We start from the raw sequence: 144,179 nt of genomic DNA, 5'->3' as shown, positions 1-144,179 counted from the left end.
TTTTAAAAATAGATTAATGTAATCACACCTTCGGCTGCATTCTGCAGTTATGTACAAAATGGCCTTTTAACCTCAAACTAGGACGTCTACAGAACGTGTTACATAAACAGAATCCACACTGTTCTCACAGAGATAGTTAACTGATCAAAGTCACATTTCAGACATGACTATTTTTGTAGAAAAAAGATTTTACCATTTCAAACATGTCATTTGATTAAATGTTTTTAGGTTTGTTCAGTCTTACTTGTTTTTATCCAAACTTCCAAACCTCACAATGAACACCAGACTTTACACCATAGTTCAGCTTGTAAAGCTTAACGGTGACTATTTTATTTTACCATGTTCTACCTCTTATGGTAAATGGTCCTTATTTATATAGCGCTTTACTGTACCTGGAACGATACCCAAAGAGCTTTACATCATGCATCACATTCACACATTCACACACACATTCACACACTGATAGCGGAAGCTGCCATCCAAGGCGCTCAACCACGAACTTATCAACACCTCTGTGTTTAACCACATTCATCTGTCTTTATCAATTTGCTATAAACCAAAAACTTTTAGGCTTGCTGTCATAAATTCTTGAAAAAGTGGTTTTAAATACCATTTGTAGTTTGTATGAAGTGTTTCAACCTGGATTAAGATCACACCACAATACAGAAACTGCATGACTTCAAGTTACAAACGACCTTCTGCTTCAAACCTCTTTATTTTCTTCTGTTTTTCTTTTATAAATCTCTTGAACAACTTTAGACCTACTTATATATTTATTGGTTTCTAAGCCATTTTAACATTTAAATGCCAGTTTACTTGATTATTCATTTAAAAAACACATAAGAAACATGAATTATTTTCTATATAATTAATTTGACAGGGATGAGGCTTTGGTGGTGATTGCATCTGTCAAATATTAACAACAAACTGGTTTTAATGCATTCATATAATTTCAGATACTCCCTGTGGTGACCTTCATGGCCAAAAACGTTCCACTGTCTCCCATTAAAAATGCATATTTAATCTTCTTGTTGTTATAGTTTAAAATGCTGTTTTCTCTAATGTCGGGATTTCATTTAGAAGAAAAATAGATATACAGTTATTGACACTTTTATTGGATTCTACCAGATTCAACTGTTTTACCATTCACTGTAGGCCGATGCAGGAAATCCCTGCAATTCAGATGGTTGTGTAATGCAGTCACGTGACCACCAGGGGGCAACAAGATTCTTTTTTTGTTTTCTTTTTTGTATGTGTAAAATATTGTCCTGATCTACATCTAATCAGCATTATAATAATCAATTTGTTGCATACAAATAATTTGATTCATCCCTCTGATGGAGGGAGGAATCCTCCTAGAGCTGGGAACTCCACACAACTGAAGGAGAGTGTAATAATCTGGACGGAGAACAAAAAAAAGATGAATAAAACAATAAATTACACCATCTGTTTTTGCCATTTATCCCATATTCATTTTCATTTTTCAATCATTTCTGTAACTTTTTCCAGTTTTCCTGGCAAAATATGTCAAATGTTTTTATAATTAGCTTCAAATCTGTTTTTTTAGAAAAGTATTTTTCCTTATAAAAGAAAAAAGAAAACTTAAGCCGCGACAAACATAAACAGTTTTTATTCAAGAACAAATCTCAAAATTAATTATATTTTGACATTTAGAGAAATTCAGATGAGAAAAATCAAACTACAAATTTAAAACTACAAACTTTATTGCAACAAGGTTTATACTGTTGGATAATGAGCATAATAATAAAAAAAACATGTTAAAGCAAAATTAAAAGAAAGGAAACAACATTCTGATTTAATTTTTACTGATGAAGAAGTCTTCAGGATGAGCTGGTCACCGTTTAAAAGGAGCTCTCATCCAAGGACCTCATGATGTTCTCGACCCAGGACAGAGTCGGATCCACACAGATCTGACGACCTGATTTCTTTGTAACAAAACTGAGACAGAGACGCAAAGTCAAACATTAAACTCATTATCAGACTTTATATTTTCATTTTAAAATAAAATACAACTACAAAACAATTAAATGTGTTCATGAATTGTGATGCATTAAGTCATACTTAGTAGTACTTATTAGACTTATTGAATCATTGAATTGGACATGCTGAGACTGAGGTAAACCCAGTCTGAAGAGCTTACATGACTCCAGGCTTGGAGCAGCGGTGATCAGTCAGGTAATAGGATTTGATGAGGTTTTTCTTCAATCTTCTTGGGTAGAACTGGAAGCAACAATTGTCAGGACCAATTCCATCTGAATAAAAGAGCATTGATCATCGTTAGGCTGGTTTAAAAGGTGCCTCCTCCATCTAAACTACATAATCCAAAATAATCTTACTGTTGCAGTTGACTGCAGACAACAGTGCAGCTCCCAGGATGCAGAGCAGAAGGATGTGAGCGGTCCTCATGGTGACTCGATATTCCCCTGGAGACAATGATATTGGAGGTTCACCACAGCTGCTCCTCAAATCGTGATAAGAGGCTTCTAAACAGACGGAGGTACTGTGTCACGTTTTATCAAGATAAAAAAAATTAAAAAAAGAGGTGTCAATGGTGTGAAAGAGGCAGTGTGGCTGTGGTTGCAAAGGGAGTGGATGTTTAAACCCACCAGTAAGAAACTTTCCACTCGGGTAGACTCCAGAGGAAATGTGCTTGTGGTTGGCCCAAAGGTGTTGTTTCTACTGCCTCTGTAAAAACTTTGAAGTCAGCAAATATAAAGGACAAACCTAAAATAGGCTAAAAATAGAAAATATTAGAGGTACTAGTTTTGTATTTTTTATTATTTTCAAAAGTTGGCCCACACCATGATATTACCACCACCATGCTGAACCAATAGGAGACTTGTGCTGAACTGCAGCGTATTAACTTCTCCAGACATGTATACATTCAACCTTTCCAGAATTATTTTGGCTTCTAAACATCATCTTTAGCAAATAAAGATAATTTATACTCACAGCGCTGCCAATGTGCACTGTTGTTGTTCAAGGGACTCGTGAACATTAGTGTTAGCCAACAGGGAGAGGCCATTAGATGTAGCAGTAACCCCAAATCCTTTAGTAGCCTTGTGTTACAGACCTTCCTATAGGAGGGATTTTTATTCATCAAATACTCCTAAGGACAATAAATGATCATGAATTTCCTTCATCAGCCTGTGTAAATGTGAGAAGTTTTTTCAGGTCTTCAGAAATTGCCCTGATTTATGATCTAGGATTTATGAGCTACTTCTACATGTCTTGTGAAACTTTGAGCTCCCTTGTTTAATTTTTTAAAAAGAGAATAAAAAAAGACATCCACTCACATCTGATTGTGATGTGATGGAGAACATGTCACTCATTTTAAAATTAACCTGCAATCCACGAGGTTCATATACTTTTAGCCCATAAAGGTCATACTAACAAACTGTTTTCTTTAATAAATATGTAGCAAGTATAAAATTTATTGTCTCATTTATTATAGAAATCTTACAATAATTCTTCGACATTCAAGGTGTGGCAAGACTGGGGGAGTAGTGAACTTCAGTTAAACTAAAAAAGTCTGACAACGCCGCTCTGGGACGGTCACCCAGAGATTATTAATATTTATTCCAACAAGGCAATCAGGTTCGTTACGCTAATGAGGTGAGAGACAAGCATCCAGTGAAATTAACACAATCTTTATTTAAACAAAACAAACTGTTAAAAACAAATAAAAATAGAGCTGAGGCTTACCAGGGATAGGTGGGCTGAAACGAGGTGCAGGAATCCAAGGAAAAGCCACCCCAAGCAAAGCACACACACTACCACACAACACTATAATCACACCACACAGGCACACTGAGCAGCATTTAGAGGAGGAGGGAGGAAGTCCCACCAGGAAGGAGACCAACACCGAGGAGGCACCACCGCCCCCAGCTCTCAGGCCACTAAAAGAAAGAAATAAAATTATGTTAGAACAATAAAATAAGGCAGCTGGCTTTAAGGAGCTTTATTCAGGGCACCTGGAGAGAGAGAGCTGGCAGATGTAAAAAGCTGACTCAAAAAGAGCAAGCTCCAAGAAATGGAGCTGGATCTTGAGATTAAACGCCGGACACTCAGAAAACTGGACCTGGAAATCCAGTAACCGAAAATCTGTATCTCTCAATGACATAGTCATCTCCAAAGGCCAGGGGATGTGACCTGTCCCTGAAGACTCGTTCACGTCTGAATGCTCTTCTGAGGATGCGGGCTTCCTCGTCCAGCACATCCTCCGAAAAAGGGCAAGCCATTATGAAGAGGGACCAGGTGAAGGGGAGTTGGACCTGAATACTCTACATTGCCCTCCTCACGGATTTCTTTGAATACACCTTTGTAACCTCATCCGCTGTGTTTTGTAATCTCAATTATTGCAATAAAACACATATTTATAAAACCTCTGACAGCAATTTGACGAGCAGTCTTCATTAGCATAGCAATATAACACTTGGCCTGATGAAATCATGCACTTATGACCAAGTTGATATTGTGTGATGAAATCGTGATCCTGTATTTAAATAAAATGACTAAAAAAAAAAAAATTATATGCACTGCACTAGCACTACACGACAGCACCTGGGTCTAACTGGACTCAAAAGCGGTCTGACTAACACTTAATTAGTCCCATCTTGTTTGAATTCATGCTTGTGTTGTTCTTACTCTCAAATGTAAGTCGCTTTGGATAAAAGCGTCTGCTAAATGACTGTAGAACAGAATAGAATAATAATACTACAACTCGAATCCATATAAAAAGGCTGTTGCTATTACGAACAGATTTCGATTAAATGTACAGTGACTGTATATGTAATATTTTAATACTGGATGATTAAAATGACGCGCCATACTTAGGAAGACCATGGACATGCTGTAAAACACATTAATTCCTCACAGAATTGACGATGGACATGCAGGTGACTCGCTAGGATTAATCTTAGCCTGAGCAGTTAGCCTGGTCTGGAGCAGGCTAGCTGCAGCGGATAAATCACCACAGTAACTTGGCCGGGTTTAGTTTGAGCTGCTTTCATGCAACTGACTTAGGGCTAAATTCAGCCAGGATAACCAACATATCCCGGCTTAATCCCTTATCTTGGTTTCGTGCAATACCCCTCAAGAGTAAACACCATCATGTGCTGGAGTAAACATCATCATGTGCTGGAGTAAACACCTTCATGTGTTGGAGTAAACACCATCATGTGCTGGAGTAAACACCTTCATGTGTTGGAGTAAACACCATCATGTGCTGGAGTAAACACCTTCATGTGCTGGAGTAAACACCATTATGTGTTGGAGTAAACACCATCATGTGCTGGAGTAAACACCTTCATGTGCTGGAGTAAACATCATCATGTGCTGGAGTAAACACCATCATGTGCTGGAGTAAACACCTTCATGTGTTGGAGTAAACATTATCATGTGCTGGAGTAAACACCATCATGTGCTGGAGTAAACACCTTCATGTGCTGGAGTAAACATCATCATGTGCTGGAGTAAACACCATCATGTGCTGGAGTAAACACCTTCATGTGCTGGAGTAAACACCATCATGTGCTGGAGTAAACATCATCATGTGCTGGAGTAAACATCATCATGTGTTGGAGTAAACACCATCATGTGCTGGAGTAAACACCTTCATGTGCTGGAGTAAACACCTTCATGTGCTGGAGTAAACACCTTCATGTGTTGGAGTAAATTTAAGTTTATTTTAGTGTCAATAATAACACGGTTGTGTAAAGACGATTCACATGAGCCCCCAGAGCCAGGGGGGCAAGGAAAACTTCAACTGGTGGCATTTTCCATGAAAATGAACAGATCGGGACAAGACATATGCCTGGGGTCAGACAAGGAGCCAGCAGTTTGGTTAACAGGTGGTTAACAGTTCAAGTCAAACTGTTAACCACCTGTTAACAGTTAACTTTAAACCCTATCACCGACAGGGTTTAAAGTCTGCAGTCGAAATCTTATAAAGTATCATCAGGGTCAGCTGTCGAGGTATGCGGTGCTGAATGCTCCTGGTCAGGTGGCCATGACCGGTAGACCCCAGTGGAGGTCACGAATGGTCACCAGGACAGCGCCAGGACCCCAAAGTGGACCCGTAGAGGCATGCAATGACTGAAGAACCGTAACCTCACCGTCATATTGTGGCAGTTTGCTGTACAAACTTTGGTCCCTGGTCAGGTGATACGTGGTAAATAGCTATGAAAAAAGGACTTACGTTGCTGGTAGTTGGCCTGGGCATCTCCATGTTTTCACTCTAAAAGTGTTCAAATTATTATTTGAAATTATTTGAAATTATTGGGAGAAAAATGAGTCATTCTAAGTCTTGACCTTAACACTGATGACCAGCCACGGTTTTCCACGAATATGAGTTTTCCCGCTTTTACACAAAAAGGAAAAGTTTGGTATTTGTGATAAATTCAAAACTTAGGCAAAACAAACTGCAGCCTTCTGTGTTGAACTGATAAACAAGTTCTCAACAGCAACTCTTTTTTTTACCATACAATGCACGCGCACTGAAAACTTTCTAATAATGATTTCACATGTTGCACAGCGGTTTAAAAGAGTCTACATGCTAACCACGTTAGCTGTAGCATGAAAGGTCATGAAGTTACAGTGTGTTTATAATCATACTGGGGAGGAGGCGGAGAGAGCGACAACCCGTCATTTTTACCTATCAGCTGATTACCGTGAGTGTGTTCCCGTGTCTGCTGGATGCTGGGTTGCTTCAGCACATCTGTTGGGTGGCGGAGGCGTGGCGGAGGAGAGGGCAACGTGGGAACTGGACCTGCTGAACTAAAGGCCTTCATACGCTCCTCCTAGCCGGCAGTGTACTTGTGGATGTGGATGATTTGTGGTCAAATGAATGGGGGCTCCCGTTCTTCACGGAGCTACCTGAATCCCCTCCTCCACATGTTATTCATCTATGCAGAGGCCTGGTAACGGGGCATTCATGTCATTCAGGTGTGCTGGAGAAGGGATGCATCTAAAAGCTGCAGGAGAAGAGATCACAGGGTGGCCCAGGGACGCAGCTGACATGTTACAGGATTGTTTTGAACCCACAAACTGGCAGCTTTTTAAAGATGCAGCAACATACAATGGAGCAGTTAATCTGGAGGAATATGCATTCTACTGTTATGAGCTTTATCAGTAAATGTGCTGATGATGTTTCTGTTACCAGAACTGTTACCACCTACCCCAACCAAAAACCGTGGCTGGATAAAAATGTTCGCGTAATCCTGAAGGCGCGGGATGCTGCTGTTCGGTCAGGGGACAAAAATGCATTGAAGGCTGCCAGAAGGGATCTGGATGCGGGAATTACAAAAGCCAAAGCCAACTTTGCAAGGGATGTACAGGGAACCATCTCCTCTAACAACGCAAGGAGCATGTGGAAGGGCATAAAATCCATCTTGAACACAGCGCAGAAGGTGAAGGTGTCCTCAGCAGACCCTTCCTTACCTGATTCCCTGAACACTTTTTATGCACGCTCCTAACACCCCCCCTGCACCAGGCTCACCCTACCACCGGGTGAATCTCCACTCAGCGTGTCTCCTGATGAGGTGAGAAAGCTTCTGCTGCGGATAGACCCACGGAAAGCAGCTGGTCCTGATGGTGTTTCTGGGCGAGTCTTAAGGGACGCAGCATACCAGCTGACACCTGCGCTGACAGACATGTTTAACATCTCCCTCCTCCAGGCTGCAGTACCATCATGCCTCAAGACAGCCACCATTATTCCTGTACCCAAGACTCATACTGTGACCTGCATTAATGACTACCGCCCTGTGGCGTTAACACCCATAGTCATGAAATGCTTTGAGAGACTGGCAATGACACACATCAGGGACACCATCAGTACTAGTGTGGACCCACACCAGTATGTGTACAGGAATAACAGGACTACGTCTGATGCAGTAGCAACTGTCATTCATCAGGCTCTCACCCACCTGGAGAAGCAGGACACGTATGCCAGGCTCCTCTTTCTGGACTTTAGCTCGGCTTTTAATACCATCATGCCACAAACTCTTGTAAACAAACTGGCTCTGCTTGGACTGAAACCATCGCTGTGTAACTGGATACTGTCTGTAAGTAAGTAAGTAAGTAAATGTTTATTTATATAGCACCTTTCAAGATAAAAATCACAAAGTGCTTAACAATAAGATAAAACACTAAATAACAGTAATACAGAGAGAATAAAAATAAATAAAACTAAGTAAAAGCAAGTTCAAAAAGATGTGTTTTTAGCTGCTTTTTAAAAGAGGTCATGGAGTCCACAGATCTCAGGCTTAGAGGAAGGAGTTCCAGAGGACAGGAGCCTCTGCTGCAAAGGCTCTGTCCCCCTTAGTTTTCAGCCGTGTTGGTTTAACAACCAGCAGATGACTCGATCTCAGGAACCTGCTGGGCACGTAGAGCTGTAGGAGATCCCTGATGTATTCAGGTGCCTGGTCATGTAGGGCTTGATAGGTAAAAACCAGAATTTTAAAATGCATCCTGTAATAAATGGGCAGCCAGTGCAGCTGGATTAGTAGAGGAGTGACATGGGTGAATTTGGGGGATTTAGTTATCAGCCTTGCAGCAGCGTTCTGAACCAACTGGAGACGGTCAGTCTGTAAGGATCTCCTCCTCACCAGTGACTCTCCATACGGGCTCTCCTCAGGGATGTGTCCTGAGCCCCCTGCTGTACACGCTGCTGACGTATGACTGCTCGGCTACTCGCCCAGGTTGTCATATTGTGAAGTTTGCAGATGACACGGCTGTAGTGGGTTTAATCTCCCATGATGACGAGTCAGAATACAGACAGGAGGTACAACATCTGGAGGCATGGTGTAAGAAAAACAACCTTTGTTTAAATGTGGCAAAGACGAAGGAGCTGATCGTGGACTTTAGGAAGGGCAGCCACCCTCCTCCCCCACCTTACATTAAGGGCTTAGCCGTGGAGATGGTGTCTAGCCTCAAATACCTCTGTTTACATATTACAGACAGCCTCACCTGGTCTACAAACACAGCCAGCGTTATTAAAAAGGCCCACCAACGCCTCTACTTCTTGAGGAAACTCAAGGTTGCTGGACTTGGCCTCCAAGCCCTCATCTCTTTTTATAGATGTGGGGTGGAGAGTGTTTTGACACAGTCCATCATGGTGTGGTATGGCAACTGCTCTGTCCAGGACAGGAAGCCCTGCAACGCATTGTCAAATCGGCTGGAAAAATCATTGGATGTAGTCTCACATCTGTTGGTGAGATCTACAACAATCGCTGCAGGAGCAGGGCTTCTGGGATTATAAAAGACCCCTCCCACCCTGCCATGGACTGTTTGTTCCCCTGCCCTCGGGGAGAAGTCTGAGGAGCATTAAAACCAGATCCTCACGGCTGAGGTCCAGCTTCTTCCCTGAGGCTGTTAGACTGATGAACACAATAACTGCTATTTTACTCTTTATTTATTTATTACTGTTTTATTTATTATTTCTCTCTTTGACTCTTTTTTTTATTTTTTTATTTCACCGGCCCTCGAGTTCTTAATTTCGTTCTGTCATGTTTATGCTGGAATGACAATAAAGCACCTTGAACCTTGAACCTTGATAGTGGATCTAGAGGACCAGACTTGGGCACCCCGGCTCTAAACTAAATGTCCAAAATGTTGGATAGAGCAAGGTATTCTGGGAAATTAAGTGCTGTCTTATAATTATCCACAATGTTAAAGTTTGTGTAATTATCTGTTTTGTTTTAATTTAAATAAATTTGTAGTTAAAAAAAAGCCTATTTACTATCTTAAAGTATTAGAGCCATAGAATCTGTATGTCATACTCTGTATGAGATTCATCTTGTACACATATGTAATAAATACTTCTTTCTTAAATATACCTCAATTATGTGTCATGAATTTATTTGAATTTAATTGCAGTTCCGCTTCTTGTTTTTATCTAAATTCAAATTTAAAATTCAAATTCAAATCCAAGAATAGAAATTCTAAATTCCATTTGGGACTTTGTACAAGCCTGGTTGTTTCCATCACATCTTCACCCCACCACCTGGATGTGAAATGGAAACTCAAACATTTTTCTACCATAAAACACCATGAGGGAATGTTTGAGATCAGGTAACCACGATGAGTCTATATGATCCAGATCTGCCATCAAAGAATCAGATCATATAGAAAGTGTCTCTGTTGTTGTGCTGTTTGATCAATAAGTTTCAGCTTCAACATCTTCAAGAATAACATTTAATTATCATTTCAGATAATTACAACAAAACTAGGTTGGCACAATAGCTCCACTTTTAAACATTAAATAATAAATAGAAACCCAATAAGAACGAGTAGAATACATGATGGTACTTTAAAAGCATTTCATACACACATGTAAACACAAGTTAAGTTAAATGCACAGCATTAAAAACAAGTTAAAGTAACATGAAACCATTTTAAAATGAGCAGTTTTACACACATGATGTTAAACACAGACGTTAAGCTGAGTTTTAACATGTTTTTTTTACAGTTCTGACTGTTGTGTAAAAGAGGTGGCGGTCCTGGTTTGGATTGTTCGGTAACGTCGGCCTGACCGTAGTTCAAGCGCACGGTGAGCAGATGAGTCCTCCAGGATCTTCCTCACCGTTCTGAGGCGGCGTGAGGTGAAGGTCTCATCCAGAGCAGTGTCTCTGTAAAGCCTGCTGATGTCTGCAGACGGAGGCCAGCAGATGTTCAGAGGGTCTTTGTGCTTCATGTGTGCAGCTGTGCTCTTCATCATTGCGGCGGGTTGAAACCCTGGTTTAGGGTCTGGGAGCAGGTTTGGTGCAGGAGTGTGTTCAGGGGACGGCGGTGCTGCTGAAGCTGCCTGAGATGTGTTGACGTCCACCATCAGGAGCTCTGAGGAAAGTGGAAATGAGAAGAAAGATGTAAATTCTCAGGATTTATGAAAACAGAGTTTACAAACTTTTAACCAACATAATGTTGAATTTAACTTACAATACAACTTTATTTCAGTTTGGCATCTTTTTTGTTTAAACAGGAGTTTGTTTCCTCACCGTTTTATCCAGCTGGAGTCTGGTGGATGTCCAGTCAGAGTCATGACCTAAAGTCCAAAAACAGCCATGAATATTTTCTACAGTGTCACATAAAATCATTTAAATAGACTTGATGGTGTTATCTTTAGCTCATGGTGACTTTGGACTTACTTCATGTTCTTTTCTTAACAGCTGCTGTCATCTGGCTGGAAACTCTTCATCGCCATGGAAACCTTGGATGTACAACAGGAAGTTTGTCTCTGTGGTCCACCTTGCTTGTCCTTCAGGCCGACGGCTGTGTGTCATCTCAGTCATGATCACCTCAGTGAAACGAAGAAGTCAAAGAAGAAAAACTGTGTCAGTGGCTCTGACAGTAAATGAACAACATTTCCAGCTAGCATACACACTTTCTCTACAGTTTAATCTGAGATTATTGTAGGACACTTTCAGGACAGAATGGCTAACTCACCTTTTTCAGACATCGTGTGAATCCTGGTTCCACCTTCTGTCATGTGGACGGATGTAAAGGAGACAGACTGGAACCAGGATTCACACGTCGGTGGAACCATTTCTGGTCCTCTGGACTGGATCACATGGGTCACCAACTCAAGCTCTGTGGACGTCCACTCAGAATCATGACCTAAAGCAAAAAACAGCCATGAATATTTTCTACAGTGTCACATAAAATGGTTTAAATAAAGTTCGTAATGTTAAACCAGAAGGCCTTACTTCACACGGTGTCTCTGTCCCTCTTTGGGTCTGGACTTCTCTCTTCTTCCAGCAAAGAGGCTCAACAAAGAGTCTTTTACTGGCCTTTTTGCACATTTTGTGTCCAGCAGTAACTCAGGTGGTAAAGCTGGTCCTCTGTTCATGTCTGGGTTGAGGAGGAATCAGGTCTAGATCATCAGGTCATGCCTCCTCAGCGTAGCATTGGGTCCTCTTCCTACTACACTCACGTCATCAGTAGATTTTACATTATAACATCAACAGGCCTGGTGCAAGGCTCAGGCTCTGACAACGCATACAGATGCAAGTTTTCAAAAGTTGATCCAGGGACCAGATGAAGGAAAGCCCTGCTGCAAGACCTACCTGAGGCTCACCAGTCCTGTAAGACTCAAAAGGTTAAACATAGAAATATACATGTATACAAATGAAGAAATAATTATCTCCAGATGGAAAACAGTCACATCTTGAGAAGCAACATTCAGCCCCTTCCTGTTGCTGAAGTTCATGACTGATGGTTTATGCAACTAAAGTTGTCCGATCTAAAGTTGTCAGATCCTGCAGCATGAAGGAGTTGACAAGTTTAGTCAGAGTTGCTGCTATCGTCCCACCTCGGTCTCTTCACAGTGAGGTCAATGACGTCACACCTGCTCTTCAAGCCAGAGGTTGAGGGAGTCGAGTCTGGAAAGGACTGCTCCTCTCCAGGGCTCTCCTCACAGCTCTCCCTCGGCCTCTTTGCAGAGGGCTGATCCCCGTCGCTGTCCTCCCTGCTCCTCTTTTGGGAGGAGCTAGGGACGCAAGCTGAGGAATCAGAGTCCTCTGCAAAGCTCTCCTGAAGATCCCAGAGGCCAAAAGGAGAGATCCTTCCTAAACAAACCACAAACTGTGGCCCGTCAGGAAGGTCTCCCTCTGGGGGTGCGATGAGCTGTTGAGGAGGATGAGGAGGAAACTCAGGTGGAATATGGTCGTCATCTTCCTCAGAGTACATGCTGCTGTACCCAGAGTCCTCAGAAACACTTTCATTACTATCTGTCCACTCTGAACTATCAGTCACCTCATCATACTCCTCAGCATCAGATTGCTCAGAATCCGACTGCTCAGCATCAGATTGCTCAGCATCAGACTGCTCAGCATCAGACTGCTCAGCATCGGATTGCTCAGCATCGGACTGCTCAGCATCAGATTCCTCACTAGTTGAGAATAGGGGGACACCATCAAGATCAGGAAACTGAGCAATAGCAAAGGGGTCACCTGCATTTCCATCGACGATCACCAGCACAGGGACCCCGAGGAAGTCGTCTGTGAGGAAGAAAGTCCAGGTATGGAAGTTTCTCTCTCAAATTACAGGTTTTAAAGTCATACATTTCTTTTACTAAAACATGAAATGCAAAACTACTTAATAGTAGACTGACTTCTTAAAATCAACTGTTTACAACTAACTCATGTAATTATATAGTCACCCCAACTAGAATTTCATTAATGTCGACCCAACCACAACCAACCCACTACATCCATCAGTTAATCCCAAAGTAAAAACAGAAACAGTGGTGGCGAAAGCAGTTTTACTACATGATCCACGCAGTTACAAATACTTCTAGGGATAGAAAAGATGCTCCATTTAAGGAGAATGGCTCATTTTTCATCTTAAAGTTTACCGTGATTACGCTTTCGCCACAAAAACACTATCAAACAGGGTGTAAATCATATGAGAGACAGAAACAACATGAATTTGTAGCTTTAAACAAAGCGCACATAACCTTTGTAAACTCAGCTGATTGGTGGTTGGAGTTGACGTTCAGAACTTTAGGCTCCGTTCAAAACGTCACGTTCTGAATTTTAAACTTTTAAAAAATCCCATTGTTGCTATGGTGACCAAAAAATGTGTCTTCACTGCATTTTTACACACACTAAATAAATAAAAACATGAAAGACTGAACACAGTTCACGCTCTCTTTTCAAAACAACTGACTTTTTAAATAACATCCAGACAACGCGATCAAAATTCCCGGGAAATGCAATTTTTACCCGGGAAAGCGCCATTAATTTCCCGCGAATTTTAATATGCACAAACCAACCCTTCATTTATACATCCAAAACAAACTGTCATCAATTTGTTGTTTCTATAACACTAAAGAAAAATTTACCCCATCTTTAAATTTAACGGTTTAACATATTTTGGTTAATAAACCATTTTAAAGAAACTATTATTGCAAAGAAAAAAACAAACATGATTTACTTACCTTCCAGGAGGCGGTCCTCCCGGGAAGACGACATCCTTTCTCGCTTCGGTTCCTGTCACAGGTCCACCAACTACTGCCGGTTCCTCTGATCCACCAGCTATTCAAACGGTCCGCCGGTCCTCTCTGATCCACCAGGTACAGGCGGTCCGCCGGTCTCTTTGATCCACCAGGTACAGGCGGTCCGCCGGTCTCTCTGATCCACCAGGCGGTCCGCCGGTCCTCTTTGATCCACCAAGTACAGGCGGTCCGCCGGTCTCTCTGATCCACCAGCTATTCAAACGGTCCGCCGGTCTCTCTGATCCACCAAGTCTTCCAGCAGGTCCGGCCTCTCTCTCTTGTCTCGCGCTGATATCAGGGTGCTCTTAAGTTCTCAGGTTTTGTCCACTCTCACCTCAAGTGAAAAGGGGGATTTAAAACTGCCCGCGCGCCTTTTATAGCAGCTGGAACGTTCCGTTTCCATGACGATCTTCTTTTAAATAATATTGATGAACGCTGCGTAGGTAGGCTGCTTGATAACAGCGCCACGAATGAATAAATAAATAACTAAATAAATAACAGCAATAACTATCCAGGAAACACAGCTCTGCACCTGAAGCATGAAACACAGGTAGCAGCCAGCGCGTGCCCCACCATCTTCAGTCAGACCTTGAAGGTGTTAAAACAAAGTTACATAATAATAATAATAATATAATATAATAATAATGATAATAATATAATAATAATAATAATAAAATAATAATAATAATAATAAAAATAATAATAATAATAATAATGATAATAATAATAATAATAATCATAATAATAATAATAATAATCATAATAATAATAATGCAGAAACCACGAGCCATGAGAACATTTCCCTGTATGCGGGCAAACATATCTTAATGTTGTAGTCTTTTCACTGCTTTTGGTTTGATGGTGTCGCTTAGCGTACAGGCGTCGTGAACGTACAGATACGGAAGCCGATGGGCTCAAACCTCGGGTTGGCTAAGTGGTTATTATTATTTTTTCTTTTTAAAACTTTAAGCCCGACGGACCCGCCGGTGGGTCCAACATGGTTCGAACCACGGTCTGGACCAGTCATGGTCTGGACCAGTCATGGTCCGGACCCTTCTAATGACTGGTCCAGACCACTATCATGACTGGTCCGAACCGTGGTCCGGACCCTTCTAATGACTGGTCCAGACCGTGGTCCAAACCATGGTCCGGACCACTATAATGACTTGTCCGAACCATGGTCCGGACCACTATAATGACTGGTCCGGACCACTATAATGACTGGTCCAGACCATGGTCCGGACCACTATAATGACTGGTCCGAACCATGGTCCGGACCATTATGATGACTGGTCCAGACCGTGGTCCGGACACTATAATGACTGGTCCGGACCACTATAATGACTGGTCCAGACCACTATAATGACTGGTCCAGACCGTGGTCCGAACCATGGTCCGGACCACTATAATGACTGGTCCGGACCACTATAATGACTGGTCCAGACCGTGGTCCGGACCACTATAATGACTGGTCCAGACCGTGGTCCGAACCATGGTCCGGACCACTATAATGACTGGTCCAGACCATGGTCCTGACACTATAATGACTGGTCCGGACCACTATAATGACTGGTCAAGACCACTATAATGACTGGTCCAGACCGTGGTCCGAACCATGGTCCGGACCACTATAATGACTGATCTGGACCGTGGTCCGAACCATGGTCCAGACCACTATAATGACTGGTCCAGACCGTGGTCCGAACCATGGTCCGGACCAGTATAATGACTGGTCCAGACCGTGGTCCCGACCACTGTAATGACTGGTCCGAACCATGGTCCGGACCACTATAATGACTGGTCCCTGCCAAGGTTATTACAAAACTAATGAAAAAACGAAAACTAACTGAAACTGTATCGTGTGTTTACAAAACTAAAATTTTAGCAAAAATGTCCTTCGTTTTTTGTAAACGTGTCAACAGCGTGTCCGCGCCGGCTAGCGTGATCCTACGGAGAAAGTTAGGAGAAAGGGAGGAGAGACCTGTTTGGGATTTCTTTCGTTATGACCATGTCAAAGATAAAGTGCCTTGTAGAAGAAGCAGGTGGTAAAATATGTGGAAGGAAAAACCACGAATCTGAAAATCCATTTGAAAAGCTGCACGAGAAGGTTAACCAGGAGCACCTGGACCAGGTAGCCTCTCTGCCCCCCTCCACGGAAAAAGAAGCTTCAGCCAGGCTGAGCAGCATGGTGAGGGAACGTGAGTCACACACACACTGTCAGTTACACACACACACACACACACACACACACACACACAGAGTCTCGGACACGCACACACACACACACACACACACACACACACACACACACACACACACACACACACACACACAGTGTCTGTGGCTGGGACAGAGTCAGTTATTGTCCCTCCCTGGATCCCCTCCATCACTGGCCTCCCTTTATTTAAATGGAGTGCCAGTTCCTCTGCTGGAGTCACATCCTGGCTTGGTGGGCCGCCCCCTGTGCCAGTTTATAGGCCTTTTTTTCAACTGCTACAATCATACAGACATTGAACATGTCAGCAGACACCTCATCTATTCACCTCATTTGTTCACGGTTATCTACTTTGGAGTCACTTACCAGCCTACAAAATGTTCTTATATTTAATTTTTTCTTGCTGCCAGGTCCCTTTATGGCCAGACAGGTTTGTCCTTTATGAAGGACAGAAAGATAAAATAGATAAAAACATTACATGAGGAAAATAGATTAAATGACACATTGTGGATAATTGTTTGCACCTAATCATACTCTACATTTCCTGAGTAACACGCACCTGCTTGTCACTCTTAAAGTATAGAACAGTTAGTGGATTTGAAAAGTAACTCCTTTAATTGTAGCCTAATGTCTGCTTCATACAAGGTACATCACGTACTGCAATTCTACTGCACATGGAACACAATCAAATATAATATAGTGTCTGACTTTGGATAACCTTGCAGTGTCTGGGAACACAATTACACTTTTGGAGCCACCAGAAGATGATCCGGTTAGTACAGTGTCTCGAAATCACAGGCTTGGTATGTTCTGTGAAATCTTAATCCGAGTCCTCTCGCTACATGTATACGGCAGGGGGAAGGCACATCTGCAGCTGCAGAATGCACGTCTGCAGATGAGGAGACTGTGTCAGTGGAGTCCAGAAGGCTTGAGGCATGTCAATTTTATGGGACTGGCCTGCTTATTTATTCCATGAAGGATATGAAGTCAGTGATGTGGTGCTACTAGAAAATGTGTAGCAGGACCCGGATGCTGCACAGTCTCCTAAGCGGCCTGGTAACATTGTGAGTATTGGCTAAAGTACATCTACGTTATGCACAAATCCTGCTATGCTAATTGACATTTCCTTTACAGACCTCACAAACTGTCAGAACGCTTTATTCAGGGCACCTGGAGAGAGAGAGAGAGCTGGCAGATGTATAAAGCTGACTCAAAAAGAGCAAGCTCCAAGGAATGGAGCTGGATCTTGAGATTAAATACCGGACACTCAGAAAACTGGACCTGGAAATCCAGTAACTGAAAATCTGTATCTCTCAATGACATAGTCATCTCCAAAGGCCAGGGGATGTGAGCTGTCCCTGAAGACTCGTTCACGTCTGAATGCTCTTCTGAGGATGCGGGCTTCCTCGTCCAGCACATCCTCCGAAAAAGGGCAAGCCATTATGAAGAGGGACCAGGTGAAGGGGAGTTGGACCTATATATTCTACATTGCCCTCGTCACGGATTTCTTTGAATACACCTTTGTAACCTCATCCGCTGTGTTTTGTAATCTCAATTAATGCAATAAAACACATATTTATAAAACCTCTGACAGCACTTTGACGAGCAGTCTTCATTAGCATAGCCATATAACACTTGGCCTGAGTAATAATACTGCAACTCGAATCCATATAAAAAGGCTGTTGCTATTACGAACAGATTTCGATTAAATGTACAGTGACTGTATATGTAATATTTTAATACTGGATGATTAAAATGACGCGCCATACTTAGGAAGACCATGGACATGCTGTAAAACACATTAATTCCTCACAGAATTGACGATGGACATGCAGGTGACTCGCTAGGATTAATCTTAGCCTGAGCAGTTAGCCTGGTCTGGAGCAGGCTAGCTGCAGCGGATAAATCACCACAGTAACTTGGCCGGGTTTAGTTTGAGCTGCTTTCATGCAACCGACTTAGGGCTAAATTCAGCCAGGATAACCAACATATCCCGGCTTAATCCCTTATCTTGGTTTTGTGCAATACCCCTCAGATCTTTGTGGCCCCAAACACACAGCAGCTGTAGTCCTCTAACAGGAAACTCTGCATCAAAACAAAAGGCTAAATGGCCCAGCATCCATTGGGAACAACAGCGAGACAGAAAGCAAAGCAGCAGCAATCAGGAAGACGGTCAGCAGGCGTGGTAATCAGCTGGAGCTCATCCAGCAACAAGCACCGCAGCAGCCAATATCAGCCGCCTGTAGGACGGCTATGTTGTTGAACGCCATCCGATTTATTCCCCTAAAGAAATAATAAACATCATAAACGTCCCATACAAACAGAAAACGTGCCCACATGCCATGGATAAAGAAAAACTCCACCTCACGCAGTCAGCAGCACAACACACGAGGAAGCAACTTCACGAGCAAAAAAACACGACGGCTCCACACGGCTCATCTTCTGATTCATTTTCATCAACTTCAGCTGATAAAATGGGCTTTAAAAAACAGAAAATAATCCCTTTATGGGAACATTTGCAAAATATGATTATAAAGAAAGACTTTGTGTAGTCTCTCTTCTACAGAGATGTAAATACAGGCCCGCCCACCTCTGGTCAGGGTGAGTGACACATTAAGGGCAGTGTGGATACACCATCAGGGACACAAAAGCCTGATGGAAGACACTTTCTTTTAAAGTGCGTTCCACCATGGTCTGGCTGAATACTCGATACTGATTAGCTGAAAGGTGTCCATTAAAAAGTGATAATGGACACCTATGAAAGAAGTTCCGGTCAAATAGACTTATTGTGTAAATTATTGCCCTGACTAAACGGTGGTTGGTAACCATGGCAACAGAAACTCAGACACCAGGCTGCAGACACGCCAGATCATGTCTGTGATGCGCATCGCTGTGAAAGCAACTTGCAGTCTTATTGGACTCCGTCAGTCCAGGAGAGACAAGAATGGAGCAAGACTTTGTCGTCCTGTAACGTCCCAACCAGCAGTGGTCAGGGTCCACAAACGTTAAATCTCTGTCCTTCAAACACTATGATGGACATGCCAGTATCTTTATGAAATGTCATCATCAACTGCAATGTTGTATTTAATTTTAAACAGGTTGTCACCTGTCTTTCTGTCTTGATTACCTTACTTACATACTTGATACAGAGTGAATGGTGGATAACATTATAAAAACGATTTAGGATAGACTTGCTTGTTTGATACACATTTAATGATCAGAGCAAATGATGGATAATATTTCTTGCAATTAAAAATGATTTAGGAAACGATCTGTGGACTTTGACTGTTTGAAACAAAATGTCGCATCATTCTCTGGACACACACAAGCTGTAAGAGCTGCAGCTGCCCTCTGAAATGTTTGTGTCACGTCTGCAGCCGACCGAGCTCCAGGTTCTGTGTCAGAGCCGGTTACCTTGGCAACACGTCACAACGAAATTGTCCACTCAGCCGCTTCTTGTGAAAACGTATGATTTTAATGGTAAAAAACAACATTAACGCATTAATAATTTATTTAATATTTATTTCTTTCGTAAGTGACCGTGGTATGGTATATACATATATTATTATCAATTTATTATTGGTACAACTGCTCATTTAAATAGAAGACGGACTGTGTGACTTGTATGAGAGCTGCAGGAAAAAAACATCACATGTCTACATTTTTAAAAAAAATAGATTAATCTGATCAAACCTCCGGCTGCATCAGGCAGTGATGTAAAAATGACCTTTTAGCTACAAACTACCAGGACATCTTCTAAGTTCAGCTTCTAAAGCTTAAAGGTGACTATTTTATTTTACCATATTCTACCTCGTATCAACACCTCTGTGTTTAACCACATTCATCTGTCTTTATCAACTTGTTATAAACCAAAAACTTTCAGGCTTGCTGTCATAAATCCTTGAAAAAGTGGTTTTAAATCACCATTTGTAGTTTGTATGAAGTGTTTCAACCTGGATTAAGATCACACCACAATACAGAAACTGTATGACTTCAAGTTACAAACGACCTTCTGCTTCAAACCTCTTTATTTTCTTCTGTTTTTCGTTTATAAATCTCTTGAACAACTTCACACCTACTTATACATTTATTAGTTTTAAGCTATTTTAACCTTTAAATGCCAGTTTACTTGATTATTCATTTAAAAAACACATAAGAAACATGAATTATTTTCTATATAATTAATTTGACAGGGATGAGGCTTTGGTGGTGATTGCATCTGTCAAATATTAACAACAAACTGATTTTAATGCATTCATATAATTTCAGAAACTCCCTGTGGTGACCTTAATGGCCAAAAATGTTCCACTGACTCTCATTAAAAATGCATACTTTAATCTCCTTGTTGTTATAGTTTAAAATGCTGTTTTCTCTAATGTCAGGATTTCATTTGGAAAAAAAATAGATATACAGTTATTGACACTTTTATTGGATTCCACCAGATTCACCTGTTTTACCATTCACTGTAGACCGATGCAGGAAATCCCTGAAATTCAGATGGTTATGTAATGCAGTCATGTGACCACCAGGGGGCAACAAGATTCTTGTTTTTTTTTTGTATGTGTGAAATAATGTCCTGATCTACATCTAATCAGCATTATATTAATTTATTTGTTACATACAAATAATCTGATTCATCCCTCTGATGGAGGGATGAATCCTCCTAGAGCTGGGAACTCCACACAACTGAAGCAGAGTGTGATAATCTGGACGGAGAACAAAAAAAGATGAATAAAACAAGAATTTGCCATTTATCCCATATTCATTTTCAATCATTTCTGTAACTTTTTCCAGTTTTCCTGGCAAAATATAAAGAGGGATGGATTAAAACCTTTGCACCTCATTGAAAGTCATGACTAAAAAGTTAATTTAAATTAAAATGTACCTTTATATTAAATGTTTTTATAATTAGCTTCAAATCAGTTTTTTTGGTAAAGTAATTTTCCTTGTAAAAGAAAAAAGAAGAAACTTATGCCACAACAAACATAGACATAGTTTTTTATTCAAGATCAAATCTCAAAATTAATTATATTTTGACATTTACAAAATTTCAGATGAGAAAAATCAAACATTTAAAAGTACAAACTTTATTGCAACGAGGTTTATACTGTTGGATAATGGCCATAATAAAAAAAAAATATGTTAAAGCAAAATTAAAAAGAAAGGAAACAACATTCTGATTTAATTTTTACTGATGAAGAAGTCTTCGTGATGAGCAGGTCACCCGTTTAATAAGAGGTCCCATCCACGGACCTCATCATGTCCTTGACCCAGGACAGAGTCGGATCCACACAGATGTCTCTACCTCTAAAAGTAACAAAACTGAGACAGAGACACAAAGTCAAACATTAAACTTATGAGACCTAATATTTAATTTTAAAATAAAATACAGCTACAAAACAATGAAATATGTTCATGAATTGTGATGCATCAAGTCATACTTAATAGTACTTATTAGACTTATTGAATTGGACATGCTGAGACTGAGGTAAACCCAGTCTGAAGAGCTTACATGACTGCAGACTTGAGGCAGCGGTGATCAGTCATGTAATAGGATTTGATGAAGTTTTTCCTCAATGGTTTCGTGGTGAACTTTAGGCAACAACGAACAACTGCATGTGAATAAAAGAGCATTGATCATCGTTAGGCTGGTTTAAAAGGTGCCTCCTCCATCTAAACTACATAATCCGAGATAATCTTACTGCTATAAATACTAAAGACTCATTTTTAGAGTTTTGCTAATTATTATAGTTGATCAATTTTCTGACAGAAGGAACATAGAAGAAGAAAAATAAAGTCTAAACTGTTATCAGTAGTAGTACTAATGATAACTGTTACATTAATGCTTAATGAAATAATATTGATATAACATTAATCTTAATCTAGTTTCCTCTCATTTACAGTAATTCCACATTTGATAAGAATTTTAGCTTTTATAAGAAAATAAGTTCATGAAATCTCTGTTCACAGGAGAAATAAATTAATAAAACAAAGTTTACAGTTAAATATTTTGATGGTCTTTGAGGTTGGTGTCCTGTCCTTATCAGATGGAGAATCGGTTGGTGTCCTGGTCTTATCAGATGGAGAATCGGTTGGTGTCCTGGTCTTATCAGATGGAGAATCGGTTGGTGTCCTGTTCTTATCAGATGGAGAATCGGTTGGTGTCCTGTTCTTATCAGATGGAGAATCGGTTGGTGTCCTGTTCTTATCAGATGGAGAATCGGTTGGTGTCCTGTTCTTATCAGATGGAGAATCGGTTGGTGTCCTGTTCTTATCTGATGGAGAATCGGTTGGTGTCCGGTTCTTATCAGATGGAGAATTAATGCAAAATTCAGCTAACAGCGTTTCCTCATCAGAGCTGCGGCTTCTTCTCGTTACAAGTACTGTAAACGGAAACACAGAACCTCACCATCAGGAAGCTGCTACATTCATTTATTTTAATATAGTTTTTGTCACATTTCACATCAACAAATTGTAACAGCAAAACAAGGAATCTGGATATAAGAGACATTTTGTGTCACTGAAATGAAAAAACCAAAGCTCCTTCATTTGTTCTCACCTGAGAGAGGACCTGGTGTCAGAAAGAAGGAGATCCACGCAATGTTCAGCAGAACCACACCCACATGGAAAAGCCACCGCATGATCTGATCCTTCACTCTGTCACTGGTGAAGACAGACTGTGTGGCATGCACGAGTGCTGCAGAATAAACCATCACATCTCTAATATTTTAAAAATAGATAAATGTGATAACACCTCCGGATGCATCCTGCAGAGATGTAAAAAATGACCTTTTAACCACAAACTAGGACGTCTACAGAATGTGTCACATAAACAGAATCCACACTGTTCTCACAGAGATAGTTAAATGATCAAAATCACATTTTAGACCATGACTATTTTTGTAAAAAAAGATTTTACCATTTCAAACATGTCATTTGATTAAATGTTTTCAGGTTTGTTCAGTCTTACTTGTTTTTATTCAAACTTCCAAACCTCACAATGAACACCAGACTTTACACCATAGTTCAGCTTGTAAAGCTTAACGGTGACTATTTTATTTTACCATGTTCTACCTCTTATGGTAAATGGTCCTTATTTATATAGAGCTTTACTGTACCTGGAACGATAACCAAAGTGCTTTACATCATGCATCACATTCACCCATTCACACACACATTCACACACACACACACACACATTCACACACTGATGGCGGAAGCTGCCATCCAAGGCGCTCAACCATGACCTTATCAACACCTCTGTATTTAACCACATTCATCTGTCTTTATCAACTTGCTATAAACCAAAAACTTTTAGGCTTGCTGTCATAAATCCTTGAAAAGTGGTTTTAAATCCCATTTGTAGTTTGTATGAAGTGTTTCAACCTGGATTAAGATCACACCACAATACAGAAACTGCATGACTTCAAGTTACAAATGACCTTCTGCTTCAAACCTCTTTATTTTCTTCTGTTTTTCGTTTATAAATCTCTTGAACAACTTCAGACCTACTTATACATTCATTAGTTTTTAGCTATTTTAACATTTAAATGCCAGTTTACTTTATTATTAATTTAAAAACACATAAGAACCATGAATTATTTTCTATATAATTAATTTGACAGGGATGAGGCTTTGGTGGTGATTGCATCTGTCAAATATTAACAACAAACTGATTTTAATGTATTCATATAATTTCAGATACTCCCTGTGGTGACCTTCGTGGCCAAAAATGTTCCATTGACTCCCATTAAAAATGCATACTTTAATCTCCTTGTTGTTATAGTTTAAAATGCTGTTTTCTCTAATGTCAGGATTTCATTTGGAAGAAAAATAGATATACAGTTATTGACACTTTTATTGGATTCCACCGGATTCAATGTTTTTTCATTCACTGTAGGCCGATGCAGGAAATCCCTGCATTTCAGATGGTTATGTAATGCAGTCATGTGACCACCAGGGGGCAACAAGATTCTTTTTTTTTTGTTGTTTTTTTTTTGTTGTTGTTTTGTTTGTTTTTTTTGTTTTCTTTTTTGTATGTGTGAAATAGTGTGCTGATCAACATCTAATCAGCATTATAATAATCAATTTGTTACATACAAATAATCTGATTCATCCCTCTGATGGAGGGAGGAATCCTCCTAGAGCTTGGAACTCCACACAACTGAAGCAGAGTGTAATCATCATCATCATCATCATCATCATCATCATCATCTTTATTTGTCAGACTCAAGGTCCATAAAAAGAAACATCAAACAACAACAACAACAACAGTTATAAAAGACACTTATACCAGTGTTTCCACAGAGAAGACTGGTAACGTACTGTACTAAAACTAGGATTCACCAGCATCAGGACAAGTGACAGATAAATCTATACATCAAATTTTTCATTAGTGCCTGAAAGGTACTGACACGAGCGTGAGAGAACAAAAAACTGGCACTGCTGGACCTGGGCTTCTTGTGTAGAACCCTTAATGCATCATTGTAAGCAACTTTAAGCTTCTGTAGACTAGCTCTCTTATATTTACACCACAATGGAGCAGTGTACAGAGGTGTACAGTAATTTCTGAAGAGTTGGATTTTTACATTGTCTGAAAACATCTGAAATTTCCAAGCCAAAATATTAGCTTGAGCATACAGAGTGCGACACTGTCGATATATTATCTTCATCACAGAGCTGATCTGTGATGAAGTGACCCAGATATTTAACTTTAGAACAGACACTTAACTGTTGTTCAGACAAGCAGAAGTCAGGAAAGCACAGTTCTTTGTCCCCTTTGGTCCGACAAATTAGTACAACACTCTTTTTTGCGTTATATTTCACATCATATTTTAGTCTATAGTCAGAACAAACATTCAGCAGCTGCTGAAAGCCAGCACTGCTCGGGGAAAGTATGGCCAAATCATCAGCGTATATGAAATGATTCACCAGACTCTCACCAATCACACATCCAGGTTCTACAGTTGTTTAGTTGATTGGACAACTTATCCATGTACAGGTTAAACAGGGCAGGAGATAGTAGCCCCCCCTGGCGCACCCCATTACTGACACCAAAGGAGGCTGAGATGGTCTTGCCCCATTTAACCTGCATCTTCTGATTTGAATACCAATATGCCAAGATTCTTACAATGCTTTTATGGACGCCTCTTTGACTCAATTTATATAAAAGCTTAAAGTGGTTGACCCTGTCAAATGCCTTAGATGCATCAATGAACCCCATTAACACAGAGGAGTCTTAAATACATGTCTTAAATAAATGTCTTAAATACATCTGTGCTGCCTCCTTCAGAACATAAATGCACAGATCTGTTCCCAACTTAGATTTAAAACCAAACTGGGTATGCGTTGTTTTTATACAGTGACACAGGCGATCAAGCAATATCTTCTCAAAGACTTTAGATATAACACTAGCTAAGGCTATTGGCCTGTAGTTATCCAGGCTCCCAACTTTGCCAGCCTTGTCCTTTATGACAGGCACAAGAGTAACAGAAAGTAAGGAGTGAGGTAACAGTCCATGAGTCATGAACCAAGAGAAACACAAAGCGAGCAGTACAGCAGTCTTTGGGCTCGCATTCTTTAGATGTTCTGCTGTAATATGGTCGGAGCCATTTGCTTTATTGTCAGACAATTGTGATATTGCTTGATGCACTTCACAAGGAGTGATAAACACTGCATCCCCGTTAGCAATACTTCCAACTTTGTAGGGCTCACTTTTAACACAAATAAGGCAGAATAGTGTTGCTTCCACAGGTCAGCTATATTGTCAGCCCCAGAGACTCCCTCTATGGCATTGGGCAGTAATGTATTAACCCTGTTAAGAGCCCTCACCTCATTCCAGAAGCCCATAACATTATTAGACAGCAGTTTTTCAGCCATAGAGTCAGCTCTCATTTTTTGTTCACACTTAGCAATGTAGCGAATGGCATATTTATACCTTGCACTGGTGAGCTTTTTATCCTCCAGGACAGGCCCATCTCTGGGTCTACCTGCTTGTACCCATGCCTTATACACTTGTTTAGCTGCTGTATGACGTACCGCCACATGCTTGTTCCAGCCTGGCTTGCTGTTTTTAGCCTTTAGGCATGTAAGGTATGATCTGCCGCTTTTATATATGGCATCAGCAATACCTTCATACATCACACAAAGGTCCTTACCGTGGGAAATATCATTACAATTAACATCTGAGCACATAATGGCCTGTCTGGGTAAATGTATATTGCTTAGAGCAATGCCTGTTTTCATACAGTATGACAAAAGATCATCCTTTGAAAGTTTGGACCATTCCAACTTGAGCTTGCAGCCATCATTTACTGTAATGGTTTTAGCAAACTGGACCACAATAAGTGTCAGGACAGAGGATTGGATAGGAAACAGATTTATTGTGTAGTTGTGAATAGCTTCCAGGAAAACCGGGTCTGGTCTCGCTGCCCACTAGCCTGTGAGAATAGAAGAACCAAGGTGAGAACAGGTGTGACAAAATGGGGATTTATGTATACTGGAGATTACGTACCGGCAGGGGAAATAGGAGCGGGCCGGAAGATTTCCTGTACTGCAGGAACAGTGAGGAGGTCCGCTGCGTCTGTCTGGGCTGCTGAACCAAGACACGGTTAGTAGGGATAGATGATTAAACTGAGACCCTGAGTTGGGTGTATGTCCAGAAGAGGGGTCCGGATGGATCCTCCAGTGGAAGGGAGAGAGAAGCAGGTTGCGTTAATCCAAAATCCAAATCCACATCCAAATCCAAAATCCAAATCCTCATCCAAATCCAATATCCAAATCCAATATTCAAATCCTCATCCAAATAGACAGTTCTAGGGTCAGATTATCAGCAGGGTCAAACAACAGAAAGGTCAGAGTTACCAGACAGGGGACAGGCAAAAATCCAGATATCCAGGTCAGAAACGGGTCGGAGATCAAAACAGGCAGAAGTCAGGGCTGGAAACGTGCAGGGAGTTAACCAAGACGATCTGGCAGAGAAGTGGTGTTGAGCACTGGCATATAAAGCACACAGCGCAGGTGGAGTGCATCAATAATCAGGAGTGCACTGGAGGAAGGATGCCTTCAGGGACAGCTGGGAGATTCTGACTATAGGCAAACGCCGTGACAATTTACTCTGTGTATCAACTCAGGAAGACTATTTGTATCCAGCAGCATAACAAACGGTACATGATCTGACATGGAATACTCATACAGAATTTCCATAGATTTCAGAACAGCATGTGCATCAGCAGAGCTAATACAATGGTCAGCCATGACGTTGTATGCCACGCTTCACTTATGAATGTATAACTGTCATCTGGTAGCAATAACTGACTGGACAGAATAAAATGGTTATCTTCACAGAACTGTAGCATATGCTTATGCATAGCAAACACAGACTGGCTATCTGAAATGTCAGCATTCAAGTCACCTACCACACAAATAGATGTAAAATGATGCTCATGAATAAAAGAATTAATAAAAGCAAGTCTATTCAGATATAAATCTTCATTCTGTAAACTCTCATATGGTGTGTAAACGTTCAAAATGATCAACTTCTTGTTTTCCAACTTTAAATGTACAGCTATGCACTACTCAACTCCAGTCCTGACAACGTTTATCACTGAGTCCAACTTTTTGCGCCATAGGATCCGTCCTCTCACAATGCCCATAGTCAAATCCACTGTGAACTCCCCAGCTCCATGGAAACAGCCACTAACAGAGTTCAACTGTCCCAAATCCTGTTTGGACAGAAATGTTTCTTGAAGACAAAGTATATGACATTTTTGCAGCAAGTTATCCACAACCAAACGCCGTGCTCTGTCCGCTGCAGTATTTCCAACACGCAGTCCGCGACAGTTATAAGAGATGACCCGCATGGTTTAATGAGATAGCGCAGCCACTGCTCCAGCGGACCCCGTTGCAGAATGTAATGATCTGGACGGAGAACAAAAAAAAAAAAGATTAATAAAACAATAAATTACACCATCTGTTTTTGCCATTTATCCCATATTCATTTTCATTTTTCGATAATTTCCTTAAGGCTCTGGATGCTGTAGGGCTGTCTTGGTTGACACGCCTCTGCAGCATCGCATGGACATCGGGGACAGTCCCCCTGGACTGGCAGACTGGGGTGGTGTTCCCCCTCTTCAAAATTGGGGGACTGGAGGGTGTGCTCCAACTACAGTGGGAACACACTCCTTAGCCTCCCCTGTAAGGTCTATTCAGGGTTGCTGGAGAAAAGGGTCCGTCAGATGGTCGAACCTTGGATTGAGGAGAAGCAGTGTGGTTTTCGTCCCTGTCGTGGAACAGTGGACCAGCTCTACACCCTCTTTGGGGTCTTTGAGGGGACTTTGCCCAACCAATCTACATGTGTTTTGTGGACTTGGAGAAGGCATTTGACCGTGCTCCCCGGGACTCCTGTGGGGGGTACTCCGGGAGTATGGAGTGCCGGACTCGCTTGTAAGAACTGTCTGGTCCCTGTACAACCGGTGTCAGAGCTTGGTCCGCATTGCCGGCAGTAAATCAGAATCGTTTCCAGTGCGGGTTGGACTCCGCCAAGGCTGTCCTCTGTCACCGATTCTGTTCATAACTTTTATGGACAGAATTTCTAGGCGCAGCCGAGGTGTGGAGGGGATCCGGTTCGGTGGCCTCAGGACTGGGTCTCTGCTGTTTGCGAATGACGTGGTTCTGTTGGCTTCATCGTGACGTGATCTTCAGCTCTCACTGGAGCGTTTCGCAGCCGAGTGTGAAGCGGCTGGGATGAGAATCAGCACCTCCAAGTCCGAGACCATGGTCCTCACCCGGAAAAGGGTGGAGTGCTCTCTCCGGGTCTGCGATAGGGTCCTGCCCCAAGTGGAGAAGTTTACATATCTCGGGGTCTTGTTCACGGGTGAGGGGAGGATGGAGCGGGAGATCGACAGGCGGATCGGTGCGGCATCCGCAGTGATGCGGGCTCTGCATCGGTCTGTCGTGGTGAAGAGGGAGCTGAGCCAAAAGGCGAAGCTCTCGATTTACCGGTCGATCTACGTTCCTACCCTCAACTATGGTCATGAGCTGTGGGTAGTGACCGAAAGAACAAGATCTCGAATACAAGCAGCCAAAATGAGTTTCCTCCACAGGGTGGCCAGGCTCTCCCTTAGAGACAGGGTGAGAAGCTCGGTGATCTGGGAGGGGCTCAGAGTAGAGTCGCTGTTCCTCCACATCGAGAGGAGCCATATGAGGTGGCTCAGGCATCTGGTTAGGATGCCTCCAGACCCCTCCCTGGTGAGGTGTTCCGGGCACATCCCATCGGAAGGAGGCCCCGGGGCAGACCCAGGACACACTGGACGGACTACATCTCTCGGCTGGCCTGGGAACGCCTCAGGATCCCTTTGGATGAGCTGGTGAATGTGGCCGGGGAGAGGGAAGTCTGGGTTTCCCTGCTTAGGCAGCTGCCCCTGCGACCCGACTCCAGATAAGCGGAAGAAAATGGATGGATGGATAGTTTTTGTCAAATTTCACATCAGTATATTGCAACAGCGAAACAAGGAATCTGGATATAAGAGACATTTTGTGTCACTGAAATAAAAAAAATCAACGCTCCTTCATTTCAGGACCTGGTGTCAGAAAGATGGAGATCCACGCAATGTTCAGCAGAACCACACCCACATGGAAAAGCCACCGCATGATCTGGTCCTTCACTCTGTCGCTGCTGAAGACAGATTGTGTGACATGCACGAGTGCTGCAGAATAAACCGTCACATCTCTAATATTTTAAAAATAGATTAATCTAATCACACCTCCATCTGCATCATGCAGTTATGTAAAAAATGACCTTTTAGCCACAAACTACCAGAACATCATCTACAGAATGTGTCATGTATTTCCACATAAACAGAATCCACACTGTTCTCACAGAGATACAGTTAAATGATCAAAATCACATTTTAAATCATGACTATTTTGTAAAAGAAAGATTTTACCATTTCAAACATGTCATTTGATTAAATGTTTTCAGGTTTGTTCAGTCTTACTTGTTTTTATCCAAACTTCCAAACCTCACAATGAACACCAGACTTTACACCATAGTTCAGTTTGTAAAACTTAACGGTGACTATTTTATTTTACCATGTTCTACCTCTTATGGTAAATGGTCCTTATTTATATAGCTCTTTATTGTACCTGGAACGATAGCCAAAGTGCTTTACATCATGCTTCACATTAACCCATTGACACACACATTCACACACACATTCACGCACTGATGGCGGAAGCTGCCATGCAAGGCGCTCAACCCCGACCTTATCAACACCTCTGTGTTTCAATCAATCAATCAATCTTTATTTATATAGCACTTTTCATACAAGAATGCAGCACAAAGTGCTTTCCATGGTTAAAACAACCCCCCTCCCCCACCCCCACAGATAACCCCCTCCCTCCCCGCTTGTGTACAAGCAAGCATACACATACACATACACACACACATACTTGCACATATTAAAAGACTAATGTGAGGTTGAGCACAGATGAGCCTGGTAAGGAAACACTATCACAGGGAGCCGTCTGCACCGGGAGCCGTCTGCACCGGGAGCCGCCCACCGGCCACGACCGCCATGACACCAACCCAGGGCACACGGCCAATTGAGAGGCAGAGGAGCCACCCAACCAGACTGAAGAACCCGCAGGACAGAGCCGCAGCAGCCACAGCCGATGAAAAGCCCCCGGTGCAGAGAGCCCCCTCCGAGGAAACACTGGAGAAATAACCTAAAAATAATATAAATAGAATAAAAGCATAAAATAAATAAAAATGGGTTAACATAGAAAAATAAATAGGCTAGGGGAATAAAATAAATAAAAATAAAATGAATAAATATTAAGTAAAAGCTAAATTAAAAAGCTGGGTCTTGAGCCTGCTCTTAAAAACATTAACATTCTCTGCAGCCCTGAGCTCCTCCGGCAGGCTGTTCCACAGACGAGGACCATACCACTGGAAAGCTGCCTCTCCATGAGTATGTGTCCTGACTTTAGGTACAGTCAAGAGGCCAGTACCGGAAGACCTCAGGGGCCGCGAGGGTTCATAAGGTAAAAGCAAATCTGAAAGATAAGAAGGTCCAAGACCATTAAGACATTTAAAAACCAATAAGAGAACCTTAAAATTGATCCTGACACACGGGGAGCCAATGCAGTGATTCTAAAACCGGTGTAATGTGGGCCCGCCCTCTGGTCTTCGTCAGCACACGAGCAGCTGAGTTCTGTAGGAGTTGTAGAGGTGCAATACTCTTTTTGGGAAGACCAGAGAGCAGGGCATTACAGTAGTCAATACGACTGGTGATAAAAGCATGCATCAGCATCTCCGTGTTGGCCCGAGAGAGAATGGGACGGACTCTGGCTATGTTTTTTAGGTGATAAAATCCTATTTTGGTAACATGTTTAATATGTGGAATAAAACCAAGCTCAGAGTCAAAAATAACGCCCAGGTTTTTTACTTGTGATGATGGGTTTAATGCGGATGCCTGTAATTTAGCTAAGAGTTTCTCTCTCTGAGCCTCAGGACCAATGATTAAAACTTCAGTTTTGTCCTGGTTAAGCTGTAAAAAGTTTTCTGCCATCCAGGATTTGATATCTAAAATACAGTTGAAAAGGGCATCCATTGGTCTCGTGTCATCAGGAGACACGGAGATGTACAACTGAGTATCATCAGCATAACTGTGGAAGTTTACTCCATGCCTCCTGATGACACTGCCAAGAGGGAGCATATACAAATTAAAAAGAACAGGGCCTAAAACTGACCCTTGAGGCACACCACATGTCATTTTATGGATCTTAGAGAAGCATGTATCCAAACTTACCATGTAAGTTCTGTCTGTGAGATAGGAAGTGAACCAGTTGTGAACAGCACCAGAGAGGCCCACCGGGTGTTTCAGTCTGTTTAAAAGAATAGTGTGGTCTACAGTGTCAAAGGCTGCACTAAGATCCAGTAGCACCAAGACTGAGAGGTTCTGTGAGTCGCAGTTAATCCTAAAATCATTTAAAACTTTCAGGAGAGCAGTCTCTGTGCTGTGGTTCACCCTAAATCCAGACTGATATATCTCAAGGATATTTCTACTATTTAAAAAATCATTAAGCTGAATAAAAACCAGTTTTTCTAAAATTTTACTTAAAAATGGTAAGTTGGATACAGGTCTATAGTTATTAAAATCATTACAATCCAAATTGCTCTTCTTCAGAAGAGGTTTCACCACCGCCGTTTTAAAGGCTGCAGGGAAGACGCCCATCTGAAGAGAGCAATTTATCATGCATAAAAGCTCATCTTTAAAAAATCCATAAAATGATTTAAAAAGTGAAGTGGGAATTGGGTCTAAAAGACATGTGGTGGGTTTTACTGTGGAGAAAACTTTATCAAGGATCTCAGCATTAACCAGGACAAAACTGTCCAGTGTTTCCTCAGGTAAAACCAAGCACTCAGATGTGTTCGTGTTCTGGTTGGATAAAATACCACATCTGATGGCACTGATTTTACCTCTGAAGTGGTCTGCAAACTGCTCACAGAGAGAGTCCGTGGGGGTTCGCTGGGAGCTGTTAAAATCAGGGTTACATAGGTGATCGATGGTGGAAAAAAGAACCTTGGGATTATTTTTATTTTTACTGATTATTTTTGCGAAGTACATGTTTCTTGAGTTCCTTAGTGCGTTATTGTAAATTTTAAGCTGCTCACAAAATATCTGATGATTAATTGTCATTTTATTTTTCCTCCATCTCCTTTCTGCCGCCCTGCAATTTCTTTTGAGTTTTTTAACCTCCTCATTCCTCCAGGGAGATATAAGTTTTGGGTAAATCTTTTTTGTAGTGAGTGGAGCGACAGAGTCGAGGCTTGTCTTCAGTTTACTGTTAAAATGTTCAACAATAAAATCACAGGGTGCAGGTAAAATCACAGGAGGACATTTATCTAAAACCTTGATAAAATTTGCAGCCACTTCAGAGGTTAGATAGCGCTTCCTTACAGTTCGCACCGAGGTCTCCCGCTGAATAAAACCGGTGATGTTAAAAAACACACAGTAGTGGTCAGAGACAGCCAAGTCAACAACAGAGGACACACTGGCAGAAAGGCCATAGGTAATGACCAAGTCCAGTGTGTGTCCTCTGTTGTGAGTCGGCTGCGTGACATGTTGCGTAAAATCCATATAGTTAAGAATGTTTAAAAATTCTTTTGAAACAGAGTCTAAAGGATTATTTATGTGCAGGTTAAAATCACTGGTTAAAATTATCATGTTGTACGTTGTGTGTATGATTGATAAAAATTCTGAAAACTCATTAATAAAAGCAGCACATTTTTGTGGTGGTCTATAAACGGTGACACATAAAATTGGAGGGCTGCTAAAAACAATGGCATGATATTCAAAAGTGGTAAAATTAGCGAAAAAAATCTGTTTGGTGGTGAGAGTGTTATTGGTTAAAGATGCTGTGCCACCACCTTTCCTACCAGTTCTTATAGAAAAAGAATAGTTAAAATTTGGCGGGGAGGCCTCAGCTAGAACAACAGGTGCATCCACACCCAACCATGTTTCAGTTAAAAACAAACAGTCTAGTTTGTTGTCTAAAATCAGGTCATTGACAATAAAAGACTTATTTAACAGAGAGCGTATATTTAAAAGTGCCATGTTGAGTGTGACTGGTGACATTTGAACTGAAGAGGCAGGTACTGGTTGACATTTTGGGAGAGGCCTGAGATTATTGATGTTTACGGTATGATATAGTTTGTGGTGGTGTGGTTGCTCTCTGAATGTGATTATTGCGGCTACCAAACGAAAACCTTAGCCGCGAAGAGTATGAGGTTGGGTCCTTGGGTTGTAGGATTGATGACGCGCTTGAAGGTTGGTGAGAGATATACGCTGAGATCCAGAATGCTTTCAGATGATTTATTTTCGTGCTGCACAGAGCTATTTCAGCGTATTCAAGATGAGTTATTAATTAAGGAAAACCCAGCGAATTGAACAGACTCGAGATGATGATAGAACAGTACTTATGGTGTGTGGAAAACATGCAAAAAACGCGTGCGGTCAACAAAATTACCGGCTACCCAAACCCTGACTCTTTCCATCCGTATCACCGGTGAGTGTGCACCTTTATACACTTCCGTGCCTATACACGCCCACTCCCACGTGAATCACCTCTGCAACACACACACACACACATTATCTATTTCACCTCTACCTGTATGTCTCCTACACTCCAGCCCCTGAATTATTAGATATCACATAATAATTCACATTTCAAATACAATAGGAGACACAGTAAATCATTTTTACATTTCAAATGCAAAATGTCCATGCAATATACACAGTATTCCTTTTTCTGGTCTTCTCTATGACCAATTGGTGTAAAATCCATTCCCAGGCTGGAAGAAACAAAGTCTCTGTAGAGGTCAGCAAAGTCCTTATGCTGCCTCCTCTGCCTCCAACAACAAACAGACCTTGGATATGGGCCTGTCCAAGCAACTGGTCTTAGTCTTTATCCGAATCTGCCGAACAAATCCCTTGCCATCTGGAAAGGTTTGCAGCACACGCCCAAGCATCCAGGAATTACGAGGCGCTGTACTGTCCATGAGCAAAACTAGATCTCCTGCAACTAGATTTCTCTGAACCCCAGTCCATTTCTGTCGTTCCTGTAACAGAGGCAGGTATTCCTTTGTCCAGCGTTTCCAGAAAAGGTCAGATATATACTGAACTTGTCTCCATCTTCTCTGGGCGTACAGGTCTGTTGCTTGGAACTCTCCAGGTGGTAATAAAGGCTGTTTTTTAAGCAGTAACAGATGGTTTGGTGTGAGTGCTTCAAGGTCATTAGGATTCGTAGAGGCTTTGGTGATGGGCCGGCTGTTGATGATGGCTTCAACTTCACAGAGGACCGTGTGGAGTCCCTCCTCATCTAGGCGTTGAACTCTGAGGGTGGAATTCAGGACTTTCCTCACAGATCTGATCAGCCTCTCCCATGCGCCTCCATGATGTGATCCAGCAGGGGGGTTGAACCTCCACTTTATACCCTTTTGCAGTAACACATCATGCACCTTTGCCTGGTTCCACTGCTCAATAGCTGTTTTTAGCTCACGTTCTGCACCCACAAAATTAGTTCCATTATCGGAGCGAAGCTCGCGGACCTGTCCTCTTCTGGCAATAAAACGCCTCAGAGCATTTATGAAGGAGTCGGTATCCAGAGAAGGTGCCACCTCGATGTGAATAGCCCTCAATACAAGACAGGTAAATATGACACCATATCTTTTTACTGTACTCCTCCTGCTCCTCACCTCAAAGGGTCCAAAATAGTCTACTCCTACACAAGTGAATGGAGGTTCGTCAGGTCTGAGTCGATCTGTGGGTAAGTCTGCCATCTGCTGGTAAACCGGAGTGGCGTTAAGTCTTCTGCAGATGGTGCACTTGGACAAGATTTTCCTAACAGCAGTGCTTAAGCCGGTCATCCAGTATTTCTCCCTGAGCTTGGACAACATGTGGTTGCGTCCACTGTGTCCTACATCTTGATGGATATTTCTCAGCAACAGAGTAGAAATATGAAGATCCTTTGACAGAATGACAGGATGCTTAGACTCCGCTGGCAGTGCTGCTTTACTTAACCGACCTCCCACACGCAAGACTCCATCCTCCAACCTCGGACACAACTTGTACAGTTGGCTACCTCTTTTGACATTCTGTCCCCTTTCCAGGCACAAGAACTCCTCTGAAAACTTTCTCCTCTGACAAAACTGAATTATGGCAAGCTCGGCTTTGTCAATGTCCTCCACCATAAGACTTCTGAGGACAACTGTACCTTTAAACATGCGCATTTCCTCCTCCATCATGCTCTGATGCTGCATGATTCCTTCACTTTGATTGGCTGTTAGATTTTTCTTCTTCCTACTACAGGACCACAACCATTCCTTGTATTTCAGCCACCATGCCACGGCCCTTTTAAGTCGTTTCCAGGAGGAGTAATGATGGATCAAGTGAGTAGTTGGATCCTCCCCAGTTTGTACAGCATTTACCACAGCACTTTTCTTCACCTCTGGATCGTCTTGAGACAGACGGCTTGCAGGTTCAGAATTCACAGGCCATTCTGTTTCAGGTTGGTGAAGAAATTGAGGTCCCATTAACCATAATCTGTCCTGCAGGAATGTTTCCACTTTGACCCCTCTGGATGCTGCGTCTGCTGGATTTAAAGTTGTATCCACGTACCTCCACTGAGTAGGATGAGATGATTTCAGTATCTCTGTAACTCGATTGGCAACAAACACCTTAAATCTGGAACTTTGATTTTTGATGTATTTCAGCACAGAAGCGCTATCAGTCCAAAAGACAGATTCCCGAAGAGTCATGTGTAGCTCTTTCTTCCACAGGACATCCATACGACTGGCCATTGTTGCAGCAATCAGTTCCATTCTTGGTATTGTCACTGTTTTCAGTGGGGCGACACGGGCTTTTCCCATTATGAAAGCACTATGAGTTTGGAGGTGCTCACTCTGTAACAGCAGGTAAGTGACTGTGCCATAGCCTTGCTCACAAGCGTCACAGAAATGGTGTAATTGCGCAGTCACAACATCTCCAAACTCCAGAGGTTTTAGACATCTGTCTAGGTTAAAGTTGTCCAGTAGGTGGAGCCCTTGCATCCACTTGAGCCAATCTTTGGAGACAGTCTCTGGTAAGTGGTCATCCCAACCAACTCCTCTTCTGCACAAATCTCTCAAGATCCTTTTTGCTGTCAGAACAAGGGGACTGAGCATACCCAGAGGGTCAAAGATAGAGCTGACGGTAGAGAGGATGCCTCTGCGGGTAAGTGGTCTGTTCTTCCATGCAATTTTGAATTTAAAGGTATCCGACTTGATACACCACTCCACACCCAGCACTCTTTCAATGTGAACCTTTTCCAACTCTCTCTCTAGGTCCAATTGCTTCACACTTCCAGCTCTGTGGGGCTCTGGGACAGACTTAAGCACTTCAGATCTGTTACTGTGCCACTTTGTCAAACAGAATCCTCCTTTTGCGCACAGAGACATGAGCTCATTACAGAGGGTCAGTGCTTCCTCCTCTGTTGCAACTGACACCAAACAGTCGTCCACGTAGAAACAGTGCTGCAGCTTATCCACTGTCTCCTCCTTGTATTCATGTCCACAATCTTCGGCACATTTTCTGAGGGCAAAGTTGGCACAGCTCGGAGAGGATGTAGCTCCGAAAAGATGTACCTTCATCCTATATTCACAGGGTGTTTGGTTCAAATCTCCTTGTGGCCACCAGAGGAATCGCAACAGATCAGCATCTTCTGGGGGCACTCGTACTTGATGAAACATGGCCTCTATGTCGGCCATGATAACCACAGGTTCTCTCCTGAACCTGGTCACAACTCCAATAAGTGAATTGGTTAGATCGGGGCCTTGCAATAGCTCTTCATTAAGAGACTGTCCTTGGTAATTAGCACCGCAATCAAACACAACTCTAAGTTTTCGCTTTGTCGGGTGGTAGACACCATGGTGGGGTATATACCAAACCTTACTATCCTCCTTTTCTAGCTCTGCACCAGGAACTCTTTCTGCATAACCTTTACCAAGAAGCCCATTAATAAAGGTGTTATATTCCATGTGAAACACTGGATCTCTCTGGAGCTTCCTCTTCAGATGGTATAAGCGCTGTTCCACTACCTTCTTGTTGTTACTCATGGTGACATTTGGATTTTTCAATGGCAGGGCGATTTGGTAGTGACCATCAACGTGTTTGGCTGACCTTGTGACCATGTCCATAAACCTCAGATCTTCTCTCGACATGCCCACTTGTTCCTCCACAGCAGATTCTGGAAAGTCCATCTTAAATTGCTGTTGCCACAGTTCATCCAAATTGATTATGGACACACGGTTCACAGAAACTGGCTGCTCACAGTAATTGGCCTCTCCACCATTCTCTATCAGTGGTCCGTTTACTGTCCAGCCCAGCACTGTCCTTACAGCGTATGGTCCATTTTGTTCACTGCGGATGACTTCATGTGGTTCCATGGCTCGTGGTACATTTGTTCCAATCAGCAACTCAATTCCAGCGTCAATCTGTGGTAAGTTGAGGTGCTTTAAGTATGGCCACCTACTCAAGTCCTTATTTGTGGGTATATTTGCTTCATGGACTGGCATTGACAGTTGAGTATATGCTTTTGGTAACTCAATGAAGATGTCATCCTCAAGTGCCGCCACTTCCAGTTCTGGTACGATGTAACTATTTACCACCTTCTCCTGTCCCATTGTCCTTAAAAGAATGCTGGCTCTCTTCCCAGACAAATTGAGCTTCTGCTTCAGGCTCTCTGTACAAAAAACTGCAGTACTTCCCTGGTCCAGAAAGGCGTATGCGAGTATGATCTTATTTCCTTTCTTCGCTTTTACTTGGACCGGCACAATAGGAAGCTTGCACTCCATTTCACCAGCCCCTGTAAGCCCACTGGAAACTAAGGTGCCGTGCACTGTTGCCTGGACACTCCTCTCAGCTGGTTCTGCCACTGCCACACTGTCCTTATGGAGCACAGTCGGGTGTTTTTGGCCACACTTGGAGCAGTAAATCTTCCTTTGGCAGTTTTTGCTGATGTGTCCTATACACAGGCAGCGAAAACAAGCACCATGTTGACAAATATTGCGGCTACCAAACGAAAACCTTAGCCGCGAAGAGTATGAGGTTGGGTCCTTGGGTTGTAGGATTGATGACGCGCTTGAAGGTTGGTGAGAGATATACGCTGAGATCCAGAATGCTTTCAGATGATTTATTTTCGTGCTGCACAGAGCTATTTCAGCGTATTCAAGATGAGTTATTAATTAAGGAAAACCCAGTGAATTGAACAGACTCGAGATGATGATAGAACAGTACTTATGGTGTGTGGAAAACATGCAAAAAAAGCGTGCGGTCAACAAAATTACCGGCTACCCAAACCCTGACTCTTTCCATCCGTATCACCGGTGAGTGTGCACCTTTATACACTTCCGTGCCTATACACGCCCACTCCCACGTGAATCACCTCTGCAACACACACACACACACATTATCTATTTCACCTCTACCTGTATGTCTCCTACAGTGATGATGACATGAATTGATGAACTGTGTGGAGGAATGTTAGGTCCAAGTCCAGTATTGCGAACTTTGCTGTTAAAAGTGGAACTGAGTAAGTAGGAGCTGGGACCAGGGGGACATCAATCCGTGACGGACAGGTCAGCAGGTGCAGTGGGTTTGGTGTGATGAGTGGGCTGGGTGCAGTGGTGCTGTACATCAAATGCCAAATTGGCGGACAGAAGACGGTAGGCCCGCGTGTTGAGGTGGAGCCCGTCAGCCCCAAAAAGATGCCTCCGCTCCCAGAAAGCATCAAAGATGTTAATAAAACCCAGGCTGTGGGAACTACAGGCGGAGGAGAGCCAGGTGTTGAGGCTGAGCAACCTGCTGAAGCAGCCTATCCCTCTGCCGCAAGTGGGGGTGGGGCCAGAAATAAAAACATTTACCTGATATTGTCCAAGCAACGTGAAAAGATGAAGGAAATCCAGCTTTAACAGCTCGGACTGCTGTTTACGGATATCGTTGGTGCCGACGTGGATTATAATCCTGTTGGCCTGCGGCTGGGACCTCAGGATGCCCGGGATTCTGTCGGCGATGTCCATAACAGTGACTCCCGGGCAGGGGTGCCGCCAGGAAATCTGGGCCCTATGAAAGATAATGGCATAGGGCCCCCGTATGAGTGTGTGTGTGTGTATATTATATATATATTTAAATATATATATATATATATATATATATATATACACACATATATATATACACACACATTATATATATATATATATATATATATATATATACATACATACTCATGTGGGGCCCTATGCCATTTTTTTCTTTTATATACAATATACGGTATATATATATATATATATTTTTTTTTTTTCTTTCCACCCACCACATCATATTATTCAACAAGGATAAAATCTGTTTAAGGATGCACTCAACATCACTGCTTAGTTTCAATATAACTTTTTATTATAAATTCCAACATTAAACGATACTCTTAACATTAAAGAAAGCTACATGTAAATGTAAATATACATGAAAAAGAAAACATCTGATTTTCTTAAAACTTAGCTGCTTCTATTTTTTTTATTTAGAAAATGAAGTAGTTACATAAATCAGTTGATTTGGAGTTTAGAAATATGGTAATAACAAACTACCAGTAAGCTACCAGTGACCACCGATCAAATAGAAATATTAATTAATGAATAATAACTTATTACTCTTGAAAATATAACTTTTCTAACTCAAATAATCGCTTAACTAATTTTGACTGCCCAGTCATTACACTACTATAACATATAGTGTTGTCTGTTCTTTTAAGGCTGTGGGTATCAACCCTGTGAGCTTTGTGGATTAAACAGGCTACTCGCCCACTGGATTATCTACAGACATACGATGAGTTTACTATAAACGCTAAAGAGGCTTGGTTTCATTAAAGATAAAAAATACACAAACACGGGTCGTTTTTATTTTTCCAAGGTAACTCGCGAACCGTCGGCTCGCGCATCACTAGGCATCATCCAGGCGATGCCTCTGACCTCAGAGGGAGCGGACTAAATTAGCTTGTAGGTAGCTAGCTTATGAGCAACAGGTTAATCTCAACCTCACCTTTCTTGGTGAAAAAATGGGTCACATATTGGCATCCTCTCTTCTGTCTTTCATTTCGCTCCTTTCGCTCTCTCCTTTTTTGAAAACCCGACTTATTTTTCCCTCGCTGCATTTTTAATATTCTCATTCAAACTGATGCGCTATTACAGCCAGGACCAAACCATTTAGTTTTATGGAGGTGGCCGTCAATAACAATTTTTTTTTTTATCATTTTACTACTGAAAAATATGTTAGAACAGAGTGGCAATTTATTTTACTGCTACATTTTCTCATTATACTTGAAAAAAATAGCTATTATTTCTAGATAATGCTTAATAATTTTCTTATATATTTTTATATCTCAATGGGCCCCTATCAAGTCGTGGGCCCTTGGAATCTTCCTAACTCCCCCCCCCCCATACGGCGCCCCTGCTCCCGGGAACCCCAGGGTGAGCGCCCCCCTCATCCGCACGTTCCTCACGATGGAATCCTCGATAATGAGCGTGGAGTGAGGAGGATCCGCCGGGGGACAAGGGGGGCCGGTGGTGTGATCTGGACGGCGATGAAACAGCCGAATCGCGGGGGCGGTTGTCCGGCAGGTGGGAGCTGGTCCGCGGCTGCTCCATGGGCCTGCTTCTCCATGGAGCCGGAGTAAAGTGCAGCTCCCTGCGGCGAGTTCTGACAGCAGCGTGGGACTGCCCGTCGCGGCTCCGGGCGCAGGATGGTAGCGACCCCGGTGACACAGCAGGATGGCGAGGGCCAGCGGCCAGAGGAGGAAAATCCACAAGATCCAGGACGTTGAACTTGTTCTCCAGGGGTACGCCGTCAGTGAGGGGAGAGCATGAGAGACGGCTCGCCCGGTCCCTTCTGCAGCCGTTGCGGGTCCCGACCTCGGTCCACGGCTCCGGCTGGAGTGGAGTGGAGCTGACCGGAACTCTGGGTCTAGCGCCAAGTTGGAACCAGCGGTTCTCGCCAATGACAGGATCACCAGCAACGCAGGCATCTGTTGTGTTTGTGTGCCTGGATGAACTATTGGTGGGAGCCCGTGACACATCACCTGGATAGGGCGCTGTGTCGGCTAGCTGAGCACTGGTAGCCGCGGCTTTAGTTTGGCCGAGGAGGATTGTATTCAGTTCGTGTTCAGCCTCCTGGATCTGGTAAAGAGTGGAAATTCTCTGTTCCAGCTCGATCACCTTCTGGCTCAGGTTGATGCAGCTTTCACAACTGGATGTCGAGGTAAGTGGAGCCATGACTCACCGGTAGCCAGGAAGCTTCCCTGTTGTGTGTTGGTGGCGGTGAGGACCCAGTTGCAGGCGGATCAGGCAGGATCTGCACGCAGTCAAGCCTTCTCTGATTTCTGGTTAAAACTGTTCTTTATAAAACCAGGATATTAAAAGATACAGTTAAAAATAGTGTGACTGTACGAATTCAGATTTTAAAAGGCTTAAAACAGACTTAAAACTGCTAAAAGCCAATAAAAATTAAGGGAAGTCGGGCTTCGGGCTTTAACCACATTCATCTGCCTTCATCAACTTGCTATAAACCAAAAACTTTTAGGCTTTCTGTCATAAATCCTTGAAAAAGTGGTTTTAAATCCCATTTGTAGATTGTATGAAGTGTTTCAACCTGGATTAAGATCACACCACAATACAGAAACTGCATGACTTCAAGTTACAAACGACCTTCTGCTTCAAACCTCTTTATTTTCTTCTGTTTTTCTTTTATAGATCTCTTGAACAACTTTAGACCTATATATTTATTGGTTTCTAAGCCATTTTAACATTTAAATGCCAGTTTACTTGATTATTAATTTAAAAAACACATAAGGAACATGAATTATTTTCTATATAATTAATTTGACAGGGATGAGGCTTTGGTGGTAATTGCATCTGTTAAATATTAACAACAAACTGGTTTTAATGCATTCATATAATTTCAGAAACTCCCTGTAGTGACCTTCATGGCCAAAAATGTTCCACTGACTCCCATTAAAAATGCAGTTTAAAATGCTGTTTTCTCTAATGTCAGGATTTCATTTGGAAGAAAAATAGATATACAGTTATTGACACTTTTATTGGATTCTACCAGATTCAATGTTTTTTCATTCACTGTAGGCCGATGCAGGAAATCCCTGCATTTCAGATGGTTGTGTAATGCAGTCATGTGACCACCAGGGGGCAACAAGATTCTTTTTTTTTTGTATGTGTGAAATAATGTCCTGATCTACATCTAATCACCATTATATTAATTTATTTGTTACATACAAATAATCTGATTCCTCCCTCTGATGGAGGGAGGAATCCTAGAGCTGGGAACTCCACACAACTGAAGCAGAGTGTAATAATCTGGACAGAAAACAAAAAAAGATGAAAAACAATAAATTACACCATCTGTTTTTCTTGCCATTTATCCCATATTCATTTTCATTTTCCAATCATTTCTGTAACTTTTTCCAGTTTTCCTGGGAAAATATAAAGAAGAGGGATGGATTAAAACTTTTGCACCTCATTGAAAGTCATGACTAAAAAGTTCATTTAAATTAGAATTTGTCTTTTTATTACATGTCTTTATAATTAGCTCCACATCTTTTTTATTAGAAAAGTAATTTTCCTCATAAAAGAAAAAGGAAAAAACTTATGCCACAACAAATATAGACATCGTTTTTATTCAAGCTCAAACCTCAAAATTAATTATATTTTGTCATTTACAGAATTTCAGGTGAGAAAAATCAAACATTTAAAACTACAAACTTTATTGCAACAAGGTTTATACTGTTGGATAATGAGCATAATAAAAAAAAACATGTTAAAGAAAAATTAAAAAGAAAGGAAACAACATTCTGATTTAATTTTTACTGATGAAGAAGTCTTCGTGATGAGCAGGTCACCCGTTTAAAAGGAGCTCTCATCCACGAACCTCATGATGTTCTCGGCCCAGGACAGAGTCGGATCCACACAGATCTGACGACCTAATTTCTTTGTAACAAAACTGAGACAGAGACACAAAGTCAAACATTAAACTTATTATCAGACTTTATATTTTAATTTAAAATAAAACACAGCTACAAAACAATGAAATATGTTCATGAATTATGATGCATTAAGTCATACTTAGTAGTACTTATTAGACGTATTGAATCATTTAATTGGACATGCTGAGACTGCGGTAAACCCAGTCTGAAGAGCTTACATGACTCCAGACTTGGGGCAGTGGTGATCAGTCATGCGATAGGATTTGATGAGGGTTTTGTTCAATCTTCTCGGGTAGAATGTGAAGCAACACTCTTTAGGAACAATTTCATCTGAATAAAAGAGCATTGATCATCGTTAGGCTGGTTTAAAAGGTGCCTCCTCCATCTAAACTACATAATCCAAAATAATCTTACCTTTGCAGTTGATTGCAGACAACAGTGCAACTCCCAGGATGCAGAGCAGAAGGATGTGAGCGGTCCTCATGGTGACTCGATATTCCCCTGGAGACAATGATATTGGAGGTTCACCACAGCTGCTCCTCAAATCGCGATAAGAGGCTTCTAAACAGACGGAGGTACTGTGTCACGTTTATCAAGATAAAAAAAAAAAAAAAAAAGAAAGAGGTGTCACTGGTGTGAAAGAGGCAGTGTGGCTGTGGTTGCAAAGGGAGTGGATGTTTAAACCCACCAGTAAGAAACTTTCCACTCGGGTAGACTCCAGAGGAAATACGCTTGTGGTTGGCCCAAAGGTGTTGTTTCTACTGCCTCTGTAAAAACATTCAGTCACAGTCAGCAAACATAAAGGACAGACCTAAAATAGGCTAAAAATAGAAAATATTAGAGGTACTAGTTTTGTATGTTTTTATTATTATATAAAAAAGTTGGCCCACACCATGATATTACCACCACCATGCTGAACCAATAGGAGACTGTTGTGCTGAACTGCAGTGTATTAACTTCTCCAGACATGTATACATTCAGTCTTTCCAGAGTTATTTTGGCTTCTAAACATCATCTTTAGCAAATAAAGATAAATTTTTATACTCACAGCGCTGCCAATGTGCACTGTTGTTGTTCAAGGGACTCGTGAACATTAGTGTTAGCCAACAGGGAGAGGCCATTAGATGTAGCAGTAACCCCAAATCCTTTATTAGCCTGTGTTACAGATCTTCCTATAGGAGGGATTTTTATTCATCAAATACTCCTAAAGATAATAAATGATCATGAATTTCCTTCATCTTCAAACAGCCTGTGTAAATGTGAGAAGTTTGCTCAGGTCTTTATGATCTAGGTTCATGAGCTACTTCTACATGTCTTGTGAAACTTTTGGAGCTCCTTTGTTTAATTTTTTAAAAAGGACAAAAAAAAAAAAAAAAAAAAAAAGACATCCACTCACATCTCACTACTACTCACTCATTTTAAAATGAACTTGCAATCCACGAGGTTCATATACTTTTAGCCCATAAAGGTCATGCTAATAAACTGTTTTCTTTAATAAACATGTAGCAAGTGTAAAATTTATTGTCTCATTTAATATGGAAATCTTACTTTAATTCAACATTCAAGGCAACTTTATTGATTGAGACAATTTATTTGTAGCCACGTACACTTTGGATATCAGCAGTTATCAGAATAAGAAACAATGGTCTATGTCAGTACCAGAAGTCCAACAGGTGAAGCTACTCGAGCCACGTGGTGAGACGCTCCCCGGAAGTTTCTGCCCATTTCGTCTTAACACGTACATTCACACTAAAACAATTTCAAGCACCACCATCAGGTTGAAAACATTTTGTTTGGTACCTCCTAACCTCTGATTGGTCAGTCAACTCTGTAGGTAGATGAACATCACTTGAAGTCTCATTTTCTTCATCTGGACATGTTTTAAACAAAAACTACACAAATTCCCTTAAAACAACTCCAGATGATGGTAAACGTTCAGATATCATGCAATGGTAATTCCTTCATCTCAAACCATTAATTGAAACTATCTTTGGCAGCAGTGGTGGGTTTACCTCAACGTAACATGTCTCAGATGACCGATCACTGAGGAGACCATGTAGTAGAGGTCTGACACAGAACTTTGTGGACTGATGTGAGCAAAACCACCTCCTGATAAATGCAGGGAAAACCAAGGTGGATTTTTGGAGACGCTGGTCTGCTGTCCCTCACCAGTGAACATGGGAACGGACATTGAAAGAATACCTGGTGTTCCCCTCAACAAAACACTGGACTGGACTCACAACATGGATGCACTGTACAGGAAGGGTCAGAGCAGGTCTATCTTCTGAGGAGTCAGCGGTCTTTTGGAGTGAAGGGGGGTCTCCTGAGGACCTTCTCTCTTTGGTGGCATCAGTCATTCTGAGTGGTGAGGTCTGCTGGAGCAGCAGCATCAGACAGGAAGAAGCTGGACAAAATCATCAGGAAGTCCAGCTCTGTCCTGGGCTGTTCTCTGGACGTAGTGAATGGACCTCCATGCTGGACCATGAGTCCCACTCCTGCAGGACTCCCTGTCTGCTCTGGAGAGCAGCTTCAGTGAGTCTGATGCATCCTCGCTGTATGAAGGAGATACCGCAGTCTGCTGTCAGACTTTACAATGAACACAAGGAAACTGTCTTTACATGTTTACATACTCACCCTGTCAGACCAGATACTATATATATTACTTATTGTGTGTGTTCTTTTTTTATATCACCTGTACTGTTGTAAAAAGTACCGCTACGACCTTCCTGACCAAGGCCAGCGTGACTCCCTAAAGATGAGTCTGTTTACGGTTACTCAGAGGTTTCCATCCCGAGATGGAAGATCGTGTCTCTACTATTCACTCATTCTGCCAAGAGTTCTTTAACATTTTATTTATCCATAAACTGAACCTTTAAAATGTAGGACAAAAGTTTTGTTCTTGTCAAACTGAACGGTATTTTCAGAATGAATCCATACTTTTAACTTTTTCCTGTAATTGTTGATGCACTTACACACATGGAGATACAAGTTTTTAAAAACATGTGTTCAAGTTAGAGAACTTATGTCCCTGTACAAGTAAGGAAAAAGCTAGGTTTAATATTCAAATGTATTACAAAGTCTTTTAGCTTCGAAAAGTTTAAGACATTTATCGGAAATGAGATAAACAAACAATGAGGGGGATGAGTGGTTAACGCGGTTTACCTTTGAAGGCAGTGGATCATATTTCATGTTTGCAGCTCACTTTGAGCAAGAAGACTTGTTGCATTACGTTAATTAGCATAACCACAACCACCGTCCTCTTCTTACAGCTGCTTATAAGTCTCATTGTGCAACATTTACACGATTACACATGAAAAAAAAGACAACAAGGCAGCTTCTGGTTCAATATGTACATATTTTTATTATAATGAAACCATTTATATACATTTCAAGTGAGACACAGTTTCATGATGACCCACGTATGACTATCAGTCCTCTACAGTAAACGGGTCTCTTAAGGAAAAGAAATTAAAGTCAAGACAATGCCAAATAAAAGCAAGACATCCGGCAAACAGAACTAATTAAGCAACACATTGTTTATTATTTATTATTAATTATTGGCGCTGCCAATGTGCACTGTTGTTGTTCAAGGGACTCGTGAACTTTAGTGTTAGCCAACAGGGAGAGGCCATTAGATGTAGCAGTAACCCCAAATCCTTTAGTAGCCTTGTGTTACAGACCTTCCTATAGGAGGGATTTTTATTCATCAAATACTCCTAAGGACAATAAATGATCATAAATTTCCTTCATCAGCCTGTGTAAATGTGAGAAGTTTGCTCAGGTCTTCAGAAATTGCCCTGATTTATGATCTAGGATTTATGAGCTACTTCTACATGTCTTGTGAAACTTTGAGCTCCCTTGTTTAATTTTTTAAAAAGGAGAAAAAAAAAAAAGACATCCACTCACATCTGATTGTGATGTGATGGAGAACATGTCACTCATTTTAAAATTAACCTGCAATCCACAAGGTTCATATACTTTTAGCCCATAAAGGTCATGCTAACAAACTGTTTTCTTTAATAAATATTTAGCAAGTGTAAAATTTATTGTCTCATTTAATATAAAAAAAATCTTACAATAATTCTTCAACATTCAAGGTGTGGCAAGACTGGGGGACTAGTGAACTTCAGTTAAACTAAAAATGTCTGACAACGCCACTCTGGGACTGTCACCCAGAGATTATTAATATTTATTCCAACAAGGCAATCAGGTTTGTTACACTAATGAGGTGAGAGACAAGCATCCAGTAAAATTAACACAATTTTTATTTAAACAAAACAAACTGTTAAAAACAAATAAAAATAGAGCTGAGGCTTACCAGGGAAAGGTGGGCTGAAACGAGGTGCAGGAATCCAAGGAAAAGCCACCCCAAGCAAAGCACACACACTACCACACAACACTATAATCACACCACACAGGCACACAGAGCAGCATTCAGAGGAGGAGGGAGGAAGTCCCACCAGGAAGGAGACCAACACAGAGGAGGCACCACCATCCCCAGCTCTCAGGCCACTAAAAGAACGAAATAAAATTATGTTAGAACAGTAAAATAAAGCAGCACACCAACTAAATCACACTGCCTTCATTTAAAATATCTAAAAAAAAAAAAAAGAAAATAAAAACCGTCTGTAAAGACCAGGCCCTTTCTGTGGGTCACTACCAAATCGTACCAACCCTCAATCCACTAGAAGAATGGCAGCAGGTAGTGAGACGCCCTTTTCCACAAGAGATCTTTGTGGCCCCAAACACACAGCAGCTATAGTCCTTTAACAGGGAACTCTGTGTGACCGTGCGCTAAGGTCCAGCAACCCAGAAAAGCAATGGTTCTTTCCTAGGCGATTACCTTAATTAAGCGCCCACATCCTACCAATACGGAATCCTGTTTAGTAAAGGATGAGCGGAGGCAACTTATCCCCTCAAGATCACAATGTTTATTACAAAAAAATACAAAATAAAATACAACCCTAATCCACAGCAGGAGGGAGGGGCCACCCCACTGGCGACAGCTATAACCAGAAAGAAAAGGTCAAAGTGGAGTGTGAATACTAAGCGGGCCCAATCCGCATCGTTAAAAACAACATGCAATAAAACCAATTAAATTCAAGAAAACCACAGCAACCTATATTCCGCTATACATAAATAATAAAAGCAAAACCATCACAGACGATGCAGTGATGGGCCACCCCACTCCACACCCAATCCTGTCTGCTGTCGCCACTGTGAGACCTCCACACCAACCACTGGTAACAGCTAAAATCAGTATCCTGAGGGGAACACAACAATGGACAAGTATTAGTATAAAAAGGAAATAAAAGAAGAAATAAATAATCAATAAAAGTAGTTCTAGAAAAAAAATAATAAAAACACCCGGAACAAAACGGCAGTGGCAAGGAGGTTGGCACCTATAAAACAAACAAAACCAAATTATTAATAAAAACTCTAGGTGCTACACAAAGCTTGCCACACACACGGTTATCTTTTCATCAAAAGACAGGAGGCAGAGAACGACCCCAAACCCTCCTGGTACGCACGTCTTTTTAAAACACAAGAAAAGGAACCATTATTCCCAATAATCAAACACAATAAAACACACGCCCAAGACGATGAATCTCCTGGACCTTAAAATGGTACCTACACCGGCAGGGGAGAAGGCAATTCAGCATGCTGTTCCGTACACAGACTACAACAACCTTAAATCGTTTACCTACCAAGCAAGGGGTGCACGACGCAAATGGATGCAGGCGACTACGCACACGAACCTACTATTGTGGCTTCCTAGCTGTCTTTTATAACAGCCATCAATCACGAAGCCGGTGTGCACGCAGTTCGCCAACCGGAAGTGTGTCGCCCGCTCCTTCCGGTTACATTCGTTCCGTCCGGTTACATCTGCATCAAAACAAAAGGCTAAATGGCCCAGGCATCCATTGGGAGCAACAGCGAGACAGGCCAGAAATAAAACAATCAACGGAAAGCAAAGCAGCAGCAATCAGGAAGACGGTCAGCAGGCGTAGTAATCAGCTGGAGCTCATCCAGCAATGAGCACCGCAGCAGCCAATATCAGCCGCCTGTAGGACGGCTATGTTGTTGAAAGCTGTCCGATTTATCCCCCTAAAGAAATAATAAACATCATAAATGTCCCATAAAGACAAGAAACGTGCTCACAAGCCATGGATGAAGAAAATCTCCACCTCACACAGTCAGCAGCACAACACACGAGGAAGAAGCTTCACAAACAAAAAACACGACAGCTCCACGCAGCTCATCTTCAGATTCATTTTCATCAACTTCAGCTGATAAAATGGGCTTTAAAAGACAGAAAATAATCCCTTTATGGGAACATTTGCAAAATATGACTGAGGGGAAAAGAGCAGGCGTGTGATGGTGTTGCAGAAATGAAGATGTTAGTGGTCGTTTGCGGGTTTAAACGTGCTGGTTTGGTCCAACACAAATTTTTAAAGTGCTTTCCACCATGGTCTGGCTGAATACTCGATTCTGATTGGCTGGAAGGTGTCCATCAAAAAGTGATAATGGACACCTATGAAAGAAGTTCCGGTCAAATAGACTTATTGTTGTAAATTATTGCGCTGACTAAAAGGTGGTTGGTAACCGTGGCAACAGAAACTCAGACACCGGGCTGCAGACACACCAGATCATGTCTGTGACATGCATTCCTGTGAAAGCAGCTTGCAGGCTTATAGGACTCTGACAGTTCTAGCGAGACGAGAACGGAGCAACATTTTGTCGTCCTGTAATGTCCCAGCCAGCAGTGGTCAGGGTCCACAAACGTTAAATCTCCGTCCTTCAAACACCACTATGGACATGCCAGTATCTTTATGAAATGTCACGATCAACGGCAATGTTGTATTTAATTTTAAACAGGTTGTCGCCTGTGTTTCTCTCTTCATTACCTTACTTACTTACTTGATACAGAGTGAATGGTGGATAACATTATAAAAACGATTTAGGATAGACTTACTTGCTTGATACACATTTAATGATCAGATTAAATGGTGGATAGTATTTATTGCAATTAAAAACGATTGAGGAAACGATCTGTGGACTTTAACCGTTTGAAACAAAATGCAGCATCATTCTCTGGAAACACACAAGCTGTAAGAGCTGCACCCACTCTCTAAAATGATTCTTTGTGTCACTTAACATAATGTTAAGCAATCATCTGACTTCCCTCCACTGATCAGGTCTAATACAACAGCTTCGGACGACCGAGCTGCAGGTTCTGTGTTAGAGCCGGTTAAGAGTCGCCGCTGGAGACATGGCAGATCACGTCTGTGACGTGGCGTCGCTGTGAAAGCAGCCTGCAGGCTTATTGAACGATGTAGGAAACGATCTGTGGACTTTGACTGTTTGAAACAAAATGTTGCATCATCCTCTGGACACACACAAGCTGTAAGAGCTGCAGCCGCCCTCTGAAATGTTTGTGTCACATCTGCGTCGACGGAGCTGCAGGTTCTGTGTCAGAGCCGGTTACCATGGCAACGCGTCACAACAAAATAGTCCACTTAGCCGCTTCTTGTGAAAAACATATGATTTTAATGGTAAAAAACAACATTAATGCTTTAATAATTTATTTAATATTTATTTCTTTCGTAAGTGACCATGGTATAAGCGGGATAATGCCCTTCGAGGTGTCCATTATCATAAATTAATGGATTTCTGCTTCGTGTTGGACGGTTCAGGCCTCCGCATCATCAATTAATTTATGATAACGTACACCTAGCCGGGCATTATCCCTTACATATATTATTATTAATTTAATATTGATACTACTGCTCATTTAAATAGAAGACAAACTGTGTGACATGTATGAGAGCTGCAGGATAAACCATCACATGTCTACATTTTTAAAAAATAGATTAATCTGATCAAACCTCCAGCTGCATCAGGCAGTGATGTAAAAATGACCTTTTAGCTACAAACTACCAGGACATCTTCTAAGTTCAGCTTGTAAACTTAAAGGTGACTATTTTATTTTACCAGGTTCTACCTCTTATCAACACCTCTGTGTTTAACCACATTCATCTGTCTTTATCAACTTGCTATAAACCAAAAACATTTAGGCTTGCTGTCATAAATCCTTGAAAAAGTGGTTTTAAATCCCATTTGTAGTTTGTATGAAGTGTTTCAACCTGGATTAAGATCACACCACAAAACAGAAACTGTATGACTTCAAGTTACAAATGACCTTCTGCTTCAAACCTCTTTATTTTCTTCTGTTTTTCTTTTATAAATCCCTTGAACAACTTCAGACCTACTTATACATTTATTAGTTTTCAGCTATTTTAACCTTTAAATGCCAGTTTACTTGATTATTCATTTAAAATCACATAAGAAACATGAATTATTTTCTGTATAATTAATTTGACAGGGATGAGGCTTTGGTGGTGACTGCATCTGTCAAATATTAACAACAAACTGAGTTTAATGCATTCATATATTTTCAGATACTCCCTGTGGTGACCTTCATGACCAAAAATGTTCCACTGACTCCCATTAAAAATGCATATTTAATCTCCTTGTTGTTATAGTTTAAAATGCTGTTTTCTCCAATGTCAGAATTTCATTTAGACGAAAAATAGATATACAGTTATTGACACTGTTATTGGATTCCACCAGATTCAACTGTTTTACCATTCACTGTAGGCCGATGCAGGAAATCCCTGCATTTCAGATGGTTGTGTAATGCAGTCATGTGACCACCAGGGGGCAACAAGATTCTTTTTTTTTGTATGTGTGAAATAATGTCCTGATCTACATCTAATCAGCATTATAATAATAAATTTGTTACATACAAATAATCTGATTCATCCCTCTGATGGAGGGAGGAATCCTCCTAGAGCTGGAAACTCCACACAACTGAAGCAGAGTGTAATAATCTGGACGGAGAACAAAAAAAAGATTAATAAAACAATAAATTACACCATCTGTTTTTGCCATTTATCCCATATTCATTTTCATTTTTCAATCATTTCTGTAACTTTTTCCAGTTTTCCTGGCAAAACATAAAGAAGAGGGATGATTTAAAACCTTTGCACCTCATTGAAAGTCATGACTAAAAAGTTCATTTAAATTAGAATTTATCTTTATATTAAATGTTTTAATAATTTCTCCAAATCTGTTTTTTTAATTATTTATTTTTTTTTAGAAAAGTAATTTTCCTTATAAAAGAAAAAACTTAAGCCACAACAAATATAGACATTGTTTTTATTCAAGATCAAATCTCAAAATTAATTATATTTTGACATTTACAGAAATTCAGATGAGAAAAATCAAACATTTAAAACTACAAACTTTTATGCAACAAGGTTTATACTGTTGGATAATGAGCATAATAAAAAAAACATGTTAAAGCAAAATTAAAAAGAAAGGAAACAACATTCTCATTTAATTTTTACTGATGAAGAAGTCTTCAGGATGAGCAGGTCACCCGTTTAAAAGGAGCTCTCATCCACGAACCTCATGATGTTCTCGGCCCAGGACAGAGTCGGATCCACACAGATCTGACGACCTAATTTCTTTGTAACAAAACTGAGACAGAGACGCAAAGTCAAACATTCAACTCATTATCAGACTTTATATTTTTATTTAAAAAAAAAAATACAACTACAAAACAATGAAATATGTTCATGAATTGTGATGCATTAAGTCATACTTAGTAGTACTTATTAGACTTATTGAATCATTGAATTGGACAAGATGAGACTGAGGTAAACCCAGTCTGAAGAGCTTACATGACTCCAGACTTGGGGCAGCGGTGATCAGTCAGTTCATAGGATTTGATGAGGTTTTTGTTCAATCTTCTCGGGTAGAACTCGAAGCAACAATTATCAGGATTAACTGCATCTGAGTAAAAGAGCATTGATCATCGTTAGACTGGTTTAAAGGTGCCTCCTCCATCTAAACTACATAATCCAAAATAATCTTACTGTTGCAGTTGACTGCAGACAACAGTGCAGCTCCCAGGATGCAGAGCAGAAGGATGTGAGCGGTCCTCATGGTGACTCGATATTCCCCTGGAGACAATGATATTGGAGGTTCACCACAGCTGCTCCTCAAATCACGATAAGAGGCTTCTAAACAGACGGAGGTACTGTGTCACGTTTTATCAAGATAAAAAAAATAAATAAAAGAGGTGTCACTGGTGTGAAAGAGGCAGTGTGGCTGTGGTTGCAAAGGGAGTGGATGTTTAAACCCACCAGTAAGAAACTTTCCACTCGGGTAGACTCCAGAGGAAATGTGCTTGTGGTTGGCCCAAAGGTGTTGTTTCTACTGCCTCTGTAAAAACTTTGAAGTCAGCAAATATAAAGGACAAACCTAAAATAGGCTAAAAATAGAAAATATTAGAGGTACTAGTTTTGTATTTTTTTTATTATTATTTTAAAAAGTTGGCCCACACCATGATATTACCACCACCATGCTGAATCAATAGGAGACTTTAGTGCTGAACTGCAGTGTATTAACTTCTCCAGACATGTATACATTCAGCCTTTCCAGAATTATTTTGGCTTCTAAACATCATCTTTAGCAAATTAAGATAAGTTTATACTCACAGCGCTGACAATGTGCACTGTTGTTGTTCAAGGGACTTGTGAACATTAGTGTTAGCCAACAGGGAGAGGCCATTAGATGTAGCAGTAACCCCAAATCCTTTATTAGCCTGTGTTACAGATCTTCCTATAGGAGGGATTTTTATTCATCAAATACTCCTAAGGACAATAAATGATCATGAATTTCCTTCATCTGCAAACAGCCTGTGTAAATGTGAGAAGTTTGTTCAGGTCTTCAGAAATTGCTCCGATTTATGATCCAGGATTTATGAGCTACTTCTACATGTCTTGTGAAACTTTGAGCTCCTTTGTTTAATTTTTAAAAAAGGACAAAAAAAAAAGAAAAAAGACATCCACTTACATCTCACTACTACTCACTCAATTTCAAATTAGCCTGCAATCCACAAGGTACTTTTAGCCCATAAAGGTCATGCTAACAAACTGTTTTCTTTAATAAATATGTAGCAAGTATAAAATTTATTGTCTCATTTAATATGGAAATTGTACGATAATTTAACATTCAAGGCAACTTTATTCATTGAGCCAATTTATTTGTAGCCACGTACACTTTGGATATCAGCAGTTATCAGAATAAGAAACAATGGTCTGTGTCAGTACCAGAAGCTACAGGTGAAGCTACTCGAGCCACGTGGTGAGATGCTCCCGGAAAGTTTCTGCCTATTTCGTCTTAACACGTACATTCACACTAAAACACTAAAACTTATTTTCTTCATCTGGACATGGTATAAAGAAAAACTGCACAAATTCCCTTAAAACAACTCCAGATGATGGTCAACGTTCAGATATCATGCAATGGTAATTCCTTCATCTCAAACCATTAATTGAAACTATCTTTGGCAGCAGTGGTGGGTTTACCACAACGTAACATGTCTCAGATGACCGATCACTGAGGAGACCAAGTAGTAGAGGTCTGACACAGAACTTTGTGGACTTTGTGGTAGCAAAACCACCTCCTGATAAATGCAGGGATGCAAGGTGGATTTTTGGAGACGCTGGTTTGCTGTCCCTCACCAGTGAACATGGGAACGGACATTGAACGAATACCTGGTGTTCCCCTCAACAAAACACTGGACTCACAACATGGATGCACTGTACAGGAAGGGTCAGAGCAGGTCTATCTTCTGAGGAGTCAGCTGTCTTTTGGAGTGAAGGGGGGTCTCCTGAGGACCTTCTCTCTGTGGTGGCATCAGCCATCCTGAGTGGTGAGGTCTGCTGGAGCAGCAGAATCAGACAGAAAGAAGCTGGACAAAATCATCAGGAAGTCCAACTCTGTCCTGGGCTGTTCTCTGGACGTAGTGAATGGACTTCCATGCTGGACCATGAGTCCCACCCCTGCAGGACTCCTTGTCTGCTCTGGAGAGCAGCTTCAGTGAGACTGATGCATCCTCGTTGTATGAAGGAGATACCGCAGTCTGCTGTCAGACTTTACAATGAACAGAAGGAAACTGTCTTTACATGTTTACATACTCACCCTGTCAGACCAGATACTATATATATTACTTATTGTGTGTGTTCTTTTTTTATATCACCTGTACTGTTGTAAAAAGTACCGCTACGACCTTCCTGACCAAGGCCAGCGTGACTCCCTAAAGATGAGTCTGTTTACGGTTACTCAGAGGTTTCCATCCCGAGATGGAAGATCGTGTCTCTACTATTCACTCATTCTGCCAAGAGTTATTTAACATTTTATTTATCCATAAAGTGAACAACCTTTAAAATGTAGGACAAAAGTTTGGTTCTTGTCAACCTGAACGTTTTTTTCAGAACGAATCCATACTTTTAACTTTTACCTGTAATTGTTGATGCACTTACACACACGGAGATACAAGTTTTTAAAAACGTGTTCAAGTTAGAGAACTTATGTCCCTGTACAAGTAAGGAAAAGCTAGGTTTTATATTCAAATGTATTACAAAGTCTTTTAGCTTCGAAAGGTTTTAGAAGACATTTATCGGAAATGAGATAAACAAACAATGAGGGGGAAGAGTGGTTAACGTGGTTTACCTTTGAAGGCAGTGGATCATATTTCATGTTTGCAGCTCACTTTGAGCAAGAAGACTTGTTGCATTACGTTAATTAGCATAACCACAACCACCGTCCTCTTCTTACAGCTGCTTATAAGTCTCATTGTGCAACATTTACACAATTACACATGAAAAAAAGACAACAAAGCAGCTTCTGGTTCAATATGTACATATTTTTATTATAATAAAACCATTTATATACATTTCAAGTGAGACACAGTTTCATGATGACCCACGTATGACTATCAGTCCTCTACAGTAAACGGGTCTCTTAAGAAAAAGAAATTAAAGTCAAGACAATGCCAAATAAAAGCAAGACATCCGGCAAACAGAACTGATTAAGCAACATATTATTTATTATTTAAATTTAGTTTAATTTTAGTTTTTAAGTGCGTGGATTAAAGACTGAGCAGGTAGTGTTGACAGAGCCGACAATTACACTGAGGCTTTATCGATTATGTAACAATTCATCAATAAGATCTTTGTAGAAATGTTATTTTACTGCGGACGTACAAACAGAAAAACACCTACAGGGCAACTTTAGCATAGTAACATTAGGAAGGGAAAAAACAAATAAAAAAGACAGAAAAGTGACACCTGACTGACAAAGTGCTGATGGGAGGCACAGCTCAACTCAAAGGCTGACATGTTTGTGCAAAAAGCTTTATTGCAGTCCTGCGGTGCGCGACCACAGTGGAGGAGTCGGGGGAAGGTGAGGGGGTGCGTCTACTAGCAGCCATGAAGCAGCCGAGGCGACCATGAGAAGGTTGTGTTTCTAAAACACATTTCATACCTCGGCTGTGTCAGATGGAGCCGTTCTCACCTCTATTTTAATATCAAAGATGTCACAAATGTTACAGGAAAAGAAAAACTCCACCTCACAACACACGAGGAAGCAGCTTCACGAGCAAAAAACACGACAGCTCCACACAGTTCATCTTCTGATTCATTTTCATCAACTTCAGCTGATAAAATGGGCTTTAGAAGACAGAAAATAATCCCTTTATGGGAACATTTGCAAAATATGATTATAAAGAAGGACTTTGTGAAGTCTCTCTTCTACAGAGATGTAAATACAGGCTCCGCCCACCTCTGGTCAGGGTGAGTGACACTTTTACCACAGTGTGAATACACCATCAGGGCCACAAAAGCCTGACGGGTGACAGTTTACACCGAACAACATGCATGAAACCTGCAGCCAGAATTTCGTTCTATTTTTCTAGTGGTTACAGAGGTGGGTCAGAAAATTAAAAAGAAAAAAATGAGCAGGTGCATGATGGTGTTGCAGGAACGAGGACGTTAGTGGTCGTTTGCGGGTTTAAACCTGCTGATTTGGTCCAACACAAACTTGGATTAAAGTGCGTAATAACCGTTAGCATTAGCACGCGATTGCTTCAGCTTGCATCAAAACCACTGCACAGCTTTGAGGAGATCATAAAAAACACCATAAACAGGTTTAAACTGCAGAGTTTGTCTGAAAACCTGCAGGTTTTCTTTTAAGTTAAAGTGGCGTCTTTTTATACATCTATGGGTTTACATCTGTTTGCAGAATTAAAAACATTTTAAGCCTTTTTTTCAGCATTATGCATAAATGACCCACAAACAGACATTAAAATCAAGGGCTGTAAATTAGGCTGTTTTATGTGAACTTCACTGGTTTAAAATGTTTGCTTTTTTCGTCACAATCTCAAAAATAAAACATGATAAAACAGCTCCTTCAAATGAAACTGGGAAATTCAACCTCTAGTGGAAAGATTTTCCCATCTATCAGGTCAACGTGGCGTATACAGCAACGCCTACGACTCTATTGGGCGTTTTTAAAAACAAGTTTGCACATGTTGGATGGAGAAAAGCTTGGTTACACGTCTTATTTTAACTGGAACGAGTCCTGGTTACGTTTCGTTTATGTTTTCATAAATATTAAATAGAAAGACATCATGTTAAACATCACGACTGAGCTCAGACAGATCAGGCGTCACAGGGAACCGACTTCTGGATTGTGCATTTTGTTTCAGCAACACTTTATATTTTTATTTTCCATCTTCATGGATTTTAACCTTAAAAATGGTCCTTCAGAGGATTTGACTTCCTGGAATGACTGAACACAAATCTGACAGAAATGAACCTCAGAGGATATTGAGGAATGATAACTGATGAGCAAACAAGACCGATACAAACTGATATTCCAGCTGCCACAGAAAGGAAACCGTGGGTTTAAGTCATAATCACCGTGAATTTCCCTGACGTTTATTCGTCTAAAGACTGAAGAGTTGTGTGTCCTAAAGTAAAAAGAAAGGAGTGCTGACAGCGGAGGATTAGGCGCTGAGTGGAAAAGGTGACGTAGTAACTGTGGAGGTCTGAGTCAGCCTGGTCCGGACATGGGTGTGCGAGTGTGTGTTACATTCTTCACCTTTTCCCAGCTACAGTTTCCAGTTCCCTGCTGGGTTTTAGGGCTGAGAGGAGGTGGGTGGGGGAGTGGGAGTTAAATAAGGCCTCATTTTCCTTTTTTCCCACAGCCCTGCCTCATCAGTGACAGACAGACCCTCCTTCAAGGTGCTGGTTCTGGTCAGAGCAGCTGGATCACAGCAGCTACAGCTTGATTCGGCTGGTTTGGTTCCCTCTGATCTCAGCTCAGCGCTTCAGCACCAGACTGCCTTGCTCCGGATTTCTTCTGCTCCGTCAATGTCTGCAGGACCTGAGAGGATGGAAGAAGAGGGCAGGAAGTGGTTGTTGCGTTTACTGAATGTAAGATTAATTAATGAAAGATGAGAAAAAAAAGATTTGAATCATTAGAAAGAAGCAGGATGTATAAATTCTAATAGATGCATGTGAGAAAAGCAGCTAAAACAAACGATAAAACCCACCTGTGACCACTTCCTGTTGCGGCTGTTCATGTGAACAGCAGCGATGTGCTGGAAGAGCTGCTCGGCTGGGATGAGGTCGGGCAGGCGGGTGAGGAACTGAGCCATGTGGATGAAGTCCATGCAGGTCAGGACGTCCTGGTAGAGACGCAGCAGACCCAGCGCCGTGCGGAACAAGAACTCCTCGCCGTCCCTGCAGAACACATCCCAAACCCGACAGGCCAGGTCCAAAGGCAGCGACTTGCTGTACAGAGTGAAGATCCTGCAGGAGGAGGAAGACGAGGATTAATCCTGGTTCTTTTTTGATGAAGCCTAAATCGAAATGAGCTCTCCTCTATGTGACAGTCTAAACATTTATTTCCTCACAATTTATTACTCTGTCATATCAACTTCCAGTCCTGGTGATCAGGGCGTGCCTTCATAATTAAGAGGAAACAGACTTTGGTCCAGTTTGGCTCTAGAGCTTCACTCCCCAGCTCCAGCTTCTTGTTCTTCTAAATAAAGTCACTTCCAGTGGCTCCATCCATCCATCTACTATGTTTTGTAGAAATGATTTCTGTTACTCTATTCTGGCTATTTCAGGATGTGATTAGCTTAATTCTGTTATTTCTTTTTAAGCTGAATTTCCTTCTTTTTTCTAACTTGAAGGCGGTGGAAACATACTACAGACACATTCAAACTGATGTCTGACTGCAGCGTAGAAGAGAAAGGGCAGACTGGCTGGAGATGATAGGAAGGCAACAGGAAGTCAAATATGAACTGGTTCCAACCAAAGTCTGCAGAACAGCATCTCTGAACACACAACACATCCAACCTTGAAGCAGATGGACTACAGCAGCAGAAGTCCACACCAGGTCTGATGAGTCCCAATTTCAGCTCCACATTCAGATGGTAGGGTCTGAATTTGGTGGAAACATCATGAAAACATGGATCCTGCCTTCTATCAACGGTTCAGGTGTTGGTGGTGTAATGGTGTGGAGGATGTGTTCTTGGCACATTTGGGTCCCCTTAGCATGGTTTCAGCCCACCTGAGTATTGTAGACTAAGTCCATCCCTCTATGGACGGACATCCAAGTTTCCATGAGGTTGGAAATTATTTCTTATGAACAGACTTGTATGAACACATTTATTGTAACAGGACTAATGTGGATTTGTTGAATTAAAATTAATCTGCTTTAAAAATGATTATTTCTGTAAAGTGCTTTGAGTTGATTTTGTTGTGAATTGGTGCAATACAAATAAAGCTGAACTGTATTGAATTATGACTACAGTGTCTTCTGATGGCTACCATCAGCAGGATAATGCACCATGTCACAAAGCTCAGATCATCTCCACCTGCTTTCTAGAACATGACGATGAGTTCACTGGACTCCAACGGCCTCCACAGCCACCAGATCTCAGTAGAGCAGCTTTGGGATGTGGTGGAACGGGAGATTCTCATCATGGATGCAGCCGACAAACCTGCAGCAGCTGTGTGATGCTGTCATGTCAATACGAAGCTAAATCTCTGAGGAATGTTTCCACCATCTTGTTGAATCTATCACACCAAGAATTAAGGCAGTTTTGTCAGTAAAAGGGGTCTAACCCATTACTAACAAGGTGAATCTAATAAAGTGGTTGTGAATGTAAAAATGTCTCGATGTGTCATATTACGTGAGAGGTCTTAGTAATAGAAATTTCCACTATAACTATAGAGCCCACTGAAACAGACCCTGTCTACACATCAGCCCTTCCTGTCTTCTCAGAAACACACAGTAACTATAGCTGTAGCTCTTCAACAGGATGGAGTACAAAGTGCACTCTGCATGAAGGCGGAGAGCAGATGCCTCTTCATCTCTCCAACAGTAAACTGACAAAATGGCAACTAATTAAAAGGGGTGATCACCAAGTTTTTAGAGTTATTTAACTCTAAATTATGGAAATAAAGTAAAAATGTTTGAGACAAACATAGACTCACCAGTCGATTAAATAAATATCAGGGGTCAGGTTGTTTTTCTGGAAATGTGCAAAGAGCTTTGGTAGATTTTCTTCAAAGAACACTTCAAATGCTGCAAAGTACGTCAACATCTGTGGAGAAGAAGAGGTGGTCTTAGAGAGAAGCATACACAAAAACCACACTGTTACTGAGTCATGTGTAGAAATGACTGCAGAGCAATGAAACAGGCAGCAGAGAGGATGATGGGAAATAATATCTGATTATTGTGTTGTCACAATGTTGGAGGAAGTTAAAACACTCATGTACAGACAAAACAGAGAAGCATCTGAAAAATGATCAGCCTGAGTGTCTTTGGTTTTAGATGATGGTGATGATGATGATGGTGATGATGGGCTCTGACAGACAGATGTGGTTGTTTTGTGATATTTTACTGTAACTAATAGATTCATTAAACATTAAAGAGGTGGAAACTGTAAAAAGTACTAAATTAAGTTTTTCTAGTTAACTGGAATTGGAACAGCCGGTACTTTGTAGAAACAACACACAGCTCAAAAGTGACCAAGCCTTTTCTCATCTGCACATCATTTTCTCTAGAGGAGAAAAAATACTGGCATTAACACAACCACTATTTACATATTGCCATTTACAGCTATTTATGCTAATATTTACCTTCTATCCTCATAAAACCAGCTCCACTGTGGCCTTACCATATAAAGTCTCTAAACACTACATTTTGCAGCTGGATTGTAAACATCCTGGATGGGATATGAATGCCTGGAAAACTTCCTAGAGGGTAATCTATCCATAACAATTTACCCCAAAGAGCTATACACTACCGTTCTTAATAAACTGTGCACAATAAAACAATAGCGCTCAGCGCCAGCGATCTAGTGGAGTTTTAAGGGTTAATGTTTTTTTTTTTGTTTTTTTTTTTTTTAGATCGGCATAAACCCACTCAAAAAATGTCAAATGAAAAGAAATGATACAGATGAAACGGGTAATGTGTGTATTGTGTGTGTGTACTGACAAGGCTGTGGTCGACTCTGAAGAAGGCCATCTGACAGGGCTTGTTGAGCAGGTTGGCAAAAGCTATGAAGGCGTCGGCCGTGTCCAGATTCAGGGTCAGCACTGCTGCGATGAAGGACATTCCCTGCACCTGAACGCACAACCAAACACACACACGGTTTGTATTACTACACAACATACAGAGGTGTTAGTGCATCTATGTATAGAACGGTGTGGTGAAGTTGGTGTGTGAAACTGAAAAAGTGTCAACCAGCTTATACCTGTAAGAGACGAACGCTGCCTCTGAAAAGTTTCCTATATGTAATGGTAAAAAGTGCAAGCTGGAAAGAAAGTCTCAGACACAGAAACCTGCTTGCAGAGGTGAATGCACATGTGTGTTTGCACTAATGGGTTGGGGTCATTGCAGGAAGTCACACTCATCTCAACCCTTGTTTAACCAGCAGTGTAGGGCTGCGGTGGGGAGCATGAAGGCAGACAAAGCATCTAAAAGCAGGGTTTAAAACTGCAACACAATCTCAACTGATGCAATGTGACGTAAAAACATTCGAGACCAGCAGTCGCTTCTCAATCAGCTCACTAATTCTGTAAAAAGTGATGTTTTTAAAGCCAGTTTCAGCTTCCAGAGTTTAGTTACACAAAGGTAAACACTGGCAAGGTCAGACGTCGAGCGAAAGTCAGAAAAGGTTAGCAAGTCTCCATGACATGAAGAAAAATGGTGGATGGAAGGAAAATATTTTAGGGTTTCCAACACCTACAGACAACAGAAATGGGTGTGTAGTGGAGACCGACAAGGCTTGGGAAAATTATGATAAGATAAATTAATATATCAATTATGTATTCGTCAATTAAATCTGAAAATGAAGAAGCTGATTTTGGCACTAATTACAATGGATTTAAAACTCTTCTTAATAATCATCATGTTTCTTTGCTGTTTAATCAACACAAACAGAAGTCCTACTTGTGTTTTCTACCTCTATAAAAAACATAATGGTCAACCATTAACTTCACTGGGTTTGATCAAAATATGATAGTAAATCGATTCAGTGGAAAAATAATCAATGTTGCCAATCAGCCACAATCCCATTTCAATCCGATTCAGGATCCAGAGATCAGTATGTGATGATATAACATTCTGATTTATCACTTTTCACATCAAATCACAAAAATCAACTAAAATATCAAAATCCATTTTTTTAAAGTTTAATCAGTTCTTTTAACATAAATATACAACGCCACATTTTCTGTGTTGAGCTTCAAAATGTTCACGCCATGGAAAACAAAACTGAAAGAATTGCATTGTTTTTCCATATTAAAGCAATACTACGCAACTTTCCAACCTAAAAACTGAGCGTCTGACTGGTTTTTATGGCACACTGACGTTTGCTATGTACATTCATGGAGCCGTCTTTGCCCTGCAGCGTCTGAAAGCTGAGGAAATGCACTTCATGACTGTGTTCCAGCCTGAAATAATAACTTTATCATACAGGAAGGCATGACGAAAATGTAGGTAGCTGCCACTGACAGTACACACAATGAACACTAACAATAAAATCATATGTGAATATCAAAGCAAAAACTATAATATCAGTCATACAAAATCCAATATATATGTAGACAATATTACAGAGGGCAGTGATGAATAAAACCAATAAAATAAAAGGTCAATTTACTATATTGTTAGTGTTCAGCAGCCTGACAGACCATGAAGCATCACATGATAGCTGCATTTTGCTTTATGGCCCCACTTCAACCACCAGCAACTGGATATCAACACATTGGGTGTCTTGGATGTGAACTGACAGCTGATTCAGCAAAGAAATGCAAGAAGACATCATCAGAAGAAGACAGTAAAAGACGGGCGCCAACATCAGAAGGACTTTTACAGTCGGTAGATCTCAGAGAAGAGACAGGATGCAAGGCGGATGATGGATTTGTCGCCATTAGGGGGCACCAAAGTCAGAAAATCAGACGAAAGTTGTGTAGTGCTGCTTGAAATATAATGAATATAATGTACGCCAGCGCTACTCAATTCGGTCCTACGAGGGCCGCAATCCATCAGGTTTTCCATGTATTCCTGTACCAACACACCTGAGTCAAATTAATGAGTGATTGTGTAGAACCTGATTGGCTGTTAGAGCCACCTAATTTGACTCAGGTGTGTTGGTGCAGGGATACATGGAAAACCTGCTGGATTGGGGCCCTCGTAGCACTGAATTGAGTAGCCCTGATGTACGCCTTACTCCTATTTAGTCTCAAACCAAATATTTTATAACTTGGTTAAATTAAACAAGCTAGTAGAATCTGACTTTATCATAGTTACACACCACACTGTTGGATATTGACATTTTCCTCATTAATTGTTTGTTCTTAGAAAAAAAGTTAACAATTTGACTTTTTATTTATTTATTTTTTTTTTGACTGCATCCTACAAACAGGTTGATATTTTCCATTTGGATCGATGCGATTGGCTCAATCGTTGAATCAATATATTGTTACTTTTCTATTTTACAGAAGTTAATTCTATTATGTACAACTTGCAGCCCAATTATCTGCCGTTCAGTCTTTTAGAGAAATGAATAAACATAATAAGACTATCACAGATTTACATAAATGTCAAAAAAGGGGGAACACAGCAAAATAAACAATAAGAACAAGATTATTGTCCCTCAGCCAGAATCAAGCAACCACAGCTTTTTGTTTACAAACTGGCTACATAAGTGTTTCACAATAATCTGTTAGATAAAGATGATTGAGGGTCAGTTCAATTAATTTTTAACTTAAAATATCACAGCTGTGATGCACCTGAGGAATCAGAAGGAGCTGTAAAAATATTGCAGAATCACATAAAAAAAGATCCACTCATCTCCTCCCATTTAGCTGAACTGTAACTCGTAAGACTGAGTCATCTCAACCGCATACAAAATGTAAATTTCTTTTGTTTTTTAGATATTTATAGACAACAGAGGTGTAACGTGGGATACTGGAGTTTTTGCTTTGCCATTTTAACCATTACGCAAATATTAATCCAGAAGAACTCATATAATATTTCAGGTTTAACCACAACATAATATAAAGTTTACACTGATAGTTTTTTTTTCCTGATTAAATGTATTCACTGATGGAAAAGTGCCCCGTGATAAACAGTTATATAAGTTTTTCCAGATTAATGAAGAACAATGCACCACCATTGGTCAAAACAGAAGCTTTTTAACATATTTCCCTTTATAGACCCTCCATGGGAGAAACGTGGACCAGTATCACTGGGTCACATGTTCTGGTGTCACCCAAAGGATTTCCATTACTGGGACAATAGCTTTCACATTCAAATATCCCACACAGATCTACAATCCCTTTAAAACCTACCACGGAGCACATTTTTACATTTCTACATTCTTTAGTGCCGTTTTGTAGAGAATTTTAATTTGCTATACATTAATACAACACTCATATTCCATGTTTTGATATTATGTATATGTGTCTATACAAACTAAACAAATTACTAAAAAAAAAAAAAGGTGACGTAAACCACAAAAAATGAAGGCTGTTTATTTTAGACATATTTTTCTAAATACAGAAATGTCAAAGCCGTATCCCTCAAAATTATAAATATAAAAAGGTTGGACAAGATCCTTGCAAATTTTTTTATTTTATATTTTGATGTAGAAAGTGGCTCATATTATGCTTTTTAGTGAGCACTTTTTACCAAGTTTCTGAGGACCCAGTAAGGGAAGGAAACAACGCTCTGGAGCACTGAAATGTGATATGAAAGTCTAACTCCTCTGCTTTTATATGCAAAAGGAGTTATTTCTCAATCTTATTTGGCTGCAATTCTACAGGCATTCAAACACTGAAATGCAAACGTCTTAAAGGGTTAACGTAGATGCAGCTGTGGTAGTTACTGAAATTACTGACTCAAGTATGGTTTCATTTACCAGCATACTTAGATGGAGATTGATTTACTCAACTGAAAACAACACGTAGCTCCAACTTGTTAAAATCTAATATTTGAAGCTGGAAAAAATAAGATTTCTATTTTAAAAACTCAAAAAAAATTCTATAGAACCAGACAGCCATTTATTGATTATTTCCACTGCAACATTTACTCTGATGGTCAGTTTTGGGAACAATCGTAAACTTCATTATAAAAAAAGAAGTTTTCTTAATGCTGTTGTAGTTTTAGGTATATGAATGTATAGGCATATCATTTTAACATCAATTTAATTGAACTATATTGAGCTTAATCTGTAAACATGTACGTATAAATTAATATTGTGTTTGTATTACTGTTTGTTGTGTATTATGTTCAAAACTAGAAAAATCAGTAGGGTTGTAAAAAAAAAAGACATTTTTGTCTTTACATGGTTGTAAATACGTAATCATGTATATCATGTTTGTATCATGACATGATATGGTAAGAGGGACTTACGTAGCCAACGTCCGGCCGGTAACAAGTGTAAGCTCCCAGAATGCTGTGCAGCACATCATGGTACGGCCCGCCCTGATGATCAATAAAGGAATAAATTAAGCCAAACAAGAAAACACCCATGCTAACACACCTTTTCCTTTATCTTCCAGTCTGAGCTCTGTTCCTGTGCCTAACATTCTGACTTTTTCTTGAATTAGAAACATAAATTTAGGTGCAGGCGTCTCTTACTGACCTGCTGGAAGATGCAGAGTTGTGGGAAAGTCCTTGAGATGTCCAGCTTGATCAGCTCAAGGCTCGATTCCCGGTCTGAAGAACCTGAAACATCTGGAAGACGTGGCATCATGTTAAACAGAAAATAAGCCTGGGAGATAAAGTTACAGTCAAAAGTGAAGGCCAGAGTTTTTAGTTAACCTTTACCTTCAGTTTCAGTGTCTGTGCTGGGAGCTGCTGTGGTCTTCCACTTCTCTTTTGCCCGGGCGAGACAGATGCTGTACAGCTCTGCAGGGACAAAGTAAAATCAATATGAGAGAAAGGAGGAGGAGGGGGAGAACATGATGACTGGACAGACACCACCTCAGGTTATGAAAGTACTCTGCAGCAGCAACACAATAGGTGATTAAAGGAAACATCTCCCTTCATTTCAGAAGACATTTGTTTCTCTGCAGAGCGCTGGAAGGCCCAGCCTTAGCTGGGACCTGTGGCTGCCCTCTAGTGACGACATCCGAGTAATGAGCCCTGTGAGATGTAACCAAGCTGGTGGCCTTGATCTTATTTCAGCATGCTCAACACCAGCAGACTGATGACGCCTGCAGGAAGCTTTACGTAGGCTCAGCTCAGATAAGAAACTAATATTTCACATACTGGGACGTGTTAGAGATAACTTATCATGTACATGGTAACAGAAACCGTTCAGGCTGTTGCGGTGAGACAACAGTGGGGATAAAAGATACTTTGATTGGGAAAGGAAAAAATTTAATGACATTTTTTAAATTGCACTTTTCTAAACAAATGTTACAAAGTTTTTAACACAGCAGCAGATAAAATAAAGGTAAAAAACTAAAAACAATAACAAAAAACTAAAAAAAACCTATAAATATAAAAATATATACAACTGTATATCAATAAATAAAGTTAGTAAAATACATCAAATAATATTTAGATATAAATCACAAGTCCTCTGATTCTGGATCACCTCACAGCTTCCCAACAATTTTACATTATGTCAACACTTGTCAGCCCTTTCTTGATAATATTCTTTTTATCTTTAGATATGAATACAATTTTTATTGTTTACATTAATCCTAATTAGCACTGACCTCCTTGTATAAAAATTGTTTGAAGGATTTTGACTGATGCACGAATTCTATTTTACCTGGAAGTTTAACCAAGAAAAGTGAGCTCTACCAATTTCAGAAAAATATTTAAGTCTGCAGAATCTTAGATAACATTTAGGCAGCTGCATGACTGCCCTAGCAGTACAAATAGATAGAAACTAATATAGTTAGGGAAAAAAAGAGGATCTGGTAAGGTCAGTGTGGATGGATGGATGGATGAACTTAAATAAAAAAATGTCATGAATTTAAATAAAATAATCAAATTCAATTAAAATAATAAAAATTAAAAACTTCCAGCATGCTTCCAGTGTGTAGAAGTTGTAGAAGTAGTGAGATTTTTGGAGATTTCAGTAGTTGCACAGGCAGAGGTTTAATGATCTATAAGAGTTAGAGATTAATCTGACTACGGTTAAATAACTGGCACAGTTACAATAAATAACTTCTTGTTTGTGGAACAACCAGACTCTTTTTTTAAATTATTGTTTCTTTGCCTCAAATCTGTCTTTTTTGTTTTTCTATGAGACTCAGGGAGCATAAAGATTAAAATCAGATCTCAGAGCCTCAAAAGTGCAAAGGGACCTCAAAGGTAACAGGAATGCTAGTACAAGTGGTAGAAGGACTGTAGCAGTAATAAAACAGCTCAACTTATAGTATATTCACCTAAATGTCACTTAACTGCTGCTTATGAAATGATTGGAAACCTTGAAGTTATTGAACAGTGTGAATTTGTTCTGATATGCAGAACTGTAGCTTTCTTGAAAAGGATGAGTAGCACAAAGCAGAGCACTCCAGCTCAGCAGTCTGCATGTGAGAGCATCTCTAATCTTTAATCTAAACCCAACCATAAACCAAGTCTAACCCTGACCCTAAAACCAAGTCTTAACCTTCAAACATCACTTTGTACATATCGGAACAAAATTGCCGTCCCCATGTTTAAAGAGGTCCCCGTATGTAGGTGTGCAGTCAGGTACTGGTCCCCACAATGTAGGAAAAACACACACTCAAACATACAGAGTGCAGGGACTGATGAATTAAAGTTGGTGATCTTTTAGCAGGAGAAGAATGACTCCTCAGTGTGTGTGTGTGTGTCTAATCTCAGAACTGATTGAAATGCTGCTCATTGTCTCCCGTACTGAGGGAATCAGTGGACCGTGTTCCTTTTTAATCTGGATCCTCCCAGTTCTCTCCATTTTACTGCCACTGATTCAATTACACACACAAGTACAAATTACTACACTTGTCTGTGTGGAGTGTGACTACAACTCATCCTGTGGGGATATAAAATCGGTGTACACAGTTCCAGAGGTGGAACCAGACTAACGTCAATGAAATTTGGATTAAGGATCGAGGTTATGGTTTGGTATGTAAATATTATGATGGGACAGGAAATCAGCACAGAGATGTTTTTTTATTGACTCCTAAAACTCCAAGCCTTTTTTTGTTTTTTTGCTATTTTTATCCACCTGTTTTGCTTATTTTTATGTAAAAAATGTTCAATTCTTTCAAGCACAGTGAACATACAGAAAATTTTTTCAGGGTAGCCTCAAGCAAACCTTTTTTTTTTTGTTTTTTTGTCGTTTTCTTATGGGTATGTGTTTCCGTTATTGAAAAAATCAGTACTTAACACACAGATTAACAGTGACCAAGCCTTTTCTCATCTGCACATCATTCTCTCATGTCTTGGCTTTTAGAAGAAAAAATATTGCCGTTGAAACAAACACACAACAAAAACTATTTACATAATTGAACATTTTCCTCTAGCTGGTTTTTGCCATTTACAGTTATTTATGCTACTATTTACCTGCTATCCTCATAAAACCAACTCCAACTCAGCCGGCTTTTGGTGCCACCGTGCATCAAAACCATCTTTTTGGCTTTAGTCCAGCCACAGAAGAGCATTATTTTTGTTCTTTTCAGACACACATATAACTTTCTGCTAACTTGTTGATCTTTGGCTGCTCTTGATTGAACATTATCATTAATTTAAGCTCTCTGATTGGTGGAAAGTTTGACAGGAAGTGGTTTTATAATCATTTCTGGGTCAAAATAGAGGTATCATGGCGACATAATTGTGATAGGGGCCTGTTTTTTTAAATGACAAAAATGTGATAAGTTATGGTTTTATCATGGATAACTTGTAGATTTACTGTATAGTCTCTGAATAAACACTACATGTTGTTTTTTGGATTGGAAACATCCTGGACAGGATATGAATGCCTGAATAAACGTCCTTAGAATACATAAAAGGTAAGTTATCCATCACAATTTACTCCACAGAGTTACACACTACTGTTCCTGAGAAACTGTTAACAAAATAAGCAAAAGCGCTCGCGGTTGTCAGCAATTTAATGGAGCTTTAATGCTAAAAGAAGGAAATGGCCAAGCTGGTGTGTTTTAAGTCAGAATGCAAGTTGAAAAAATGACTTTAGTGAGAGATTTCATGAGGTTCAGTTTCTAAATAACATGCGTAAACATACTGATTCATTCCCACGTACCGTGTGTGATGTTGAGCTCGTTGCCCACCGCCAGGCTCCACACTTTGCCTCTGACACTTGGGGGGATGCCCTGCCACCAGAGGTCCCTCACCCGTCGAGATGTACACCTGCAGCAGGGTGACAAGTGGGTTGAGTGCTCAGAAGAGCAAACATGTCAGCCTGGTTGATACTGTGGTAAAATTTGAAGCCATCATATTTAAATATCAAACAAGGCCACATGGTGGCAGTCATCTCCTCCACTGCAGCGTTCACAGACTCTACGTGAAGTGCAGGAAATGTCTACAAGTAAAGCTCACCTCCACCCATCTCTCTTCTAGTTCTTGTGTTATATTTAAACCATGTTGCACAACTTGTATTGTGGCATTAAAGAGACAACAACAAAACAGCCTGGTGGAGTCACATTAGTCTAACAATTATCATCGTTTGAAGAGATTTTAACAGCATTGTTAGACATCGTGAGAATTAAAAAAAAGGAAAATCACAAAAGATTAGTTAATACCAAGTATTACTAGTATGACTAGTTTGGACACTGCCATCATTAAAATGTAGGAACTGCGCTTGTTAAACAGGTTACACAGAAAGCCACACATGGTGAAGTACTGAAGGTCATTTGCTTGGAAAATGTACTTTAGATTTTAATCTCCACAGCAACTCATTTGTATGTTAAATTTCTCTTAATGAACAGATTCATGGCAGATTTAAGTTGTGGCATCTCTGCTGGAGACATGTCTCTGTGGAGGCTGAACTAAGTTTGAGAATTTAATCTGATCACATGAGCTTCTTAAAGGAAACCTGCTGCTTTTTAACCTTCAGCCTCAAAAGACCCATGGTACTTAAAATACAGTACTTTGTCGTTTCCTGTAGATATGCAATCACTGGCCTCTTTATTAGGTCCACTTTGCTTTTACCAGGCTGGACTCCTTTTTCCTCCAGAGCTGCCTTCATTCTTGGTGCCATACATTGAACAACAGGTTGGAAACCTTCCTCAGAGATTTTGCTCCATATTAACATGACAACATCACACAGTTGCTGCACATCCATGATGAGAATCTCCCGTTCCCCCACATTCCACAGCTGCTCTACAGGATTGAGATCTGGTGACTGGGGAGGCCACTGGGTGTACAGTGAACTCATTGTCATGTTTAAGAAAGGAGTCGGAGATGGTTTGAGCTTTGTGACATGGTGCATAGCCTGCTGATGGTAGCCATCAGAAGATCATAATTCAATACAGTTCAGCTTTATTTTTATTGCACCAATTCACAACAAAGTCAACTCAAAGCACTTTACAGAAATAATCATTTCAAGCCGATTAATTTTAATCCAACAAATCCACATTAGTTCTATTACAAAAAATGTGTTCATACAATCCTGTTCATAAGAAATCATTTCCTAGCTAACATGGATGTCCGTCTATAGAGGGGGGGCTTAGTCAACTACAATACTCAGGTGGGCTGTGATGTTCAAACCATGCTAAGCGACCTCAAGTGTGCCAAGAAAACATCCTCCACACCATTACACCACCACTAACAGCCTGAACCGTTGATAGAAGGCAGGATGGATCCATGTTTCCTTGTGGTTTTCACCAAATACTGACCCTACCATCTGAATGTTGATTCGAATTAGGGTGCACAATTATGACCAAAGTAATGATTACGATTATTTTGATCAATATTGTAATCACGATTATTAATAACGATTATTCACCGTGTTTGGAAAAACATGTATTTTTATTGCACCAATTTTAAGCAAAGTATGTGGCAACAACTTTTAGTGAAAAATTAAACTTTAAATTAGAATAGATGATAAATAATACAAAAAAAACAAAAACATTTACATTAATTTTTGAGAAGTTAATGTAAATTATGGAGCTACAAAAGATGCAAAAGAGCCGTTCGGGAGCCAAAAGAGCCGGCTCTCTGAAAAGAGCTGAACATCCCATCACTAAGTACTACCGTGAAGAGGGATGTCGTGAGAAAGGGAAAAATTGATGAAAAGACAACCTAAAAATGTTTAGAACAGCAAAAACATAAAATTAAATTTTCTTTGTTTTTAAGTAAAATTTTTCTAAGTGTAATTTGTTTTTTTTTTTTAAATTAGGAGTCTGCAATATGTCAGAACAGTTAACTTTTTGAATATTTATGTCCACACTCTTCATTAATAGACATTATTATGTGATAGTAAGCCAGCGAGGGATCATCCAGCAGCAGCTTTGTACGTTTCATTTTCAGCCAGGTCATGAAACAGAGGCGATCATCTCCTGCTCTGAATGCTGCTGCAGCGTGAGGAACAAGCCTCTTCTGGACAGGGGAGGAGTCTGCAGCACCCAGTCCTCATTGAAGAGTAAACTATACGCTCAGTCTCCAAAAGTCTCCAATATCACCAGGAAAAGTCACTACATTTGTCGCTAGTCGCTTTTTTGAGAAAAAAAAAAGAACGTCGCTAAAGGCAAGTGAAAACTCGCTAAATATAGCGATGAAGTCGCTAAGTTGGCAACACTGAGTACAACTAGCTGCTGACTGTAAAAGGTGTGTGCCCTTGTTATTTAGGCAGCTTAATGAAGCATTGGCCTTGCGTTCTCTCCCCTAACATCAGCAAATTATCTTTAACATGTCTGTCATGAGCTGCTGCCATGGGATTGGCTGATTAGTCAGTTGTGTAACTATCAACTGGTGTACCTAATAAAGTGGCCGATGTGTGCTAAAAATCAGAAAAAAATCCCTGTGTGAAATAAGTCTTTCTGGTGCTGAACTCACAACGTAGTCCAGTTTGGTAGAATCTCTTGGTTCCAGGTTTGGGCTGCTGTACCGATGCTCTCTTCAAGCTTACATCGATCCTCCAGCTGCTTCTTCCTTCTCTGAGCTTCCTTCATTTCTACAGAAAAGAGGAGGTTAAGGATGAAAATAGGGGAAAACAGAAACTAAATCTGAGTAAGATAAGAAGGTCCCAGTAAACCTCACCTCTCTTCTTGGCCTGGGCCACCATCTCTTCATACTGCTGTCTGTGCTTCTGGGCCTCCTCTGCAGGCTTGGCAGGCAGATTTCTGTAACACACATACATGCATAAAATAGGTTAGCAGCTATGTGCTCTCTGAGCTTCACCTGCATTATTCATGATGAGATGAGCAAGCTTGTGGTGTATCACAGGTTTGGTCCAGTAACTTTATTATGTTTGCAAAGTGACGTCCCAACAGAACGAGCTGAATGTTTGCACTAAAGTTGGAGTTTAAAAGCAGTTCAAGTGTGTGTCTGAAATAACTAAACACTAAAGTTACTCTTAACTAAAAACAGCAGCTGAATAACATCACACCTACAGTCATGGGCCGGTTGTTCAAAAAATGTACTGATCCAGAATTCCGTTTTTTCAGGATTACCAAATCCAGATAACCAGCATTTAAGGGGCCTTCCCCACGACGCCGGATTGCAGCAAAACCGCAAAAGTATTTTAGCAAATCACCCTTTCATCTCCACGAAGCCAGGGATTAGCCTCCATGAAACAGAGCATGTCTGAAGCCATGAAGTGGATCGGTTTGAGTCCTCTACCGTCTGCTGTACTGTGCGTACAGAGAAGCCGCACAACTCGAGGATATGACGTCAATGTGATGAACATGCGCCGATTCCCAATCCACCCTTCCTCAAGTCTTTATGCTTTATAGTCAAGCATTTTTTGAAGAAGCAGCTCAACTTCTTTATTAGTCCAAAGAAATGTTTCTCTTTTGCTTTGCAGTGAATCCTCAGCTTTATTCTCTTCTCTGCTTCCGATGTGAACTTCCTGCAACACGCAGTGAGCCTTTATCTGTGCAAGCCTTGTTTTGCTCTAGCTTTGGAGTGTTACTCTTTAGCACCCCCACAGCTTGTAGTATGTACTACAGCAGTGTCGTGGGGATGTTGAGAGGATGTGGGGTAGTTTTTGCCACCGTTTTCCCACCTGAACCGGCTTCTGTGCCATGTGGACATAGCCTAAAACAATGTGGGCTTCTTGATATGTGAAGAACAGGTAGAAGAGCCGGTACGGGGTTACTTTACGTAAGTTTCACTTTGCGACAACACACAGGAAATCATGAACATTCACTTCTATGTGTAATTGTATGACTTCCAATCGGAGCCACAACAAATATAAAACTAATCCGTTAACAACTACATTGTGGATATTCTGGAAAGGTCTTCACAAAGGCGCGATGTTCCCCTGTGACAATGTTAATTACACACCGGAGCCTCATGGTGAGGAGCCGGACCAACCTCTGGCATCCTGTCAGAAAGAGAGACTGACTGGACGTGTAGTGAGGATGCAATTGTTAGCCATTATTCGTGACAGGTTCTTCCCTGAATATGCAGCGACAGGAACATGGATTACTATATTTGTTTTTGCTGACATATCCCTCTGAGCTTATTTCACGGGGACGAGTTAATGTTGTTTTATTGCTGCTGTACTAAGCTGACAGGCTGATAGGCAGCCTATGCTACTTTATCTACCTTATCCCTGTAACAGTTAAACAAGCCAGGTGCAACATATTAGCATATACACTGACTACAGAGATACTATTATTTGTTTAAATCTGAGGTTTTACCGCAGTTTCCTCCTGAAATCCGCCCTGTAATCCTGCCCTCTGTTGGGATCAGGCTAATCCTGTTTTCTTGGATCAAAGTTATCCGGATCCTACTCAGAAGTATTGAACAACACAAACTGAGGGTTTTATCCGGATAACAACCAGGATCTGATTACGTGATCCAATCCAACTTCGGAATCTGGCTTTCTCTTTTGAACAACCCATTTTCAAGATTTGATCCAATCCGATCCGATCCGATCAGATTACGTCTGAACAAGCAGCCCCGTGAGATAAAGATCTACAAAGTAAAGATTAAAAGTTTATTTTATGAGGTTTCACTTTGAGTCCAGGCTCCAGATATGAGGTGACACATTTGCCACATGGGGAAATGACTTTTTACTTACTGTAATAAGTTTTCTTTTTTAGATATGAAAATGAAACTCCGACTGACTAACCTCCTGATTGATGTGTTCTGTTTCCACTCCTGGTGTCGATAAATGTGGTTAGCAGCTAAAAGTGACTCCGACAACAGATTAATAACTTTTATTACTGCATGTACATCCTGTAAAACTTCAAAATGATGCCAACATATTCATAGTTTAAAGCAATCTTCAGGGAGAGTTCAGGTCTTCCACGGCTTTTTTTGGACATTCACTGCTTTTTCTTTCATTTTTAGCCAAGACCTTGTATCTGAACTTTTTCTAAGGAATGTGTTTTTGTTGTCGTCAAGCTACCCTGACCTAATAATCATTCAAGCATAAAAAGGCTGCTAACTCAAGAGGTGAGTCTGCTGTAACACACAACTTAGCAGAAATCCAGTTTTAATTGTATCTTAAGGTATTTTGTTGCTCATAAAAACACATAATTAGTTCCCATTTCTTTAGTCGCATCTATGCAAAATACCAAATTTGTATTGATATAGCAACAAATTGATTCCCAAACACTCTGCATATCTCAGCATGGCATGCAGTGTGTAGTTCAGAAACTCATGAAAGGAGAAGTGTGAGACCAAAAGCAGCTTTCTACAGCAGATGAACAGGATCTGAAAACGATGTCCTTAAGAAATGAGAACAAATCCAGCAAAGACCTGACGCAGGATGCAGAGATGCATCCGGAGCTTCAGTCAAAGGTGGCTGAAATTTCATCAGAAATGGTCTCCATGGAAACGATGGCTGTCAAGAAGTTAAAGGAAAACAGGGAGAAAAGGCTGAGGTATGCTACATGACAAGAACTGGACAGAAAATCAGTAGCAACAGGTCTGACGGAGGAAGAATCCTCCCCAGAACCCAGACCTCAACATTACTGAAGCAGAGTGGGGTCATCTGGACAGAAAACAGAACAAAAGCCAGTCATCATCCAAAAAAAGAGCTTTGGAAAGTCCTTCAACTGTTAACTTAAACATTTTTTATTTGAATAAATAGAATATACATTTTATTTCATTTATTATTTTAAACTGGGCTCCAAGGTAAAGAAGGTAAAGAACTCCTGACATATTTCACGCTAACGATGTTAGTATATTAGATGAAACACAGTTAATTTAGCTTAAAGAAAAATCTGCATCAGCACACATCTGATGGAGGTAAAATAAACTGATGTCCAGAGAAAGTTGCTGATCTTCATTCTGTCGAGTTGTGCTGCAAGAAAGCAGCTCTAAATAAAATGCACTTCAGAGAGGAGTCTGTTTGACTGCAACAATATAAAATGGTAGAGAGAAAGAGGAAAAAGTAATGAAACTAGGCTCAGGGAGGCCCATTAAACTTTCAGTAGTGCTTCTCTTTCACCAAGTGTAATACAAACAGGATGAAAGAGAATAAGCTGGAAAAATACTGGAAGATGTTTAATGATCTGGCAGAAAAGAAGAGCTGATGAAGAAGGAATGAGAGGAAGATGGTGCCCTGGTTCATGGAGTATGTGACTGGAACACTGGGGCGAGTGCTGGTCAACACCAGGTGGTCGTCTGGAGGACTGGCCCTCCTGGGCTTGTGCAGGCCTTCTGGCTTGGGGGGGGGGGGGGGGGCGGGGTGGCTTTCAGGCTCTTCGGGCCCTGGGCCCTGCACTCTGCCTGTCCTGGATTGCTGGTCCCCGTGGAGTTGGCGGCTGCTGATCTGGTCCGCCAGGGCCTGTGCCTAGTGGCAACAGGGGGCTGTGGCTGGGGCCTTCTTTTGCCGGTTCCGTCGTCTTGGTGACGGGGTGGCATGGGTTCGTACTCCGGTATTGCTGCTAATCGTCCAGGTCTCTGCCTTTGTTGAGGTGTGGCCGCATTTGCACAATCACACTCATCTTTGAGTCCTCGTATTCCCAAATTTCCCTGAGGACTCTCCAAAGGGATTAATAAAGTATTTCAATTCTATTCTATTCTATTCTGCATCTGACACAGTCCCTGTGGGTTTATACACTAAGAGCTGTTTGTTGTTTAGGTTTGTTGTGTGTTTTTTTTCTGGTACTCTGGTTTTTGCTGTAATACATGTTTGTTTTTTGTTTTGGTTTTGTGCTCATGATGATTGTCATCATTGTTTTTTCTGTAAAAGCCGTAGGAAATTCTCTGTGTTTCTGTACAGGTGTAGCAGTAGGTTGGTGTTTGTTTGGATTTAAGGGTTGTTGCCTTCTATCTGTTGTATCTCTCCTCTTTCTTTTCTCTTCATGCATCTCCTTTTTTTTTCCGTCTCCTCTGGTCAGGTAAATTTTGTAATTCTAAAAAATTAAGAGGAGCCGTAAAGCTCCCCTTGACAAAGCAAATTTGTTTGGCACAACACAGCAACCAGACCAAAACAAACAAAAAAAAAACTGAAGGAATGAGAGGAAAACAGAAGAATTGGACTGGTAGTAAGAACGAGCAAGATTTTGTGATTGTGTGTGTTACATACGCAGGTCTGTCCTCCAGTATCAGTGCGGTGGTGGAGAGAGGCTCAAAGTCCAGGTTTTTCCTCACGCCCTGCCTGGGAGATGTTGGGTTGCCAGGTCCAGCTCTGCCACTCTTCGTTTCATATTCCTGAAGAGAAAAACTAAATATTTAGACAATGAAACATACAAACTCAGAGCTGAACAAGAAACATTTCAGGCAAAGCTTCTTTTGAGGTCAACCTCAATTAGGCTATATTTAGTGTCACTATGCTGGTGGCAATGACATGCACATGACATGTGGCCTGACTTGAGGAACGGAGTGATGGAAACTGGAAGATTGGTGGATCTATACCAAATTATAATATACTGATAGTCAACAGGGCATGGATGTGGATCTGTAGCCTGGGAAAATAACCACAGGGGTGACAGCTGGCCTTGCTACTAATGTTGTGACCAAGGCAGATTAGTGGAAAAGAGAGTGTGCAGGTTTAAAATAAATAAATAAAGAAGGGGTGGGGGGGTGGGTCCAAAAGAAATGGAAATGGCCTGACAACCTTGTGACAATGCGCTTGTGTAGCATTTGTCAGATGGTATCTAATGAGTGTGGCGTTCTTTTGCTTCAAGAGTGTGGTGTAGGGCCATAGGGAGGCGAGGCCATGTGACAGTCAACCGTTACAGCTAAGGCCATAGAGCAGTTTAACACAAGGCCAACTATCAGCTGGCTTACAGGCTGTATGTGTGGAAAGATCAAGCACATGCAGTTCAGGGAAGTCTTACAGAGGATCATCCACTGTGTTACTCATGATTTTGCAAGAGCATTATGAATACACACACATACTAACGAGGGTCAAAAATAGCCTCAAGTGTGCACTGAGCTGGTTAATAATACAAGCTGCAGTCTGCAAACACTGTGTTGCCACGGGGACATTCCCATTGATCTGCAAACACCAAAACACAGGCAGGAAAACAAAAGATCTATTTTTACAACCAGAGTATGTGTTCATATGTTACCTATATAGTCCATGCTAACAATCCACCGCTGTGTTGTTGTCTGTTAAGCCGGATTTCCAGCGTGAGACACATTTAAATAATTTCATTTACTTTTTTCTTGCATAAAAAAGCAGGACATCAATATGCTTCCAGACTAAATGACGTAGACATGTTAACCATGACAATGATCAAACTACACTGGCACTCTTACAACTGCCAGCATGTTAAATAAGAAATACTTCAACAATATGGAAAATGCTCTCATGGTGAGCACGATGGTAAGATAACCAAGTTGAGGTAAGTTATCTTAGCCAAAAATGCTTAAACCTAGAAGCAAACCAACTGCATACTCGATCTAGAACCTAGCTGCCAATATGTGGTTCTGTATTTTAAGATTTACCATATCTACCACATTTATTTAGTTAAGCTAAACTAACCACCTCTTAGCAGTAACTGAATGTTGTATATTCAGTTTTGATGAGAGATGGTTCACTTAGCTTAAATAGCAGAAAGCTAACCAAGTTGAGCTACAACGGCTCAGCAAAGTTAGCTTAGTCAAAGGTGCTTAAGATTGAAAGCAAACAACCAACAATATACCATATCGAGACCCTGGATGCATATCCATAGTAGGATAAGATAATGCCTCATCCTAAGATGTACTACATCTAACATAACTATTTAGCTAAGGTAAGGTAACCATCTCTTAGCAGTAACTAAATGCTGCATATTTAGTTACTGTAAAGATATGGTTAGCTTAGCTTTAAGAACAGAAAGTAACCAAGTTCAGCAAAGTCAGCTTAGTTAAAAGTGGTCTGGAGGCAAACAACCAACTACATACCATATCTAGAAGGTGGATGCCTATTTAGTATAAGACAGACAATACCCTGCCCTAAGATTTATCATATCTACCATATCTGTTTAGCTAAGCTTACCATCTTTTAGCAGTACCTGAATGCTGTATATTTAGTTACTACTAAGAGAGCATAGCTTAGATTTAAGCACAGACAGAGGGATTAAACAGCATTAAACAGCACAATTTGCTATTACGTGGAGTTTGTCTCGTCTCAAGCTACAATGGTTCATCATGTGGGTTCAAAAAATGTGTTGGCCAACTTAGTAGCAAACCTATACCTAAGACCTGTTGAGGTGCTTAAGTCTGGAAGCAAGCCAACAACAACATACCTTAACAAACACACCAAAGAAAAAAAGATTATACTTCTGTAAGAGGTGCAGTGTAAACTGCTCTGGAAGCAGACAAAGCCAAGCTAAAGTGGTCTAAAAGCTGGCACTTTGGCCATACCTCCGACCAGTCTCCACACACTTATTTCACTGATAGCTCCTCTATGGAGGAAGAGGATACTTCCTGCAACAGAAACAAGGATAAACAACCTCTTCTGTTTGACAGCACCTACAAACTGCAGTACTGGATAAAAAAAAAAGACTTCACAAAGGCACCTGTGGAGGTTTTCAATGGAAAGAAACACAAAGCAGTAGACCCTTCTATTGACTTTTAAGTAAATTTACTGTCTTGCAAAAATAAAATCGAAAAAGGTCGAGAAAGAAACAGTACCCACATCTCGGAGTACTAACACACAGCAGGGATGTTGCTTCGGTGCGAGCAGGATAAAAGAAAGAAGAGCACTAGCATGATGTAATAGAAGCAAATGGAAAAAAGAAAGAGAAGCCCTCAAAGGGAGAGTGCTGAAAATGCTGCTTCAAGTTTGAGCGTCAGAGGAAAGAAGGTGATGTAGAAGACAGAAAGAAATGTGATCGGTTTGTTAATGCATCGTGTACTGAAATGTGGTATCAAAATACAATTGGCCACATAGATTACATACATCTGGGACTATCTGTAAAGGTCATAGCACAACTTTTTTTGTAAAGTAGGCAAAGTATTCACAAAACTAAGTCTGTGCTATTTACTGCAAGACTAAAGGGTTTTCTTGATTATCTCTTAGTAAATGTTAAATATATATATATTTCCCTTCATATAAATAGTTGAAAGGTTTGTCTTTAGCTGGTTATTTATGATTTATTCTAGCTAGAATCAGCTGTAGGTGGGTAAAACAGATCAGCCACAGCTCTGCACCCTGAGAACAGATGGATACTGCAGAGAGAGAGGTTAAGGTAAAGGAGGAGGGCAGCCTTGCATCAGGTCAGCAGCAGTGCAGGTATTACCATATGCTGAAATGATGAACCAGGAAGTATGTGTCAACAGTGGAGAAATACAGCTAGCACGTGGTGTTGAGAAATACCTCAGCCAGTCATGCTGTCAAAGCATGCCTTATATTCCTGAACAGCGACTCAAACAATCTCTAAACTTAGTCAAATAATCACCATTTGTTGAAAACTCCAGGATTCTTGCGTCTGCTTGTGCTGTCACAGAATCAGTGACAAACGCTTGTTGCTATGCCAGTTACATTTCCTGGATTAGAAACAAATCATCCTCATCCAGCTCCATGTGCTAAAGCTTAAGTTTGAGTGGGTTTGGGTGTCAAATCTTAATGGCTTCAAATCCAGTCTGAGACAAGCAGATGACGAAAGATCTGTTTGTACAAATTAGTCAAACTGTGACACACCTTCTGGCAGGATAGAGTTTCATTTTGATTAATGGGTAGTGGCAAACATGAAGCAGAAAGGTTGGTTTTCTCTGAGCGTTCATCACTGGCTGGTAGAAAACCTGGTTGCTTAGTAAGGTCCCTGTGTAGTAGCTTTTAGCTGGAATAGCATCTGTATCCCATGATAACCTGGTGCCACGGCAACATGCTTCATCACGCTGGCTCTCAGTGCAGCTCTCCAATTTCCTGGAAGTGATGTAGGCGCTCTCTGGATGACTGGTGTTCATGCTGGCTGCTAATGGCATTAGCAGCTAGAACGTACAGACACTATGAAACACTGAATGATTTACAGCTCATCGGTCAGCAGCATCACTGAAATTCTGAATGAGAAGGTGTTTTACAACGTCCTGCTCTGCTGCCACGGTTGTTGCCTCTGTATCAAATCCTCACGGAAACATGGAAAGCTTTGTGAATAATGTAAGCCGGGAGATGAAAGGCCGCAGCAGGGTGGCTTACCTGGCTTCATATTAAACGGCTCTAACTTGCAGGCTTTGACTAAAAGCCGCCTGAGGCAAAGCTCAAAATGCACAGAGCTAAGTGGGAATAAGTCAGTTGGCATCTGTTTGGTTTGTAACTGCTAGGTGTGTTTCTCAGCCAGCAAACGAAGGATACACACAGGTTTACTTATCAGGACTGTGCCTCAAATACAGCTTGTTTTATAGAAAATCGGACAATTTTATAATACTGTAAAAAGTGAAATTTAAATGGAAGCAGGAAGGTGCCAGCACGTGGCATCAACGTCAACAAGGTGGATGATGAAACTACTGACATAACTCATGAACCGATGGAAAACAAAACACGCTAAAAGCCAAGCCAACTTTATTTATAAAGCACTTTACGACAGCAGCCACTGAACAAACTGCTCAACATAAATAAGTAAAACACATCAAAGAATAGCTTAAATAAGCATTATATCAAGTATGATTCCAGTTTTCACACATTTCTTTGCTTTTAGAGTCACTGTAGTGAATGCACTGGACACACTTTTTCTTCTTGTCTGCACGTTGAGTGAGAAAATTAATGGAGGTCAGTAATTAGAGCTTGTGATACGTTCTTTATCATTATTTAATCTATCTTCATAACAAGTCCTAATCTAAATGCATTTTAAGTTTAATGCTAAACTACAGTACAAAACTCCCTTTTTCTTATTTAAAGATATTAGTTAAATTATAAAAGCAAATCCTCTGACTTGTAAGCTTTAGGGACTTTAGTCCATTGGGGAATTTTTCGGCCCTTTAGGCAATTTTCCCTCAATTTTTAGCACCATTTGAGTTGTGTTATCCCAAACAGAATGATTTTTTTCAAGAGAAAATGTTGTTCTTCTCCCATAAACTGATTTAAAAACATTACAGAATTTTTTTTCTGGTTTTTGCTTAAATTGCTTTAGTCCTGTTTAGAGAATCAATATAATTTGAATAACTACATATTTGATAGTTTTTATTAGAACTGAAGTTAATTAAAGATTTCATAACATTTTTTTGGGAGTTGTCCTCTAATTAACCAGTAAATGTTGTCACAAATTTTTAAGTAATTTAAGACTAAGCCAGGCCAGATTAAGACAGGCAGCCAAAACCTATATTCTGGAATATAACAACTTTTTGTGTGTTTTTACCATAAAAACAGTGACAATATGTGATCAACTGGACATTTAAAATGTTACAATAATTTGAATAATTACATTTTTTTAGATTTGACTGATTGAAGTTGTGCGAAATATTTGAGCAGAAAAAGTGGAAAAACGTATTAATATATAATATTTTTATAGCATTTTTTTGGGGAAAGTACATTTTTGTCCTCCAATGACCAGAAAGTGTAGTAAATTGATTTGATCCATAAAGGTTAAAGACACATGATGCTGCATGATGGGCGAAGAGGCAGTTTAAAAAAACTATTCTCCTTCTAAAAAACCTCGTGTGAGAAAAAGTCTTTCTTGGTCGTCTTCCTGCTTGTACATGTAAGAATCCACCAATCAGCAGGTGCATCAGTATGCATCAACATTTATGAGGTGCTTTCAAATTCACTGCATTTTATGAAGCAAGCTTTAATAATCGACTGTTAAATTTCTGATTCTGTAAGACGGAACTTAATGAAAGCAATGAATTCTCAGACTTACAGTTTGTGATCAGCTGAATGGGTTTTAAACAATTATTTGAATTGTGTGTAGTATTTTTCCCTCCTCACACAGCGGCTGACACACTAACAGTTGACTTACAGTTACCACAGGGGGCTGACGAAGAGCCTCATCAGTACTGTGATGATCTGGCAGACAGCTAAGGGAAAATATGCAGCTTCCAGACTTTTCCAGTTTTAATCAGTTGCTATACATCCCAGCATGCTTTACAGAGAAGAGTAAATAAACAATAGAGACGGTGATTCAGCAGGAAATCACCATGAGAGCTTAAAAGGAGACAAATCTGCATCACTGCTGCACGTGTTTGGTCTTGTACTAAGTTGAAGGCTACAGAACAGGATCCATGCTGTAAAGATGGATCATCAGGCTGGACATTATCCCATCAAAACATCCTGAAAAGCAGGCTTATTTCTATCTTTCTAGAAACAGAGGCATTTCAGCCATCATCACCCTGCCCCCCTTCACAAAACACAGAGCTGAAAGAGGCTATTATGTGAAACCCGAGCCATTCTCTTCCTCGGCTGCCTCCCTTTCAAGCTCGTGCTACCGGTGTCCTCTGATTCTTCCAGACAAGGAGAGCGACAGCGGGTCACATCGCTCAGCAGAACACTGCTGCTGCTCACTCACCATGAACGCTGCGGTTCCTTACAGACGGCCAGTCCTCCTGTGGGGGGGCGGGTTTGTTTCAAAACCCTAGCGTAGCATCACGGCTGCTCCAGAGGGTTCACTCCTGGTAACAGGACAACCAGAAGGTGACAGGCAGGCTGCTGATGGAGAGACACACCCCGCATTGCAAAGGATGCAGCAGCATGATACCCTGCTTTCCACCCCCTCTCTCTCTGAGCAGTGACGCTACACCGATCCACTCCGCTGCAGGTCTATCGCTGCTGCGCGTGTCAGCAAATCAGCACTGCCGTGTGGTGTTAGTCACCAAAGCTGCAATGAAAGGCTCTGCACTCTGCTCGTCCCTGCCAGTCCCTCTAATCAACCCCAGAGTAACAGATGAGGTTTCAGCCACTAAGCCTCCACTCCTCTAATCCAGTCAGGACACAGAGAGGCTTCAGTGTGAGCCACATTGTTCTTCTTCATCTTCTTTCCTCCCCCAACATCTCCAGATGTACAACTTTATACCATTATTTAGTATTTCATAGACTTTCAACTAGTGTGTGAACATCTTTTTCTGTTTAGAAATGAGATATTCTGACAAATCAATGAAGAGTTGTGTTGGATTTTTGGTTGTGCATTAATCTGCATTAATATTATTTTTCTGCAGAACATTTGGCTTATTCCTGCCTTTCAAATGCTGCAGAAAAACCTGCTGCAACTCCATCATGAAGTATATATAACAAGATGACTCTTGTTTTCATGGGTGTTTGTATTTAAAGTTATTTTCATTAACTGGTTCGTATTAATAACGTTATTATACATTGGACGAGTGTTGATTTAAATGGATTATAACTGGACTACAATTAATCATGCTGACACGGACTGTGTCTGTTCTTTGTGAATAAGTAAAGCTGAATGGAATTAAAGGTTGTGGTCCAGTCAGCAAATGGATTTTCCAATTACTACTATACAGCAGAGGTGTGCTTGAAATTAAGTATGAGGGCTGTGTGTTATAAGAGAGCAGTAGATTGTTACTGCGGATTTCACACAAACCTGATCAGAAATTTGGGACTGTAGATGTCAAACGATAGCAGTGAACCTAGGGCTGGGCGATTAATCGATAAATCAAATTTTCCATTTCAGGAGATTTATTTTTATAAAAAAAATTGGGATTTTTTTTTACATAGTTAGTTAGCAGCAGACTTCGCCCTCCCTCCACACCACAAAGGTGTTTGTCTGACAGATTTTCAGTGAAGTGACCCTTTACTCATGCCTGGATTTAGCTGTGTGTATAACTGCAGTGAGAAATGCTGCTTTCTATGAGATGCAAAGTGAACTTGACCCACAAACCCTCGTTAAAAGACAACCTTCATCAGCGGAATTATTTCTGCAGTGGATCCTGTACGATAAGGATCCAGATGGAAAGAGATAACAGATGCATTGTGTCGCATATTTCTATGCAAGTTGTTTATATGGTGGAAAAGCTATGACATTATATACTTTATATAGATGAATGCCAGCAAAAATAAACAAATAAATGTTTTTAATAAGTTTATTGATGTTTTGTAAAAGAAAAGAAAAAAAATCGATTAAAATCGGAAATCGGATTTGGTTATAAAAAAATCGGAGATTTTATTTTTAGGCCATATTGCCCTGCCCTAAGTGAACCTTGTAAAAGTTTAATTTTACGTTTTAAGTGGGTCTTACAAATTATTACTGTAACGATGTTTGGATCAACACTATTGGCTCGATCTCTGAATCAATGCTCTTGATAGCCAGTCTACAGAAGAAATTCGCTCTAAGATCAGTATTTTCATTATCAGGAGATTTGTACATCATACATCTTCCAGCTTTTCCAGTTTTATCTGAAGATGTGGACGGTGCGGATCTTAGCCTCATTCATTCTTGGTACTCCAAAACATGTTTGCAGCTAAGGTGGTACAGCAAATGGCTCGTATTGCAGCCTCCAGCAACAACTTCAGCTTGACAGCATTTGCAGTAAATAATTGTTTGGTCCACGTCTGAGCTTTTAAAAACAAAGTATCTCCAGAAAACTGATTTTTTTAGTGTTGTCATGTCCAACGTCATAGTTTTGTTAATAAAAATAAAACAGTTTTCAGTAAGAACTGGTGTACCACCTGGCACTAAGCCACAACCTGAAACCCAGTAAAAGACGATTTCTCCAGTCAGTAAAAGTCGGTCTGATGTTGACTCTTCTCATTTCTTTCTTTCTTTTCCCCTCTTCCTTCATAACACCCTGTTGCGTTTCTTTGCCGAATCAGTCACGTTGCATGTTAAGTGGCTCATGTGTTGATATTCAGCTGCTGGTGTGTGATGCCATGCCATAAAGCAACTGTTCAGTGAGGCTCCACGCTGGAAAAATCGTTGTGAAGTGCAGTTTCTTTGCTTCAGGACATTATTGGACATTGCTGCCCTCAGCTCCACGTTCGGTCATTCTGCTTGCCTAGCTTCAACTTCTCAAGCAATTTGCAAAGGGAGGTGGAGCAGGAAAAGGCTCGACTCTGATTGGCTGTTGTTGCGCACATTTCCGTCATGTTTGATCGAGCTGATCACCGTGATCAGCCAGAAATTATTGCGATCATTAAGCGCAATCATATGATCGCCCAGCACTACCAGAAGGTTTAGAACAAGTATTAGAACATTTGTTAGAGCGACTTCATACTAAATTTAATTATTCACCTTTAATTCACAGCAGAAAGTCAAATCTTGAGGTGTCACGTTATATCTAAGTGCAGAATACAAAAGTCATATTCGTCCCAATGATCAATATGATGATTTTCAGTGGAAAGAGCAAGCAGTGTCTGAACACTAACATTAGGAAACGAAGCATACGCACACATCCAGTTCTGTAACTCCATCTTCAAAAGGCTGAAGGATAAAAGCTGAAATCTTATCCCTGTTAACTGATTCCTTAGGTCAGGTATAGGGTTACAGACACAGATAAGATGGATATAAAGAATGTGTGTGTACATATGTGTTAGTTTGTCTACCAGTACAGGTGGGCAGTTCAGCATAAGCCATTAAAAACCAATGCATGGCATATTACAGGGCTGATAAGTGAACAAACCACAAACCACACATTAACAGACTTGAGATACACAAAGAGCACAGGAGATAACGCTCCTTCCCCGACGTTAAATGGAATCACAATAACAGGTTTCTCACAGCTCTAATTACACACTGCATTCTTGTTCTTTTGGTTTCCTTTTGTAGCTCACGGCTACCCTGCTGTCTAATTTGGCCTGGGACACTTTTCTGAATAGAAGAGGGAAATTATACAGCAAGTGTTCGGTCACCAGCTGCTGTCTAACAGAGGACACCGGGAGGCAGGTTACATCCACCCTGAGCTAATCGTCAAGCAAAGACAAATAGCAGAGCACTGGTGGGTGTTTACAGAAAAAGGCACAAATGTTAAATCCATCTTTATAGTCACAACTTTATTACACACACCTAACTGTTGGTGTGTAAAGGCCCATTTATGCTCGACAAGACGGATACGCAGGCGGGCAGACAGTTTTCGTCCATCTCCTGCATCGGTTACGCATGTAATTTGGTCTGTTTTCAGGGAGCTTAGCTAGCCATCGCTTGACACTGAAGATGGAGGAATACCATCAGAAATCGTGGGGCAGTGCTGAGGAGAATAGTTGACATGCGACCAGGGAACGAAAAAGAGGATCAGGAAGCAAACTAAAATGCAGAAGAATGAAGATGACAACTGTAGAAATTATTTTAGAATTATTTTAATTATATTTAAAGCAATTACAAATAAATTCTCATAATCAGGATTTTATTAAGTATTTATCAGTATGCGTGTACTTGGGTGGGTGTTTGAGGGGACTTTCTAATAAGCACCCTATTAAGAGTAGTTTTCTTCATAGTTTTCATTATATTTATTTTTTGTCTTATCTTGAATCTTAAAACCTACAGATCCACCACAGCCTCCCTATCAGCCACATAAAGCATTCTCATGTTACCAAACCCACGAGTCTCAGTACACTCACTCCTGACATGACCAGGGTCAACAGCCAGCATTGTCCACTTCACCATGTTTCTATGAAATACAGAGCTCAAACAGTAGGCGTCTGTTTGCTTTTCAACACGTGGTGTCCTAAATATATCCTTGTTACTCACAGGGAGTGTTTCTGCTCAGGACATTGTGTTTCAAACACTCCACAACACAACTGATTTTACTCATTTACAACATGTTCTTGACTATTTCAGACATCTATTTAAATTGTTATAATTAAAAAAAGAAACTTATCCCTTAGTCATGTTATCTGTCATGATAAGCTGCACAATCAAACATCAAGCAACAAGCTCAACATTTTCCCTTCAATCAGCAGCTGCACAATCAATGTCTAAGTCAACCACACACTGAAATAATGTCAAGCTGATACGTTTTATATATGGGGTAATATTAGTGTTTAAAGCTGCCAGTAATGTTTAAGTTGAAGCCTGCATCACCAACAACATTCTGACCTTCATTGCATCTGGGTTGAGTTTAGTGTAAATGTGTTACCTGAGGCTTTAAACAGCAACTTTAACCACAGCTGACAGGTGATCCCAGGGCCTGATGAACCTAATTTATACTACACACAAGGAGGGCTTATTTTCCATCCAGCCAATAATATTCCTGAGTGCACAATGATGGAGTAATAAACAATTTACTTGAAAGAATCAAAATAAAGTCAACAATGCAGCTTCCTTTTCATTTAAAAATGCTTCCTGGTGTATTTCTAAAAACGGTTCTACAGCTGCTGAGATGCAATAGACTCAAAAAAAATAAAAAAAGAAAACACATGATCTACAAAACGAGCCCACTGTTTCGTCATGGGAGTGATATCCTATCTATGACACGACACAAACACAGAACAATTATGTTTATATGATAAAATAACAAGGTCTTTTTATCAAGTTCTTCTTTTTAAAAAAATAAATATGTGATTTCAGAAGATTAGCTCAGTTTTCATGTCATGCTTATTAGTGATATTATTTAGTATAATGAAGATTTACATTTTTTATAATTATTTTTAGGTCCACTTTTCAAGTAACAGACTGGTGTCACAGATTCAACAAGGTGTTGGAAACATTCCTCAGAGGTTTTCTCCATATTGACATGACAGCATCACACAGTTGCTGCATCCATGATGAGAATCTCCCGTTCCACCACATCCCAAAGCTGCTCTACTGGACTGAGATCTGGTGGCTGTGGAGGCCGTTGGAGTCCATTGAACTCATCGTCATGTTCTAGAAAGCAGCTGGAGATGATCTGAGCTTTGGGACATGGTGCATTATCCTGATGGGATGGACATGGTCAGCAGCAAAGGGTCCAAATTGTGCAAAGATTGTTTAACACAAAGATTTGTGTCAATTAATGAAATGAAAACTGCTTTATTTTTCCCCAGAGGGAAACTGCAATGTTTGAACAGATGTACCAAATAAAGTGGCCACTGAGTGTACTTTAAACTTTATGTTCCTGTTTTCTGGTTAAATGACTCCTCTTAGCATCTTTAGCTTGATTTAAGCAGCTGATTGGTCACATATAAACTTAAGACTCGCAGGGCATCACGTCACAGCAGAGTATTTCTTTCTGAACTGCTGCCTTTATTTCTTTTACCAGCAGCTGAAACAGCTTTGATGTCACACACACACACACACACACACTGTAGGAGCCACAGGCACAATGTCACCTGCTGCTTCATACCAATGAAAACACTGAGGGAAGTGTAAACATGTAGCTTACGCACTATGTGTAACTGTAGGTAACCTTAGACTCTACCTTCTGTATTTTCTTAGGGTCCTTGATGGGGGCTTCCCGCAGTGGGACTTTCCCAAACAGCTTCCAGCCAGGATCTCTCTCCTCCACAGGTCGGCTATCCTTCACTCTCCTGGCAAAAAGACTCCTAAGGGGATGCAGGGATAGACAGGAATGAATAGTTGAGGTCATTAGAACAGAAAGTATGAGTGTACGCTCCACTTTGGTGCAGCTGTGTGCTTGGGTTCAGCTCCTAAATAGACATTTAAGAAAAAAAGTGTCAGGTCACACCAGAGAACGTGAACAACCTCTGTAACATCATGTGAGCTGGTTAAGGTCATATCACTGAAAACACTGGGAAACTTATAAAGAGACCAAAGAAAAAAGAAAGCATGGAATAATCAGCTGGTACAAAAGTGAAGAAAACCATGGCTTCTTTTCCCCATCTGACATACCGCTAGACTAGTCACACCAAAATCTGTAAAAGTTCCAATAAGCAAATAATGAACCAACAACAGACATTTCAACAATCCCAGCTGCAGTTAACCCTCCTGACTTCAAACCCTGAGCATGTGGAGGTCGTCTTCGGTCTGACTGCTGCCTGAGTCCAGCACCAAGGGTTTGTTTTCAGGGCGGTGATGACAGGAAACATGCAGCCAAACACTGAAGACAAGCTTTTCACCGATTTTATGTGCTGATTCTATCATCCAAGTTATGCTTTTATCCAGAACACAATCTGAAGCTGCCTCACTCCTCCAGTATGTAAATGTTACAGATTACTAACAGCAGCCGCTCCCTTCATTCTGCCTGCAGAGTCACCTCTGACTTATCAGCCAGGATTCCCATACTGGAAACAAGTCTTAAAGAGGGGAATTGTTGCTGAAGTTAACAGTCCTGTAACAGTCTTGTATTTCTTGTTATTAAGTTTCTTTAAAAGAAAAAACATTTAGCAGTGAAGCAAATCTGATGCAATCTTTTAAAAAGCTGCAGAAAATAAATGTGAATCGACCACGTTTCCATTAACTGGTTTGATGTAAATAAACCAGTCAGTGCAGTGGTTCCAGAGGGCAGCAGAACTGTTTTTATAATTTAATTTAGTAGAAGAACTTGTTGTTCTAACCAGAAACAAGCCTCAAGGAGGAAAAACTGTGGAGGACATCTGCAAGAGAAAAACTGAGGGATCTTTAGGAACAAACTTTATCTCAGGGACTGTTTGTGATAAATCATATCTGTAGGTCACAGGTTTGTGACTGGCATCTTCAGATAAAAAAAAATCAAATCAGAGTAGAAAAAGTTTGCTTTATGTAGTCTGAAAGCCACAAACATGTTGAGCAAACCATTTTTTAACTTAGGATGCAAATGTAAGTAGTTGATTTTTAACTACTAGATAAATGTAGGATCAATCGTATTAATGAGATTTCTGAATCACAGTTTAGTTGGAATCAGACTTCCTGTTTAATTATTTTATGTTGGCATCAAAAGAATGAAAGAAATAAAACTTAAAGTTTAATATGATTTTACACATTTATAGTGTTGTAAAATTAATTAGTGCATGATAACCGTGGTAGTCAGAATACTGTGATTATTTGACGGTCATACCAAGAATATCTATAATCGTCACATCTCTACATCAAACTATCAAACCTGAGGATAAAAGTTAAAAATCCAGCTGTTTATATGCTCATTACTGATCCACCGAGGTTTCCTTTTAGTCCTAAACAGCTCCTCATGGTGTCTTCTAAAACTAACCACACACATAAACAAACCAAATCTCAAAAATCACTTTGTCAGAACTTATTTTGGCCCGTTGCCATGACAACCTAAAAACAAACCTTTCCAAACGATTAAACAAGGAGCTAGAGACAAGCCACGCCTCATATTAGGGACAGACATTTCAGGTGATTTTTCAAGTCGACTGGTGAGGCCAATCAAAGTCAATAAGTCGTTTAGTTGTGATGTCATTATGACATCATCTGTAATGAAATTAAAATGACTCCTTATCTAAAAAGGGGAGTTGTAAGACGTGTGAGATGTTATTTGGATAATGTGCATGTTCCATACATGAGTGTTTATTTTGTTTAACAATCTGCAGGATCTAGTGTCCTTCACTGTTCAGCAGGCAGATGAGAAAGTGGGTCAGAACTGAACCTGGTCTGGCTGCGTTTATGAGCGGCTGCTTTACCAGGTGAGCTGAACTCAGCAAGAGCGTTAAAACCAGTTATTTTCCTCCTCTTTCCGCCCGCTCTATTTGCTCCTGAAGGGCAGCATTTCTGTGAGGGTTTAGTAACCATGCTGCTCTAGTCTGTTGCCTCCACTATCGGTGAAAACTCCAACAGAGAGAGCTGTTAAACTTTCCGCCTCCACACCATGGTCGGGAGGCTGAGGCGAGGTAATTCCTCCTGGGTGAAGCTGCGGCTAACTTTGGGGTTAACTCCCTTCACTTTATCCAGGCGTTGTGAAGCAGACTCGGGACTCTGCTGTAACTAGAAGAGCTTTGTGTTGAGGCCTCTTTCCATCATTATGGCCTTTGACTGTGAAACATCCTGCCAAAGAACCGCAGGGCTGCAGAGACTGTTGATGTTTTAAAAAGAGGCTGAAAACCTACCTTTTTAGCTTAGCTTTTAACTAACCTTTTTATGTTTAGTCTTATTTTATTATCTTCATTAACTCTCTATCTGTGTCTTTATTTTTGTTGGTGTTATCTATTTTTAGGTGTACTAAAGGCCTGCCCTTGTCTGGGTGGTCTCTATGGTGGAGCCCTCCGTGGTCATCATTAGCTGGCTTCCGTTGTAAAAGGAAACCCAAAATATCGTTTACTCACAGCGTGTCCCTCTACAGTATTTTACTGTTTCACTCCCTTCATAACTTTTCCTCAGTTCTCTTTATTTTCTACTCGGCTTACTGATAAGTGCACAAAGATAAGGAAAGCAGCCGAAAGCACTTCCTCATTCTGTGGTTAATTTAAGGCTTTACAATGAAGAAAGTAAAAAATAACACGGGTGGTACAAGCCAGCACACTTAATGATTTAGGGTTTAAAGATAATATGAGGGGGTTTTACGTTTTACTGACTTGAAAACATTCAAACATTTTTCGTATTATTTCTTAACTTTAAACAACTTCATTAGCAGAGAAACGCTAAGTCATAAAATTTCAGAAACTTGTTAAGTAAGGTTTTTTTGTACCGAAGCAAGAAGGAAGCTGTCTCTTACTAAGGTATAGCTAAAGTATTGGTAGTCAAATATAAATTAATTTATTAAGACCACCTGATACTGACCCCAAATATCTCCAGATCTATGGTAGTCTTGGGTGAGAAAAGTAAACTTTAACCAGGGGAGAGCTGAACTTGAGTAACCTTGTGAATCATTGTGATAACAATGCGACAGATCAAAGGGCAACACAGTGACACCTTTACAAAGCAAACCCTGACTTTCCATACAGCTCCACAGAACTGCATCTTCAGCTTTTACATATTTCCAACAAACATCAACAAAGCAGGAAAGCAATTTGCATCGAGGCCCGGGCTAAATGTGCTCCAGCGTGACAGCCGAGTGGCTGCAGCCACGCTCGGGTGCTCAAGTGGATCTGCTAGAAAGTCCAACAGCTGTGGTGGAGGTGCTGCTTGTATGTTCAGGCTGAGCTGAGGCTTTGTGGTTTCACAACACTTTATGTCCACAAGTATGTTGGTAAATTGCAAAGAAGTTCATGATCTCAATACAGCAATGACGCTAGCAGGCATGGGAATGCCAAACAAGTCAGTACAAGAAGGAGGACGTCATAAAACAGATTTTCCCATCATAAAAAAACAGTTAAAGTCTGGCTGTCTTATCAGCCAAGCAAATCACATCTATTCCAAAGAACAGTGTAATTAGCCAAGAACAATGAAAGCTGGTAGCTGTATCCTCAAACTTTCTCATACAAAACTCCAGTGATTAAAACAATCTGAATAGCAAAACAGAAGCAAACTTTTTAAATAAAAATAACAGAAAACGTGCCAACAGCTGTTATCCTACCTGTCAATGTACAGAAGGAGAGATGGGGCTGCCATCCTCACCTGTCAACTCAGGCTTAAAACTTCAAACTAAAAAACAAAGACGAGGAGCTTCTAAAGAAGAAAAGAAAAAGAAGAAGAGTAAAAACTCCTGATGGAAGTCTAAGCTCTCCTTCAGACAACTTTCAGGTCTGGTGTGCCCATAGTTTAAATCACAGAGAGTCTAAGAAAAGTCCTGCACAGTGAGAAGGAGCAGACTCCTCCTCAGCGTCCACGCCTCCTCACAGAAACCTGACGAAACAAATGGGAGGGGAGGAATGGCTGTGAGGAGTCTGAATGATTAACTTATCCATGTGAGGGACAGCTGAAGGAGGAGAGACGAAGTCAGGAACTGTCATGTAACTTAATGTCTTTTTTTACGAGCACAACTCAGATAATTAGCTTATGATTACACAAACATGCACATGACTGAGAATGAGCTGCCAGCTGGCTCTGAAAAGGAGAAAAACCTGTTTTAATATAGAAAAGTGAGCTGTGTCCACACTGAAAACGAGTGTAACTAATACCCACCACAAAGTTAAAGGTTAAAGGTAGTAAAAGGTCAAGGTTGTCTCTGATCGGTTGTGTGTTGGTTTGAAATTTGCGGGAATCATTTCAAGATGAAGATAAAGAGATTGTTTTTTTTTATAAGTACAGTTCTGTCCCCACATCCTTCCCTGACGATGTTGTGACTCGGAGGTAACTAACCAGACATCAGAAGGGTTCTGTGGTTTCCGTGATCCGGAAATATGGACACAATCATGGAATTTGACAATTAAACTGAACTGTAAAATGTGAATTTACTCATACGTGGTTGTGATCTGTTACCTCCACCAATTTAGGGGCTTTTCATCGCTCCTGAGCCAAATGTACAAGAAAATCTAGACGTAAGCCTCAACTGTATGAAAAAAAATCTAACTGGGATTTTTCTGACCAATATTGTGATTTAATCTTAAATTCCAGCTTGTGTTTAGGCCTGTCGCGATAAGCAATAAGTCAATTAATTGAACGATAAGAAAATAAGAGCACGATAAGTTTGCCGGCCGCGATAATTTTTATTAGTCCCCCCTTTACCATAGACTGTGTATGACAATAGGTTTCACTATGGAGTATTTCGACTAAACGCTCTGGTTTCTTGCGGAGTGATCTCTCTGGTGTCATACTTGACAGCAGCATGTTGCAGCACGAGCCGGTAAGCCGCATTTGTTTTGCAGGGCTGCCAACACACAATGGCCGTGAGACTTGCGTATTTAAGTGGCTTCTCACGCTCTTGCGCTAAACCTCCGATTCTCATGCTGAAATATGTAAATAAGTCGAATGGAGAAATAATAGATGCAAGCACCTCCTCTTTTATCATTTCGCTGCTCCCCACATGTAAGCAGAACACACACATTCTAGCTTACGACGTCAGTACAAAGCCCCCACTTCCTGGTCTACCGTAATAACCCCTGTAATCCGCAGGCACATTACGCAAATAGAGTCAGCCTATATACTAGCGTATTTGACAAAATACGCATTAAGAGCAATGCCGGCTAATCGAGAGGTTTGGGAGGATTCCCAGTGGGCCGCATTACTTTTGGGCCGGCGTCCCGGCGTATGTGAAAAGGCGCTTTTATTTATTTAGTTTATTGATCTTTGAAAATGTGTACTTGCATTATTATGGCATATGTCATTATATTAGTTGAGAATGGTCTCAAAATGACACATTAGCGCTTTGCGCAATATTATCGTTTATCCCGATAATTTCTGAGAAAATTTATCGTACAGCTAAATTTGTTATCGTGACAGGCCTACTTGTGTTCAATGTTCATGTAGAATTATATGAGTAACATGAGATGAGGACGTAAAGGTGAAGTATGAACGGCTTCATTTACAAACTACATGATGCAAGCTGTGGCCAAAACACTGATGTTATTTATCTTACTTACACCACCTGGCCTCTTGGCCAGGTCATGTTTGTAAATGAGAACTGGTTCTCAAACATCTTTTTTTACCTGGTTAAATAAAGGTTAAATAAAAAATAAAAACCTCATTAACTAACCAGGATTAGTGAGTTCTGCCCCATACACAAACATGTGCATCCACATGCAGGAGAGCTCACTCCAACCAGCCAACACTGAAGGCATGCCAGACAATGTGTGTTTGTGAAGCTCGTCCGGGGAGGTGAAGATGGAAACACTCATGTATTTTTTAAATGATTTTCTAGGTGAGAGTTGAATTCATCACCACTGCAGCTTCCTGTCTGGATCAAGTCTCCCCCACATGGACAGAAACACAGAACTTGTCCAAAAAAATAAGAAATCCAATAGATTTTCCTAAACCTCATTGATATTCACAATTATTCAAATAATCATTAATGTTTCTGGGTATTTAGGAAAATAAAATCCTTAAAATGTATTAAAATATGGTGGAAAGAGCAATGTGGGGATAATTTGGGTTCACATTCATTTCTTGCTGGAGCACTTAATTAAAAGTTAGCAACCCATGCAACTCATGGCCAGTCCAGAGGTGCACAGATTCAGACCAAGGCTCTGAATACATAGGATTATGTTTTTTTTTTTTACTTAAACATGTTTTACTTTTCTTCAAATATTCCAAAGTGTGGACAGAAAAAATCCTTCTGGTTATTTATGATGTAAAAAATAATAAATTACAAAAACATGTACCAGGCTAAAGATTAAAGTAAATAATTTCAAATGTCCTTAAGAGCAAATGTTACGTTGTTCCTTGATGGAAAATAGAAATACTTTACATTTGTATTAATGTCTCTTAATAAAAGTGAAGAAACACAGATGATTAATTGCATTCCTTTGCATTATTTTGGTTTATCTTCCCTGATTCTGATGCTTTCATTTGCCCTTCGCTGCCTTTCATTAAACACAAAGTGCCAACAGAGACGAAGGAAAGTTACATTAAAATAAATCTGCATATCAGGTTCAAGTGCATGTGCTCATGGACTGCAGGAACTTATGAATAATTCCTATAAATGATGGAGGAAGTCGCTTCTCTACACTCCAGGAACTAGGGATGATTGTAATTCATCGAACCCAGTTTGTCAGGTATGGTTTGTTAGCTCCTACCTGAGGAGTTTCCCAGCAAGAAGGAAACCTTTTACAACACGACTCTTTAGTGGTTTGTTCCAGCAGCAAGTGTATGGTGACTGGTTATTATGATTGGTTGAAACCAGCAAACCCAGATGCTTACTGAACATATATATGAATTCTACCTATTAGCAGCCAATACGTTTCAGTATCATTATCATTCTAATTTAATAGAAATCCATCCAGTGATTGTTAGATATGTCAAACTGGATCAAAGTCAATCCTGTTCACATGCTATTAGTTAAAATAATTGATGCAAGCACACCATTACTCCCAGTAACTCTTGATAAAATATTACTTAACTCCATGCAATTCATTATGAAATTACTTTTTATACTTTAGTTAGGTAAAGTAACATGCAAGATTTCTGTAATTAATCTATTTTTTTTAATAAACTCAGACTGAACGTTTGAGGAAGTCTTTTGTTCCTGCTGCTGCTGTGTGCTTTTATAATGAGCACCTTTTATGATTTTCATTGTATTTGTATGTTTTAATGGTTGTGTTCTGTGTTGCAATGTTGTTGTAATGGTATGTAGCAGAGTCTATTAATGTAGTGTTGATGTTGTATGTTTTTGTGTTAAGCGTCCTTGGCAATATAGTTTCCCCCCTCGGGATTTATAAAGTTATCTCATCTTATTAATGACAAGGTTTAAAGCGGTCTGCAAATCATGCAACCTCAAAAAATAACCTTGACCTTTGCTCAACCAAACGTGCCATAAAAATATGCAGCAGGTCATAAATCACAGCTGTGCACAATTTTCCACCTACAGCACAGTCCTAAAGAAAATGGGGGGAAAAAAGGGTTTGACAAGATGCTGTGAAATCCTTCCTGTAAATTCAAGGAAATCTCAGGGCCCCAACAGAAAAGTGTAATGTGACAAAAGAGTGAGAGAAAGACCTTTCTGATTTTATAACAGCTCCTCCTCAAGGCATTTCAATCCACCTTTGCTGAAATCGCATCCATTATGAAACAACTAAAAGGTATATCATACATACATATATATCATCATATATATATATATATATATATATATATATATATATATATATATATATATATATATATACACACACACACACACACACACACACACACATATATGTATACATTTTTCATCAATGACTACTGTTTCTGACAGAAACAAGACAATCACAGAATAAAAACTACTGCACAAGAACAATGAAAATATGCATTGACGCTTTCATTAATTAAAAAAAAAAAAATAAGATCCAATCACATCTAGCTTAGTTGTGTGGAACAGCGGGATGAGTTGAAAGAAATCCGGTCAGATGTAATCTTCTTATGTAGTACAGATTACAGAAACGGTACAATTAGCTCTAATGTATTCTCATGGTACTAACAAGAGGGCAATCTTTATATTTTATGTCAAACTTACTATACAAATAAACTTGGCTAACCTAAAGTCAAACAAGATGCATGTGGAACTGGTAGGAAAAACTGTGGGAACTGGTCTGATAAATAAGCATAATTTGCATATATTTTAATCACTCACTTATAATAAAGAGTTCTGTTGTCATAGAAGTTTAATCACCAATAAGTACAGTTAAGCTTCCATATCTTTCCTGTTGTTCTTCATTGTTTTTTTTTTCTGTGTTCCTGTAGGTGCTCCTGATGATTCTCTACTTTTTCCTACAGAAGCCATCAGGTGATTTCTGCCAAGTTTGGTTTTCGTTATTATATATATATATATATATATATATATATATATATATATATACATATATATATATATATATATATATATTTACTCTCCTCTTCCCTTTGTTCCCCTTTCAGGACCAAAAAAAGGGAATAATACTTTATTATGGAAAAGAGCCTCATATCAATAAAGCTCCCTTTGGAAAAGCAAAAATATTTGGTACAACACAGCAGCCAGACCATTATTCTGCTTCCGTGATATTAAGCAGGACAAGAGTAAATAAATAAAAAATGGAAAAAGGCTAAATTTGCACATTGGCCATCCTGAAAATCCCTGCAAGGTGAAGCATGCTAAACTAACATTACATCATGAGCTACGGTGCTTTTTAGTGACAGCTATCATATTAATGTTACTACTAAAAATAAATCAATAATCGACTGGCACAAATTCAGAAATGTAACAGATGATACAAAAAGAGGAAATTTCTTCCCCTCATCCATGTCACAGTTACAGAAAATGACAAGTTAGCTACAGAGTAAAGTCCAGAACAAGTAAGCAGATGTGTCATTTAACCGAGGTGGATCACCTGAGAAACTCAAGCGAAACTTTTAGAAATAAAGCTTTAACCTTACACTTTACAGTACAGTCAACTACTTCTACTGTAGATTTAGCTGATTAGAATATTACCTTATTTAAATTATGACAAATATAGTCACAATTTAGTCATAAGATTTTGACTAAAACTAGACCAAAATTTGTTCTTTTGTTTTTAAGGAGTTAGAAATGAAAAACTCGAATGCAGCATCAGTGTTGCGTAAGCAACTGTTGCAAAAACAAACATCTGAATCATTGCTCACTTTAGTGATTAAGCAACTTAAATTAGATGCTAAGAACTTTAATCACAGAGGAATGAACTGAGGGATCACTACGCCTAAAAGAAGTCTCCATAGCAACCAGCTGCTCAAACTACAGAAAAGCCAAAAAATATTTGATAATAAAGATGTGAGTCAACTTCTTTGTTCTCCTCAGTTCGATGTGGGATCTCAGGTGTTTTACTGCTGCTGCTTCTTTATTCCTAACTGGAGAAAACCTGTTAGCAACAGCCGGTTCACCGAAGTGACGCTGCAGCAAACAAGTAATTTGTCTAATGTTTTGCCATGTTGACGATGTAGAGGTAAAAGGGTCACGTTGTGTGAGGGCTGCAACACACAAGAGTGGTGGGAGGAAGTAGGAGGCAAGTTTTGTAAAGCACCCTTGAGAAACACCTACTTCTGCAAAGGCGGAGGATGGGGCATACGCTCACTGAGGTCCGGTACAAAAACTTTTTCCCCTTTTTACCCACTGTACATATGAAAAAATTAAAATTACATGAACGGCACAAAAAATAATAGATTACATAAATCAAGTAGAATTCGAGATAATTTTATGAATTAACACATAATATTTCTCAACTATCAAAACTTAAATAGAGACATTTTTTATAATTCCTGCTCCATTGTTTGTAAGTACTTAAACAGCAGACTGCAGTGATGGGTTGTGAATTTAAATACCCACATTATGAACCTGTTTTTTTTTTTTTGGTTATTTTTCCAAACAGGAAGTTTAGGTAAAATGTTAGCACATTAATATCAAATCTGAGGCAGATCTGTAAAGCTGATTAAAAAATAAAGAAATGACATTTACAGCTGAAACTTCAGAAATAAAAACTTTTTATGAATTAAACATTTCTATGGCAAGCATTTTTAAACAAAAAACAAAAGCATTTCAGTTTTCCAAACACTAGGGGTAGACAAACTGATCGATTACTCAGTTCCAGTGTTGTTTCTATCACGCTCCATATAAATAAATAAATAAATAAATACAGGGGAGATGGTAAAAAAAAGAAATCCTGATTATTTTTTAAGGGGTGTTATTATCGCACCATGTTATTAGATGATGCTGCGACAACTGATCTAAAATTTCAGCACATTATTGAACAGAACACACTTTTTCCATAATAATGTCCTTTTGAATCCACAAATAGTTTTTTTTTCTAAATTGCTTACAAGCAAAAGTTTACACACTTAAAATGTGCGTGATATCATTTTAAGAATAACATGGTTAACCTCTGACCTGTCCGTTGGCAGAGTCACATTTTGGTTTATAGTACAGCACTATAAAAAAAAATATGGTAATAGTAATACTCACTGTGACAACAATATGGTCCTCACACATGTAATGCTTTTAATATCCACAATAAAGTTATCATTGACAGAGTGAGTATACTACACCCTGTGCTGGAGTGCCCATGGTAATTATCTGTGCTGCAGACCGACTCAAAGCCTTCATTTCTTATGCAAATTTGGGCTGTTTGGGGTCCAACCTGAGCTCATGCTCATTTTCTATAAGACTCTAGAATTATCAGATACGGTACGGCTGCATGGTTCGGCACATTAACAGTTCAGTCTAAATGTAGACTCACAAATACAGTGAAAAAGGCAGTGAAAGGAATCACATCAAATGATCAGCAACCAGTAGCTGCTCTAAACTGGGATGCCTCAGTACAGTAAAGCCATAATTTCCCCTATCAGGGATTCTTAAATCTCAATGCCCCAAAGTTATTATCAAAAAAAAATATAAACCATTATCTAAGCTAGAAGATTCATTCTCTCTTCCAACTTCAAAATGAAAGGCTGACTTATCCAGTAACTTTAATCTAGATGAATGGTCACAAATATGTTTAAACACCTTTACAATAACTAAGAATTTAAATATACAACTAATACGATTCAAAATTCTGCATGGAAGTCAATATGCAGGACAAAGGATGTTCAGGATGGGTCTGTCACAATCAAACATCTGCTCACATTAACAGGATTGACAACTACTTCCACGCCATGTGGTCCTGCACACCTGTCCACAGGTTCTGACTTCAAGTATGTGACGATATGTCAACGTGGTTTAAATGTAATATTCCTGCAAACCCCACACTGTGTCTACTAGGTAACCTGGGTGACAATAACATGGTGATTACCTCTGCACACATGATCCTCACGCTCTTATGCGTCACAAAGAAAACTATCCTTGTGAACTGGAAAACCAAAAATAATCTGTGTATTCAGCGTTTAGGAACCTCTTACTAGACCACATCAGTACTTAGACAATAGCTAAGTAGCACTTTTAATCCAATCAAACGTCCAATCAGAATCATGTAAACATGTCAGCTGATCTGATTGACCTTGATCGGAAAGAATTTCTGATCCGATCGAGAAGGGTGATTTAAATCTTTTCATGATCAGATCGAGTTTCAGGGAAGACTCGAAAAATGGCGGCAGCGTAACAATGGGACTGTTTTTGTTAAGGATTATTGAGCATTTCAACGGTCAAAAGATTAAAAATTAAAAAAAAGAGGAAAACACTTCTTCTGAACTAGTAGGCACTGTGCACGTCAAAAGCGTTACGATTGTATTAAATCTGTCGTTCATGTAAATACAACTAATCGGATCACTAGCTAGCGTGCATGTAAACACGTCAGCTGGAATCTCTGATCAGATTGATTTCAGTCAGATAGATGAAAAATTTGTCCATGTAAACGTAGCTAATGTCTGGGGTGGGGGTATGTGTGTGGGGGCCTCCGGGGGAAACGGGGGCGCCTGGTCACCTTCTGGAGGGAAGTTCAGGTGATGAGAGGCATGCACATCAAGCTGGGTGGAGCGGAGGGGGCCATCCAAGTCGCCTGGTTGGCTGCACCCCGTCTCTCAGTTTTAATTACACACTCTTGGCAAAGCAAATTTGTTGAGCACAACATAGCAGCCAGACCAGCATTCTGCTGCTACCATGCTGGACAGCACAAGTTAAACACAAAAAAAGAAGAACTCATTGGAGTTTACTCTACTGAAGCTCTGCAGTTCTTCCAGGAAAGCATTAATAGCTAATTTACATGAGAACACATCGTTGATGAGGTGATGATGAACCCCGGGGGACTTATGAACATGTTCGTAGCTCTGGCAGTTCTATGCTCTTAAAACAAAATGAGTGAAAAATACTCTTCAATGACCATAAATGCAAAACGATAAGATACTTTTAACTCAAAACAAGAAATCTTGATATAAACAATATTCCCTCATTCTATATCGCAGTGGTTGCCAACCTGGGGTCCGGGATCCCTCTCAAGAGGTCCCCCAAAAAACACAGGGGGTCCCTGAGGATTTGAACATTCAGAGCCATTGTGATTAATGTTCACGCATTGGACCTCATTTATCAAACAAACGTACGAGGGAAATCTGCACGAACGACCGTTTCCACGTAAGACTTGTATCCTAAGCTCAATTTGGACGTGAGCGCAGGTTAAGATCAAACCTCACGGCAGGTCTGAGATTGTGTACGCAAGTTTGAGTCAGGGTGGATTAGTGTTGCAGCACAGCAGACGCTGAAAATAATTATTAAACAAACCTCAAACCGTCATCTAAACATAAGCAGCCACATATTTAGGTCTCAGAATTAACCCATTTCCAAAAAAAAGCATATTTAAATGGATTCCCAAAATGAATAAGATACCAAATGGAGTGCACACCGACACACTTTGATTTGGGAAAACAACAAAAAGCAGCCTAATCCCACACATGACAACTAGAATAGCTCAAATTTAATGAACAGGCCCATAAATCAATACTACAATTTGAAATAAAGATCAATACAAACAGAGATTGGTATTTGAAAACAATCTCATACCTGTATTAATTGTGGGAGCATCTCATCACCCCACTGGTAAACCCTGCCACAGAGCAGGAGCGCTGCTTCACCGTGCTTTGAGAAAAGCTCGACATAAACACACATTTACCATTTCACACAGATGAACACCGTACTGGCCCATAACAGTCTCCCCTTTTTATTGAGACTTGTCTTCAAAATCAAAAGGCATTTAGGTAAGAGTAAACTTGCCTGTTGAATAAGCTTGCAAGAGGTCCTAATTTCTTCTGCCTTCCATCCTCCTGTTGCATGATCCCTGAACCCGGATGCCATCGTGCAGGACTCTGTAAGTCTAGGTGGCTTCTCGGTGATGAAGACAACGTCACTTCTGAGAAGTGAGACGTGCCACTGTTATCTGTCTCCAAGGTGACGATAGCGCTAGAATCAGAAGTGACGGTAAAATCCAAGATGTCTTCATTAGAGACGGACAACTCAGTGCTCATGCTGGACACACTACACACCGAGATGTCATCACTGCGATTCAAGACTCCACCCCCAACACCCAACCCTGTGGTGGATAATCTGAGGGTAGGGCTGAAGAGGCGGTTGGAGTCATAGCCACTGCGAGGAAAGGTGGAGGACTTGCGTATGGCATTGCTGTCAGATGGATCATCGTCCAGTGGTAACGTAGCCGGAGAGTCTTGACTGGAGTCCACAGAGACTGGCCGTTGGTGGTTGTGGACGATGGGGTCTGGAGGATTGATCTCCAGCGTGGGGATTCCTGAGTCCTGAGAGGTCAAACTGTGGCCGTCTGTGTCCAAGTCTGAGTAAGTTTTCTGTGGACTGCTGTAGTAGATGGGGGTGGAGGAGCAGGACGGCTTGTAACTGGGCAGGACAAACTCGTTGTGATTGGTCGAGCTGGGCTCATGGTTGCTGTAGTCCTGGAGGCTGGTTGCTTCTTTGCCCACACAGCCGTTCTCCACTATGGCTCCTCCAGACACACCTTCAATGAACAGAAAGTTCATTTTTACACATTTTTACAAACGTTGCATCAGCTGTCAATCCCTTGACAACTTTTGTTGTAATATTGCATTTTATTCATTTTTCTAATAAATTTATTTGATTTTTTTTTAATTTACTTTTGCTCGTGTACATATTTTATATTTATTTATAAATATTTATTATTATTTATTTATTTTTATCTATTAATTACTCATTTATTTACTATTTAACTGACATTTCATTCCAAATTTTTAGTTTTCTCTATTTTTAATGTATTTATTTTACTTTAATATAATTGTAAATACATTATGGTGTTAAGGGGTTCAATATAACAAACAATAAATCCAGTCCACACAACATGGTGATTACGACAGTGTGTTCAACCAGAGGCTTCTTCACTGCATTAAGAACAGTACAAGAGATCAATCCAGCCCACAGCTATTTCCTTATGCAAGTATTTCCTCATCGTTATTTAATAATTTTCCTTTTGGGGATTAAAAAGTACATATAAAAATAACCATTATTATACCCTGCTTTACAGATCACCTTTAATTACTCATTTAGTTAATCTAAGTATTGATCTTTGATTAACCTTGATTTATTATCAATGCTAACATCAAAAATTTTTATAACACTGAAACATGTTAAAAGCTACCGAATATATTTGTATTTGACAAGTTAACAATAATCAGATAATTCTGCAACAATTTACAAGCATTTTACTAAAGTCATAATGTTTTTCTTCATTTTAAACCACCACACATGAATGTCGCTGACTTTTACGCACAATTCTTGCACAAAAGTCAACTGTTAAAGTTTATCCATAATGTTTACATTTACAATGTGGGACACGATTTATTGTCTATGCTGTGTTATATTTGTATGTTTTAAAGCTTATATATTCTTTTTTATTAAAATTAATTACTTTTTTTTAAATTATTTTTACCATTACATTTGCTATTTTTATTTAAATATTCCCACCCTTTTTAGGGATTAATAAAGAACTCTTTCCCCGCATTTAATTAAATTTAATTCATTTTCATTCATGAAAAATGTCATTAAAATAAAACACTTGAATCTGAATACCAATACTAGGTAATATGAAGACTTGCTTTAGGCTGTGGGGACCATGAACTGTGCAGAACACACTTAGGTGCATCACCCTCTGACAGTTTATTTGCGGATAGTCTATAGAAAGGTCAACACAGAGAGACAAACAGCCATTCACACTAACCTTTACTCATGGCCTATCATGCATGTCTTTTGCCTATAGTAGTAAGCAGAGAACCCAGAGAAAACCCACACATACACGAGGAGAACATGCAAACTCCACACAGAAAGGCCCCCGTTTGAACCCCTCCAGCCAAGGCTCGAACCAGCGACCTTCTAGCTGTGGTGCCATCACAGGACCATGCAGCCCATTAACGACTCTTCTGAATAACATTTCAGAAACTGCCTAATGTGTCATTTTTGTCATGTGTTGGCATGACACAGCCTTTTGAAAATAAGTTTTCCTACACAGTAATTTACTGTAAATATTAAGTAATGCGTTGTGCAGAAAAAAAATGGGGGTTAATTAATTTTCGCCATCTGTCAGCCCTAACTGGAGAACACTAACACTTATAAATACAGCATCATTGAAGATTTCCTCTAATTTATCTGGACACCAGATACCTGGGTGTAGAGGTTTTGATAAGTGAAACTAAATCCCGCGGTAACCAGGCTGTAACTGGAGTCTGGAATGTAATGTGAACGGGGCCCCAGCAGGGCTACACCATGCTTTCAACACCAGCTGGGATGCTAATCTATGAGTCAGTGTGTCTGAGCCTAAAACTACTTAAACAGAAGACATCACTTAAACAGAGAACTCTAAGAATTAAGATGGTAAGAAAAAGTTTTAAACCCAAGAAGAAAAAACTTACTGAGTATAGACTTAAAAACACCAACAAGGGGCTTATCTTTTTCCAAACCACTGAAACACAAAGCCAGATTCTTACTCAGCTCTAAACCCTGACCTGCAGGATGTCATGTGAGCTTGGCAGACTTTGACCAAAAAAACACAGCAACAGGTTGTCCATGCACCACACTGGAAATAATCTACAACTATGGGTCACAAATAAACTGGTTATTACAAACTCTGCCATCTATTTTTACTAATAATCCCTTTAGCTTTAGAGTTCATGAAGAGAGTTATTAAAACAACGCAGGAGGAGACAAATGTTCTGAAACAACAACAACCGGCATTGTCTGCTTGACTGAACCACCCATTTGAATATGCACAAAGCTTGCTTCACAAGTATAAAATCTGAATTACCAAGTAACACAAGAGAATTCATTCAGCTTGACAGCATGACAAAAGCTGAAATATGGGAGAATTACTATAGGTGGTGCCCTCGGTGTTTGAGCTAAGGATCAACATAAAGTATACAGTTCATTTGTACTTATATTTAAACATAAAGAGTCTACATGGGCACTTTCCCTAGTAAAGTAATAAAAATAAAAACCCAAAGCGCGGGAAAGGTTAGATGTTCTCAGATTTTTCATAATTCCAGGCCTTTTAGAGTTGCAGTCTAATGCCAAATTACATAACCAGAAGCTGCTTTTTAATCAAGCTGCGTTCAACTGAAAATTAACTTCAGCCGTCTGCAAACAGCTGGGAAGCCAAACCATGTGTTTAGTTTACCTGCGTTTTATCTTTGCCGCATTAAACACTGACTTGAATATTATACAAAATTATTATTGTTACGTTTTATTACGTTTGTATTTTTAAAATACATGCTAACATTTTCAATTTAATATTTTTCAATAGTAATTTGGAGTGAGCAGCTCGTACAACAATGTGAAAGGGAACGTGTTCTGCGACTTAAAGGTGATAGTAACAGAGATTTGAGACACCGTTTTACAGATACCTACCACAGTGGTCATCTCTCGGGTCCTGCGTGCCGTGGGTCGTGTTTGCCATGCCGCCCGTTGACGCTACAGGTGGGTGACAGGCGGCCGCCAGATGGAGTGGTCCATGATGATGCTGGGGCTACTGCTGCATCACCATCACAACCCCGGCTCCTCAACGCAGCTTAACGCACACAAACAGCACCAAAGTTAAGTCACTTAGCATCACATAATATTCAGCGCGGGGAGGGAGAGAAAGACCGGTAAACACAAACACCACGTCGCCCTCGCCAAGTACACTTAACGCTGACGCGAACTCACTCATTTCCCCCAGCGCTTCCTCAAGTGCAACCAAATTTCAATTAAAAAGCGCGAGACATCTTTGTTTACTTTCTTACCGTCGCAATGACGCGGGAAACTGTCTCCGATGTTTATGTATAAAGCGAACAAAGACATTTAACAGGTTTAACAAAAATAACTAACATTTCATACCTGTTTCGTTGCTTCCGCCGCCATTTTAAAACAAACTTGTATTGGGAGTGAAACGTAATCGAGTGAAGAACGGTGAACCTCGATGGATTCACCTGTTTGCTGGACCTGCAGGCATTATTAATCAACCTGGCAACCCGAGCACCCACACGCTTTTTATTATGTTTATTAGTTTTCTTTTTTTTATTGTTAATTTTTGGCCAAAGCTTTGTTAGCTTAAATTTAACTCTTAAATAAATGTATTTAAATAGCACCTTTCACCTTGCAAGCAAATAAAATGCACATGAAACAATCCAACATTTTATCTTCTCCTTTCCACTTTTTTATTTTCTCTCGTGCACACTGCATTAATATAGGAACTATCTCCAATTAATATATATATATATACATATATATATGTGTGTGTGTGTGTAATTGTTTAAAACAGGGATGCCAAACTAATGTTACTTCATACCGAGCAATTTGAACTCATGTGGGCCAGGCCAGTAGAATAGCAGAATAATGGCCGATAACAAAAACACCAAACTTTGTCCTTTGTTGTAGGGCAAAGAAGTACATTAACATGCTTATATTTAATGATCTATCGTTTTAGAAAACATTATAGCCCTGAAATTTCTTGGGAAACATAAGTGCAATTTCAGCAATATTTGCCCAAGTTTATCATTTATATGGGAATTGCAGCTTACAAATCACTAATTAACTGCAGCTATCTGCATCTGAAAAATACTATAGTTCTGGATTTTCAAGAGCTAGTTATTTTAAAAGTGCATACTAACATTTCCACATTTACGTAGTAATCCTCACCACCTAACCCAACTCGCATCATACAAACTGAAGTCAGATTTGTCAAGAAAATATACCAAGTTATTGCCTAACTTTGTAAAAGTATAAACATAAAATAAATAAATGCAACCTCCCCTGGAAAAATGAGGAATTCCAGATACTTTGATCTCTTCTGCCTTTTTCACTTTTACCAAATTCATGCAGCAGCCCTGCACCCCTGATTTAAATTCTTACATCCAGATATTAGTGTGAACACTTCATATTAAATTATAACTTCATTTCGTGGTGAACTTTACTAAAAACTGTACATAAGCCATTAAATGACAAGGGCATGTCATTTTATCATAACCTTGTGAATGCAAGAAATATACTGATCACAAATGTTTATTTAATTTTGAGTTCAGCTGCCAAAGAACAGCAAGAAGACCTGATGTGACAGCTTGCAGCATCCTCATCTTACTCTCTAGTGTCACCATGAGCTCATGGAGCTGAACTGCACCACATTTTGTGTGCAAAATGTCAACAGAAACACAAGAAGTCATATTGAGGTTTTGGTTTACTCCTTTATTAGATGTTAAAAAAAATCCACAATGAAACAAAATAATTTACTCGGGGGTGTACATTAAATTAGAACACGGCTAATCGGGAACAGATGAATAAGAGGAAGAGGGATGGGTGGAGGAGCTTCGTCTGGGTGGGAATGAAAAGACGAGGAAAAACTGGAGTTTTCAGTGCTGGATATGCTCTTCAGACCACAGTACAATCAAAACTCTGCAACCCCATCAACGTCTTACCAAAGGCATACACCCTCACTGAACGCATTTCCTCGTCTTAAATGTTTTATTATCGTTTTAAACACGGCCTATCAAGAAGTTAGAGCTGAATGGAGACGTGATGAGATCCATTCCTTACAAGTGCTTTTTGCTTCTTACATTCGCCAACAAACACGCAGTAAAACATTTTCACAGATTTAACCTCACTTTTTTTCTTATCAAAATGTGTTGTGTAATCCAACTTAAAAAGATGGAGTGAGATGTTTGCATGCTTTATTTCTCAGAGAAAGAGACATTTCATAGTTTTCTCAGATGTCCCTCAATCAGAATGATCCACATGCAAACTTAACTGCATGACTTCGTCCTTGTACTCGTGTTTACATGCGCCAAGGTCTTGCATAGAACTCAGGGTTCATAAACTCCCCCTTCGCATTGCTTATGCAACCTACGATGGCTTTGATTTTTTTTTTTTTTTTTTCGCTAAAACTAATAGCTCTAAATTCACGACAGTCACCTCAGCGGTTTGCTTGGAAGGAACTCGGATCAACCATTTTATCCTTTACAATCAAAAAGGTTTTACATTAATGCATCAATGCACTGTCACAGGTCTGAGCGAAGAGAACGCTTATATTAAAAATTCCTGAGTGTCTGACGGCTGTCAAAGAAAAGGGGACAAGACCCTGAAGTTGAATGTGTTTCGGGGTGAAGGGGAGGTTCTTTTCAAATTAAAGTGGCATTGTGGAGAAACCTTGGGCCTTCACTATCTTTGCATTTATTGAAACAGAAGCCATTCACCTGCGACAGTGCATTACACTGCACGCTCTTTAAATTCACCGTTAGCAGAGGGATGATTTTAGTTATGTGCCTCATTTTCTTGGTAGGATGGAACCTATCTCCATAACTTGGGGGAGCAAAAAAAAAAAGTAAATGCATTTATTATTCAATCAAATTTAATTTTCAAACCCAACCTCTCCAGGATACTTTCAGAGCCAATTTATTCGTTGGGTGTTTCAGATGTACGGAGCTGTACTGATGCGTTTGCGTTCACGTTTCTGAGGTGAAACTTCTACTTCACTCAGTGCCTCCACAAGTTCTAGGCCACCACACACACGAAGAGTGAGACATTAAAATCAATATTTCAACAAGATATTGTAAACCAAAAAAAAAAAAAAAAACACACACACCTCATATGGGAAAATAAAGCATCTGTATCTTAGTTTCGGCTTTTTTTGTTGTTTTTTGGTTTAATATTCACCCAAACACTTCTGTTGCGGGACACACTAGTAATTTCATCCTTTCTGTAAATGGGGAGCGTTGAACCGAAAGGATGTATTTAGTCTTCAGATGTAAATATTTCTGCTTCAGTCAGTAAGAGGCCTCAAGTAAAAAACCACATTAAGCAAAAACTGAACAGGAAGAATTTTTATCTTCACAAATTTAGCAAAGAAAGAAAAAATCTGAGTGACTGAACTACAAACAAAACCTGTGCCATCATTTATCAGCCATATTATGGAACTGCAACTTGAAAAAGGTTTTTGAACATATCTGTAGCACCAATTGTCTGTACCGTAAAATTTACAACAAAAAAAAAGATAAAAGTTTAAATCAGTTGCAACAGGTGTCTGCAGAAATGGCTGTAGCCAGGTCTTCTCATGATGGGATTTGACCCCTAACGCACTTTTTTTTCTTTTTGTTTGCTTTTCCCCAGTTTTTTTTTTAAACAGCATTGCATGTTCAAGTAGAGTATTTGTATCTGTTGCCCCCCCCAAAAAGAAACAAACAAAAAAAAAAACACGTTGATTTCTTGTTATCTTTTTGTTTAAAAGACTTTTTTTGTTATTTTTTTTTAGCCTCACAAACCACACTATGTCTACTGCTAGCGTTTGAAAGACTATCACCATTCAAAACTCAGACTTGGAAACTTTTTCACACACGGGGATATTTACGGATATTTAGAAGAAAGCTGCACACATTCTCTACTTCACAGTCAGAAAGTCATCCAAACAAACTGGATAAATTAAAACTAAAAAAAAAAGCCTTTTTTTTTATTTTCTTTTTAATCATCTTTCTGAACTTGAGATGGAAAGTAGAGGATGCGATAGCAGTTGTTTCACACAAAGTTAGGTTCAGCTAGAAAACGAGGAGTGAGACTGCCTGGACGAACATACATGCACAACCATTCGGACACCACCAACCACCAGTATCTTTGTTCAAACTCAAAATGGTGGGAACAAAACAGACAAGGAAAGAACAAAATCTTGTCCCTACTAGCTAACTGTGAGACTTTGAAAGAGGACCCGTGTACAGAAGAATCAACTGAAACAAATTAGAAAATGTATGTCTGCTTATGGCGTCACTCAAAGACATTTTTTTTGTTTTCCTATTTTCACTCTTTGTTGAACTGATTGTTGATTACACAAGTTTTTTTTTTGTTTGTTTGTTTGTTTTTTTACTTTTTTTAGTTTTTTTTTTTTTTTTTTTTACTTTTCTCTTTTTTTACGTTAGTAAATGAAAACCAACGGGGTTATGGATTGGAGTTTTGGAGGGGTGTCTCAGACAATTAGCCTACATTAGCTTTTCCAGCTCTGAGATGACCCTGAATCTTTGCTGGTCGAGGTCCAGTCACAAGAGTGGAAGAAGTTTTCCGCTCGGTGTCGGGAGTCCCCTTCAAAACTGGAGAGTTCAAATGTTGCTGCTCCCTGGAGAAAGAAGACAGATAAAATGGTAACTATGGCTGCAGATCCTAATTTTACTAGGGGTGGGCCCATTCACTATTTATTCTGGATATCGCGATGCAACACGAGCCGACTAAGACTGAAACTTGTAATCAAATTATTCAATTTAATCAATTACAAAAAACGGCCTATTAAAATTCTAGTAATCAAAGCTTCATTTAACACGAAAAGCTAAAATAAAAACATCCGTTTAATGCATCGCTTCCTGTCTTCCAGCAGGAAATGATGGAATCAGCAGATCAGGAGAAAAGCGACAGAAGGAAGGAAAATAAGACGTCAAAGTGCCGAGTGTGGACAAATTTCAAATTCAACTGTACAGTGCGGTGTAAGCGTGAGCTAGCTTTCCACCATAAAACCACCTCCATGTCCCAGCATCTCAGCAGAAAGCACCAGACATGAGCAGCAGCCTCTAGCTAAGACACGCAACTGAGAGTTGAAGCGAAGACAAACTTTAACTAAAGATCGTATGGTTGCTACTGGCAACAGCAAGCCAGTCTTGTTTTTTTCCAGTATGTAGCCCGAAAGTGTTCTGAAAGTTTTTGGTTTAGTGTGCTGTTCGCATTTCGTAGTAATCCCAATTCTTATTTCACAGTATTTTATTCATTTTCCTCCGTAGATTTTAAGTTCCAATCTGCTAGTCGGCTAAAGTCAGAAAGAGAAAGAGGAATGTGGTGCCTGCCTGTAAACAGCATCCAAATCATGTTTGATTATTTCCTCACTCTAATCATCAGTATACAATGCAATTAAGAGTAATCAAAATAATGCAACCATTGCTGCCATCACAGGGGCCAATTTATTGAACAAGACAGCACCTAATCCCATTCTGCTCACATTACCGCAGCATGCCTCTGAGGGAACAAAGTCCGGGTGCAAAACCAACCTTCAGACCTTCTTAAAACATTTTACTCCTTCACATTTGGAACTCTGTAATGCTTTAACATTTCTCGGCTCATCCTCTAAAACAAGGTGAAAACATGACTTTCGCTTTCAGTAGCGGTGCTAATGCTCTGGAAGCCAGTTTATTTAGAACTGGCCCAGTAGAGGACCACTACATAAGGGGGGAACAAATATTCCAACATTGCGAGGTGGAACTTCATTTACTGCACATCTACTCAATAAAGCCGGTCCGCCCTGCAGCCATGTCTTTAACCAGTCAATGCACAACCTTCACCATATGCCGACATCACACGGTGGATTTTTCCTCTTGGTGGGAGTGCTGGCTCTGATGTACGATTATTACAAGGATAGTTTTCCTTCATTTTTTCTGACACAAACCCAGAGTAACTACTCCAACAGATACAGAAACTATGAAAAACTACCTGCACTAACAAAAACAGCACCCAAACTAATCTGGGGACGAGTCTGTACTTCTAGCAAAAATGGGAAGCCGTGCCACTCTGAAATCAGTTGGTCTCAAGTCAGTTCCCAAAATTTGCCTTTTAAAAACAAAATGTCACTTTCCACATGACAAAGCGGAGGTCATGTATTCAGCAGCACTGGTTTGTCTGTCTGTTAGCAACACAACTCAAAGTTAGTTCGTTATATTTTTCAACCACAAGTCTAGACTCTGTTTTTGTTTACAGTTAAAAGTACTTTTGAAAAACAGGGTTGTGTGGACAATTGATACGACCACAGCTCCTCCAACTATGACCTACAGCAACATTACTGATTAATGACAAGCATTTTATTATTAGAAGCAACACATTTTCTCACTCCAGTCAAACTGAACAAGCGCTGTCAGTCAATTACAGCATTACCAGGTAGAAATAAATTAATGTAAGACCAGTTTCCAGGCCATAAGCTAGCGGGACAGACAAGTTGTAGGTTGACTAATCACCCCTAGAAAAAATTTAATAAATATAAGTTTGATAATCCCACACATTCAAAAACAATTTCAAAACATGCCAGTTCGATGTGTAGGGGGGAAAAATTTGTGCATGGAAAAATAGCTGTTTTGAATCATGAGGTTACCTGTACACTGAGATCCAGGGAAAAGTGGGGAACAGATTGTGTTTTGCCACCAGCATTCATCTTGCTGGTTGCCAGTTACTCCCTGTCCACTTATATTTGACAGAGGAAACTAGACGAAACAAATGAGAAGTGGTTAGTGTGTTTCAGGAAACAGTCACCTGAGACACTGCTGTTGGAAGCCATTTACAGCTGGAGGTAAACGTCTGACCCAAATTCACCAACTACAAGTATCAGTAGTCATTAAATAACTTTTCAGAGACCCTTACCTCTGGAACATCGCCAACAAAATCGTAAGCAATCCCATACTTGGGGATCGGACCGTCTGGTGAACACAAACAGGATTGGTTTTCTCCTGAAGATTCCGTTTTTTTAATCTTGCCGGCTGAGACGTCCGTCTGTTCGCCTGCGCTCAATGCGGCTGCTGCCGTTTTGCTGTCTAAGCAAATCTCTTGCTCAGCAATTGGCAGGAGGCTAGTAGATCCCTCCTGTGAATCCAGCGAGGTCTGGGCACTTTTCTCCATGCCAGACTTCTTTAATCTGGGTAAAAATTTACCAGATTCCAGTTCTGACTTCCCATAATAAGGGCCCTCACATTCGGCATCCTCCTCCAGGGGTTTGAGGTCTGCCTGAGGATCGTCGAAGACATCCACTGGAGCCAGGACGGGAAAACTCATCTCCTCTTTGTCGGTCTCGGCCTCTGAATCGCTCACCCCAGCAGGAGATAACTCTGAGGCTGATATTGGTCGGAAATGAGTCCTGGGGGAAATGCGTATGGCCCTATACTGTGTCCGGTTGATGCCATATATTCGTGAGTGAAAGGCTTCATTCTCAGAGTCCGAGCAAAGAATAGATTTGGGCTTAAACCCTGGACTGAAAGAAGCCATTTCCTCTGGCTCAAAGGAACACTCAACATGGAGGACTTGAGAGAAGGGATTGTTCAGGTTAAAGGATGCAAACGGGTATTCTAAACCTTGCTCCTCACTATGCAAGCCTCCGTAAGATCCCAGCAAATCTTCATGGAAGATCAAAGAAAATCCCTTATTCAATCCATCTCCACCTCCTCGAATGGCCTGATCACTCTGCCCAAAGGACACGAGAGGCCTCCACAGGGGCCGGTGTCCGGGAGCAAAGCAGCTGCCCGTGTTCATGAACACATCTGTGCCCGTGATGGTAAGCATGTCTGAGCTGGAAGCAGCAGCACACTGCAACAGGCTGTCTTGGGTGTCATCTGGTGGCATGACAGCCCAATTCTTATCGCCACTTAGTGTTTTCAACTCTCCATATACTCCTCCGAGGATGAATGATGTACCCTCCTTGTCAGAGTTCAAGTCCCAGGGCTTGGACGGAGTCATGTAATCCCCAGCATTGTTTACCTTGGAGAGTTGGTTTTTGGCTAAGTCCTGTTCTCCCTTCTTGCCTTCCCAGAGATGATACTCGGACCGCTGCACTGCTTTTTTCTGAGGTCCCTGAACAGGAACGCCTTTCGCTTGGACCTCTAGACAGCTGCAGCAGTAAGCATCTGGCTCATCCGAGAAGAGCCCCTTGCTTAGTTTTTCTGCTCCATGCCTCGACACTGCGGTTTTGCCATCTCCAACTGCAGTCCAAATGTCTTTTATTATCCCTGAGCTGTAGTCATCACTCTGTTGGTTCGTGTTGTCTGAAAACATGCCAGTGCTATACTGTTTACTCTCATCTTTTTCTAATGCTATTCCACAAATGGACTCTAATTTAGACTTTTTGGTGAATGTCTGATTGGTTGTTGTGCTAACGCTGACTTCCTCACACTTTTTACTAGAGTCCTCTTGCAAAAAATCCAAGATTTCATCCTCTAGATATGTACCAGAAAGAGGAGGGATTGCACTATCGGTCTCTTTGTTGCCAATTTGAGCAGCATCCTCCACCGGGGCGTTTCCTTGCTCATTGTCTGACCGAGTCTCTTCTGAATGTGACCAGGGACTGCAAGTTCGCGTCGACAAGTTAGAACAGTGTTCAGTTTCGTCAAAGGCACTATTTTTGGTCCATATTAGCAAACGAGACTGTTTATTAGAATGTGGGTCGAGACAGCTGCTAGAATCTGTGTTGTTTTCGTGACCAACAGTGAGTGAGTCGTGGGGGAAGGGAAAAGTGGGGCTGTCATACTGCAACTCAAAGAGAGAGAAGCAAGATGAGTTCAAATGAGATGGTTCACCGGTCGTTTCAGGAACGGGCGGCTCCTCCGGATTCCTCGACAGCTTGCTCAGGGTGAACGAAACGCTATCGAGAAGAGGGGAGAGCCGGACAGGAGAGTCTCCGATGAAGCTTTCTCGATCTATATCTTCTGATGTGGATGGAGAGTAACATCCCCACACGTGAACCATGCTTTCCAGATCTTCCATTAAAAATCCAACAGATCCCGAAGCTTCCGGTGAGTCTGCCCGTATTGCACTTTTCCCTTGCTGCTCAAGGCCATCTAACACTAAACAACATTCAGCCTCAACGTCTCCTTGCTCTTTGCTTTTTTGCCGAATCATGCTTAAGATCCGACTCTCTTGTATTGAGTCTGAGGCACTAGTATCCAATATGGATTGGTAAATATCGACTTCATAGAAGTGAGGGAATTCAGACAGATGCTTGTCATCTAAATCTCTACTATCCTCTGGCTGAGGGCAGCTTGAAGTTCCGGTGAGTTCGCCGGTTTCATCTTCTGCTTCCACAAAGTGACCGTCCACAAACGAGCCTGCTGCTAAATACGCTCTCTGGTAGCTCTCATTGGCAATGCAGATTCCCTGGATTTTCTCCGGCAGCCTCTCCACGTCTGCTGACAAGTCGAAGCCGTCTGGAGAGTTGACCTTGCTTCGGTATTTTGTTTCCAGCTTGCTTTGTCGGCTGACGGGTATAAAATACTCTGTAATAGGCTCAGTGTACCAAAGTGGCTCCTCCATGTACTCCTTCTTGTGTCTGGCCTCGACTCCGGACTCTTTTGCTTCCATCCAGCCTGGATCTTTACGAATCTCCTTCAGCGGTCTCTTCCCCTTTTTGTAAAGCTGTGGTTGTTTGGCGGCGACACCGATCGTGCTGCTACTGCCTCCTCCTGCATTTCTTCGCTCCTCTTTGTCGATAACCTTCATCTGCAGCTTCACCTGCCCACTGTTGCGCGTTCTCTTATTTTTTACAGCCTCCCTGGATTTGTGCCTTATTCGAACGGTCTTGCTTCTGGACGACTTTGAGTCGCACTGGTTCCCGCTTGAGCTTGAGCCTGCCTCACTGGAGCCAGAAGACCAGGATCTGGGTCTATACTTGCCCTCAGACCTGTGTCTAATTTGTCTCTTGGAGTGGACAGTAGATTTCTCCTCTGCCGCTGCACCACCGTGGTATCGGTTCTCCTTTTCCTTCTTGCTTCGTCGCTGCTGCCCTCTCTCATTAGTTGCGGCGGTGATGGTACTGCATGCCTCTATGTTTCGCTCTTTTGTAGCTTCACCTTCACTGTTGCAATCTTTGGGGGAAGAGGTGTCTGTGCTGGTTTGTGGGGCTGCAGAGGAAGATGAACTTGAGTATGCGCAGGCCTTAGCCTTGTTCCACACCGTCATAATCTCTTGGAGACAAACGGGTTTCTCTGACAAAGGAGGAAAGGCTTCATAATACCTGCAGACACAAGAAAAAAAAAAGGGGGATTTAAATGCAATCGGAGCAGGAAAGCTCTAATAAACTCATTTGCAGACAACTTCATAGCTTACATTTCCACCTGGTCCTTTGACGAGGGAGACTCGGCTCGCTCTGGAGATTGAGAGCCATCAGATTTCTTCTGAACACGTTTTTCCTCTGATGAATTAAACAAAAACTTCCTGTCAGAACAGCTAATTATCATTATCATTATTATTACTGTTATTATTTTCTTCAATACGATTAAGTCAAACCTTTCTGTTTGTTTTGGATGTCCTTCAGCTTACAGCAAAGCTCTTCAACCAGGCTCTCAATTCCAGAGTTCTGTGCAAAAGACAAAGACAACAAACATCTCTGTGATTCGTGTCGTCCCACCAGTAACCAGTCAGGTCAAATTTTAGAAAGCTTTAGAAACTTTAGAAAAAGTTGCCAAAAATATATTTTAAAATTTCAGACAACTGGAAAGACGGAAGCTACATCTGTTAAATCTCAAACTATGAGCTCAACCTGTCCTCATCCAAACAAACCTAGTTATACATCTCCAACAATCATACTAATAGATCAGGGTATTATTATTATTATTATTATTATAATAATGATAATAATAATAATAATAAAAATAATAATATATTCACTATTGTGAATATTAATAAGACTGTTGAAGATAACAGTGTATAATTAATTAGTTTAATGTAATGGCATTGTTTGTGATTATCAGTAGTATTTTGCATTATTTTGAGAAATTGGTCCATTCTACAACATTTTTACTTAATTCTATTCCATATTATATTATTCAATCAGACCGATGGTATACAACTCCCTAGGTGAGCAGAGGACTGGACTTAACTCGACAGTTTTCTTCTATGTTTGATCAAATCAAGAAAATTGTGGTTTTAGGAACTCTTGAAGCTGTGTAATAGTAAGGCAAGCAGGTTTATTTGTGTGGGGCAATTCAATGACAGGGGCATTCAAAGTGCTTTACAGAATACAAGAAACATAATTTAACATTAAAAATGAAAGGAAAAGAAAGGACAGTGAATGACAACAACAATACAACAAACAATAATAAAACATGATCAAGTTTAAAAATTCAAGCCTAAAAGAACCAGCTGCAGATCTGGACTAAACAAAAACTATGGAAATGCAGCAGAGAACAGGACGGTCTTTAACCTGGATTTCTGGGACTTCCATGCTCCAGACAGGTGGAGCATAGAAGCTGAATGCAGCTTCTCCATGTCTGGTTCTGATTCTGAACAGATAAGAAACCGGATCCAGATGACCTTATATTTTATAAGTGTATCCATATGAACATAAAAGTCTATATTTGCGCATATTCACGGGCCATAAGAGTGTGAAACTGTACTCAGCAAATGAGACAACTCCCTACAAATAACTATTTTAAAAACGAACTAGTCTCAATTTCCAGTCCGGTTCTACTGCCGCCAGAGCGGAGTAATTGTCACATACTCCACGAGAACTGAGAACTTCTCGAGGCTGCAAGACCAAGAAAAGAGTTTGTTTTGGTCCAGTCAGTTTATTCTCCATGAGAAGCTTCGTCTGTGATGGGGTGGGAATTACTCAGCACCTTGATCCGCTGCTGATCAGCTGTTCATTAAATAAGTCTCATAAAAGACTAGTGTGCCGGAGGAAAGTGGGGGGGCAGAACAGAAGAGTGTGTCAAGAGAGCAGCGAGGAAGCTGTGGCCGACTTTCTGTACAGCAGTGCCTAAAGCTCTTCACGATCAGATGTACTTTATGAATCACAGAGTGGGAAATTTCAGTGTTACAGCAGCGTTAAAAAAAAAAGAAAAAGAGTAAAATGAAACTGTACACCTGATTGGAGCCTATGGAGTTCTGCAAAATAACTCATTTGAGTCAGGTGTGTTGGAGTAGGGAAACAATGAAATCCTGCAGGATTGTGGCCCTCCAGGACCAGAGTTGGACACCCCCGTATGAAATGTGGTAAAAACACCTACTATTAAGGATTTTTTTTGTCCAGGTTAAGATTGACCCAGACCATACTATGAAGGCACAAAAAGTTATAATAGTATGTAAGGGTCAAGTGTATAAAACTACATACTAAGAACTTTTACTTCTTGTATTTCAAGTAATAAAATGTAATATTGAGAAATCTCAAGACTGGGTCAGCTGTCAGAGGACACAGTAGCTGCTTTGTCAACAGTTACGTTAACACAAAAGAATAATTTGTTTTTCCAACACAATGAGCAGCCATGACTGATGGTAGAAGATCCAGTAGCCTTAGGTAACAATGTTCCCAACGACATGATCCAAAAGAATAAATGAAAGGCACGCGGCTGACAACTCAAGCCAGCTGACTTGTGAGAGTTTAGGCATGCTCAGCCATGACTGTGCTATATTTAGCTGCAGTGCACAAATGCTTTCAATAAATAAAGAAATAAATGGCTAAGCAGCAGAATAGTTATTTTCTCGCATTCCTTTCAACAGCATGCATTTACTACATATCCTGATTATTTACCGCCTGCTTAAACCCAACGATATAACCTGTAGAAGCATGGATTTGTTGTACTAAGCACTACGTAGTCACTGTCAGAGAAAATATTCTCACATTAAAAGAGTATATTATCCTAATTTCCTGTTTATCCCCCCAGAAAATAAGGCTCATTGCCATGCCACTTTGAGAAAAGCAAAGTGTTTTCTCTTGCATCACTGTGCTAATGCCAGTCAGCTGACAGGCGACCGACTCTGCTGCTCAATGCTGCAATCCCGTGCAGCGTACGCTGCTTTAAAAAGAAAGAAAGAAAAAGAGTGCAGAGTTCAGTCCCCTGTGAGGAGTACAACACTCGTCTTCTTGCCTTTTCAAATCCTCTCTCCGTCCAATCTTTTTGTTAAGCCACAGATGAAAGGTCAACAAAATTACCCACTAACACAAAGATGATCAGTTTTACTTCTCAGTTACACTAAATTCTTACATTTTACTGGAAGCCAGGAAAGTTTAATTTTACACTTACAAGAAAACTTGGAGTGCTGACCCTGATATAACCCCTCTGATAACGACAGACAGTGTAGCAACCCAGCCAAAAGATGATGATGCATTTTCAAGAGCCCTTTCCATTTTCAATGCTTTGGCTCCTCATACTGACCCAGCTTTATTCTGTCCATCCACTGTGAATCACGCAATTAAAATCTGCATGACTGCACCTTAACAAGCAACAAGGAATACTACGGTAATAAATTCCTGACATCATGCAGACGTGTAATAAAAGGCAAGTCAATGACAGCGGCCATGTTTACATGAGAGTTGTAATTCCCTTTAATTCAGAATAAAAAATTAAATTCTATTTAAAATTACCTTGAAAACATCTCATTCCAAATAAAAATGGCCATTCTGACTTAAGATTAAGTCTGACGTAAGTGGCTGGTTTATTCTGATTTTAAATCTGAACGGAATAATTCTTCAACCGTGTAAACGTTCATTCTGCTTCAAATTAATTCTGGCCAATCATGCTCGTTCCCTTGTCCTGTTGCAATGACGGTACGGTACTCTATCTCCCTTCTCCTCCTCAGCTAGTAGCATGCTATTGTCAAGGTGCCAATTCAAGACTATGTGGTCTTTCATGTTGTAGACGAAACAAAAAGAAGCAGGAACGGGAGCTTAATTTACTTCTGGTAGACGTAAATACATCACGTCCGCCTCTTGTCCAATCAGAACCCTTCCTAACCCCCAAATCTAAAGCAGAATTGAAAAAAGTTATGAATTACTATTTCTATGTCAACACCAAGTTTACTCAGTGTAATAATTCTGAATTATTCCATTCAGAATAATTACTTCCGAATTAAAAAAACACCATGTAACTGTTGCCAGCGTAAGAGCTAGTTGATGTACTTCCAAAGCAAAAGAAATTATGTTTCAAGTCTTAGAAAGCTAAAACATAACCTACAGTCAGCCAGGAAAATGCTTACTTCATCAGATGCAGAGCGGAGGCATTGCACTGCGGCTTGCTTCTTCATTTCCTCAAGACTCAGGTCGGTCCCTCCTTTCTTCTTGCTCTTGCCCCATTTCTTCCCAGTTCCCTTCTCCCATCCCAGGAAGATGTCATTTTCCTTTCAGACAAAAACAAAAAGTCAGATGTATGAGATAAATAAACTAGTGTCAAATATTAAAGAGAAAAATTAGGGGGAAAAGAGGAAGAATGGCTAGTGCAATTAGGATCAAGATTATCTTGCATAACAGCCTACATATACACTCTAAGCAAGTAAAAATCAGGGAAAAAAAATACATGTGGGGATTAGTTCATTTTAAAAGTAAAAAAAAAAAAAAAAAAAAAAAAATCCTGGGCAGAGTGATATCTTCATTTTTAAAGACATTGAATACACCTACCCTAAATCCCCCTCCTTTACACCCCATTCTCACTCATTTGATAATTCAAAACATGATTAATAACAATTATGAAAACTTTATGACAACTAAAAAGGTCTTTTTTAAGGTTATGGTAGCCTACCTGGTCCTGCAGGTCATAGTCATAACTGTCATGCAGGAGGAGGCTGAGAACGTAGCGGGTGTAAATCATGGCATCAATCCCGCACTTCTCAAGCTCCTGGCCAAGCCAGCTTTGTACTGGACCCAAAGATTGGAGGAGGGACATCTCTGAGGCAGGCAAGGGGCCCACGAGGGGGTAGGGGCAAGAGAGGTTCTCAGGAGGAGCAGGACCGTCTGAATCGGTGCTCACTGGACGCATGGGACCTCAGGTGTTGGCCATTCTCAGGCGGAGCGGCATCGTCACGGGTAGCTGCTGTAGGGCGGTGGTGGAGAAGGGTAATGGCGAGAGATTGAGGCAGAACCTATCTGGAAGAGGGGGGCTGTCACTCCAGCAGGACGAACTGAAGGGGCTCTACATGGGGAGGCATGTAGGATGCTTTTTCTTCTTTTATTGCTTTGAGCAAGAAAGGTGGTTTTACTCGTGAGGCATGGCTTATGCTGCTGACAGATCTCAGCTGCAGAACTAAACACAAGATGTGTTTACGTCTCAGTCAGAGGGGTCCATTTTGGGACTGTCTTTACTTCACCGGCACAATCTGAACAGAGGAAGCAAGAATAAATAAGATTAAAGACAAATTATTTCATTGCTGAATGCAAGCATAGAAAATAAACCAAGTATTATGAAAGGAAAATATATCTTTAACTGCATGATTTTAAATGTTTTCAATTGATCAAGAAGGATATGAATATGCAACATGCAATCAAGTATTTTTGAGACACCTAGATCAGTGGCTCCCAAAGAGTGCCACTTTGTACAGTCTGTGTTAAATTGAGGCCATGTTTGCACAGAGACCGGTTTAGATTTTATCATTTGGATATTTTGTTTACAGGGAAGCAGTGTTCTGAAAACATGAAATGCAAATTTTAAAACATATATCTTTGGTCAAAATTTAAAAAGGCTACTTAGGCCCTACTTTGTTTTTTTGATCAATTTTCATCCATATAATGTGCGGTTTTGTGAGGTTAGTGAGTTAGTGGAGCTACAGCAGCGCAGTAAGTTCGTCTATCCTGGTAACCTTGATTTTTTTCTTCTTCTTCTTTCTCCCCTGCACCATTTCTTTAATGAAAAATATCTGAGAAACACCACCGTGCAAATTATCTTTCCCTATTTATTTTTTTTTTAAAGTAAGGCTTTATGTTAATTAGTTGCCTTAACTTAGGTTGCATCTAAGGACTGGACTCTGGCATTCTGCCTGAGTATCATGTGTGGCAAGATGCTAGCTAATGAAAGCATAAATCCAAGCATGGTTCAACATGGGGGGTCATGGCATTTTGGTAGTCTTAAAGGAAAATAGAATGGGAACCACTGACCTAGATAAATATTGTGGCTTTTTAACACTTCTAAAAACATTTCAAATAAACACCAACATCCTCTGCACAGATTAATTATTGGTAGGTAATACAAGTTCTTAATCAGGAGCAAATTCCTACAGTTGTGTATAACTAGGGGCAGCTGGCTGAGAAAGCCATGTGTTTCACATAGTAACAGTGGACTCGGACACCGACGTGAAGAGCAAATGGAGGCTGCACCGATGTGATTGGCTGGCCCAGTCGTCATTCAACAGTAGCATTTTAATAGTTACCCGTTGGAAGCGTCAAAAGGGAAAGATAAGAAGCTTTTCAGTGTACCACAACATCTAAACTATCCACACCCTTTCATACAGCAATAATGTTCCGCTTCCACACAGACGGACAACGGCTGATACGTTAGCAAGCTTCGGTGCGATAGCTGCTAAATATGGCTGACCAGTGCCTACTACAAGCCAGCTGTTATGTTGTATCCACATTAGCTCCGGTGGCTAAATTATGACTGTCAACGGAAGTTTATTTTACAAACCATTACTTTGAGGCGGGGGGGTTTTTATATGACGCTGAAGAGACAAAACACCGTGACATCATTTTTACATGAACTTGCGAGTATTGTGTTGTTCTGCGGGTGCGTTATACCGACTGTTTATTGTAACGCAACAGTATTGTCCTATCGAGTGCGGCATTTTAACTCCATAACAGCATTTAATGACACCTTAGATTGAATGTCAGTGTCATTGCGACATAAATGTAGAAATCGTTAACAAGTGAAGTAATTCAACGCTGGAGCAACTTGTATTTGCGTCACTGCAGTCAAACGGCAAGGTTAGCTGGACCACCGACCTTTAGCTGATGAGCTACGTTAGCCAACTTAGCTTCCTAGAGCTGTACATATTGTGAGATATTTTATACATTTTTGTTATTGGCTACCACGCATCGTTCTCATGAGGATAATTTCGATCTCCTAGTTTAATCAGAGTTAAACGGTTCTTACCAGCCAGCGCTAGGTAGCTTGTGACGGGCAGGTGATCCGATGTTGCCTACGGTGACATTAGTGCTGTGACGGTTCTCCGTTAAACACAGCAAAACGCAAACGTTAAGGCCAAGTTAAAACTTGTGCTAGGGAACGTTGCGCACAATAATTGAAAAAAAAAGTCAAGACAACACACCACAAGCGTCTAATACAATTTCAAACTGACGATAGCTAATGCTAGCTTTCACGTAGTTATGCTTGTTGTTGTGACCGAGGGGGAGGAGGATCGGCTGGCCGGTTGACTACCAGAGGACTGTCGGGCGTTTTTCCTTCAAAAATGTGCGCCATATCGTTATACAGCGAAAGAACAAGTCAACTAAACATTTCCCAGCAAACGTTGGACAAATACTTCTTAACGCTAAAAGAAAGCTCAAAGCCGGTTCGTTGCTTTACTTACCTGCCGTGAGCTGAAGTAGAGAGAAGGAGCGAAAGGGGAGCGGCTATTTCTCTCCCGCTGCCGTTCCGAGCTCGAGCTCTGGAATCCGCTGCGGTAGCATAGCGTATCATGGACGCCGACAGAAATGGCGCTGTTTTCACATCGAGTGCTCTTTCAACAGCGTCAAGGAAACTGGCGACATTCGGGCTCGAGCCAGAGAAAGGTCGTTCCTCGATAACACAAATACTCGGAGCCACAATGTCCGCTGCAAAAAAGCCAGTTTCATTCAGAGACTGACTACCGAACGTGCCTCCCTCCGCGTTCGTATCTAGGCAACAGGGCAAACCTCCGCTGTCCTGCTCGTATACGTTTGATTCCTCCGCTGGAATATTGCATCAGAAGTCGCACTACTACTCATATGATGTCCTCACGCTTTAAATTAAAAGGAGTGACACTAAGTAAAATGAACAGTTTTTAAAAAGGGAATTACTTAATTTCCCCCAATATTTGAAATATAATATTAACACAAATGTTTTCCAATGCTGATATACACTTAAAATAGTGTTACACATTTTAAAACGCCCTCTATTATTCACACAGCAGAATGTTAAATTTTTATAAAATGCATGAAGCTGGAAGTAAGACAGCTGCTGATTGTACATTCTCATCATGATTATGCATGTCATAAGAGCAACATGTATTTTCAGGCACATGTGCACATATAAGTGTTTTTCAAGATATAGATTAGGTTTTATTATCACTGGGATCTATTCTTTAGCATGCACACCTGTTTGCCTACAGCGTTTTGGGTTTTATCTCACATTATCTTGACTTTTTGTCTTGATACAATACTATCATCACTATCGGCACTCCTTTTGTCGCTGTACCAGTATGAAGTATTAAGGTAAACCAGTATCAAGGTAGACTTTATGAATTTCCCCTAGTGGGATAATAAAGTTTACTGTTACTGCTGTTTGTTCATGTTACCATTAGAACTAGTGCTATTTATATAACCACTACACATCGAGAGCATAAGTTGCACATAGAGGTCTTGTAATTAAACCAACAGCCTTTCCTTTCTAAAGCATCTAAAATACCACAAACTGTGGTATTTCTGTGAGTGTGTCTATCAATTGCCCCTTGATCCCAGATGTTACTGTCAAGGGGGATAAGAACTGCAGAGCCTCATTGTGGTTATCTTATCAATTATCAGTTATCTTCAATGTAAGGGGCATTCTGTGCAATATGATAGCAGTGAAGTGGCCCTTTTGGCCAGTTTGCAGGTTAATATTGAGCTATTTTTGATCCTCATCTGGAGCAAGAGTTATGCATCCAAAGCCCAAATCTCTTGACCTAGAGGTTGTGTTTTCAACACCAATATCCTGTTGCATTTTCTATGAAACATCCTTATCGTTAATGTGAATTGCTCTGCCTCACCAGTGTTTCTGTCCTTCCTGCCACTGACAAAATCTTGTCTGAATCTCAGCCACAACTGCAGCAACATGCCTCGAGTGAACATTTGCAAAGCAGCATCTCAATCTGCTCTGCTCTTTGCTCTGACAGCTTCCTCATCTGCCAGTGTTAATTGAAAGTCAGTTTGGAGCAGATGGCATGGTTTAAAGATGCCCCGTAATCCTCCGCTAGAAAGGGGGGGTGGTCAGAGAAAGTAGAGGGGTGGTGAGGAGGGTGGGGGTGATTTCATTCCAGTTCTGTGAAAGGCAAATGTTTCCTGTGAATCTGCAGTTTTTCTTTCACTTTGAAAACATGCTGTGTGAGCTGTTTGTCATTTACTGAGTGGATTATTCTTTAGTAAATTTGGCATTAATACATTTTGTGCTCTTCAACTTCGGCACATTGCATTTGTGTTGGGTGTCAGACAAAGCTGATGTCATGTTGCTCAGAATCAGTGTGAATTCCACTGGATGAGTTGTACCAGTTCTAAACTAGCTAAGCTAAAAATAGTGCTCTTCTGTATCTGGTTGCACCATTTAAATTTAACTGGGAAGTAGTTATACTCATTTCTAACTATATACTTTTAGTGTACAACAGAGCAGCTTTACATGATTCACACTACAAAGAAAAAAGGCTTTATCCTGTACTTCTTGTGACGCAGGCTTTTTTGCTTGTATTCAATCATGTGACTTTCTGCAAACAAAGTGGTGGTCAAACAAATCAGAATGGCTTATGTTGTGCAAGGAAGTTACGAGATGTTATCAAGGTATTTTCACAGTATAGATGTTTGTGCACTAGATACTATAAAAAGTATACAATATCCAAGAAAGATTTAAGCTTTGATAATGAGAAATACCTACCAGTTAAACCATCTGGTGCTTCTGACGATTTTGCAAATAAAGGCTTGGAAGCCTGTAATTTCTCCATTTGTAAGTTGGGATTTAGAGTGCATTCACACCAGCCTTTTTTAATTAAAATCCTAGTCCGTTTGCTTGGAAAGTCTGCTTTGTTTGGGGTGTTGTGAACAGGCAAACAAGTTCTGATTCGAATCAAAAAAGCAGACTCGGCTCACCTAAAAACAAAGGTCTTCGTCTGTTTCAGGAAGGGAACAAAAATGCAGAAGAAGAATGAAGGCGAAGTCAACAACTGTAAAAACTGTGTGAGCTTTTGAAGAAAGGATATGCAAGTGTTTAGGGCGTGTTTGGCGGTACCGGTGCGTTACCGCCACCAAACGGAGTCAGAAACTGACATCGGGTCGCAGGAATGAACTAGTGGCGAAATGGACTTAACCATGGCAAAGCAAAAACACATGGAAGTATGATGACGGCAACAAATGACAATGTTATTAATGTGATTATTTCTAAGTGCAAGGCAAATCCTTTCTGTATAACATGAACTAAAATCTTTTGGTGACGATGATGTCTGCCCCGTCATCTCGCACTCGAGCACTCAGGCCTTGTTTACACCCACAAACAGCACAACAACAACAGCGGACCTCAATGTTCCATTTGTGCTGCTAAATCTTTTTGAGTTATTTGGTCTCTTTAAGTTGCAGCATTTAATGAAATCAATCATACATACACATACATACACATAGGTGCTAGAACACCGTTTGGTATAAGTAATGATTTAAAAGGCACACAGAAGTACGCACGTGCACAATTCTGAAGTGGTTACCTGATGCCACTGGATCCACTCACAGATGAAATCATGTTTATGTCTGACGGCCACCATTTATTCACAACTGTGCTTGGTATTTGAAGTCATCTTTCCCATCTTTACTGCTGGATGTCAATAATTCTTACACACTGCCCACGACAGGCCTGGCATGCACACTACAGTTCCCAGTCCTTTTCGTGTTTTCGTCTACACAGACAGTTTTCATTCGACATTTGTGTAAATGCAGTTTTCTTTTCGAATATGTAAAGAAAAAAGTTTGGGATTTCACATGGAAATATTGTCATGTAATTGGAACCATAGACCAGGGATGTCCAAAGTCGGTCCTCGAGAGCAGGATGTGGACATTTCCTGCACGCCACACCCCTGAATCAGATTTACAGGTCAACATGCTCGGGCAGAACTTGATAACGAGCTGTTTAGGAGAGCCATTTAATTTGAATCAGGTGTGTTGGAGTAGAGAAACATCTGAAACCTGCAGGACTGCAGCCTTTGAGGACTGGAGCTGGACACCCCTGCCCTAGAGTCTTCATAAGAGCCAAGTGTATTTTGTCTTCATCAGAGAGATTGCTCGGACTGATAAATGAAGCTAAAACATTAGTTCAAGTTAGAATTAGCTCAGTACATGTGTTGTTGCCTAGCAACCATAATCCTGATGAAATCGCGATGACTTTTTTTTATCCCATGAGTTTTAATTTTCTCAAATAGTAGAAGAAGCTAACGGAGAAGGACCCTAGCCAACTAAAGTAAAGTGTGGTAACAACCTTTATCTAAGTGATCGCTGCAAACTCAGACAGGCTTTAAATGAGTTAGTTTAATGATAGTTCTGATGCCAGACAAAGGGTTCACAGGCCACTGTACTTGATGTCTTCTTGTAAAATCCTTGGCTTGCTCTTGGAATCTTGAAATAACGTTGATCAGTTTCCTAATATGAGCAAGTGGAACAACCAAAAGCACAAACATAAGACATTTTTAAGCAACCAAGAACACATTTACTACACGTACTATGGTTTACATTTAACTACACTGATCACCACTTCATGCAGAACTAATGTGGATGTCATAGCACGTGAAAACAATTAGCTCCTGGCACTTGTTTGTAAAAAGTAAACCGTTACCAGTCCCTCCTACGCCAGACTGAACATGACAACTTTTTCAAAAACATTAATACACATTTGAACCTGAATTCACTCTGAAAGATAGAAGTTAACAACACAAACATTTGCTACAATGACCTGCAAGATGTCTCATTTCCCTATTTGTGTATCTAATTTTTCATTTACAAACTTTATGTTCCCGTATCTGCTTCCTCTAACGTGTTCATTGGGGAAATGCTGCAATATCGTACCATATATCAATAGTAAAGTGCAATTAACACATTATTCTGCTATTTCACAGTTATAGTTAACCCTTTATGTGTGATGTTATCAGCCTTGCCCACTGCTGAGGAGGAATTTTAACCCATTTTCCTTACAACATGGCTGAATTGGTACAATCTACATAAAAATGAAAGATCTGAACTCAGCTGAATGAAGTCTGAAGTGAGATGAGGGTACCATATGCAGACCAGAAACCTTTCATACTGACTTGTCTGCCTTTAAAATTCAAGTCAACTTTGTGGTAACTCAGGTAGCTCAGCAACAATTCTTGTTCAGCTGTGCGCTGAATTGCTCCTCTTCATACACACACTTGTGTAACACACAACACTTGATACGTATAACTGGGCTAAGTCAGTATTAACGTAGCTTACAAACAGCCTCTACAACCAACTTCTTAGCCTCTATCAAACATAATACAGCTACTAGTGTTTTTCTTTTAAAGAGTGTTAAGATATGTAATATTGTCTTGTGCTTTATATGGCATATTGCACATTTTTGGTCAGATATTTGATAGTTGTTAAAAATCAATATGTTATATGTTTGAGGAAAGATTTGACACATATCTCTGGACCTCACTAACCCCAGTAAGTCCAGCTGTAGTTAATAAACAGACCAGACAGACCTGATTGCATTTGATGAGCAGTTTTCTTTTTCTGTCATGATTTATCTCAGACAATTAAAGTTAATTATGTGTCATCAGTATCCCGTCACATGTCAACATTCATTGTTCAGATGGAGCAATGCCACATGAGCAGCAAACAGTGATTTTTGCCTCTTGCTAAGTTGACACACTTTTCACAGCGTTAATCCTTTTAGGGAATTTAAATACTTGTCTGTGAAGAGACCAATCACAGCTTGATGCATTAATCAAAGAGACCAATCAGCATCTTTGGAGAATATCCAAAGCCCACCCCTTCATCAAAGCCATATGACTTTGGTTTCTCTTTCTTGTCTCCTGTCATGTTTACCACCGTCTGTTCACTGTCTGGACTCTGTGTGCATACAGTCATGTCATGGACACCCCTTACCGCATCTTGTGTGGTTGGGTAACTTTTTTTCTCTCTTTTCCTTTTCCTATGTTTACAGTGGTGCAATCTCTCTGTTGGCACTCAGCCTGCACATCATCTGTACCCTTAGGGCACTCTGAAGGATAGCAACAACTTTAAACTCTAGAGAGTTCTTCTGAATACAGGATACCTGAAATGTCATTTTGGTACAGATAAACTCCTAGTCTGCCCATTCCCACAAACATGCTGGATCTTGCAAAGGCAACAAGTATGAAACTATGATTGTGAGAAAAAACACAGAGCAAAGAAAAGTGATGCAATCTTTATTTGAAAGTCTGCCACTGTGGTCGCAGTGAATGACGAAGAACTTGTCTTTTGTCTTCCTGTTTCACACAAACCTGCTGAACTTCAGCTCTTTGTGGTCTAAATTCTGAACCTGCAGCATATGCTGGACATAGAGACAGAACTAAACTTTTATGTGTGAGTGGAGCAGAGGGAGGACAAGACATTATTGGGGGGCCATATACTAATAAAGGAAATGTTTGTGTTCCTCTCTCTAACACACACTCGCACACACTGCTGTGATAACTGTGGTCACATTAACATTTACATGAATAATCTGGATCACCAAGTGAAATATTTACAACAAGTTCAAAAAGGTCCATATAGACCAGTGTTGGTACATGGCTTCAGACATGGTCGTTTTCATGGAGGCTAATCCCTGGCTTCGTGGGGATGAAAGGGTGATTTGCTAAAATACTTTTGCGGTTTTGCTGCAATCCGGTGTCGTGGTGGACGGCCCCTAAGACATGCAGGGGAGGGGGTCCCGAGGACCTGGATTGGGAAACACTGATTTAGACCATTCTCAGTGATGCCACATTGTTTGTTTACGTTGCCATGTTGGGAGGCAAAAAGCTAGCTGGGACCTGCTATCAAGTGACTATTAATTGTTTCTCATCAAGGATGGCGCTAGCAGACTTCACCCTTTCCAAACCAGTTCAGATGATCAGGTCAGACGGTGATATTTGGAAAAGGACGTGCGCTTGCTGGTGCTGGAAATCAGACCTTCAGCTGTGGAAAGTACCTCAAACAAAGTATTTCCTCTTCATGTCAAAGCTGAGTAAGAAAACAGCAGATGCAGATAATGTTAACTCAGTGTAAAAATGAGGGATGTCTCGATGATATATTTAGGGGTTAACGTTACAATTACTTTGAGAAAACATTACTATTTTAAGACTTTCATTTATTTAAACCACAAAGGCAAATACATGTCCAACTTTACATTAACACTGAAAACTGCCGTTGCCGTGGTGATCTGCGGTGAAGGTTGAATTTGTTATCATCCAGCCAGTTTCACAGTGGTCGCATTTACACTGTGAGAAACTTTAGATTGTTTTGTTCATTTGCTGCTTCACATGAAACATGACTTACATATAAACTTTTTTGACTGTCCTCCCCACTACACATGAACATTTTTGCTTCCAATTTTTGTTGCATGAACAAGAATGTTTGTTCAAGAATTAAACGAATGAACAAGACCATTTTAATGTAATTTGTTCTCTTCTCTCTTTTGCTTGCTGTTGTCTTTCGGACTTTTCCAGATCGTCCTTTTGCCTTCTTTTCTTAGGAGTGCAGACAAAAACGAAGATGGACTTAGGCTGTGAGGTTTGGCTGGGTTGTGGAAGGAAAAGGCAGAAGCTCATTTCTTCAACCTGATGCTTGTCTTTATTTGCTCACCAGTAAAGTGACAAGTGCCACTGTGTAAAAGAGCATATTTAATTAGAAGAATAGTAAAAATACCTGAATAAATAACCAAACTACAAAAATGTTCTTTTGGAGCTAGACAATGACATATCAAATGCTGCAAATGAAGGTCACGTCTAGATTTTCCACTTCAGCTTTATACTGGAAGCCCCTCCTACTCCTCCATATTCATTTACAATTAATGCAATACCCAGATGCAAAACATGGATGTGCAAATCAACCCACCAACATATTTTAGTCAAGACTATAAAATATTCAAAGTGGCTCTATATACAGGTCCTTCAAAAATAATTAGTTGCATCAATAGGAACACATGTTTCTAGGTACATGCCCATCCACCTACTGTATAAAGGCATTTGGTTACTCATCATTCTGGTTTAAATACTCATTAGCAGGCCTGGGCCACACCATGGCACTGGGGACGACGAGTCAATTACACGTCCGTTAACTTACCTGAAGTGTCTGGTTCCCCGCACATTAAAGCAAAACCACTGTGGTTTTCTGCATTTTAGTAATGCATTGTTTTACTTTTTCATAAATAAATATATTTAAAATTAGAAAGCTTGGAAAGCAGTCTGTAAAATAAAATCACATTCCTGGAGTGTTGGCTGGACCATCCCAAGGCACAGCATGGATGTACCATTATTATTATTATTATTATTTTTCATTCATTCATTATCTTGACTGCTTAGTCCATTACGGGTTGCGGGTAAGCTGGAGCCTATCCCAGTATTTTAACAGGTGAGAGGCAGGGTACACCCTGAACAGGTCACCAGTCCATCGCAGGGCCAACACAGATAAGGACAAACAATCATTCACACACACACTTTAGAGGGATCACGGTGGACGGTGGGAGGAAGCCGGAGAACCCGGAGAGAACCCGTGCATACCCGGGGAGAACATGCAAACTCCACACAGAAAGGCCACCACACCCCAGATTTGAACCTCCCCTCAGCCGAGGCTCAAACCAGCAGCCGTCTTGCTGTAAGGTTGCAGTGCCAAACACTACCACACCACTTTGCAGCCTTAATAATACTATTATTCTAATTATCATTAATACATTTATTTCTGTTCTTATTTATTTATTTATTTATTGACACACAAGCAACAGGTAAAAGGTGGATCCCTGGCAGTTCTGGTGGTAGACTGGATTCTTGTGTCTGACCACAATGAGTTGTGTGGCTCATGTGCGGAGCTGCTGATATTGAAGCTGGAGCCCTTTTGTGTGATCAGTTTGTCCCTTCTGCCTCCGACCAAGGTGGCTGGCGGCTGCTGAAATTCGACCCCCAGGACTTCATTCCTGCAGAGACCAAGTGCATGGTTGCACCACTGCTGGTTGTCCTGCACCTACAGTCTGTGTTAAATGGACTCATACCCCTGTCTAACAGGTTGTTTGGCAGAGTAGCATCCAGGGCCCTTGTCCCCGACTCTTTGAAAAATGTGGTTGACCTTTTTAATAATTGTATATTTAAATTCATTCTTAAAGTGGCTCTATTATGCTCATTTCAGGCTAATTTATTTTAATATGTGAGTCCACAAGGGCAGGAATCAATCCAGCATTTTTCACAAACCCCTTTTTTTAATTTTATATCAATCCTCTCCGTAGGGCGTCAGAGCAGCGTCTGCCAGAAACAAGCAGAACGAGACTCTTCCGCCCTAAGCCCCCTCCCCCTGATGCGAGGACCTCTGATTGGTAGTTGTCGGAGCGCGCACTGTTTTTGCCATAGAAACACCAACAGAACTCGTAAACAAACCAAAGTAATATAAATACTCAGTAAACAATGTCAACACAAAATATTCAGCCATACATGGTCAAGCCTGAATCAAACTCTGAAAACAAGGAACAAGGATCGGAAACACGGTCCTTGATTGTAGGAACAGACCCTCCTTTCACCTAAAGCCTGGATGCAAACCCCTCGTTGTACTGGCCCTTATTCATCCGGAAGTCTTCGGTGAAGTGCCAGACACAAATATAAACGTTGGTGCAACCCTGTGGCAAACCTTATCCATTGCTGTCTAGCCATTGTTTCCTTCAGGAATTTAAACGAATGTAGCTTCCCCTCACAGCCGAAGAAGCATTTCTTGATGTTTACACTGAAAACGTTGCAGTGTCTCTTTCACCTTACACTGAGCAGTGAAGGTATGTGTGCCTTCTTGTGAATGTGGACAACCTGGAGCAGGTGACTGAGAATAATTAATGCAAATATTGATGTATACTTCCATCAACAGTCAACTGCTACAAGTTATCAATTTCAAGCTAGATTTGCAATCGGCGCTGCTTCTATGAAGCTGCTGAAATTCCTACATAAAGAGATCTATCACTGTTGTACAAGTAACAGTGGACCTTCCACCAAAGGGGTTGCATAGATGGTTTCATGTTTCTCCAAAATTCCAATATACAGCTCTACATCTATAGGACATTCACACATATGCAAATCATCTGTGACTTTAAACTCCCACACGTCACCGATGCTGGCGTTTGCATTACTGCTGAGAAGAGCCTTGATGCTCTTTCTCATCTTTCACATGTAAAACCACCATGTGTTGGTTTTCTCCCAAAAGCAGTTGAAACATGGACCAAGCTGACCACAGATTACATGTCTACTTTCCATCTTTCTGTATATCTGATATGGGCTAATGAGCAGCATTTCTGAACAGGGCTGAAATATGGTTTCCTTCTTATGTAATACAGTCTCAGGTTACATTTCTGGATACTGCAGCAGTCTGTGTTGGGCGACAGTGGCTTTCCAAGTACTCCCTGAGCCCATTTTTGCTACACTGGCCAAGGTTGCATGATGGTTTGTCATGCAGTTCTATCTGTGGGTTCAACAGCAAAGTCCATCCAACAGCTGCTTCTCAAATCTTTTACAATATTATGTTAGACATAATGACTAAACTAGAGCCCTTGGACTGTTCCTGTTGGATTTCTGACTATTACTGCCTACTCTTGCCATGTAGGTGCCAAGGTATCTAATTCCAATGCAACCCTCTAGAGCTGATTATGTGAATAACTTTCTGCTATTTAAAGCAAGAAAATGCAGAAGCATTAAAGAACAACATAAAACTACTACTACTGCTGGCAGTCCCTATGGTTGGTTGATAAAACTCTCAACAATGTTGGCACAAAAAGGTAACCCATCCCTGCTTGGAAATACGAAGCCTTTGATAAATGCTCCTTAATACCCAATCCTGGCACCCTCACCTGTCACCAGTTAATCTGCTGATTGAAGAATAGCCACGGTTACACAGTGTTTTTTTATAATAATTAAGTAATTTGAAAATCAAGTATTCTTCTTCATGTTTAAAGGGAACTAGTAATTCCAAATTGAGGTTTACATGGAAACATACATTTAATAGTCTTTATTCAATTCCACTTTAGATCTGGGGGTTGGGAAAGGTTCTGATTGGACGTGATGTATTTACATCTACCTGAAGTAAACAAACTTCATTTTCTGCTTCTTTTCGTTTCGTCTACAGCATGTAAGACCACATAATAAGTACCATTTTTGCTTTGATTCTAGTTTTGAAGCAGCAGTTAGACACCAGCATGCTACTTTACTTTGGTCAGCTGAGGAGGAGAAAAGAGGTAGAGTACCGTACCGCCATGGAACGAGCAGGTGCAAAAGATCAGGAATTAATTTAACGCAGAATGAACATATACATGATCAAGGAATTATTCGATTCAGATTTAAAATCTGAATAAACATCCAATTAACTGGGATTTAAGTTTAATTCGGAATGGCCATTTTCATTCGGAATTAGATGTTTACAAGGTCATTTTAAAGAGGATTTAAGTTTTATTCAGAATTAAAGGGGAATTAACTCTCATGTAAACGCGGCCAATCAAATTTCCAGTAGGCTATTTATTTATTTATTTATTTGTTTGTTTGTTTTAATTGTAAAGCTGGCATCAGTAGAGGTTCAAACTAATTAAGAAATTAAACTTCTTTTTTTTTTATGTCAGCTTTTCTGGAAACGGAGCTTGTAGTCAATACATCCACATTCCCACCATTAATTAATTCCCAAGAGGAAAAGCAGATTTCTTTTTCAGTACTTTGAAAGGCTGTTCTCCAACACTATCATTTATAAAAAAATAAATGACAAATTAAACCAATAATAAATATTTAATTACATATTAATTATCTGAGGAAGACGTACAATCAAAACAATACAATGTCCATCCATCCATCCATTATCTTGACCGCTTATTCCATTACGGGTCGCGGGTGAGCTGGAGCCTATCCCAGCATTTTAACAGGTGAGAGGCAGGGTACACCATGGACAGGTCACCAGTCTGTCGCAGGGCCAACACAGACAGACAAACAACCATTCACACACACACTCACTCCTAGGGAGAATTTAGAATAACCAATTAACCTATCATGCATGTGTTTGGCTGGTGGCTGCACGGTGGTGTGGTGGTTAGCACCGCAGCCTCACAGCAAGAAGGTCGCTGGTTCGAATCTTGGCTGGGGGGAGGTTTGAACCTTGAGGATGGTGGCCTTTCTGTGTGGAGTTTGCATGTTCTCCGCATGTATGCATGGGTTCTCTCTGGCTTCCTCTCACAATACAATGCAGTTTTACTCTTCTACTGTCTGAAAACAACAAGTCCCTGATTAGAGTAAACTAATATACTAAGAGACTAAAGGCTTGACAGCTTTTCTGATTCATGATATGCTGCAGTAATAAAGACTAGTGGGTTGTCAATGTCTTTAGGTATATTTATTATTTAAAACAATCTTATATAACATACACAAACAACATTCTAATTATTCATTGATTGGACATTAGATTAAAATAATTTAACACACTAACTTAGATAGTTTCCATAACCATTTGTCTTGGCCACAAATTTCCAGGTATCTATATGTGTGTCAGTAACTTTACCAACACTTATTATTTTACCACCAGCAGCTGCAAATACTTGTGTAGGTCACTGAGTTCCTTCTATAGTAAGTTTCAGACTATTTGTAGCCTGACACATGTGTTGGCTTCTGACAACACTCATTTTAAAGGACAACCTCCCAAATGTGTGATCTGCTCCATCTTTACTCATAAGGCTAATCCAAGAGCTGGTTTTCTTTTATTTGGCTATCACTCTGACAGACTCTGGCATGTGGCCTTGGCTTTGGGTGTGTTTGGATGTCTTAAGAATCAGGATTAAAACTCTATACATCATTATGTTATTGTTAACACCCAACTAAATAGATTGTAGCTAAAAATAACCAGACAAACTATTTCATTTAGGTTTGTTCATACAGCAACAATTCAGGCAAAAGTTATCTTAAGCCAAAAATATATTTGTTTTTTAACCCTTTACGTAGGCATCTGGCTCTGTAATGAGCAAAATTACTTACATACTTGCTTGTGTAATACACTTGTTACTGGTGGATTACACTATTAGGCACATTAGGGAATTCTGATCAGAAAGAATTGCAGAGTTTGTAGGGTGTAAAAAAGAAATACAATACAATAAACAGGGCAACATTAGAAGTAGTTTCTGCCGGATTAATTTGAGATCATGACCGGGAAAATAAGAGCAGTGATAGATGGTAGGTAAAGCCTCTAAACCCTAGTTTCCACTAACTGGTGCAGGTCAGGGTGGGACTTTAGGATGCGGAAATAGTTTGTAAGTTGTAATTTTGAAGCATTCCCACATCCAGCTGTAACCTTACCTGAGAGTGGAGTATCAGCCGGATAGCAATAAATGCTTAAACTTCCTTAAAGTATAAACAAAACATTTAGTTTCAGATGGCCCTGTCAAGTTCTTTCTGGACCTCTTCCTCCCAAATGATCCCAAGGAAAGTGCGGACCTCCTCGGACGTCTGTGGAACGGTACTTCGTAACATCATTTTAACGGAGATGTAATCAACAAAAAGATAATCTGTTGCTCTAAACAAGGAGCCATTTCTGCCTTGTTTTTATGCTAGGCCGTTCGGGAAGTGACATATTATTTCAACCAATCAACGGATTGCAGTGCCAAGCTCCACCCTTTTGGGTCGGATCGGATAGTCACATGGTTAGTCACATAGTGCAGTTTACAAATGTGTAGCAATAATTTTCTAAGATGTGCACAAGCATCACATCAAACAAACAGCCATGATAACCATATGTACAGTGCACATGTAATCCAAAGCAACTATGTTCTCCACCTTTAATGAAGCAAGTGATTTAGGGCACATCACAGCAGGATAGTCCAGGGGACACCATTCAATTGAATGGGGTATTCCGAAGGTACACCTTGGTTTGCTTTGCTTTCACGCTACACCTAAGCCAACCAAACCACCTGGACAACATCACGCAGTTACAACAACTAGGGGTGATATTTCCCAAAACAACCACCTATTAAGAGGAAAGAAGAAGAAAATCCAGCTCATTAATTGGCCAATACCAAAAACGACTATTCACCGCAAGTAAACAATGGAGCAACAATTAATTTATACAGTCTTGGGGTTTCTGTTTTTATTTGGTGTTTAAACTTATGTGATTTTCACCAGAATCGTCCAGTATGAGCAGCAGGAGAGGCAGCGAGATATCAGACTTGTTGCTCTACAATGCATCCTACGACATATCCTAGGTCACTTCTTTTCTTCGGTTCACTGGATGGTCTGTTTGCGTTCACACTGTCAGCGCAGCTGGACTAGGGTTCACTTGCAAGCAAACCCAGACCCCCGTTTTCAAGCAGACCAGAACTCACTTCTTTGGTCCGTACCAGAGACCAAATGTGTGTTCACACTGTTACAGATAGACCAGACTATCCATGGAAGCAGACTAAACAGTGCCAGTGTAAATGCACCCTTCGGATGCATTCACACCAGTTTTTCTGATTGTAATTCTATCGTCTGGATTCCAATTAGTTCCTTTTTGGGAGGAGTGACTGCACAGATAGACTAAGCAAACAATGGGTCCACCTACAAATGTAGACCTTGGTCCGCTTGTGGACTAAATGCAGAAAACAGACTACCTAATTAAACATTTGTGCACATATTATAATAGCTGGGATAAATGGCTAATGGTCAGACGTGGAAGAATGTGTTAAAAGTTCTGATAGAAATAAGGTTGACCAAAGACTGCTAGTATCTGATGCAGCTCCATGTTTTGCTCTTATGTGGTGGAAACAGACGTTTTCCTGCATTAACCAACAGCTGAGCAAGTGTTCTTGTTTGACGTTTGTCTTGTATTCTTCTTCAGTCATTTTTCATGCAGCGCAGCCTCTGGCAAGGACAGGAAACATTATTTTTAAAGTCCAGTAAGTGCAGTGTGAAAACAAACTTAGACAAGAAGAACATGCGCCGAGTCCCCAGTCGTATCGAGTCCCCAGTTGTACCGAGTCTAGAGGACTAGGAGGTGTGAATGTACCTTGAAATTTAGGCATGGTAGACAACCAGCTGACCTTTAAGGGCCATGTTACCTCGGTTGCTCGATCTTGCCGATTTGCTCTCTACAACATCAGGAGGATCAGACCCTACCTGACTGAACACACGGCCCAGCTCCTGGTCCAGGCTCTGGTCATTTCACGCATTGACTACTGCAACTCCTTACTGGCTGGCCTGCCTGCATGCTCAGTTAAACCTCTGCAGATGATCCAGAATGCAGCAGCACGTCTGGTCTTCAACCAGCCCAAAAGAGCCCCACTGGCTTCCAGTTGCAGCATGCATCAAATTCAAAGCTTAGCTTCTGGCTTACAAAACAATAACCCAAACGGCTCCTGTCTACCTTCACTCCTTAATCCAGAGAGACACTGGTGGAACGATCTACCAAACTCCGTCCGACCCACAGAGTCCTTATCCACTTTTAAAAGCAAGCTAAAGACTTCACACTTAGCTTAACTCTTCTACTCATCAGAATGAGTTAGAAAGATTTGTCCAGCTCTTTGGCTCAACCAAGTACTGAATAAGCTGTGTGCACTTATGCCCAAGTTGATATTGTTTGATGAAATCATGATCTTGTATTTAAACAAAATGACTTACAAAAACTATAAAAAAAATTATATGCACTGCCTCTAGCACTACATGACAGCACCTGGGTCCAACTAGACTCACAGCAGTCTGACTACCACTTAATTATGATGTTTCCATCTTGTTTGAATTCTTGCTTGTGTTGTTCTTCCTCTCAAATGTAAGTCGTTTTGGATAAAAGCACCTGCTAAATGACTGTAGAATAGAATAGAATAGAATAGAATAGAATAGAACAGTCCAGTCAGGTGCAATCCAATGCTAACAAAACATTTTTCATTTCTATCAGATTCAGTCTAATTCACTAAAAGTGGTTCATCTAATTCATCTAGTTTTTCTACAAACGTAATCCAGTTAAAGGCTGTACTGGGATTGGAACCTCTCAGCTGCTATCAGGCTCGAGCCGGTATTCAGTTAAATTGGCTACCTCAGGTTTAATTCTGTAATACAATTCTCAGTTTCAAATGATCAAAACTTGTTTAAAGATCATTAATCAATATATTTGTGGATTAATGACCTTTAAACTGAAGAATATGGTGTTCAAAAATCAAACTTCGAAGACATTAATGAAGGTAGGACATCACAAGAGCATTAATTACCTGATTAAAGTATTAACCAGCTACAGCTGACAGAAGTATCACAACAAATAGGTCCAGCCATAGTAATATAAATACGTCTATGGGTCCATCTGTTCGAACACAGAGTTGAGCGTAGCATGTATTTATGGGCGTATCCTCAACAACAACAACAGCTTACACCTTCAATCCAGTTCATTAAAATCAGATTCAGTCTAAATTCAGTTCAGTTGAATTAAGTATAAAAGTATTAAAACACCATTTCATAGAAAGTTTGGTCACATGTTCTGTTGATTGTAATTTGTTGACATCACACTTGACTTTTGAGCGGGGGCAAACATTATGTGGGTGTAAGAAGCTTCACAATCAAAAGTAGAATTTAAACAACAGAGTTTGAAATGCTTCAGTATGACAGTGGACCTCAGATGGAGGGAGAATCCCTGGAGATGCAGGCAGCATCAAATGATTTCTTTATGTGCAAACAATTTTGGATGAATTCATACAGCATTTGCATTCTGATGGTGAAGTAAGGCTGAGAACTCTGACAATATGTAAATGTGTCCTGGCTGAAGGACGTCTCTGGGACTTTTGATGATAAAGGAGAACAAAGTCTCCTTGTCATGTGTTTGCGTATAAATGAGTGAGTGCATAAGAGAACAAGACAGAGAGGAGGCCTGTTTGCATGAGAACAGAGCACAGCCAATGCTAGATTTAATTAGATCACAGGCAAGTTGCTGTAATTGCAGGAAAATGTGGATTACACCATGAGGTCATAGTCTATCCACTGGGAGTCAGTTATCAGCATGCTGCAGGCGTGAATGTGCTCTCAATGCAAATAACTTGTCCTCACAACCTTCTGTCAAGCTGTCTGCTGTGTGCAGACGAGAGATTAACGAGTTTGTTCAACAGGTTCACAGTAGACAGTCAGACATGCCTCTGATTGTTTTCTTTTTTATCTGAACCTGTTGTAAAACTAGGTGTAAAACTCTTCAGAATGTAATTTCATTACATTAAATACATTTTATGACTGTTTCTTGAACTTGTACAAGGCTTTATTGGAATTTCTTCTAATTATTTGTTGTCCTTTGACTTATTTAAATGAGTCTATCACTCTGTAAACTGGCTTATTGTGAGTAGGTCAAAGGTGACAGCTCTGGCTCCATTGACCATCATGAACAGCAAGAGCTGTCTTGTTCTTTCTTTCCCTAATGATCAGATATTTAAGTTATGTTGACAAAGATGACAGCATTTGCAGAAAGAGACTAACAGTATCGTGCAGCTGATATAAATCATTTTGTGGCTGCACAGGCCGGACTTTAGACTTCAAAGCACTCAGATACCAACTGCCTGTTTGACAGAAATGTCCTCCGTGACACTCAAATGAAAGAATGTTTGGTATGGGTGGAACTCAGTGGAATGCTGTTTAAGCCCTGGCTAACTGGTTGTTGGCCAGTACACAAACCTAAGTCCATCCACACAGTCAACAGGTCTGACTCAGGAGACAGGTTTCCAGGTAATCAAACAACCATTAATGCCACCTTTGTTTGGCAAAAGATCCTTGCACGGTCTCCTCTTTTGCAATGCAAATCACTCACCTGAGACATTCTTGTAAGAAGATTCACTTAGCAACCATTTCCAGGAAAAACACAAAACAAAAGAAAAAAACTTCTCAAATGGTTTTGACTGTCACAACTTAAATATCCAGTTTATCTGGCACCAAAAGTCTCCTGAGTAACAAGGGTGGCCACTATGTTTAATTAAACAAAAATAAAAATAGATAATATCTTATCTGTGTTTTCTGTCTTTAAAGTTTTCTGATGACCTTCAGATATGTTGAGAAGAATTAGTGCGCTCCTTTAGTTACTATGGCCTGATCAGTATGGGGGTAAATGTATGTGCTGCCATGACACTGACAAGGTAAATACATTTAAAATTTAACATATAGATGTTTCAAAATTTTAAATTTGGCTGGATTTTACATGAAGACAAGATACCGCTATGGAAACTGTTCTTAATAAAATCCATGCTAAGCTAAACCAATCTAAATTTTATCAGTTTACTTTGAAAAATATATCATTTTTTTGTGTCCAAACGTTATCTTTATAAAATGTTTTGCATGACATTGTATTAGCCAGTTAGAAACACCTTACAGCTTAGACAACAAAAACACTCCCTGTGTCCCTTAGTCACCCAATCAATACCTGCCACAACTGCTGCATTAATTTTAGTACCAAAAGCTAACAGCAATGCTGTTTGATTATCCACTCTGACCCTGTTTGTCCACCATATAGAGTCAGCCATTTTCTAGTGGTGTTTGATATCGCAACTAAAGGAGTATGCTACAAACATACACCAATCAGAGTGTATATCGTAATGAACTTATGAGGTTTGAAGGTAGCGTCAATGCAGCTGAACTGCTATTTATTGCCAACTACTACTATATAGCTTTAGCCACTGTGATCTAATGCTAGCTACTGCTTTATAGCGCTAGCAGCCACTTACAATTATGATTTTCAGCCATCTCAAATGCAAAGTGTGCAGTCTCTTTTTGAGCCTGTTCAGGCTGAACATATTTAATATGTACAGGAGCCACATTTGAAACTTCAGCTAAGTTTGAAAAGTAAGCATGTTTTATTCGATTTTTTTTTCCTTTTTCATTTGCTTTAAAAAAACAACATAGAGATTTGTGTGAGAGCAACAGATATTACACAAAATAAATCAGTTCATAATTCTTACACAACATACTTCCCATTTCCTAACTTGGATGATGTAAATTTATGTATGTTATGTCCAGAAGACACGGACCACAGCGTTACTGTCAATTAGCTTTATTCAGCCTTGTGGCTCACAACAACACAACAACTTCCAGCCGGAAGTTCCCTCACACACGTGTCACACCGTTACGGTGCCGTGCTTAACCATAACCTGGGGGTGGTACAGGGCTGTCCTAATGTGTTTCATGCCCCATTCCTCAGTGAAAGCGATGAAGTCGGTCGAGACAAACTGGGGTCCATTGTCGGTGGTGATGGTGTCTGGCACACCCCAACGTGCAAAGAGGGAAATGAGGAAGTCAGTAACCACCCTGGTGATAACGGCGCCAGCTGGCAGCACTTCGGGCCACTTGGAGTGGAGGTCATAGACCACCAGGAGGAAACATTGGTGTTGGGGTACATTGTGGAGCTCGCCACAGATGTCAAGTTGGATGTGGGTCCAAGGCCTTGGAGGCCAGGGCAGGGCTGTAGAGGCGGGGACGGGGGCTGGCCTGTCTTCCCGCTTGTCAAACAGGCTGAGCAGTCTTTCACCATTGTCTCGATGTGCCTGTCGATGCCCGGCCACCAAACCAGGCTTCTGCACCGCTGTTTAACCTTGACCACGCCCAGGTGGCCTTCGT

The 144,179-nt window shown here is 40.3% G+C and overlaps 3 protein-coding genes across 12 annotated transcripts; all 3 read right to left on the bottom strand.

Moving 5' to 3' along the window:
- Window positions 1-43,507: 43,507 nt before the first annotated feature.
- LOC121639570 (C-C motif chemokine 13-like) lies at window positions 43,508-54,400 on the bottom strand. Of its 10 annotated transcripts, XM_041984894.1 has the most exons (6): window positions 49,699-49,835; window positions 48,489-48,591; window positions 48,133-48,326; window positions 44,229-44,375; window positions 44,033-44,144; window positions 43,508-43,831 (listed from the first exon to the last, which is right to left on the bottom strand). In XM_041984894.1, the coding sequence occupies exons 4-6, from the start codon at window positions 44,296-44,298 to the stop codon at window positions 43,735-43,737; spliced, it is 279 nt and encodes a 92-aa protein (XP_041840828.1). In that variant the 5' UTR covers window positions 44,299-44,375; window positions 48,133-48,326; window positions 48,489-48,591; window positions 49,699-49,835; the 3' UTR covers window positions 43,508-43,734. The 10 variants fall into 10 exon arrangements, with proteins under 10 accessions (XP_041840828.1, XP_041840834.1, XP_041840830.1 ...); XM_041984900.1 differs by lacking the exons at window positions 48,489-48,591; window positions 49,699-49,835 and adding an exon at window positions 44,503-44,581 and having other exon boundaries at window positions 44,229-44,392; window positions 48,133-48,323; XM_041984896.1 differs by lacking the exons at window positions 48,489-48,591; window positions 49,699-49,835 and adding an exon at window positions 44,503-44,581 and having other exon boundaries at window positions 48,133-48,149.
- Window positions 54,401-56,574: 2,174 nt separating this feature from the next.
- On the bottom strand, window positions 56,575-107,822 carry tbc1d14 (TBC1 domain family, member 14). The gene is given in 16 exon segments (XM_041984837.1): window positions 56,575-59,101; window positions 59,103-59,117; window positions 59,287-59,545; window positions 61,241-61,350; window positions 62,247-62,375; window positions 66,672-66,743; window positions 66,904-66,995; window positions 67,089-67,169; window positions 70,501-70,607; window positions 73,254-73,371; window positions 73,458-73,540; window positions 77,908-78,032; window positions 90,030-90,153; window positions 103,716-104,466; window positions 107,379-107,538; window positions 107,753-107,822. Coding segments are annotated over 15 exon segments (2,163 nt in total). The 5' UTR covers window positions 107,428-107,538; window positions 107,753-107,822; the 3' UTR covers window positions 56,575-59,053.
- Window positions 107,823-109,169: 1,347 nt separating this feature from the next.
- On the bottom strand, window positions 109,170-125,275 carry kiaa0232 (KIAA0232 ortholog). Its single transcript, XM_041984822.1, has 8 exons — window positions 125,001-125,275; window positions 122,225-122,798; window positions 121,686-121,826; window positions 117,999-118,068; window positions 117,819-117,903; window positions 114,372-117,726; window positions 114,106-114,214; window positions 109,170-112,098 (listed from the first exon to the last, which is right to left on the bottom strand). The coding sequence occupies exons 2-8, from the start codon at window positions 122,459-122,461 to the stop codon at window positions 112,082-112,084; spliced, it is 4,014 nt and encodes a 1,337-aa protein (XP_041840756.1). The 5' UTR covers window positions 122,462-122,798; window positions 125,001-125,275; the 3' UTR covers window positions 109,170-112,081.
- Window positions 125,276-144,179: the final 18,904 nt, after the last annotated feature.

Source organism: Melanotaenia boesemani, chromosome 5 (assembly GCF_017639745.1).
Source record: "Melanotaenia boesemani isolate fMelBoe1 chromosome 5, fMelBoe1.pri, whole genome shotgun sequence".
NCBI classification, from domain to species: Eukaryota; Metazoa; Chordata; class Actinopteri; order Atheriniformes; family Melanotaeniidae; genus Melanotaenia; species Melanotaenia boesemani.
The sequence above is the reverse complement of the archived record's forward strand: the minus strand, read 5'-3'. Positions and strand labels throughout refer to the sequence as shown.

Excerpts from the sequence above, each read along its gene's own strand:
- LOC121639570 (XM_041984897.1), bottom strand. The coding sequence starts at position 44,298 with ATGAGGACCGCTCACATCCTTCTGCTCTGCATCCTGGGAGTTGCACTG. Across the intron at positions 44,145-44,228 it reads GTCTGCAATCAACTGCAAAG|ATGAAATTGTTCCTAAAGAG; the intron begins GTAAGATTATTT and ends TCTTTTATTCAG. Across the intron at positions 43,832-44,032 it reads TGCCCCAAGTCTGGAGTCAT|TTTTGTTACAAAGAAATTAG; the intron begins GTAAGCTCTTCA and ends TCTCTGTCTCAG.
- kiaa0232 (XM_041984822.1), bottom strand. The coding sequence starts at position 122,461 with ATGCGTCCAGTGAGCACCGATTCAGACGGTCCTGCTCCTCCTGAGAAC. Across the intron at positions 118,069-121,685 it reads TCCGCTCTGCATCTGATGAA|AACTCTGGAATTGAGAGCCT; the intron begins GTAAGCATTTTC and ends TCTTTTGCACAG. Across the intron at positions 117,727-117,818 it reads TCAAAGGACCAGGTGGAAAT|GTATTATGAAGCCTTTCCTC; the intron begins GTAAGCTATGAA and ends TTGTGTCTGCAG.